The 144,179-nt window shown below is 40.6% G+C and overlaps 2 protein-coding genes and 1 long non-coding RNA gene across 4 annotated transcripts; 1 reads left to right on the forward strand and 2 right to left on the reverse strand.

The window, feature by feature from the left end:
- The first annotated feature begins 2,078 nt into the window (after positions 1–2,078).
- TSLIG3B (tRNA splicing ligase complex subunit 3B) lies at positions 2,079–38,043 on the forward strand. The gene is made up of 8 exons (XM_090270395.1): positions 2,079–2,182; positions 9,637–9,782; positions 10,880–11,014; positions 15,416–15,594; positions 18,730–18,810; positions 19,423–19,539; positions 34,020–34,187; positions 37,294–38,043. The coding sequence occupies exons 1-8, from the start codon at positions 2,112–2,114 to the stop codon at positions 37,645–37,647; spliced, it is 1,251 nt and encodes a 416-aa protein (XP_090126521.1). The 5' UTR covers positions 2,079–2,111; the 3' UTR covers positions 37,648–38,043.
- A 4,527-nt stretch (positions 38,044–42,570) lies between these two features.
- On the reverse strand, positions 42,571–117,686 carry RASGRP1 (RAS guanyl releasing protein 1). Of its 2 annotated transcripts, none has more exons than XM_090270393.1 (17): positions 117,403–117,686; positions 112,734–112,918; positions 73,840–73,945; positions 67,320–67,382; positions 66,288–66,419; positions 64,228–64,381; positions 60,964–61,137; positions 59,998–60,114; positions 57,400–57,675; positions 55,806–55,886; positions 54,424–54,528; positions 53,619–53,728; positions 52,755–52,902; positions 52,020–52,056; positions 51,283–51,435; positions 49,281–49,666; positions 42,571–43,638 (listed from the first exon to the last, which is right to left on the reverse strand). In XM_090270393.1, exons 1-17 carry the CDS (start codon positions 117,435–117,437, stop codon positions 43,504–43,506), a joined length of 2,397 nt encoding a protein of 798 aa, XP_090126519.1. In that variant the 5' UTR covers positions 117,438–117,686; the 3' UTR covers positions 42,571–43,503. The 2 variants fall into 2 exon arrangements, with proteins under 2 accessions (XP_090126519.1, XP_090126520.1); XM_090270394.1 differs by having other exon boundaries at positions 52,755–52,899; positions 117,403–117,685.
- Positions 117,687–120,467: 2,781 nt separating this feature from the next.
- On the reverse strand, positions 120,468–127,031 carry LOC150016257 (uncharacterized). The gene is made up of 3 exons (XR_016510041.1): positions 126,955–127,031; positions 120,791–120,912; positions 120,468–120,681 (listed from the first exon to the last, which is right to left on the reverse strand). It is a non-coding gene; the product is annotated as an uncharacterized LOC150016257 (long non-coding RNA).
- Positions 127,032–144,179: the final 17,148 nt, after the last annotated feature.

Genomic DNA, 144,179 nt, shown 5'->3' on the forward strand with positions numbered 1-144,179 from the left:
AATTTATTGACTGTCCAATGCTTATTTATTAGTTACTTTGGATTATAATCTCATATAAATGTCAGTAGTATGTACATTTTAATGATAATTCTTCAACACCAATGCAAAAGATTGCAGATACTAGGAAATGCACACTCTCTTTCCCCATTCACGTAAGCATGTGTGCATGTTCATACACACAGAGGCCAGAAGCTTCTCTTTGGACTACAGGTGAAAAAATGTCTGAAGATCAGTTTGGCTTGCAGAACTGTAGGACATGTTAATAGCATTGAGTTAGTCCAGAGTAGTTTTTAAGCACCCAAATTTAGTTAATTCCCACTTCTAATCCCACTTCTGAAGCAGCGACCAATCCAGAATTGATGGACACTTTATAGAATCCTCCACTGGAATCCAAACCTTACTCAAAATGTTTCCTTCTTTTTCTCATTGAGTGACATGCCACGGTTCCTCTGATGTTTAATTTTACATGTCATCTTGAGTGTGCTAATGAATGTCCAGATAGCTGGTAAAACATTATTTCTCAGTGTGTTTGTGAGGATATTTCCAGAAGAGATTACCATTTGATTCAGTAGACTGAGTGAAGAAACTAGACCTCAACAATGTGGACAGGCATCATGTAATCTGTTGGGGGCCCAAAAAGAACAAAAAGGTGGAAGAAAGGCAAATTCCCTCTCTTAAGCTGATTATCCATCTCCAGCACTTAGACATTGAGCTCCTGGTTCTTGGATTTCAGACTTTGAATTACACCACCAACTTCCCTGGTTCTCAGTTTACAGATAGCGGATTATGGAATTTGGCCTCTGTAATTGTATGAGCCAAATCTTATCATAAATCTCATATATATCCTATTGGTTCTATTCCTCTGAAGAATCCTGACTAATACATTTTCTATGTAGTGTGCTCCCTCACTGATGATCAATAGATCTGATTTTGTCAGGCTACAAGTGTGTTCTTGGTGGTCTATGGCTAATTAAGTTTTAATGACACATGTGCACTTGAAAAATGTATATCCTGAAGTCTTGGGGAGCAGTGATCTATGTATATCAATGAGGTCAAATAGATAAATCACGGTTCCCAAGTCTCATGTATGTCCACTGATTTTTTGACTGTTATACCAGTTAATTAGAGATATATGTTTAAAACCTTCCTCTGTAATTTTGGACCTCTCTATTTCTCCTTTAAGTTCATTTTGGCTTATTTATTTACATATTTTGAGGATAGTTATTAAGAAAATAAACATTTAGGATTATTATTGCTCCTTGTGGTCTTGATACTTTTATCATTATGAAATGTCCCTATTTATGTCTCTCTGATACTTCTTGTATTAGTAGCTATTTTTTCTTATTTAATATTTCTACCCAGCTATCTTATGGTTTAACTATTCTTTTTTTGTTTTTAGATTCAATCCAGTGTTTTTTGATCATTCTATTTTCATCCTTAGTTGTTAGTTGTAAGTTTTACAATATTTGATTATTCCTTTACTGAATATCCTAATAATGGCAACATGCAACTTATTAATGTTTCTTATACATCTCACCTATATTTTATCAATACAACACATAGTGTGTATGTATAAGAAGATTACAGATAGATGCAAACATCTGATCACTTCATTTATCTTCTACATTTCATAATGAAAATATAATTATAAATTAGCTGCCCTTTATTTTTTAAAGTTGGAGCATCGTCATGGCTATTTATGTAAAAATTATATATGTAGGTACATGGTATTATGTACTAATTTTAGCTCAAGGTAATTATTATTCCATTTCAGGATTTTTGTTATAAATGGAAAGGTCTGGGAGTCTGAGAGGTTGAGAACAATGTGGGTAGAATCACTATGTTTGTGCTAAGATTGATTCAACACAGATACGACCTAACACAAATAATGCTTTTTATTACTACTATTTCTATTATTATTTTTAAAAGTTATCATTACATAAAGCTATTTTAAGCACCGAGTATTAATTGCCTTTTGGCCGGAACCTTTGGGCCCTTGGTCAGAGGCTCTCCTAAGCATCCTGGTCAAGGTCCTGCCCGGAACCTTGGCGCCGTAACGCTGGTTTCCGGCGGGCTCCTTAGAGCGGTGAACAGCTTTGCACCGAAGGACCATGAGAGGGCCCGAGCCGGGCCCCGAACCTACGATGGAGGGGGACGTTCTGGACACACTAGAGGCGTTGGGGTCAGTATTCCTAGGGACGTCTTTACCCCGAAAACCTAAGCTCTCCCTCGTTCTCACTGCTGCAGTCTGCACCCTGTGGGCCTCTGCTGGGCTCAGGCAGCCGGGCGCAGGCCTCCTTCCCTGCCTCGCTCCCTCCGGCGCCTACGGAGTTAAGAGGGAGGCGGGAAAAAAATCCGTTTGGAGGGTTGGGGGTGGAGTAAGGCCGGAGAGCTGGGGCGCGCGGCCCCCTCTTCCAGACTCCTTGCCTGGGAACTCTGCAGCCGGGTCTCGCAGCACTGGCGCGAAGTGACGCGGCTGCCATCAGCCCTCCCGGGAAGCATGTACCTACCCCGCCGGTGATATTTTTGTTTACATCGTTGCAGAGCCCTGGCGTGGGAGGTGCTGGAACCCGGCCGGGCTGCCGCAGGGGACTTTTGTCTCCTACGGTGTGCAACCTTTGGCTTAATTAGGCCTCGGGAGCGAATCTCTCCTGCTTCCTTGACCGAGAATGTTTTAGTTCAGTCCATTCATTCAACCATTTCATCCGTTCATAAACAGCATATTTATTTACATGGTGTTAATGTGTTCGTTAGTGCATATCTATGTGCCACACTGTGGAAAAAACAGTTTAAAATTACTAGTAGTTTACACAGTCGTGGGGGCTACATAGAATGCGCTGGTATATACAATTCAGAGTGATAATTGCTATGAGAACTCCCGGGATGGTGCGAATACGTCCAGCCATGGGGAGCAATTTATGTCTCTCCCACAGCCCTTTCCTGCTTTTCTTCGCCGCCGCTATTCCTTACCCAAATGATCCTGACCTGCACGTTGTCTCTTGGATGCCCCCGCCCCTATCCCTAGTCAGCTCCCCGAAAACAGGTGTCTTTCCTGTCTCATTCCCAACACCATACTACAATGGTGCCTGGCACAATAAAATGTGGTTGAATGAATGAAGAAAAGTTCAAAGAAGAGTATGCACAGAGGTAAGCATAGGGCCAGATAGCTGAGAATCAAAAAATACACATTAGAAAGATTGGAGCCATCTGTACAATTTCTTGAATGGATTAGGCTGTGCCTTTGCACTGCCATTATGAAGCTTGAAACCCACACTCCCTTTATCTTTTCCTGGAGATGCACTGCTTCTCCATCAACTGCTACTTTGGATCCAGAGAATACCTGCCTTGCAATGGCCCACTGTTACAGAGCCTTGCACTTAGTAAATCCTGAGTAAATGTTTGTCAAATGAAAGAACAGAGCCAGTGATTATTTAGGGGCATTTTTTTACTTCTGTGAAATCCCTTGGAAATTTTCACTTCACTTGGTTAAGGAAGTAACCAAAACAAGAAGTTAAAATACTAAATTGAAGTGTTTAACCCTCAAACAATTTAAGCTCCCAAGTAGTCCAAATAAGAATGGTGGGGTTCTGGCCCTGGCGGTGTGGCTCAGTTTGTTGGAAGGTCGTCTAGCAAACCAAAATGTCGACAGTTCGATTCCTGGTCAGGGCACATGCCTAGGTTGTGGTTTGGTCCCTGGTTGGGGCATATACAAGAGGCAGCCAATCGATGTTCCTGTCTCACATCAATATTTCTCCCCTTTCCCCTCTTTAAAAATCAATAAGCACATTCTTGGGTGAGGATTTAAAGAAAAAAGAGTAGTAGGATTCTGTAAATAATTTATGAAAAAGGTAAAGTCAGCCCTTTTCCTCCCTTTATTCCTTGTATTTGTTTATATTTAGGTATTTGAAAAATGAAGTTTGCTATAATCTTGACTTATCAAGGAAAAGTAGTTTCAGAGTATTCAATATAGAAAGTAAAAGTTTACACACTTTAGAGTTGATTTTTCCTGGAATAACTGAGGACAAAATTTTGTAGCTTGAATTTTCCTATAATGATAATGAGATGAAGAAAAAAGTTGTTTATTTACAATAGGTGTTGTAATTGAACACTGTTTTAAAATACTATCTATGTAGGTTGTGAATAATGCATTTCTATTGTGATTAAAACCTGAGATATCACAAAGGTACTTAGTTTGTCAGATAAAAGAAGAAATTAAAGGGAGGAATTCAGAGTAGACATATATGTGAAAGAACAATTTAGTGGTGCAGTCTGTTATAAATGAAAACAGGATAGAAAAAACTTAGTTTGCTCATCTGTGAAAGGAGCAGGCTGGAGCAGATGATTTCAGAAGTCCCTTTCAGCTCTGACAGTCTGGTTTTGTAGAACAGTGAATCTCAATTCCAGTTGTGCATCAAAATCATGTATGGAGTTTGTGAAAAAAATGTTCCAGTCTAGTATATACCACAAACTGAATCATGATCTTTTTGGGGGGATGCAGTGTAAGCATGTATTTTTTACAAAAGCTTCATAGCCTAGGTTGAGAACCATTACTATGGCGAGAAGTTTATTTCAAGTATTTATTGAGCATAACTTTATATTGGACACTGTTCGAGAAATCAGAGGTGAACAGAATACAATTGGACAGAGCTACAGTCTAGTGAAGAGGGCATGATCACACAGATATTTATTAACTATAAATGCTTTAAAGGAAAACAGGATGATAATATAACAGGAGGACCTATATAGTCTTAGGGATTAGTGAGATTTCTGAGGAAGTGGCATTTCAGTTGAAACAGGAACGATGAATAGGAATTAACTAGGTGAGGTTGGGTGGGAAAGGAGGACAAAGCTGTCCTTATGGTGAGAACAAAATATGAAAGACTTTGAAGTAGAAAGGAACATGGTGTATTAGAAGAACTGGAAGTAGGCTAAGTGGGTGGAGAGCAAAGACCAGAGTGGTAGAAGATTGGATTGGAGAGTTAGGTGAAGATCAGGGCATTGCAGCACCTTTTAGGATGTATTGTATTGGGTTGGCCAAAAAGCTCCTTTAGGTTTTTTCTGCAAAATAAAAGACATATTTTGCATTGTCACTAATAACTTTATTGATGCGGGTATTTTGAGTGTCTTGGCTCTCTCCCATGTGGTATAATATTGATTGTTCTCAATCGATGTCTCGATTTGTTCCCTATCAACTTCAACTGGTCTACCTAACTGTGGAGCATCGTCCAGCAAGAAGTCTCCAGCGTGAAACTTTGCAAACCACTTTTGACACAATTGATCAGTCACAACACCTTCTCCATACACTGCACAAATCTTTTTTTGTGTGTGTTTCAGTTGTGTTTTTACCTTCCTTTAAATAATAAAGCTTGATATGCTGAAAATGTTGCATATTTTCTTCCATCTTCAAGGTTAAAATGACTACACAAAAATTCACCAGTTTTGATAAGTTTTTAAAAACATGCACGCTGATATGACAGTTGTCACGAAACAATCTAACAAAATTGTTTCAAATGAAGTTAAAGACAATTAAGAGCAACTAGAGCCATTTTACAGAAAAAAACCAAATGAACTTTTTGGCCAACCCAATAGATTTTTTTTCTTTTTCATAGCAGCAGTGGACTTGACTGATTGAAGAACTTTAGATAAAAAAGGGAATGATTAGATGTCTAGTTTGAAAAGTTACCTTTGTCAGCAAGGTGGAGGGTGGATTGGAAAATTTAGTCTAGGCAAGAAGCAGTGGTTGCTTAGTGGCAGTGGCTATGGAAAGAAGTGCGTTACGGGACTTAATGACTGATTGCATATTAGAACTGAAGGAGATGATGGTATTAAGGATTCATTTCTGTAGTAGTTATTTACTTAGCACCAAAATGAAATGAGATACTTTGGAATCTAACCTGAATAGGGAAGAAAGTAAAGATAGCAGGGACCTAGTCAGTACAGAGAATGTGGAGGGACCAGTGGAATGGAGGTAGAGATATTAAAGAATAGTTGTAAGTGACTGGTCAAAAGAGCAAACCGGAAGAAAAGATAGTAAGTTGTGGTCAGGGAGTGTCATATTTGAATATGCCATGTAGTGACAAAGGTTTGAAAATAGGAAGGAAATTGAGAGTTCAGGGTACTGGACAGGGTACACATACAGACTTTGAAGAAACTTAATGTAATGTCAAAAATGGGAATGGAAAGAAAAATGAGCACAGAGCATGTTGGGGAGTATCTAAGAGATTGATAGATGAAAATCACAAGAGAAAGAGGGTGGTAAATCTGACTGGCTTGAGCCTGGAGAGAGCAGGAGATATAAGAAAATGAGGGAGCAATGATACAGATCTTATATTGAGAAGTGGGGAAAATAAATTGCTACCATCTAGTCGAGAGAGTAAACTAGCCAAAGCTGGAGGTGGTAGGGATAATCTTTCTGAGAAGAGATTGACAATACGTATAAGAGATGTTTATGAATGTAGTATAGTGGGAGAATTTGGGAAGCAGGGAGAAGTGGAGTGCTGGATTAGAGGCAAGTCAATAGGGTGGGCAAATGACAGGGAAAAGGGTCTCATATTTTATATGTTAGGTAATAAAAGTAGAAAACAGTAAATTAGGCCCTGGCTGGGTCTTTGTGGAGGTTTGCCAGTGGCCCTAACAGACTGAAGATTGGATTACCCAGTTTGAAGTATCAGAGGAGCAGCCATGGTTCCAGTGCATGGAGGTCTCATGGGGGAGTCTGGCCTAGGGAGGGTATCTCCAATGTTTGAAATAAGAATAGCACTTTGCTAATTAAGTAAGAATATATAGCGCAAACTAAGAGCACAATAATAATACCTTTTAGGACATTATGGCAATTAAATGGAGTAATGTACATAAAGCACTTGGCACTGGCCTACCATAAGAGCAGTTTATAAATTTTAGTTGTATTATGATTGTGATTGTTATTAGATATTAAGTTTGTTAAATGCATTTTTTTTCTTTTGATTTTTATCTGATTTAATGAACTGATGCATTAAGAACTGTGGGGTTTTCTCCCTCTAAAATCCTTATTTCTGGTGATTTAATCAATTTCATTGAATTATGGTTGGCATTTGAGTGAAAATAACTTATCACCAACTATATGAATTAGATACATTTATTCAAGGGTTTATGGTTTTTGCAGAAATGCAAGTAAGTAGGGGGAAATAAGATGTTTACACTTAAATCTCAATGAGAGGCGCTGAAGGACCTGGAAGAAAGGTGGCTGTGTAGAGGAACCAGTCTTGGCTAGTGGAACAAAGACAGTGATCTAGTCCCAGCTCTGCCTTTACCTGGCTGCGTAACCTGGCCAGCTTATTTGCTTAGTTTCCTTATTAGTGTAGACAGAAGTTTAAAAGTTCACGTGGAGCATTTGGGTCAAATCTGGGGTTAAATCAGCATATCATCATGTAGTTATTTTCTGATCCAAAATTGAATAATACTAACTTGAGAGTATTGCTGTGAAGATTAAATGAATGATAAATAAATATATTTATAAGTATAAATATGACTAGCACTGTGCCTGACCTACTGCTTAAAGCAGGTATCCTAACCTTATTAACCCTTAATTTCTTACCTGCAAAATGCGGGTTTGAAAATATCCTTCATGAGATATGACCAGAGAATTCAGAGAAAAAGAAATGCAAATAGCTTGTAAACATATGAAAAGATGTACAGCCTTGCTCATAAGAGATATGTAAATTAAAACTACACTGAGATACCAGATGGTCAAAAATCAAATGTTTGACAACTTTGGTGTGTTGTGGGGAGAATGGGTACTCATACCTGATGGTACAACCTCTATAGAAAAAAATATAATAGTATCTAGCAAAGTTACCCATTCACTTACCCTTTGACCTAACAGTCCAACCTCTAGGAATCTGTTTCTGATATACAAAAATCTGCTGATTTTTTTGAATAGTAAAATACTGTACTAACTGAAATATCCTTCAATGGGGGCATAGTGAATAAAATCTGGTGCATTCAGACAGTGGAGTGCCCTGTTTTCTTATCCAGAATTAGGATAATTTTATTGTATAGTAACAAAAAATGATTAGTATTTCTACTGATCTCTAGGATATGTAAGTGTGTGTGTGAGTGTGTAAGTGTTTAAACCAAAGAATAGGTCAGTATATAGTAGGCTACCTCTTATTTAAAAAGGAAAAGTGTATATATGTTTGAATTAAAAACATTGAATGACAACCCAGAACTAATAAATATGGTTATTTATGGAGGAGGAAGGGAACAGAGTAGGGCGAACAAGATTGTAAACTAGACTTGTTTGAATGTACCTTGCTTTGCAAATTAGACTTTGAAACCATATAAATAAATTATTACATAATTATGAAGCAAAATTAAAAATGAAATCAGAACAAAAAAGAGACAAATCCCTAAAAATTAAAAGCAAAATGAAATAAAGGCCTGTTGATATGGAAAGGAACTTTTAAAAATACATCCTTACTGGAATATATTCTAAAAATAAAAACGAATTATTTTCAGTGATTTTATTGTTAGTAATATGCTAGTTTTTCTACTTTGAAACTATATGTAATTTATTTTTACTAGGATTATGTAAATATCGTTAGAAACCAGATTTTTATTGAAAATAGATACAAATAGATAAAAACAAGAATATTAGAGAAAGTAGATAAAAATGTAAAACTGGGTCAGTAAAAATCCCACAATTCTAAGTTTGAATTGGAAATAGTAATGTGATCTCCTGATGTAATTCTCTTGAAAAAATATAAATACAATAACTAACTTTTAGTAGGAGGTTGTGTACTCTAAATACCATTAAAAAAAAAAAATCAGGGCTTCTTGGAGAAAGGCCAATTACAGGTATAGAACAGGAATCTCTTGTCAAAGAAATCAAGGAAAGTGTTCAGAGAATACTGAAAATAAGTCAGACATGAATGGCCTCCCACCAACCAAAGATAGGACTATTTGAAAAGAAAAATAGGTAGATTAAAACTCATCAGATATGTTAAAATCTATATAAGTTTATAACGTGGAAAAAAGCTCAGTTGCAGAAAGAGCAATGAAAGTAGAAAACTGATGTCTAATTCAATTAAAATAATCTGTAAGATGATTAAAAGATTTAAGGTTTATTCAAATACACTTTGTAGCAGTGTTTGAAAGTATAAAATTATAAAATAAATGGTTAGGTTAAAATGATCTCACAGGTCTTTTTCGGATTTTATTTTTTTAGTTTTAAAATTTGCATCTATTTTTTCACTACTTTTTTCTTATTCTTATAAGTAGTATTAGATTTAGTTCTATTTTATTTTGTGTTATATATAATTTTTCTCTTAAAATTGATTAATAATTTTACTAAAAAATCTTAAAATATAAGAAAAAGCCAAATGTTAATTATATAGAGCAGAAATCAGCACACCATTTCTATAACAGACCAGACAGTAAAAATTTTAGGCTTTGCTGGCCATGCTATCTCTGTCACAACTACTCAACTCTGCCATTGCAACGTGAAAGCAACTAAAGGTAGTCTGTAGATGGATACATTTATCAGCTGTGCTCCAATAAAACTATTTGCAAAAACAGGCAGCAGGCTGTGATAAAAGAGTATGAGTCTTTCTTTCTTTCTTTTTTTCCTTCTTTAACCTTTTATGTCTTCTTTTCTAGGTATAAGGGACCACTGTTAGAAGAGCAAGCCCTTACCAATGCAGCTGAGGGTGGACTTTCTTCACCTGAATTTTCAGAGCTCTGTGTTTGGCTAGGCTCTCAAATAAAATCATTGTGCAACTTGGAAGAAAGTATCACTTCAGCTGGTATTGCTATTGTGTTTATTTACTTTTTTGTTTAATAGTAAAATGAAATGATGGCTTAATGATTTATCTACAATGTACCCACTGTACAAAGAAAAATCATTAATATGAAGAATTTAAGTATATTATTAAATATCTTTGGATTAAATGTTACATTAATTAATCCAAAATTTGTTCTTAAATTTTATAGGATTATAAACAATTACTGTTTTATCTGCTGTCTTAACCTTAGTATTTCTTAGAAAAAATAGAGTCTGAATTTGGTTATTTAAAAACTAAGTTTTGAATACTGCTTATTTTGAATTGAGGTTTCTTTTTCTTTAAGTTGTATTACCAAACCTGTGACTTAGGACATAGATTAATATAGGAATGCTTTTATAAAAAATTTTTGTATTACTTCATAAAGTTTAATTCATTATTATCTTGGTAACTGGAGTCGTGGGTTTTGGTAGAATTTCCGATAGTGTTGTAAAATGAAAAATAAAATATTATTGGGTATTTGCTAGGGGACAAAGTAGCTTTCTCTTTTGAAGCTGTCCTTTTAAATTGTTTTTTTTTTCCTTGCCAAATCTAATAGAATTCACTTGAAGCAAAGTAAAATAAGCTAAATTCAAAACATATGACACAGGCTCCCATATAATTAGATTATTAAAGAAAAATAAGCAGTGAGGCTTAATTAGATGATTGCATTTATTATCTGATTCCATAGAAATGCAATAGAAATGGGTCATTTGCTCTGAAGCCAGTTAATAATTATAGTTATAATAATACTTTTAATATTTTAGTTACTAAGAAAATATTTTCATTTTATCTGCTTTTATGGAACATACATTGGAAGATACTCATTGGATTTAAATGTAAAAATACTTACAGTCTTATGATTGCATATTTATATAAATTAATACTTATATTTCTAAATTAAATGTTACTTTGAATGTAGAAATTGTTTGGTTACCTTTACATAAGCTTTGGGGTTGCACATGTAAAGATTGTCAAAGAGAAAATTTAGAGTTGAATGTAAAATTGAATAAGTGGTAGATTTTGTAATAGCATATTACATGGTAAATATTCAGTAAATGTTGTATGATTTTTTTTTAAAGGGAAGGATGATCTAGAAAGCTTCCAGCTTGAGATAAGTGGTTTTTTAAAAGAAATGGCATGTCCATATTCTATACTTATATCAGGAGATGTTAAAGACCGTTTAAAAAAGAAGGATGACTGCTTAAAACTTTTATGTAAGTTACCTTCCTTTAAACATTTAAATACATGTGTTTGATCTGGTTTTTGTTATTTTTCAAGTCAGAATTTATGAAATTTTATTAATCATTGGATACCTTATATATATAAAAGGTTTTAATATTTGACAAAGTATGAAGGTGAGTCAAGTATTTATCTAAATGTAGTATAAATTCTACTAATATACTCTCTAAGATTTGTAACATTTATGATTTTTTTGGCCTATCTAGAATTCTCTTTGTACTTATATAGTATTTTAGTAATTTTTCCTTCACCTAATTCTTCTCTTAGCATTTATGACTGGATGGCTAAAATTGGTGATCTTTCAGGTCCTATTTAATCTTAAAACTCTTTGAAACTAGCTACTAAGCAGCTTATTAGTTCCTGTTTTGGTAATAGGCACTGAATGATAGTGGGTTCAAAGATGCATATTGATCACTTACTATTGTACCAGAAACTACTCTAGGCATTAGGGATATCAGTTAAAAAAAATTGCACCCTTGGGCCACTGGAGTTCTAGTGAGTGTGGCTTATTTTCACCAAGGGTTAATTTGTAGTAAAATTACCCTATATCCAAACAATTACCACAAATAAAAATCCATTTATTTGTATTGGGTTACTTCAAAAGTTTTTTTAGTTCAGTTAAATTTCATGCTCTTTTGAAAGTTCTGCAAACAATGACCATTCGAAGAAATTTTTCTGACACCTATTATTGAAGATTTCTGTTATTTTACACTGTACCACTTATAAAAAGATCCATGTGATATATTCTTTCTAGGCGCTAGTGTTAGTAATGTTTGTTGCACTAGAGTGGAAATTGTATGTATGTGTTTACTTAGTAATGGATGATAGCAATAGTAATACAAGTGAAAGTATAGAGGACATATAAGAGAAGTTGGTATAGTTTTTTCTGCTTATGAAAATACATGCTTGGGAGGTGGGGTAAGATAGGGAGTGTTAAATGCGTACAGAGTTTAAGCTGGGAAAGATGAAAAGTTCTGGAGATGGACGGTGGTGATGGTTGCACAACAATGTGAATGTGCTTAATGCCAATGTACACTTAAAAATAGAATGGTAAATTTTAGCCCTGACATGTGTGGCTCAGTGGGTTGGGCATCATCCTGCAAACTGAAAGGTCTCCGGTTTGATTCCAGTGGTCAGGGCACGTGCCTGGGCTTCGAGCCAGGTCCCTGCTTGGGGGTGTGAGAGAAGCAACTGATCGATTTTTCTCTCACACATCGATGTTTCTCTCCCTCTCTTTCTCCCTTCTTTCTCCTCTCTCACTAAAAATAAATAAATAAACTCTTTAAGAAAAAAAGAATGGTAAATTTTATGTTATATGTTAAGAAATTGCATGCTCATCATAGTAATCTTACAAACTAGATAAAATCATAAAAAACAAAATCATTTATAATCTCACTTTCCAGAGAGAATCATGAATAACTTTTTGGTGTATTTCCTTTTCTTTCTCTTTTCCCTTTATACATACACATTTAAATAAGGTTGGAATCTTGTTATAGATGCAGTTCCTTCTCCTCTTTCTCTTCATTTAACATTTTGTCAGCATTTCTCCATCACTTAATATTTAAAAAATGTTAAATTGGCTACATAACATTCTGTGTTATGGACATAACATTTTTATTTAATAAATTTCAGATTTGGTGGTATTTGGGTTTTTTTCTATTTTCTATTTCTTTGTTTATAATTTTAGATTACTTTTACTTAGACAAAGATTATGAACATTAAAAAAAAATCCCCTCCAGGTATATATTGCCATATTTTGCTCCAGAGAGGCTATACTAGTTCTCTATTTTACCAGCATGTATTCCATTTTTATCTTTAGTTTGACTGTCTTAAAAAGATATATAAGAAGGTTCTTCTCTCTGGCTGGTGTGGCTCAGTGGATTGATTGCTGACCTGCAAACTTAAAGGTCACTGGTTCGATTCCCAGTCAGTGTACATCTCTCACCCACCAATGTTTCTCTCCCTTCCTTTCTTCCTCCTTTCCCCTCTTTCTAAAAATAAATAAAATCTTAAAAAGAAAAAAAAAAAGCTTCTTCATCTTCTTCTTGGAAGTATTTGCAACATGTATAAAATTAAAAGAGCCAAATTCATTACTATGTGGAGAGCTTTTGTAAATCAAGAAGAAAAAGAGAGAAACTCAGTGGAAAAATATATAGAGAACATAAGACAAGAAAAAGGCATTCTACAGAAAAAAAAATTTATTGCTTTTAAATGTGAAAAGATGCACAGTACCCTTCAAAGTTAAAGGAATTATTTAAAAAATGATAGGATACTATTTTTTAAATTTAGCAGGCTAGCAAATAAAAAACAAATTTTTTTTAGTCATAATAAAGTTTGGGAGAGTAAGCATTCTATACAATAGGCATTAGGGTGTGGTGAGAGAATAACTGGTATAACCTTTGGAAGGGCAAAATTATTAATATATCACAGTTGAAATTTACCTGCTTTTTGGCTTGGCAATATTTATTTTTTTCCCCAAGTATACAAAGGTATATGAAAAGGATGTTCACTGTGGCATTGTTTGTAGTAGTTAAGTAGGAAATATATATCTTTGCAATGATGCCGTTTTATAGAATGAAAACTAATCAAATGTGTTGATATGGAATGATCTCTGATATATTGATAAACAGAAAATGAATATACATATGTATTATACCTTATAGAAAAGAAATAAAAGTGCATAGATGGTAGATACGTATACCATCTGCATGGATTAGCATTTTAAATACTAGACTGAACTCTCGTATGTACTGTTACATAGAGCATGTTTCCATAGAACAAAGGCGAATTTCAGCCAAGTTTTATTCCAAAATACAAATTTTGAAGAACTAGAGATCTGTTTTAATGAAGTTTTGAAATCAGAGGAACCTTGGGAAAGTCCTCATAAGCAAACTTTAATAATTACTGGTCTTAACTTTTTGTGGGCTTTTTAGACGGTCTGACATGTATAGATTGCATGGAAAAATCTTTAAGTCAGTGGCTGTCAATCCTGCCTGCCCATGAAAATCACCTTGGGTGTAAAACAGACCACAGAGATGCTTTGCTCCTACTTCAGATCTGCTTCAGAATCTCTGAGGAGCCTGGCGCCTGTGCTTTTAAAGTTTCTCAGATATTTCTCCCACTCAGCTGAAGTTGAAATTACTGTATTAAATTTTTTGTGTGTGTGTGTGTGTACGTAACTTTAAACAAAAACTTCTGTAGTGAAAGTTAATGTAAAATAAAACTATAACCATCTAAGATTTTGAGAAATTTAATATGGCTGTTGAAACGATTAAATGAAATGGGAACAGTAAAGGAGTGGTCTATCCTGAAGGCAAATAATTACTCAGATTACTCTGTCTGCTTATAAATTAGTTAGACTTATATATTTCCTCCTGACTTGAGCACTCTGTGCATATGAAAGAGACTATTTCATCAGAGTCTTACACATTTCTATATATTCTTAAATTACTGGTTTATTGGTGTGTCTCTTATACTGGACTTTAAACTCTGTGAGTAGGCACTTTTTTTTGTTTTGTTTTGTTTTTAAGATTTTATTTATTTACTTTTAGAGAGAGGGGAAGAGAGGGAGAGAAACATTAATGAGTAAGAGAAACATCGATTGATTGTCTTTCTCTTGCACACCCCCAACTTCCAGGCATGTGCCCTGACTGGGAATTGAACCAGTGACCTTTTGGTTCACAGACTGGTGCTCAATCCACAGCCACCCAGCTAGGGCGGCCTTTATTTTTTTTTTAGTTTTCTCCTGCCCTCTTTATTATTATTGCTATTTTATGATACACAGCATAACATCTATTTTTTTTAGCAAATTTTTAAGTATTTAAAAATAACAGTACAGTATTGTTAACTATAGGTACTGTGCTATAAAATACCAGATCTTGAGGATAACTGATCAATATGTATCCAGTTTGGCTTACCAGGACTATGCTAAGGTCCCTCTGATTTCAAAACTTAATTAAAACAAATCACCAGTTCTTAAAAAATTTATATTTGACTAATAACTCCCTGTTTCTCCCTCCCCCTTTGGCAAGTTTCTGCATTGTGAGTTTGATTGTTTTAGATATCTCATCAAAGTGATATGTAGTATTTGTGCTCTTGTGTCTCTGGCTTATTTCACTTTGTATGAAATGGCTGGATTTCCTTCTTTTTAAAGGCTGAATAATATGCCATTGCATGTCTGTTCTACACTTTCTTTAGCCATTTGTCCAAAAACATCAATATCTTGGTTATCGTGAATAATATGGTAATCAACATGGTAGTACAGATCTCTCTGAGATACTGATATCAATTTATTTGGTTACATACCCCCAGAAGTGGAATTTTTAAGAAGTTTGTTTGCATTTTTAACATTTGTTTTTCCTTTTTCCCCCTTATAGTATTTTTAAGTACAGAGCTTCAAGCTTTACAGATACTGCAGAACAAGACATGTCAGAATTCTCAATTAGATAAAAATAGTGAAATTTATCAGGAAGTCCAAGCTATCTGTGATACCCTTGGTGTGCCCAAGTCAGCAACTTCTGACATTCCACTTATGTTAAGCCAAGTGGAGTCAAAGGTATGGTATTTGCTTTATTTTTCTTTCCCCAAAATTCAACTAAGTATAACATGTAAATGTTGTATTAAAAGTGAAAGTATTTCCTTTGAGTATAATATAATATATTCCATTTCAAGAGAAGTTCATCTTCCTAAAAACTGAACTTTGGATTTGCAGTGAATATGCATGTGACCTAACCTGCCCACAGTTAACGCCCAGGCTTAGTGAGAGTTGCATGATAGGAACATGCAAAGTTAAGGATTGCTTTCCTACACAAGGCTGAAATACCATTTAATGAAACAAGCAGAGTTATCCTGTAAAGTCAAAAGCAAACTAAAAAACTTCAATGGATATTGCCAATAGAATTGCAATGTGGTTGTCTTTGACAGTGAGAGAGCACAGTTTCTGGTGGGTCAGTGTTTAGTGTTTGTTGTAGAGTGAATGAATGAGTATCCTGATGGAGTAAAAACAACTACAAACTATGTGCCTCAAGCTTTTTGAATTTTTTTCAATTATTAAACTACCCTTTATCCTAGTCGAGCCATAGGTTAGAAAGAATGATACTCTCACAGACCAAATTCTGGCCTAATTCCTATGTTTTGTAGGAGTCCTATAAGAGAATAATACAGGGTTCATTTTAAAGGAAAGGAAAATTCTCACCCTCAAAAATAGATACTTAAACTCCATTTATAGACACATTACTTTAAATTCTTGAATAAAGTACTTTTTGCATTGATTTTTTTATGAACTGAAAAATAAGGAAGATTTGTCTTAATGAGAGAATTTTGGTATCATTAAGATGAATGAATACACAGCATTAAAAACTTTTTTCAGGGCAAGGGGAATAGAACTTGCAAAGCAAAGAGTAAGTTGGTGAATCCCAGCTCAAAAACATTGATCAGAGTTTTTTCTCTTCCTCTGGATTAAGTATGATCTCAGGTTGGCTAAAATGTCTGGAAGTGTTCCAAAATTAGAGTTCTGGGCTCTTTCTAATTAATAGTGCTTTCACATATTTATTCTAGAAAGCCTTTTTCCTTGTATGGGTTTCAGTTAGCATTAACAATATCCCCAAACCTCTCTTTTCCCGACTTAAAGCAGCTATAATGCCTGTGTTCAAATGCCCGCAGGCTGATTATAAGGGAATTGTTACTGTGACTATGGTGGCTAAATATGTACGTAAAAGGACTTCCTTCTCCATTCAGTTTCTATCAGAGCAAATCTTTCCATATTGTTTTTGTTTTATGTGATGTTTGCAGAAGAGACTTCGTTACTATTAGGAGGAAAATTATTATTTTCTAACTTGAAACTGTTTAAATGTGAATCTAAAATAATGATAGTGATATTAATAGCAAATATATAGCATTTACTGTCCTAAATGTTTATATGTAACAATTCATTGAATTCTTAGGTCATCTATAATGAGATAGGTACTGTTATTATCTATTAACAAATACATGAGGCAACCGAGGTTCTAAAAGATTTAATAAATTATATAAGCAAGCGTCTAACTAGTAATGATAGACCCAAGGTTGGAACCCACGCAGTCATCCTCCAGAGTCCATACTCTTAACTCACTGACTATATCACAATTAATTCTCAAACTTATTAAAACTGTTATGTATTTAGAATCCCTCTTGAGTGAGGAGTTAAAACTAAAATTTTTAGGAATATATAATATCAAATTGGAGGTATTTACAATAGTTGTGGAATCTACAAAAAAGTTATATTTTAAGAAAATAAGTTAATTCTTTACAATATGTAAGAATTGTATCCGTAATTGAATTATTATTGTAGAGGTAGATTTGCTTTGAAGCTAATAAAGCTTAAGCTTTGGGACCTCATTTACACTTCTTTTGAAGATAATTTTTTAAAAACAGCCTTCTCAAGATATAATTTACATACCATAAAATTTTTCTTTCACTGGTGTGGCTCAATGGGTTGCGCATCATCCTGCAAAGCAAAAGATCACTGGTTCGGTTCCAGATCAGGACACATGCATGGGTTGCCAGCCAGGTCCCCAGTTCGGGTGTCTGCAAGAGGCAGCTGATCAGTGTTTCTATTGCACATTGATGTTTCTCCCCCTTTGTTTCTCCCTCTCTCCCCATCTCTCTGAAAATAAATAAAATCTTTTAAAAAATTCACCCATTTTAAGTGTGCAATTCAATGAATTTTAGGGTAGTTTTAGAGTACAACCATCATCAAAATCTAATTTTAGACTATTTCCATCACCCTCAGAAGAAACCTTGTGCCCAGTTTTAGTCACTCCCCTTCCCTACCACCAGTCTTCAAGCTACTTTTATGTTTACAATTTTTAATTTTTAAAGAGTACCTCCCAACATTAAATAAGCTTCATACCCCTAACAATCTGAACTGCTCTTAATTGGTTTTCCTACTTACCAATAACTAAGAAACTGTAAATATTTCATTTTGTTTTGAAATATTTTCTTTAGATAATCAAGGATTCTCTAGTTAGGAGGGTAAGTCCAACTTAGGCTGTTATTTCGTACTCATTTTCTTCATTTTCTTCGACAGTCATTGACTTATTAAAATGACCCCTGATGTTGTTAAAGCAAAAGTGAATGCATAATATCTTGTTCATGAAAATAAATGTGTTTTAATATAAACCAGAGGCTTTGCAAAAATAGTGAAATGTTTATGTGGTGACTATAATTGTTCTCCTGTGTTGTCTTGCTGAACAATGAAGCCAGAATACTTACAATTGAAATGTGTACATAATACTTAATTGAGAAAAATCAATGTGCTCATCAAAGGTGTTAGTATCCTATTTGAGAATTTACCGGGATATAAGAGAGTGCCATATTAAAAAGAAACTCCAAAATTACTTTACAAAAACATGCAATCTTCATAGCAAAACCTTTTAGTAGGCACTTTAGTTGTCTGTGTACCTTATTTCTTATTCTGGAAAAGAAGATGTGCTATAGCTTGAATTAATATAACTAATGCTCTTTGAAAACGATATTCTGACTTGATTCTGACTTGTAGTGATGATCTTTCCCAGTATATAAAGATATATTTTAATTGTTTCACTTTTACATTATATTTATTCTTTAGCATTAAAAATAACATTTTAAGCAAGAATAAGATTGTTTTAAATTAGGGATATACATTTTCACAATCTTTTATATTTATTTTTAGGTGAAAGCTATTCTCTCAAAAGTCCAGAAAAATCATGTGGGAAAACCACTCCTGAAAATTGATTTGAATCGGGAACAGGCGGTACGTGTTCCCCCCTTCCACACACACTGCCTTTTATTAGTTTTATGTAATTCACTTAGTGAATATGACTCAATTTTATAAATGGACATCTAGATTTTTCAGTGTGTAGCATGCATGTTTTATTTTGGAGAATTAAGTGAATTGATATTCTAGAGTAATAGGTCCAAACATACTTCTTCAATCAGATTATTAATTTTAAAAATATCTGGCCAAGAATTTTTATAGTGCCCAGTATATTAGCATAGTTGTGATTTGAAAAGGATAGTAGCTCAAAGCCAGCAAGTTGGGAAGTTATTGGTATTTTCTTTCCTTATTGGTCCCTTCTACTTAGCATGTAGATGTTTTACTTAAATTAACACATTTGATTGAAGATGAGGTAAATTTACCAGTTGTAAAGTTTATTTGTTTAATGTCTTCTAAATATCATAAATATTCTATCAGATACTCTTCATTATTTAAATAATTTACTGTAAATTCTCCTGGGATCAGAAAATGGTCATCAAATACAATATCTTTTGAATCAGTAGAAAGTATTGACCACGATTTTCAAATTTATTTTTTGTGCAAAATAGGAGTCTAAAATTTATGATAATTTGTTTCCAAATTCTTTAGGAACAACTGGAAAGAATCAATGATGCTCTTTCCTGTGAATATGAGTGTCGCCGGCGGATGTTGATGAAACGGTTGGATGTAACAGTGCAGTCTTTCGGATGGTCTGATAGAGCAAAGGTAAGGCTGTTTTCCCGTTCGTGTCCTGTAGGTGGCACTCTGTGACAGCTCTTCAGGCCCTCTTGGCTGTTATGTAACTGTGCCACATTTGCACTTTACCACTGGAGCGCTGCCCAGGCCAACCACTGGCCTTATGTAATGATCTTGGCCCTGTGTGAATCCCTGTTTGCAGATATCTCAATTTCTACCCAAATCATTCACATTTATTTTAAACTCATAGCTGTTGTGGTTTATGCAAGGATTGCGTAAAAGAAGGTATCGTATGAGACAGATAAATATAGTGATGTGTGAACAAGTTCTTTAAAAGTGTCTTAAGGCTGTGGAGTGTGGTTCAGGTGAAGAGGGGATTGGAGGGTCGGGGCATCCAGAGGTGTGATAGAATCTCTTCAGGTGGCTTTCTAGAGAGCTATCTCCCATCCTTCTCATTTTACGCCTTTAACCTGTACCCAGGCTTTGTCTGGGATTCTCTGCCCTACTTTGCAACATAGTCTGGAAACTCTCCAGACGGTAAGCTGGGACGGCTGGAGGAAATCATTTGGTTCCCCTGTTTCAGGGATCACTGTCCTGTGCACTATGATGTTCAGTCTCTGAAAAATCACTGGTTTACGTGCGTTGTCCAGTTTCAACGTTGTCTCAGGTGGCAAGGTAAATCTGGCACATCTTACTTGCTGATGTTGTTACATTCTTTATATTCACTGGGCAGTATTTCTGCCCCGTGTTGTATCAGCTGGGGTCATTTATGCAGCTTCATTCAGCTGATGTCTGGGCTGGGCTGGAACATCCAAGCTGCTTGTCTTACATGTGTGGGTTCTACTATCTGCTGGGGTGCTTCAGTTGTCTTCTTGGCTCTGGTATGGTCTCTCCATGTGGTGTTTTGTGTTGGTTTCCTATGGCTGCAGAAAGAAATTACCACAAACGTAGTGGCTTATATAATATACATTTATTCACTTAGAGCTGTAGAGATCAGATGTCCTAAAATGAAGATGAAGATATTGGCAGGGTTGCATTCCTTCTAGCTGCTTCAGAGGAGAATCTGTTTCCTGGCTTCCAGATGATAGCTGTGTACCTTAGCTCTTGACCTCATCCTCCATCTTCAACACCAGTAGTGTAGGATCTTCTGACCTTTCTCTCTCTCTCTGCTTTCATTGTCACTTCACCTACTCCTGTCTTGGACACGTTCTCTCTCTCTCTCTCTCTCTTTCTCTTTCTGTCTTATCCTTACCCAAGAACATGCTTACTGATTTTAAAGAGAGGAGAAGGGAGACAGGGAGGGAGGGAGAGAAAGAGGGAGAGGGAGAGAGAGAGAGAAACATTGATGTGAGAGAGAAACATCAGTTGGTTAACTCTCAAATGCACCCGACTGGAGGTCAAGAGGGCCTGTCTTTCTTACAAGGATCTCTGTGATTACACTGGCCCATTCAGATAATCCAGAATAATCTTTCCATCTCAAGATCCTTAATTTAATCACACATTCACAGGTTCTAGGGATTAGAATGTGGTGGACATCTTTGGGGGGGTGGGTGTCTTTATTCAATTTACCAGATGTCTCATCTTCTTTCTAATTGGATTTTATTTTTTCTTGCATTGTATTTCACTGTCATATGCTGCTGCTGCTTTTGTTTTCTTTTGTTTTTTTAAATTATTTATTTTTTTGTTTGTTTCTTTCTTTCTTTTTAGAGAGAGGGGAAAGGAGAAAGAGAGGGAGAGAAACACCACTGTGTGGTTGCCTCTCACTTGCGCCCCCAACTGGGGACCTGATGTGTCAACCTAGTCATGTGCCCTGACTGGGAATCGAACCAGCAACACTTGGCTCGTAGGCCGACGCTCAATCCACTGAGCCACAGAAGCCAGGCCCTTCTTTTGTTTTTTTAAATATATTTTTTAAAAATCAGGTTGCCTAACATTAGAATCCTTCATTTTCTGTATGCCTTCCCTCCCCAGAGTGTCTGGCCTGCTATTGCAACCTGGCTGTTTGCACAGCTTTCCTTGGCTACACCACTATTTCTGGATCCAGTGGCCTCCTCTTTTGTTGTTTATTCTCTTGTTCTGTAAATCCACAGAAACTTCCTAACAAAGGGTATATTTGAATGATTTTTTTCTAAATTCTTGAACTCAATTTATATATCTGCTGTCGTATTTGATTGATAGTTTAGGTAAATATAAAACTACAGGTTGAAATCGTTTTTCTCTAAGACTATTGAAGGCATTGTTTTTTAGCATTTAGTGCTGCTTTTGAGAAACCTGATGCTATTTTCTGTGTTTTTGGATGACCTTTTATTTTATTTTTGTGGAAGATTTTGTATTCTCTTCTCTACCATTAGAGTAATAGAAGTTCACATTAGATGTTGATTTGGGTCTTTTTTCATTCATTGTCCTAAACACTAGGTGCACCTTTAAATCTGTAGACTCTTAGCTTTTATGTTTTTCTTTTATCAATTTCTTGCCTTTTGTTTTCTGTGTATTCTCTTTCTGAAACTCTTGTTAGTCAGATATTGGACACCCAGGGTAGATCCACTTAAGTTGCTTTATTTATTCTCTCACATTCTCTTTCCAACCTTGATGCATTTTCTTGGAAATGTCCTTGGTATTGAATTTTTGTTTTTTCTATCATTTTTTAATTCCCAGAAATTCTTTTTGATTCTTGAGTTTTTTGTTTTTTGTTTTAAGTATATTTTATTGGTTATGTTGTTACAGTAGTTCCAATTTTTTTCCCCTTTGCTCCCTCCGCCTAGTACCCCCCTTCCCTCCAGCAATCCGACCCCCACTCAGTTCATGTCCATGGGTTGTGCATATAAGTTCTTTGGCTTCACCCTTTCCTGTATTCTTCTTTTTTAATTTTTAAAAAATAATTTATTTGTTTTATTTATTTTTAGATAGAGGAGAAAGGAGAAAGAGAGGGAGAGAAACATCACTGTGTGGTTGCCTCTCACTTGTGCCCCCAACTGGGGACCTGATGTACAACCTAGTTATATACCCTGACTGGGAATCGAACCAGCGACACTTGACTTGCAGGCTGACGCTCAATTCCCTATATTATTCTTAACATCCCCCTGGCTATTTCGTACCAACCGATTATGCTTCTTAGTCCCTGCACCATTTCCCCATTTCTCCCCTTCCCCCCTCCTAGCTGATAACCCTCCAAATGATCCCCATATCTATGATTCTGTTCCTGTTCTGGTTTGCTTAGTTGGAGTTTGTTTTAATTTTGTTTTACATTCAGTTGTTGATAATTGTGAGTTTGTTGTCATTTTGGTATTCATAGTTTTGATCTTCTTTTTCTTAAGTAAGTCCCTTTGACATTTCATATAATAATGGCTTGGTGATGATGAACTCCTTTAGCTTCACCTTGTCTGGGAAGCACTTCATCTGCCCTTCCATTCTAAATGATAGCTTTGCTGGATAGAGTAATCTTGGTTGTAGGCTGCTTTTCATCACATTGAATACTGCTTGCCAGTCCCTTCCTGCCTGCAAAGTGTCCTCTGAGAAATCAGCTGATAGTCCTATAGGCACCCCCCTGTAGGAAACTCTCCCCCTCTCTCTTGCTGCTCCCAGGACTCTCTCTTTATCTTTCACCTTTGGCATCTCAGTCATGATGTGTCCTGGTGTGGTCCCCTCTGGGTCTAGCTCGCCCGGGACCTTCCGTGCTTCCCGGACCTGTATGTCCATCTCCTTTGCAAAATTTGGGAAGTTTTTCTCATTTTTTTCAATTATGGTTTCCTCATTCTGCAGTGGTTGACTGTTTTTTTCTTCCTTATGTTCCAAATCACTGATTTGAACCCCGGTTTCCTTCCTTTCACCATTGGTTTTGTGTGGATTTTCTTTCGTTTCACTTAGCATAGCCTTCACTTCTCTTACGTGTTTGCCGTACTCAAGCATATCTGTCAAGCCTGTGAGCATCTTTATCACCAGTGTTTTCAATTCTGCATCTGTTAGGTTGTTTATCTCCTCATCTGTTAGGTTGGCTATCTCATCACTTAGTTCTCCCTTTCGGGCCATACTTCTCTGTCTCCTCATTCTGACAGGCTCCTGTGTTTGTTTGCCTCTGCGTCCCAGGGAGAGCTGTCGCTCCCGTTACATTGTAAGGTGCGGAGCCTTAGGGATTCGTCAGTACAGGCGACCCGTTTCACCATGTTGTGGCGCTGTATGTGGGGGAGGGGTCTGAGACGGAACAATGCTGCCTGCCCAGCACTTGCCCTTTTTCCAGGCACCTCTCCCACTTCCGCACCAGACTGGCGCCCCTCTAGTTGCTGCCCTGGCCGTCGTTCCCAGAGTGGGTGGGTCTGCGGACATTCTAGGACCGTGGGGGCCCTTTAAACAAGCAGACTCTGCTGAGTGACCGGCAGTTTCTGCCTCCGCCCCAACCCCCACTGGTCTGCACAGTCAGAAGCAATGAGACTTGATTTTCCCCCGGTGCTGGGACTGTGGGCTGTGAGGTCCAGTGAGGAAGCTGGGAGCGCTCCCCAGGTGTCCCTCCTGACTTTTAAAAATGTGTAACTGGGCTCTCTGCTGGCCTGCCATTGCCGCCACTGCTGCTGCCACCACACTGCGTCCTCTCCACCCTAGCTCCGCCCCTCCTACCTGTCTGGATGAGTATTTCTTCTTTATATCTTTGTTTGCTGGACTTCCATGTAGTTTGATTTCCTGGAACGTCTGGTTGTTTCTAGTTTTGAGGTAGTTGTATTGCTTCTTAGTTGTGGGGGTAGATGCAGCATGTCCGTCTACAACTCCATCTTGGCCGGAAGTCTCGGTTACTCATTCATTTTAAAGAGCAAGATGGTGAAAAGCTGATGGTAAACCTCAGTTATTGCTTGGATTGGAATTGTTGACATGAGGCTTTGGAGTTTGCTATTATGCTGTGGCAATTCCCAGTGCTGACTTGTATAAGTCTTTTTTCAGTAGCTGCTCATTTTTTCAAGAAGAGAAATCTCATTTTTTTCTGTACAGCTTTTTTTCTTTGACCAGCAGGGGAGGAGAGGAGGGTGGCACCAGGGGCTGTAGTAGTAGACTGTTCTACAAATAAACTGAGGTAACCCCTATTTTTGGCTCCAGACTTCATTTTGTGAGATGTTGGTTTCCTTCTTATCTATATCACTCTTTTCCATTCTCTTTGTGGTATGTATATACCTTTTCATGATTTAGTGTGGTCAATTTGACTCATTTACCTAGAAATTGTACATAGTGTCCTTTCAAACACGGAGCAGACAGATAAAGAAAATTGAAGAGTGATTGGAACAGAGTTGCTGGTGAAATGAAAACTATTATTTCAGGGAACATTTTTTTAGTGTAGTAATAGAATGGCTATATGTCAAAGTTAAAGACTGTCATTTTCATATTTTCTTTTAATAAACATTTATTCCAGCATCTCATGTGTCAAGCAGTATGATGTACCCAGTTCTTGGATGAGCATTTCCATACCCTATGTGATTAGGTGGAGAATATTCTTAAAAGATTTCTGTATTTGTAATACCTAATCATGTTGTCAGATAGTTAAATCCTGTGTCTCCTCTGCATGTACTCCAGGATAAACTCCAGAGATGTGTGTGTGTCCATATCATTGAAGTGACTGTTGTGTGCAAGAAGCCTAGTTGCTGTAAGAGCTGTGAGTTACCAGAGAAGCAGACAACATGATTGCTGACCTCAAGAAATACAATCGAGTTTAGATGTATGGGAGGTACTCATTATACTGACCTCTGGAAACCTAACAGGTTGCATACATGTGGGCTCTTCAGTTTAACCTGATAGATTTTTAATGAGAAAAAGGAATCTAGGCATGCAAGCACAACTGTGAAAGGGAATGCATTAAAAATGTCTTAACATGGGAACTTAGAGTATGTTTTCAGTGTTGGCCTTAAGTTTACACAGAAATCCCACACAAAAGTGTTTTGACATGTTCTTTTCTTTGGACATTCTGAGTGGCATGGATTTATGGGCATGTTGATTGTTTATTGGCCTTAGATTTGGGGACTTTGAGAAAATGTGCCTGTAGGAAATATCTTAGTAGTTTATCTTCTCCTCTTGGTTTTTTTTCATCATGTTTTAGGACAGGAGGGTTTTTATTTGTTTGTTTTTCTTTTCTCCTTAGTGTGAAAAAATTTTTTTTAAATGTTTTTTTCCTTAATCTATTTATAGGTCAATTTAGGCCTTTCATTTGATCCTTTTCAGTTGATTATACATATTAGTATATGCATTTATACCTTGGGTTTTCTTGTTAAATATCCTGTAAATTTAATATTTCTTTATTATTATCCCCCTATACAATATGTCTGATTATTGAATGACTCATCAAATATTGGTCTTAAGCATTTTAAAACTTTACAGAAAATTTTATTACATAGAATGATATACTCTGTTGATTGACATTGAGGTTTTTAACTTTGTCTCATTTGACCTTTTATTGAAATCCTCAGCAGCTAAATTTTTTTTCATGTGCATGATGTATTCCTATAATCTTTTTTAAAAAATTGAGGTATAATTGACATACATTATATTGGTGTTAGGTGTAGAACTTAATTATTTGAAGTTAGTATATGTGGTATTACAAAATGATCACCACAATAAATTACAGAATTATTTTGTGATGAGAACTTTAAAGATTTATCCTCTTAGCAAACTTCCAAACATAGAATACAGTATTAACTCTAGGTTTCATGCTGTACATTGCATTACATCCCCATGACTTACTTATTTTATAACTAACTTTGTACCTTTAACTCTGTTCATCCATTTTGCAGCCGCACTTGGCAACCAACAATCGGTTCTATCTATGAGCTTGAGTTTTTTGTTTTTTTGGGGGGGGAGGGGTTTTTGTTTTCTGTTTTAGATTCCATGTAAAAGTGAGAGATCATATAGTATTTATCTTTCTCTGACTTATTTTACTTAGTACAATGCCCTAAAGGTCTGCCCATATTGTTGTAGGTGACAGAATTTTATTCTTTTTTATGGCTGAATAATATTTGTGTGTATGTGCATTGCATTTTCTTTATCCATTCATCCATCGATGCACACGTAGCTTATTACCATATCTTGGGTATAGTAAATAATGCTGCATTGAATATGTATACATATATATATATGTGTGTGTAAGCCCTGGCTGGTTTGGCTCAGTGGATTGAACGTCGGCCTGCGAGCTAAGTGTCGCTGGTTCGATCTTCCAGTCAGGGCACATCAGAGAAGGAAAACTCTGACTCCAAAAAACCTGCGCTGCCTTGCGGCATACCTCTTCAGGGGAAAGGCTAAGGGAGTAAACCCCGACAGAAAATCCGGAGCCGGAGTCCCTAAGGCGGTTTGACGTTGTAGTCAACACCGGCAACTCCTGCGGCGCACCTGAAGCCAAGCTGTATTGACTCCGTCTTTCCCTTGGACCCTTCAGCTGCGAAGAGAGGGGGGGTCTGCTGCATGGGCAACAGCAGACCCTCCATATCACCCTGCCCAGGCTCTGTAGCTTCAGCTTCACTGGAGAGGACACTCCAGCGTCATCGCAAGATGTCGATTCAACACGGGAGGAGACAGATACCGTGTCACTCCCGAGTCGGACTGCACAACCATTCTCGGCGGTGCAGATAGACTCTTAAGAAGCTACACCATCGTCTCTCGAGACGGACGGCTGCCGACGTGCCGTGGGGTTAAGTAGATCTTTCTTAGTAAGTGGGCAAACCTGGGATTCTATCTGTATTTTGGGGAATTCAGTTAAACTTTCTAAGCCTTGTTTTTTTTTTGTTTGTTTGTTTGTTTTTTGGTACGCAAAAGTGGGTAATAAATATAACCACTCTAAAAAGGTATTTTGAAATTTAAAGAAATAACTATTAAGTGACTGTATCCTGTAACATTTAATAAGTATTCTGTGGATGTTAGCTATTAAGATGTTGATAATTTCATATTGCATATTAATATCTGGTAGAACTCTTCTTTCTCAAAATTCTGTTTTCAAAAAATATTTTTATTGATTATGCTATTACAGTTGTCCCAATTTTTCTCCCTTTGCCCCCTCTACCCGGTATTTCCTTTCCTTAGTTCATGTCCATGGGTTGTGCATATAAGTTCTTTGGCTTCTCCATTTCCTGTACTATTCTTAACATACCCCTGTCCCTTTTGTACCTACCAGTTATGCTTTTTGATCCCTTCACGATTTCCCTGTTCTCCCCCTTCACCGTCCCAGCTGATAACTCTCCAAATGATCTCCATATCTCTGATTCTCTTCCTGTTCTGGTTGTTTGCTTAGTTTGTTTTTTTTAGATTCAGTTGTTGTTGATAGTTATGAATTTGTTGCCCTTTTAATATTCATAGTTTTCATGATCTTCTTTTTCTTAAATAAGTCCCTTTAACATTTCATGTGATAATAGCTTGGTGATGATGAACTCCTTTAGCTTTATCTTGTCTGGAAAACACTTCATCTGTCAACCCATTCTGAATGATTAGCTTTGCTGGATAGAATAATCTAGATTGTCGATCCTTGCTTTTCATCACTTTGAATACTTCTTGCCTGTCTGTTCTTGCCTGCAAAGTTTCTTTTGAGAAATCAGCTGATAGTCTTATGGGAACTCCTTTGTAGGTAACTCTTTTTTTTCTCTTGCTGCTTTTATAATTTTTTATCTTGAACCTTTGGCATTTTAATTATGATGTGTACTCTTTGGGTACAACTTGTTTGGGACACTCTGTGCTTCCTGAACTTGTATGTCTATTTCCTTCAGCAAATTAGGGAAGTTTTCGTTCATTATTTTTTCAAATAAGTTTTCCATTTCCTGCTCTTCCTCTTCTCCTTCTGTCACCCCTGTTAATCAGATGTTGGTATGTTTAAAGTTGTCCCAGAGTTACCTAAGCCAATCATCATTTTTTTTGAATATTTTTTCTTCTTGCTGTTCTGATTGCTTTTTCCTTCTTGTGTTCCAAATTGTTGATTTGATTCTCGGCTTCATGTTCTCCACTGTTAGTTCTCTATAGATTTTCCTTTATTTCACTTAGTGTAACCTTCATTTCTACTCTTATGTTTTTGCTTTACTTCGTGAGTTCTTTGAGCATCCTGATCACCAGTGTTTTGAACTCTTCATCTGATAGGTTGGTTATATCCATTTTGTTTAGTTATTTTCCTGGGGTTTTGTTCTTTTCTTTCATTTGGGTCATATTTCTTTGTCTCCTCAATTTGGCAGCCTCCTTCTATATGTTTCTGTGTATTAGGTAGAGCTTCTTTGACTCCCTGTCTTTGAAAAGGCACCTGTAAATTGTGAGGGGCAGAGCCTTAGGTAATTGCCAGGGTGGGGCAACCCAGTTCACCACTTTTAGCTCTGTGTTGGGGCAGGGCTCGGCAAGGGGATAATGCTGCTGCCTGGCTTCTAGAGGTCTGCCTGGCTTCTAGAGGTGTTCCCTGCATTCACCTCATTTCCAGTCACTTCACCCACTTCCTGTATGTGACTGGTGCCCTTACAGTTATTTCCCTGGTGGTGAATCCCAGAGTGGGTTGGTTTGCATACGTTCTAAGTCCATGCAGGCCCTTTAAACAGATTCCTGAAAATCGAGCAGTTTCTTCTGCGAAACCAACCCCCACTGGTTTTTACAGCCTTAAGTTATGGGGACCTATCTTCCTGGTGCTGGAACCCTGGGCTGTGAGGTCTGGCCTGGGGTTGGCATCATTAGCTCCCAAGGCGTCCCTCCTGGAGTTGGGATCACTAGCTCCCCAGGTGTCCCTCCTGATTTTTATCCTCCACGTGTGAGTGTGGGATCGCCTGTTATTCTGCCACCACATATCTGTGCCACAGCCCGTCTCCACATCTCTTTGCATCTCTTTGCCCATCTCCATGACTCCGCCTCTCCGCCCCTCGTACCTGTCTGGACGAATGTGTTTTTTTTTTTAATCCTTAGATTTATTCCTAGGTATTTTATTCTTTGTGAAGCAATTGTGAATGGGGTTGTATTCTTAATTTTAATTTCTGTTCATTATTGACATTAAAAATACAACTGATTTCAGGATTTTGTATCTTGCTATTTTGCTGAATTCACTTATGAGTTCTAGTAGTTTTTTGGTGGAATCTTTTGGGTTCTCTGTGTACAATATCATGTCATCTGCAGATAAAGACCGTTTTGCTTCTTCCTTTCCAATTTGGATGCCTTTTATTTTTTCTTGTCTGATTGCTATGTCAAGGACTTCCAGTACTGTTGAATAAGAGGTGAAAGCAGACATCCCTTTCTTGTTCCCAATCTTAAGGGGAACGCTTATAGTTTTTGCCCATTGAGTATGATGCTGGCAGTGGGTTTGTCACATATGGCCTTTATTATGTTTGGGTATGTTCCCTCTAATCCCACTTTGCTGAAAGTTTTTTATCATAAATGGGTATTGGATTTTATCAAAAGCTTTTTCTGCATGTATCAATATAATCATGTGGTTTCTATCCTTCATTTTGTTATTTTGTTCATAAGGTGAATCATATTTATTGATTTGTGAATATTGTACCAACCTTGCATTCCTGGAATAAATCCCTCTTGATTATGGTGTAGGATTTTTTGATGCATTGCTGTATTCAGTTTGCTAATATTTTTTGAGGATTTAACATCTATGTTCATCAGGGATATTGGCCTATAATTTTCTTTTTGTGTATTATCTTTATCTGGTTTTGTAATTAGGATAATGCTGGCCTCATAAAATGAGTTTGGGAGCCTTACCTCCACTTGAAGTTTTTGAAATAGTTTGAGAAGGAGAGATGTTAATTCTTCTTGAAATTTTTGGTAAAATTTACTTGTGAAGCCATTTGGTCCAGATCTTTTGTTTGTTGAGAGTGTTTTGGTTACTGCTTCAATTTCACTAAGTGTAATCTGTCTATTCAGACTCTCTGATTCTTCCTGATTTAGTTTTGGAAAAATGTACATTTCTAGGACTTTATCCATTTTATCCAGGTTGTTCAGTTTGTTGGCATATGTTGTTCATAATATTTTATTACAGTCCTTTGTATTTGTTTTGTTTCAGTTGTTATTCTTTTTCATTTCTGATTTTATTTATTTGGATTTCTTCTCTTTTTTTTTCTTGATGAATCTGGTTAAAGATTTGTCAATCTTGTTTATCTTTTCAAAGAACCAGCTCTTGGATTTATTGCTCTTTTGTGTCATTTTTTTCAGACTCTATTTCATTTGTTTCTGCTCTGATCTTTGTTACTTCCTTCCTTCTACTCACTTTGGGCTTTGTTTTTTGTACTCTTTCAAATTCCTTTAAGTGTGAAGTTAGATTGTTTATTTGAGCTTTTTCTTGTTTTTTTGAGATAGGCCTGTAATGCTATAAATTTCCCTCTTAGGACTGCTTTTGCTGTGTCCCATAGATTTTGGGGTGGTGTGTCCTCATTTTCACTTGTTTCAAGGTATCTTTTCATTCTTTTCCTTGATCTCATTGTTGACCCATTCATTGTTTAATAACATGTTATTTGGCTCAGTGGATTGAGCGTCGGCCTGCGAGCTAAGTGTCGCTGGTTCGATCTTCCAGTCAGGGCACATCAGAGAAGGAAAACTCTGACTCCAAAAACCTGCGCTGCCTTGCAGCATACCTCTTCAGGGGAAAGGCTAAGGGAGTAAACCCCGACAGAAAATCCGGAGCCGGAGTCCCTAAGGCGGTTTGACGTTGTAGTCAACACCGGCAACTCCTGCGGCGCACCTGAAGCCAAGCTGTATTGACTCCGTCTTTCCCTTGGACCCTTCAGCTGCGAAGAGAGGGGGGGTCTGCTGCATGGGCAACAGCAGACCCTCCATATCACCCTGCCCAGGCTCTGTAGCTTCAGCGTCATCGCAAGATGTCGATTCAACACGGGAGGAGACAGATACCGTGTCACTCCCGAGTCGGACTGCACAACCATTCTCGGCGGTGCAGATAGACTCTTAAGAAGCTACACCATCGTCTCTCGAGACGGACGGCTGCCGACGACGACGACGACGACGATTTAGCTTCCATGTCTTTGTGTATTTTTCAGTGTTCTTCTTGTGATTGATTTTTAGTTTCATAGTGTTAAGATCAGAGAAGATGCTTGATATAATTTCAATCTTCTTGAATTTATTGAGACTTGTTTTGTGTCCTGACATGTGGTCTATCCTAGAAAACGTTTCATGTGCACTTGAAAAGTATATATGTTCTGCTGCTTTGCGATGAAATGCTCTGAAGCTATCGGTTAAATTCATTTGGTCTAGTGTGTCATTTAAGGCTGTTATTTCCTTCTTGATTTTCTGCCTGGAAGATCTATCTGTTGAAGTCAATGGGGTGTTAAAATCCCCAACTATGATCTTATTTCTGTCAATCTCTCCCTTTCTGTCCATCAAGATTTGTTTTACATATTTAGATGCTCCTATGTTTGGTGCATAAATGTTTTATAGGGTTATATCCTCTCATTAGATTGTTTCCTTTATCATTATTCAGTGTCTTTGGTTTTAAAGTCTGTTTTGTTGGATATAAGTACTGCTACTTTTCCATTTTCATAAAATTTTTTTTCTAACCCTTTACTTTTAGATTGTGTGTATCTTTTGATCTGAGATAGATCTCTTGGAGGCAGCATATACATGGATCTTGTTATCTTATCCATTCAGCTGCCCTTTGTCTTTTGGTTGGGACATTTAAGCCATTTACATTTAAGGTGATTATTGGTAGATAATGCCATTTTATTTTTAGATTGTTTTTTCTTTCTTTTCCCCTCCCCTCCCCCTCCCCCTCTCCCTGCTCCTACCCGCCCCTCCTTCTTCTTCTTAGTCCTTTAACATTTATTGCAGTTCTGGTTTGATGTTAACAAACTCCTTTAGCTTTATCTTGTCTGGAAAGCTCCTTAATTCTCCTTCAATTTTAAATAATAGGCTTGCTGAGTAAAGTAGCCTTGGTTGTAGGTCCTTGCTTTTCATCATGTTGAATATTTCATGCCACTTCCTTCTGGCCTGAAATGCTTCTGTTGAGAAATCAGATGACAGTCTAATTGGTGCTCACATGTTTGTAACTACCCGCTTTTCTCTTGTGGCTTTTAGGATTCTCTCCTTGTCTTTAAGCCTTATCATTTTAATTATGATGTGTCTCGGTGTAGGCCTCTTTGGGTACAACTTCTTTGGGACACTGAGCTTCCTGGACTGTGTGACTTTTTCCTTCACCATATTAGGGAAGTTTTTGGTCATTATTTCTTAAATAAGTTCTTGGTTCCTTGCTCCCTGTCTTCTTCTCTTACGTATTCCCATGATGTGAATGTTGTTATGCTTCCTGTTCAAAATGTTGCTTTAGCTCTCATTGTTTTAATTTTTTTTTTTTTCTTTACTGCTCTGTCTTTTATACCTTGGCTTCCAAAATACTGATTCGATACTCTGCTTTATCTAACCTACTGTTTATTCCTTCCAGTGAATTATTTATTTCAGATATTGTATTATTTATTTCTGACTGGTCCTTTTTTATGGTTTCTAGATCTTTTTTCATGCTGTTGAGTATCCTTATAATCATTACTCTAAACTGTCTGATAAATTGCTCGCCCCCATTTCATGTAGTTCTTCTGGAGAATTCAGTTGTTCTTTCATTTGGGATCTGTTTCTTTGTCTTCCCATTTTGGATGCTTCTTTGTATTTTGTGCCTTAGTTGTGAAACTAATGAGCTGTTAAACTGATTGGTTGTCAGTCTTATCAAGCTGTAATCAGTAGCTTGGTTTAAGCACACAGGGTAAGGCAGATTAATTTTTGTGGTTGGGGGCATTGCTTTCCCTCAGGCTAATGCCATTCAGAGAGGAATGCTCTGCCTGAGAAAGATGGCTCCTGCCGTATGGGGAATACTTCAGCACAGGGATCCTGGAGGCTATTCCTTCAGTTCTCTCCCCAGAACCACCAACTGCAGACTCTTCTCAAGGGTCTCAAGTCCACTCTGCCCTCTTTGCTCAAGCCCAGGGTAAATGGCTACAAACGGAATTTTGTGTGTTGGCCCTTAAAGAGGCTCTCTGGGCCTTCAGCTACCTTCCCCTGACAGTCAGAAACCCTGCTGCTTCACAGCTGGATGTTATCCGGGTCCTTTCCAGCTCTGGTGCTGTAGGCTGGGGAGCCCAGTTTGGGGTTTAGATCCCATACTTCTCTGGAGGAACCCCCTGGCTGCTGAAATAATCCTCTGGCACTTCAACTTCTATCCATGGGAGCCCAGCCAGCTCTCTAGTCTGACAGTCATGTTGTCATGAAGTGGTTTCTTCTGTCTGCTTGTGGTTATAAGGCTTCTCTCCAGCTAGTGTCCAGTTGGTTATTCTGGATTATTTCTCTACAATTTAATTGTAATTCCAGATTGGTCCTTGGAGGTGGTTAGCATAGCTTTCACTTACTCAGTTACCATCTTGGATCCTCACTTTAAAAATTGTTAGTTTTTAATGAGTTGATACTGGTAGTTGTATATTCTTTTAACATCTATTGGTTTACTTTTTTCATTCTACATACAAAGTGTCAGATATTTATGATTGCCATTGCTCTTTTATTGAAATGTTCTTTGGTATTTTTTTCCCCTAACTTTTGTCATTTAGGTGAAAACAGATGACATAGCAAGAATTTATCAGCCTAAGCGTTATGCTTTGTCACCCAAGACAACGATTACATTGGCACATTTACTTGCTGCTCGTGAAGATCTATCCAAGATCATTAGGACAAGTAGTGGCTCCAGCCGGGAGAAAACAGTGTGTGCCATTAATAAGGTTAGTTTTCCTTTCAGACAGTGGAGAATGAATCTTTACTATCCTCATTTGATCTTTTTACAGATTTTAATCGAGTTTTCTTTTATGTTCTGGTGAACTAGAAGGGTGTGAGTTCATCTAGGCTTAGTTTTGTTTGCGCATGTTCATTTGAATTTCTGTATTCATAAATTAAATCAAAGTTTTACCTGGTTACAGGAATTAAGAATTGTTTTTATTAATAGCTTTAGGAAGAATTATTTATCTTTCTGAGAAAGTAATCATTCTTTGTCATTGAAAATCTGTAGGAATCATTTCGGGTACTAACATATGCCTTATATCCTTGGTGTAAATGAAAGAGTACATGCTTTGGAGTCATATAAATCTGGGTTCACATCGTAGCGCTATCATTTACATAGAGGAATCGCTTTGGGCAGGTTAATGAATCTCAGAGGTTTCCTGATTCAGAGTATCGATCCATTTATCTGAAAGTGGTCTTAAGCCCAGAGAGTCTGAATTTTTTACTGTCACAGCAACAACAACAATAAACTAGGCTGGAACGTTTGTTAGCTCAACTAGAATGTACTCATCATTTAGACAGAACACTGTGAGACGGGCTCTATTACAAAAGAGTGAAAAAATCAGAAGTAAGCAGTTTAGGTAATTTTAAAACATCGTTTCTCACTCAGTGTAGTGAGAAAGGTGTCCCTGATGTAGAACACCTTGCCAGAGGGATGGTTGTTTTTAAAGTCAGTTTGCCTAATTATTGCTTAGTTAGGCACTAGTGTTCATGCTTCCTGCTTCTATTTTAGATCAGCCACCTCTATTTCTGAAAGTGTTCTGTCTTTAAATACAGCATGGAGGCAAAAGTAGGTTTACAGTTGTAAATACACAAAACACAGTTTAACACAAAGTTTATTCTTGTATTATTTATTATATTATTTTCCATATGAACAACTGTGAAACAACTTTTGCTGCACCCTGTATGTTACTTAATATCTTGCATCAGGTTATTTACTCTTGCTGCATCAAGACTTCTGCTTCTTTAAGTGAAATTACCCATCCCTTTTCTGAGTTTATAATTTATAGTCTAATTATTTGAGAGCAATCTTTTTTCTCTTTCTTTGCATTTAAGAGAATTGTTTCTTGTTATAATAAACCAGAAAGTGAAACAGTTGACAGAATATGGTTGAACTTAAACCTTCAAGGGAAATAAGAGGGTCAAACAAAGCCATGTATGTAGAAGCCCATACATTGGTTTGGGACAAGCATGAGGATGACAGCGTTCAGCATGGATGTCTTCTGACCCCTCCCCAGCAAGTGTCTCCCATCCCTTTCCCTCTGAAGCATCTGCTTAACCAAATTGCTTTTCCTTCTCTATTGCAGAGATAAGCCAACCCAGTAGTACTCCTTTGAACATGTGGCAAAGCTGAGAGAAAGTTTATAAATCTTATTCCAGGGTAGAAAGTGTGCATATACCCAGGCCAGCATGTATTATATGGTATCAAGGCACATGGTAGCAACTTTAATCAAATCAGTGATGCTACCATGTGTGTGTCCTTTTATGGGGCCCTGTAGCTAGGTCAGTGTTCCTAATTTACTGTACTAAAATATGGACGTGGCAGAGTGCATTTTTGAACTCCAGATTTTCTAAATACTTCTCAAAGGCTGAAGTGATATAGAACAGAACTATATCTTAGAAACCTAGGCATCGGGTAAGAACATTGATGGGTTCTTTCTGGAACCTTCTCAGGGGTACAGCGATGAACAGGAAATGTTAGAACATCTGTTTGAGGGAAATCTTACGATCAGTTCTTGGAATAGCATCTCCATATACCCACCAACGTAGCATGTTTGGTGGAGAGGCCAATGAGAATAACAGCCAAGAGAAGCTGTTTTTTGATTTGGTAATTAGGACATTATTGCTGACTTTCAGAGAATATTTACACTTTGAACCTTGTCCCATAGTGAGAATGTTGAACTTTTTGTCTTTTATTTATGATCTATAAATTACTAAAACATAGTTTTGGTGAGGATCAATGAAAGTAGAACCTGATTCATAGATCAGTTTGGCTGAGGAAGTGACTGTTGTACCGTCTTTCCTGAAAAAGACTCGCAGGAAACTATTGGCTTACTGTTGCCTGTGGTGGGTGGGAGGGCACCCTCCTCACTGCTCTCTGTCTTTCTCTGTTCATGGCTTATAAAGTAGAGCCTTTCTACAGATGTCTGGGGTCATAAACCAACTTGGTTTATCCTTCAGAGTATTGTAAAGCCTGGTTAGGGAAGGATATCAAGTCTTTATCTTCTTTATAATATGATAACTAGAGTATCTTGAAATTGAGCTTAAGTTTCTGATAAGGAAGGAATACTTCATTGAGAATCCTTTATCTCTTTGCAGTGCTACCTTGGGTTATAGTCATTATATTCATCTCTGGCCTTGTTATATCCACATGTTATCACAAATGCTTCATATTTTGCTGAAATAAAAATATGCTTAGAAATACAATCTTTCGGAGAGCAGATGACAGCTAGTGGAGGGGGGAGGTTAGGAAATGGAGGATTGAGCAGAAAGGTGAAAGCACTCACGGACATGGACAGCAGTGTGGTGGTGATTGCTGGGGGGAGGGGGTTAAGGGGACTAAATGGTAATGGGAAAAATGCAGTAAATATCACATTAAAAAGAAGAAATGTAATCTTTCATTGGTTAGTCCGTTGTCAAATCAGTTGCAATGGGAAGTCCAGAATTGTTGTATAAATGGATAGGAATTTATTAATTTAGGGTCTGTATTTTATGTATATTAATGTTTTGCTAAAAAAGTTTCTTAGTGTGATGAGCACTACATTTGTTACAGAATTTGCTAAACAGATTTAAACAAGAGAAAATAAGCTTTTAAGTTTCAGAATTATTTCTCTAGATTGTTTAAAAATAATACCACATTGTGAGGAAATTGTCATACATTATGTTTATTTTCATTGTTAATTCATACTGTCATGTCTGACACTTTCATGTCCTTAAATATTTGGCTTCTGTTTCTTTATTACAACGATAATTTCAACATCACTTGACTCCTTTATGTAAATTTTAACTTTTAAAATATTAGAAACTGAAAGAAAATGTTTCTTCAAACAGGTGCTGATGGGAAGAGTGCCTGACAGGGGAGGCCGGCCGAATGAAATTGAACCACCACCTCCTGAAATGCCACCCTGGCAAAAGAGACAAGAAGGCGGCGGAAGGGGTGGCTGGGGTGGTGGGGGTGGCGGTAGAGGAGGTGGTGGGGGTGGAAGAGGTGGTGGAGGATGGGGAGGCGGTGGTGGAGGGGGCGGAGGGTGGGGAGGCGGTGGGGGAGGGGGTGGCAGAGGAGGAGGTTTCCAAGGCAGGGGAGACTATGGTGGAAGAGGGGGCTATGGTGGGAGAGGGGGCTACAGTGGGAGAGGCTATGGAGATCCATATGGGGGAGGGAGCGGTGGATACAGAAGATATTAAACACTAAAAAAATTAGATAGCAGTCCTTACTTCTTGATAGGTACATTAGGCATAGTGTTCTAAATAACATACTTGAATGTCATCTTTGAAGTAAACACCATGTTAGATTCCTTGATATCATTCTTGAATTGGGTTACTGTGTAAGAGTATTGTTTTATACTACCATTTCATCTATTGGACAGAATGATGATTTCTTTTTCATATTTTGTCTACTCTTGAGCATGCTATGTCTTTTAAAAAACAAACAAAAATGAACTAAAACTATTTTTAAAAATGTAAATATTTATTACCGTCAAACTTGGAAAATATTTTATTGTCATGATTAAAATTAGATTGTTACCTGTATTTTATTCAGGTTTGAGACACATAAATGAGCCCACTTGTTATTAGACTATTGCCTCATCTGTATTCCTGTGTTTTGTATTTGTTAATTTTACTTTACAAAATAGAGAAAGGGACTGATAGTTTTGTTCAGTAGGTAGTTGTCATGACTTGTTTTTTCTTTTATTGGAAGTGATTCTTCTGCCCAGGTTTCTGTTAAAGTTCCATTAATTGAAGCCTGAGTTTACTTTTCAGTATGTAATGTTTCATTTATTTTCCAACTAGATTTGAAATATGTGATTTTGTCTGGCAAAGCACAGAGTGAGGTTAGAATTACTCTAAAGGGACAGACACATATTGAACCAGTTGTACATGATAATGTAAAAAATATTCCTAGAAATTGATTCTTCATCCTTTGGGCCATTATTTTAGATATCAGAATATTAAAAAGCAGGCTGAATTGGATTAGAGCAGTAATTTTCAGTTTTAATAGATCAGAGGTAGGGCCAAGGCATTGCTGGATAATTCTGATTCACAGCTAGATTTGGAAAATACAGGGTTAGGGAAGAGTAATATGTGGTTTGGTGGTTGAAGCAGTCAAAGGCTTGGTGAGCAGTTGTGACTGTGAATCATGGCACTAGTTCTGGGGTGCTGTGGGCTAAGATGATCAAAAGGTCTTGAGGATTGATTTTTCCTCACTAGTCAGATGAAGAATGTGGTGCTTGAGCCCTACTCAGGCTGTTTCATAAAGACCTGAGTACAAGTGAAATTTGTTGAGACTTTATAGCGGGCCTATTGTGAATGGCTGAAGAAGCGGGCCAAGTAATGCAGTTTTCTCTTAGTGAGGAGACATAAAGGAAAAGCGATAGCCACACGAACTTTAAAACTTCCCACTGTGAAGTCTGTCCTGGTGTAGGCTTCTGGTCAGCATCTGTGCTAACAGCTTTCTGTGCTCTAACCAACTCAGCAGATAGAAAGCTGAGTAGCAGCGGACAAATGGTATTTGATATTTGGCAGTTTGTTGTTTTGTTTTATAGTAAACCCTGTGATGAAATCTAAAATAATGTTAAAACTTTAAAAGTAAATATTGTGTATACTGCAGTCTTGGCCATGTGTTTTTCAAGATAACCCTTCAAAGAAATTTGTTCAGGATAGGAAAACAATTTTTTTTTCATTATTTGTAAACTTAGATTATTTTTAATGTGTTTATTTTTAATGAAGAGACTTTTATTTGTGACTGTTGGAGAATGTTTTCCATAATTAAGAAAACACGTATCAGTATCTATGAACTGAAAAAAGAATTTTAAAAAATATATAAGCAGAGACTAGTAAAATATTTCAAGAGTTACTAGTTAAAACAGAAAACATTCATTTAAAACTTTTACATTTTGCTTCATTTCTTTTTGGGAGCTTTAATTGCTGACACAGAAGGAGTTTATAACCCCTCCAACTTTTATTGCTGAAGAGTTATGAATAATGACAGAAGCATTAGCTTATCAATTTCTATAAGCTTTCTTTGTACCTTCATAGGAATACTGTTGGATTATCCATAGGACTCATTGTAAATCTTATCCAGGTTTCGTACTTTCTCCTGGAATCATGTTGGAGCTGGAACCACACATATTTACACATTCCTATAAACTTCACTTGATTAAAAAGCTGAGCAGTCTAGACTCAGATATCTTATCCTTTCTTCTAAGCTAAGATTTTCACAATAATCTTTGTTCAGTAAAAATTTCATTTGTAGAAGAGTATGCTAAGCAGTATCTAAAATAGCAGTAAGTTAATCTGGGGCCTTAATGTGAAAGGCCATAAAGTGAAAATGTTTTATAAATCAAATGCAAGACAAATGTAGAATATGATGAATGGTACTCATGCTTCCTAAAGTCCAACACCTTTGTTTGTGCCTCCTCTTCATTCCTTTTTGTCTGATTCTCATTTTTATTTTTACCTATTGCCACATTTTCCCTCCTCTTTTTTCTTTTTCTTGCCTTGTTCTAACCTTTAGTATCTAATAGCATCTCTAGCTATATCTTGACTGGGAGTTTCTGGATTAAAGAAGGTAACTACCCTCACATCTGGACCATAGAAAAAAATATAAGTCCACCCTGGCCGTTGTGGCTCAGTCAGTTGGAGTGCCATCTCGTAAACCGAAAGGTTGTGGGTTCAGTTCCCTGTCAGAGCACATGCCTAGGTTGTGGGTTTGGTCCCTGGTTGGGACGTGTACAAGAGGCAACTGGTTGATGTTGCTCTCCCTCCCTTCCTTCCCCTCTCTTTAAAATCAACAGCATGTCCTTGGATGAGGATTAAAAAAAAAAAAAAGTCCTGCCCACACATAACCCACCACACCATTGCATGTCAGCTCTCAGCAAAAGAAGGGATCGGGTGTTTTCTTTGAACCTATTTCCTTGTGTTTTGCAGATCAGGGAAAAATCCTGCTTCACTAAACAGAAAAAAATTTTAAATTCAAAACATTTAATTACCTGTATTTGTGTCAAAAGATTTGAAAATCCAGAAGATGTTCTGAGCCATGATCTATTATCCGTAAAGAGCACAGAATACAGATATTTGGGATGGGAATCGGAGCTGGAGGAGAGGAAGTTTAATCTCTTCCTTAGGTTCAGGTTATCAGAGTGACTTCGTTATTTTGTATGAAGTATCATGAATTGCCAAAATGATAAATATGCCCACATCCAAGTGTATCAGAATGCATTCCATACTGGAATTTGAGTGATTGGAATTTTTCTCCCTTCTTCATTGGTCTGGTTAAATAGAAGTTGGCTGGGGATTAAAGGTATCATGGCTATCTCTAATCACTAAATCATGAGCACAAATGAATTGCTCTGGTTGATCTGTACACTAGATTGAACCATCCTCTACCAATTTCACCCACAGCTTCAAAGTTTCTGGCTAGTTTTCTTAGATAGAACTGTGGAATTAAAGACCAAAGCCACAGAAAAATGGGAACCTCGAATTTGTCTCCTTCAGTATTAAGTTATTAATAGATTTAATATTTAGGGGTCACTGTAAGTCATTATGCAATAAGATGGAAAAATTTGAACATTTATGTAATGTTAATTCTTTGTGTTATAAAGAGATTGAGAAGAAATTATACTGAATAATTAGTTGCTTTGCTTCTCCTTCCAGGAGAACTGTTTGGTTAATACAATAGGGGCATGGTCTCAGCCGTGGATTACAGTAAAATTCGGGTGAAGCTTCTGTATATTCATGAACTAGAAGAAATGCAAGACTTCTGTGTTATAGGGATTCTAATGTCTTTTATCATATAAATATTACACAAAGAAAACTTATATTAGGTATAAAAAACTTTACAGTCTGTACATGTTTTTTTCCTTGCAGTTCTTTTACATAATACATCTTTAGACAGAAATTCATAAATAGTAAAAAGGCAAGTCAATTACCAAAGCAAATGAGAAGTGACATTGCTGTTAACAAAACAAAATTTGTCATTGTTTTGACAGATAAACATATACCCAAACTTATTTCTACTCAGTACATGACACGAAAATTTAATTTAAATTATACTTATTGGTCCGCTGGGGTGTAAAAACCTGTGGTGAAATTACTGCTTCCTGTCCATTTTAGTGATTAGTTCTGGAATGCTTGAGATCCTCTAGTCTTGTTAATGTAATTAAGGGGATTGTGACCTTATGAATAGATTACAGATTACTCACATAGAAACTAACCTGGAATCTGTATTTGGGGTGGAGGAGAAGAATAATAAAAAAGTTTATGTTACATGGCTATATTTAAAGAAAATTGAGCTGTACTGTTTTTGGTCTATATCAGGACAATAATAAGAGAAGAATATGAATTTTAAAGATGATCATAAACTCATGTTCCATAAAAGGTAAGTAGCAAAGTGCTTCTATAAATTTACATACCAGGTGGGGGTATTTTTTTAGTTTGGATTTAGGAAAGGTTTAAGTTTGTGTGTAAAGTGATTCTTTAAAACACAACTGAAAGCTAGTCACTAAATTTGTCACTAAGGCTGAATAGAAGGAGTAAGCAAATGGGAACCAGTCTTTCATCAAAAAAACTTCTTAAATGGTTTGAATTCTCCAAGGAAGCTACACTATATATATGTACTTTGTATTCTGATTAAGACTTGGTGTTCTTGGGTTTAGGTTTGGAACTTCTAATTGTTGAGATTATATTGGCATGTTGGTCAACTCATTTATGAATTTCAAGTCAGTTTGGTACCAGGTTTTGTAAGCATGGAAGGTAAGCACTCCTACCCCCCAAGAATAAGAAAATGATCATATGAATTTTTTAGAGAAATAGGGTCTGACAAAGGAATTTATGAACATCTGCCCAGACAATTAAGTTAACCCATCTCTCATTAACCTTCATTAATAGATAACTCATAGGGCTCATACTTGTGATTTTGCCAAACAGTACAATTACATTGTGAGCAAATTCTTCACCTTATAACAAACTGAACTTTATACTTGTTAAATGTGTAAATGACTAAAAGTTGTTTAATTCACTTCCACATTTTATGGAGGAAACAAAATTCCAAGTCACATGCATGCCTGATACTGTATATACATAATAAATATACATATGTACACACTGATCCAATTAGCTTATTTCTAAATAATATTAATAGTGAAGGCAGTATAAGCACAAATTCAGCTCAAAAATAGTTACAATACTTGAAAAACAAAAGGTAAAAATGGCACATAAAGAGCTAAACAGATATTTAAAAACAACAGCCATAAAATCCTAATTCTGTCCACTGTAGATTATATGAGGACAAATACGTTTGTATTACGTATAGCTAATTAGCCAGTCATCTATGAGATGGTATTGACCATGTTTTCAGGTATTTAATTTGGTTACTTATTCTGACTGTGAGACCAAAACTGACTTGATCTGCAGCTGGTTAATGTCATGTTGTTTAATAGGCCTCCACAATTTGTGCCTACATCTCTAGAAGTTCAGTTCTAGGTAGATGTTCTCATGGGTATGAGTGTAGTGAGGAAGGAGCGGGGAAAAAGGCTAACTGATGAGATTTGAGGTAGTGAATTGGGAACCAGATTCATTAAGAATGTTGGAATGTAGAGGAAGTGAATCTAGTATAAGCAAGCTTTGGATGAAACAAAGTAAACCCCTCAGTTCACAGAAAACCCCGGGCAAATTCATTTTCCAGGGATTTTAGTTCTAAGGTAGAAGCAGCTGGGCAGGCCACATAGAAGCTACCTTGTCAGAAAACGATAGATATGTTTTTAATCACACTTTTGCTATTAGTCTCAGGGGGAAAAGTTTGTGGTATGCATGGCAGAAATACTGCATTCTCTAGTTTTCCTCCCCTTTGATTCAACTGAGTGGAAGAGAAAACAATACCACATATTGGGGGGGGGGGCGCACAGGGAGGAGTAGCTTTTCTTTTTTAAAGTACCCCTTTTAAAACTGGTCACTCTAAGGTTCCCCGGTGTTTTCTGTTAATCGGTTTGTGAAATGAGGTCTCTGATACACTCATCCACAGATTGTGCTTCTTGAGTTTCTGGGCTAAGAACAGTCACTCTGGTCCATCTGAGCTAAGACATGATTGCTCTTTGCAAGGTGCAGGCTTTCTATTTTCTTCTGTGCATTTTTCAGTTGGATCTTGAGAGCATCATTATCTGCTTTCAGTGTATTTATTTCCTAAAGGGAAAGGGAAATGAAGTATGTTAAAAAAGCAACAAAGAATAGCAAATCAGTTAAAAAAACTGGGAGTATTACACTTCATTGGCGTCCCCATTTATTGTGGCTGAGCATTAAAAACTATTTTCAAGACAGTTATTTTACCCCAAATAGAAAATAAGTTAAGTATCAGATGAGCATGAGCAAACAACAATTAGTTTTTGTTAATCATAGCAAATATGTGAGTGGCTCACAGGCAGAATAAAGCATTCCTGGGCAATAGGTGGATGATGACAAAACCTCGGAGGTTTAACAGGAAACCTAAACTGGGCAGACCTAAACTCTGGTCAGGTTTGAGGTATGAGAGTAATGACTCAGAAAACTGTGATATGTGATAGCATAGTTCATTCTCTCTATTTTTACCTCAAACCATTGAAAACTGATGGACTCTTTTGGTAAAGGTAGGAATTTTATCCCATCCTCTAAACTGGGATCTAGTTACCTAATTTTCAGTAATTTTAATTGTATAGACAGCAGCTGGTTTCCAGTCTTGACTTTTTTAAAAAATTGAAAAATATTTGACATATACTATTATGTAAATTTAAGGTGTACAGCATGTTGATTTGATAGTTGTGTATTATAATGATTGCCATTATAGCTATAATACATACCTCTGTCTGTTACGTAATTATCCTTTCTTTTTAGTAGTTGGGATAATTCTAGTTTCTTAGCAAGTTTGATGATTTAATACAACATTGTTGTCTGCAATCTCTGTACTGTGCGTTATATCTCTAGGGTTTATTTACCACTTGTGAGTTTGTATCCTTAAACGACATCTCTCCTGTTCTCCCCTCCCACCCCCATCCTAGTAACCACCATTTTATTCTTTGATTTTACAAGTTTGGCTTTTAAAAATTCTACATATAAGTGATACAATACAGTACTTCTTTTTCTCTCACTTATCTCACTTAGCATAATGTGCTCAAGGGTCCATCCATGTTGTTACAAATGGGAGGATTTCATTCTTTTTCATAGCTGAATAATATTCCATTGTATATGTGTACTACATTTGCTTTATCCATTCATCTTCAGTGGACACTTAGGTTGTTGCATGTCTTGGCTATTGTAGATAGTGCTGCAGTGAACATGGTGGTGTGTTTTATGTCTTTAAGTTAGTGTTTTTGTTTTCTTTGGATAAATACCCAGAAGTAGAATTGCTGGATCGTATGATAGTTCTGTTTTAATTTTTTGAGGAACCTCTATCTTGTTTTCCACAGTGGATGTATGTACCAACTTACATTCCCACAAAAAGTGCAGGGGGTTCCCTTTTCTCCATGTCTTTGTCGGCACTTAATACTTCTCTTGAGTATAGCCGTTCTAACAGGTGTGAGGTGATACTTCATCATTTTGATTTGCGTTTCCCTGATTAGTGATAATGAGCACATTTTCATGTACCTGTTGGGCATCTGTATGTCATCTTTGAAAAAAAAGTCTGTTTAGTTCTCTGTCCATTTTTTGATTGAATTTTTTTGTTACTGAGTTTTATGAGTTTTTTATATGTATTTTAGTATTAACCCCTTATATGATGATATATAGGTTTCAGAAATGCTCTCCATTCTGTAGGTTGCCTTTATAATTTTGTTGTTCCTTTTGCTTTGCAAAAGCTTTTAAGTTTGAAGTAGTATCATTTGTCGATTTTTACTATTGTTGTTTTTGCTTTTGGTGTCATATTCAAAAAGATAATTGCCAAGACCAGTATTGAGGAGCTTCTTCCTTATGTTTTTTTTTTTTTTTTTCCAGTTTTATACTATCTGGTTTTAGGTTTAATTTTTTAATCCATTTTGAGTTACTTTTTGTTAGTGGTGTAAGATAGATGTCCAGTTTCATTACTGTTCATGTATTTTTCCAGTTTTCCCAAAACCATTTGTTGAAAAGGCTACATTTGTTGAAGAGGCTATATTTTCCCCATCGGGTGATCTGGGCTCCCTCATCGAATATTAGCTGACTTCTTAAATGAGTTTAATTCTGGGCTCTCTTTGCTGTTCCATTGGTAGTCGATGTGTTTATTTTTGCCAGTACCATACTGTTTTATTACTGTAGCTTTGTAGTATAGTTTGAAATCAGGAAGTATGATACCTCCAACTTTGTTTCTTTTTTGTCAGGATTGCTTTGACTATTTGGGACATTTTGTGATTCCATACATAGATGACTGGTTAATTAGCTATATGTAATACAAACATATTTTTCCTCATATAATCTATAGTGGACAGAATTAGGACTTTATGGCTGTTGCTTTTAAACAAAGTCTGTTTAGCTTTTTATGTACCATCTTTACCTTTTATTTTTCAAGTATTGTAACTATTTTTGAGCTGAACTTGTGCTTATACTGCCTTCACTATTAATATTATAGTTTTGATATGTTGTATGCCATTTTCATTTGTTGTGAGATAATTTTTTATTTCCCATTTGATTTCTTTGATCCATTGATTGTTCAGTTTCCATATATTTGTAAATTTTCAGTTTTCCTCTTGTTGATTTGTAGTTTCATACCATTGTGGTCTGAAAATATAGTTGGTATGATTTCAGTCTTTAAATTTGCACAGATTTGTTTTGTGCCCTATCATATGGTATATGGTTTATTCTGGACAAAGTTCCCTCTGTACTCAAGAAGAATGTATATTCTGCTGCTGTTGGATAGACTTTTCTATGTACATCTGTTAATTCGAATTGTTGTCGAGTGTAGTTCAATTCAACATTTCCTGTCGGGATGATCTATCCATTGCTGACAGTGAGGTATTGAAATCCTCTACTATTATTGTATGGTCTATTTCTCCCTTTAGATCTGTAAGTATTTGCTTAATACATTTCAGTGCTGCTGCATTGATGGCTCCATATATATTTAGAGTTGTTGTACCTTTTTTGTCTCGTTATTGTTTTTGGCTTGAAGTCTGTTGGTCTGATACGAGAATGGCTACAGCAACTTTGTTTTGGTTTCTGTTCACATGGAATATCCTCTTCCATCTTTTCACTTTGAGCCTCTGTGTCTTTAGAGCTAAAATGAGTTTCCTATAGGTAGCATATAGTTGGATTTTTTTTTTTTAAATCCATTTGACCACTCTGTGCCTTTAGATCAGTGAATTCAATCTATATTTAGAGTGATTATTGATATATAAGACTTACTACTGCCATCTTATTGTTTGCCTTCTGGTGGTTTTGTATCTCCATTTGGTTTGCCCTCTCTTTACATTTGTCAAGTGGTAGTTTTCCATGGTAATTTTCTCAGTCTTCCCTTTTCATGTTTCATAACTAGATTTTTTTACTTTGTGGTTACCATGTGACTTATAAAAATATATATCATAGATAAAATAGTCCTTTTTATGCTGGTATCACCTTCCTTTGCCTACAAAGTTTCCACCCTTTTACTGCTCCCCTTTTATATTTTTGATGTCACAGTTTACCTCTTTTTATGCTGTGAATTGAGAAATTAAATATTACTCCATCTTAAGTCTTTATACTATAAGTGTTTATAGTCTTTATACTATAAGTGTTTATACTATAATTAAGTGGTTAACACAACTTTCTAATATATAGTTACAGTTTTCTAATTCTGTTTATTTTTCACAATTGCTAGAGTAGTGTAGGAAAGTAGGTGATGGGCCACCTGGGACCAACAGGCAGTTGTCCAAATACACTATTCTGCGGGGTCAGTATACTTTTTTTGTTTAGAGTTCAAAGTTCACGTGGCTGTGCATGGAGCTATTGAATTACAGATAGGCAGGTCATGGTAAGGATTTTAGTTAATGGGAAAGTGGAACTCATTGTTTTTTTCTAACACATAATTGTGAATTCTTCTCTGTGGGTCCTTATGACAAGGATAAAAGTAAAGAGAGGTAACTGGGAAGATGGTGACAGGGTTTACAATTTCTGGTATTAGTGGGTAGGAATTATTCTGGACCTGCCTCTTCTGAAATATTTCTACTACCCATATCTTACAATAGTCATTATTGCCAACTACATTGTTCCTTTTCATGGGCATACAACATGTGAGGGTCTGAAGCAGACCATACAGAGAGCATCTAGAATCCTAGTCTGTATTTTACTGAGGATCAAACAGGTCACAGAGTTTAATAGTTATAAGAAAATACCTGGGACTAGAAATACAAATCTTTGTGAAGTTCTTTCTACTCTATTGATTTCACTTTTCAAGATGTCTTTCATTTTTCTTAAAAAATTACTTTTGGTAGTTTCTATTTCTAAAGAGAGAGGGCTTTGTCACTTAAATCTTAAAGCATGTCTTAAAAATACTCTGAGCGAGAGAGTACCTTTCATCCAGAAAATATATTCTTTTTTCATATGTTCCTCCAAATAGTATATCTTTTTGTTCCAGGCACCAAACCAAGAGTTTCTTATTATATTATGTATGTAACTTGTTTCTTTAAATGTGCCTCTAGCTCAGTTCCTGGAGTCTGACAGGGACAGTACAACACTGAGAATAAGGCAGGGAATCTTGAGGCTGTCTTGCAGTTTCACTGTGTACTATGGAGAATTATGGTTTTGTATTCATAATGATAGGCCTCCAAAAACGCATTGCCAGCCTTGATGCTTAGGGGCAGGAGGGAAGGCATATAGGCATTCCTCTCCTTTAATACAGTGAGTGATAATGTTGGATCTAACGTAGCCTATCTCTAAAATGACTTAGCTGTCATTGGTTAAAAAACAAAACACTACTGACGCTGGGACAAGAGGTCTATCTCAGCCAGCTCACCATAAGGTTTGCACTCCAAATAAAAAGACCTGCATTAGTAATTGATCCTACAGAGTAATTGACCCTACAGAGTAGACTATTTGGAAACTGCCTGTTGTCCCATCTCCTACTTTTCAAGCATTTCTTTCTTTTCTTTTTTAAACCCCAGTATCCTCTTCTCTCAAATCTTTGGCACCATATTCCCAAATCCTGTTCTGCTTTTCTTAGTAAACCTCATCTTGTCTCCATTACGTACCTTATTAGACATTGTGAGCCTAATAAAAAAAAGCAGCTCCCAGTAGCAGAATTTTTACCATTTTATAGATTATATTGCTATATGTTACATTCAGTTATACATTTGCCAGCTACTATTGATTTAGCTCTTGTAATATATATAGATCAGCACATTACCTGATGTGTTAGAAATTACTTCCCTCACTCATATAAGAGGGAGACTTTTTCTTTGGTGAGCTTTAATACACTTTTTTTTTTTTTTTTTTTTTGGTAGCACAAAGATCACCTACCTTCTTTAGGAAGGTGCCCAGGCAACCATGAAGGTCCCAAAACATAACCCTGATGTACAGAGTAAACATTATAAGGAAGGGGGATTTAGGCAAGTTCATTTTAAGTTCCATCAAGAAAAAGGATGTGGTGTCAGCACAGTAATACTGTTTTTTGTTTTTTCTCAAGGAGCCTACTGTGGACGGTGTGGTCACTGGCCCTGACACTTTATCCTGTTCTATTCCTGAAACTAAATCGGGAGAGATTTCTTTCTTTGGGAGACAGCCAGAATCCTTTTAGTCCTTTCTTTTTTTTGCTTTATTCTCCTAGTAATCAATCTGGTCTGAGTCTTCAGTTTATATGCCCCTCCCTAGTTCAGCCCCAGTTCTCAGCGAGCCTGAAGAAAAAGAAAAGGTACCTGTTCCAGCTCTTGGTAGGTTGGGAGTCTGAGGTGACGGAGCTCCTCCTTTGATTTTATGAGGGAGTCTTTATTCTCCCATTTGACAAAAGCCCGCTTTCTGACCAAGACCGGGCTGGGGCATGGAGACGTAGGGCTGGGGAGCACGTACAGAGTGTCCTGGGCTGTCTTTCTTGGGGAGGACAGAGCAAAAGGACCCGAAGGGCCCTCGCTGCCAAGCCAGGGCAGTAATTCAGTCTGGGTGGCCTTGTGGGCCACAGTCCTCTTCAGCCGAACAGAAATCTTCTGTGAGGACACTCCCATGAGCATGATGGTCCGATCCTTACTTTCTTCACCTTGTTCCACAGCCTCCCCATTAGGGAACGTAAAAGGTCCTTCCTCCGGTGCTGCAGGGAGACACATGACATGTTAGTAGTCTAGTTCAAAAATGCGCGGACTCTAGGTTGATACATTAGTTTCAGATGAGATCTTATTGTTACAGATATTCCACAGGTCCAAGCGCACTCATTTTAGGCACTCAATTTAGGGGGTGAAGAGGACTGAAATTCAGGGGCTTTGCTGGCCATGCTATGGCTTCTAATGTCAGGCTGCATCCATCCTGAGGAAAGAGCATCATTTTCTGTTTGCACAAAGGTTGCCTAGAGGGTTTCTGTTTCTCCAGAAAAACTGAGGCCCCTGCTACCTCAGTGCTATGATGTTTCATAAGTTAAAGAGGGCAGGGTTGATGCATAGACAGACAACACTTCATAAATATCTTCAGTACAGTAGACCCTGGGATTTGGCCCTGATACAGGTAGCCTTGAGCAGCTGGTAGGAATTCTCTGTGGCACCTATTTGCCCATTTGTACAATAGGCACAGCTTAGCTCTGAGAGGGAAGTTCTGGCTTTGTGAAGTGTATCAGAATGTATTCCCCTCGTTTGATACTGATTAGAAAAGGAGAGAGGAATCGCTTTGGTTTTCTTCTTTGAACCAGAACCCTAAACTAGGACCCAGCCTAGATACAACAAAAGAAGTAAGTTCCTGGAGAAGTAGAGTAGGGGCAGATATATTTGAGATGGCAGGTCATCTATCTTTACTGCTTTGCAAAGACTCAGCTGTCATTTTGAAGTGTGCTTTTCTATTAAAATGTTGCATATATATATATATATTTCTATTACTAAACTTGCCAGCCACGAGATTTGGATTGGTACAGTTAAAAAGGCTCTGGACAACAACAGAAGTTCTCTAGTTAGCATTTGTAATCTGAACCAACAGTTGTAACGCTAGAAACCTTATAAGGATCCTAGTTTAATGATTCCTTACGGGGGCATAATTTAAATTAACATTAAATATTTACCCAAATAAAGCTCAAAATTATACTGTTATTTAAGTACCAGAATAACTTGTTATATTCACTCTAAAATAATTACACTGTCTCTTGGAGAAGTATTGTGGGTGATTTTTTAAATTTCTATTTTTTAACTTTTCTGTTACACAATTATACTCCTTTTACCAGCCCAAATTTGAATTCTTCTGTTATTTGGGTCAAATTCCCAGACATACTAAAAGCTTGGGACAGGGTCTTAGGCGTTATCTTTTTAGGAGCAAAAAGAAGAAAGCAAATAAAAAAGCAACAGTAAAGGGGTCCTTAAAATGGCAGGAAAAGTTCTAGGAGATCGCAGTGTTATAAATGTCAGAGGAGTTGGGGGAAAAGAAAAGGGTAGGTAAGTATAAAAATGCATAGGCCCCCTTTCCAGACTTCATGCTGAGACCCCAGGCCTCTATGTTGTTCTCTGCCACTTTTCTTCCATGAAAATTTGGATTTTATTTGACAACTGTGGTGTCCAGAGATAATGTGGAAATCTTAAAATAGAGGGTGCATAACATACAGACATGCCTCCCATAATGGTACCTGTGCTGGTCTCTATTAAGAAAGAGAAGACTAAAGGTAATCTTTCCTCCCTGAAAACTTCATCCTTCCCATTTCACTTTCCAGGATGAATGTTCCCAGTGCCTACTTACTGTGGAGCAGGTCTTTGGCTCCCAGCGAGCAAAGGTTGAATGTTGGTCCCACAGAAGTGCTGTTCTCTGTGGAAACTGCCAAGTTCTTGGCGCACTTCTTGCACTCGAACACAACCAGGTCTTTGCATTGTTTGTGGCAGTTCATACCACAGTCTGTAGACAAGACACCCTGTTCAGAAGGTCTCACTTTCTTCTCCAGGGCCCTCTAGTCACCTGTGCCTATCCTATCTTCTGGAGCTAGGACACCTAACATTCCTAATGAACCCAGCATTCTCACTTGGTCAGTCCGGGGTCTCTGGAGGCTCCCAGCTGTTAGGTCTTATTCTTTCTTCCTTGCAGTGAAAGGTCTCCTTTCCTTCACTCCTGAGTTTTTCTAATCACAAGCAAGTATCTGCTCATGAAAGCTGGCAAGTACCTTTGGTAATCACTTCTGTTCCAAAAGTGATTCTGTGCCTTTCACTGGGGATTCACCTCTCCATGACCCTATGAGACCAAAGCCTCCTACCAGCCAGAGAGGGGATCTTGTGAAGGGAAGCTGCGTAACTGGTTGCCCAGGGACTCCTGTCTTCTGAGTGGTGGCAGTCACTCTCGGGGGGTCCTCTAGGGAAGCCACTTTGAGGATGGGGCTGTGCTGAGAAGTCGTGGACTAAACGGACAACTACTAGGAGGAAACAGTGCTCTTTCGGAGCAAACCTAAGACCAGGGAAGACTGTGCACTCAGTAAAGCTGAGCCTTACCTTTACATCGGTATCCTTGTTTGATCACGCCCCAGAGCTGTGAGACAAGAGACAGAATGCACCACACGTCATTCCTCTGTCTGGTAGGAGGCTAGGCCTTGACATCCACTCTTCATTATCCCTCATTCTACTGTCTGCCTCAGGTGGGAGGGGAACCTCATTTCTCTCTCGTGTATTGTCCCTCCCGACCTTAAATTGAAAACAGGAAGAGTTTGTGCTGATCAGAGTCAAATGTTCTCAAGAAGCTCATAGAATTTGAGCCAGGCCTTCTCCAGGCCAGAAGTTGAACCATAGGACACAGAGGCTTCTCGGGACCCCAAACTAAAGAACAAATCTCTAGAATCCTGGGGTGAGGGATTGGGTTTGGGAGGAAACTGTTGATCAAGGATGGGACAGAGCCCAGATGACTTCTTAAAGGTAGTTCTTTTGAAGTGGGGAGGGGTGAGGATCTCTCATATTTCTTTTTCCTAACATTTGGAACAGCATATGAATATATAATACTTAAAAAATATATCCCCAATTTAACATTTATCCAAGGCCATCAGGAAGGAATAGGAAAAGGTGAGTGCAAGTAAAAACCACACATTTGAAGACTAGGTTATTCTAGGTGTTTGCTTAGGCTCTAAGCTAGGATGTGCTCATAAGGCGTGAGGTCTGTGCCTGGCTTAGTTGTTTTTAACATGTCTTGTACTCCTCCCCAAGCTCAACCCTGAAGCATTCTTAAGAACAACTTACAAATCCAGCACAGTTGTCACAGAAAGTAGGCTTCAGGTAGGTTGTCTCTTGGAAGTTGTGAGGAAAGCCCAGGCCCAGCTTGGAGTAGATTGAGCTGGCCCTCATGAAGTAGGCCGTGATCTCGTCCCTGCTGATGAGGCCTTCCCTGCTGGCCAGTGACAGACAGACAAAGGTGTGAGGGGGGAAGCCAGGGTGGCTTCTCACCTTAGAAACTCACCTTTCTTTTCATCCTGGAGTGGTAGTACAGTATGTATTACCTGGTAATTACTTCCATGAGCCCCCCCCGCCCCCTTTTAGTAAGCATACATGAGTAGCTTATAATAAGTAGTAGAGACAGCATTACTCATTTTTATGGAGTTGTTCTTTGGCTACATTAGATTTTCCCAACTAATTTAGCCACCATCTACAGGAATTGAGAAAGAAATTATGGAAATTGTGTGTGTAGGGAGAGAAATACTTTATGTGGCAGTGTCTGACTTCAGACAGTACATAATACATAACTGGAACCCACCAATCATACATTTGATTTTACATAGAAAACCAAGACAGAACTTGTGTAATTTTGTGAAAAAGTAAATATGCACATTATTAATACATTTTAGTTTTTCATAATCTGTAAGGCCAAAACAAGAAGGAAGACTAAACTTTTAAAAACTTATAGTTGACTATTCCCTAAACTAGCTTCATGGTCTATTGTGGTCCAAACAAAAGCCAGATATGCATTCGATGACTGTTTTCTTACCCCAGTATCTTAACCCAAATAGTCGTTAAGTGATCATAAGAGAAACAACCAAGTGTACAAGTTCTTCTAGTGACCCACCCATAAACTTTTTACCAAAGGGCTCCTAACCACATAGTCCTCACCTGTCTTTGTCCATCACACAGAAGGAAAATGGAAAACTCGCGGCAATTTTTTCAAATTCTTCCTGAGAAATGTATCCATCCTGGTCATGATCATAGTTCTTGAAGACGGACTGTGAAAAAAGGAGTTTCTTTGGTGATTACCAAAGAGAAACCAATCATTTCTCCTTTTAGCCAAATGACAAAGGGACTGGAACGGCTGATAAAAGCCTCTCAGCCTGACTGAAAGGAATAAGGAAACCTGCTCTTTAGGTTGTCTGCGTTTTCATTGCTCAGCTCCGATTGCATCTTCTCTGTGGAGCTTCATCTCAGCTGGAAGTGCTCCCTTCCCCCTCTTACTCCTCAGCTACTTACTGTCCTGTCACTTTCTGGCTCGCTCTTTTTGGTTGTTACACTGGAATGATCCACCAGGATAAATGAAGAAATCTGAATGTATATACTGCCCCCTCAGCATACCTAGCATGGAGAACTGAATCAGTTAGTGCCAAAATTTTCAGTTTTAGATTCTCATTACCTTTTACTCAAACTTTTTCCAACATCTTTCTGCCTCCAAATCAACTGACAACCGCTAAACAGACACTCTCCTGCTAGGTCTTTAACAAGAGGAGGCTCACTTCCCCCCACATAAGGCCAAAGTGTGTTGACACAGTGTAACTTCTGAATTGTTCTGCAGGCACGATGTGAGAAGTTAGGGGTTCCCTGAGCTCACATAGGAACAGGTTTCAAGATTCTCACCTGTATTTCTACTACTGTGTCCCTTCCCTTCCTCCCCTTGCTTCTAGAGTCTGCTGAAACACAGCGTACTTACATCCACCATCCTCTGAACGTGTTTGCTTATAGTCTTTGGGTCAGGTTTGGGAGACACTCCTGAGGCCCAGTCCACTACTACTGGTGGCTTTGAAGGTGTTAATGGCTAAAATGAAATAATCAGAGAAATCCCTGTGATTATAATGCAATATAATCTACAGCTCCTTCCCGTCCCACTACCTCACAGCTGTGGACAACCTCCAGCTATGTGCGGTGGCAAGAAGCCGAAAGCTCACATGTTGAAATTTAAAAAGTAATCTTGGTTAGTACAAGTATTATGTTTTACTGTTTACGAAATGCTCCTCACATTATCTCCATCTGCAGATAATTTAAAATTCTCAACTTACCTATGTTTCAATTCCTTCTCCATTAAACCTTTTGCCAAAGCTATCAACCGAGAGTAAAGTGGATCATTTAAATTTCCTTTCTGTTCTCTACTTGAGATAAATAGCTAAAAGGCAGGAAGACACACAGGAAAATAATCTGAGGCCTAGACAAGCTGAGATGGAGTCTATTTTTAAGTATTTAAGACTTGGCCTAAATTAAAATCATCTAAAAACAGGAGAAGGTACCCTTTCGATTGAAATGCCTTCTAACATTCTGAAAATGGAATCAGATACTTTTGGTGAACATCTTTCATTATAATAGGAAGTAGAATTTGATCTTTACAGAGACAATGAAATTTAGCTGCCTGAACATGTAAGCTTAATTTCTTAGGTTGGGGGCAAGTCTCTCCCCTTGAGTACCACTTGTTTTGGGGCTGGGAAGCTTCCCAGTACACTATGGGGGAATTATTGGTCATTCAGAAGGAAGACTGGAATTATTAAACCTACCTGTAGGAGAGGCGGGGCCAGATAACCTGTGATGTTCTGACTACACAGTGCTAGGATTGTGCTATTTGAGGTCTCTGCACAGGAGGTCACAGGAGTTAGTAGACTGCTCTTTCTACCCAGATGACTACAGAATGATGGAGCTTTTCTATCTACCAAGCTGGAAATCCTCTGCAGTTAGCTTCTGATAGTGTGCACATTGCTCACATTATCATCAGTGAATCACAGAAGGGAAACTGATGTGAGGCCACTTTATAATAAATTGGAGGGAGAGGTCCCTCTGGCCCACAATACTATCTCCCTTCTGTAATTTGCAAACCACTGACTGATACCACCACTCATTCTAATGCTCTTACGGCATTTAGTTATTTACCATTCACACATCAGTCTTACCCCTTCGAGAAGACTGCAGGCTCTTTATGGTCAGGAGCTGTTCCTAGCACAAGGTTGGGCACACAGTAGAAACACAATACTCTTAGGACACTAAACTAAAAGTCCGCCCCTTCAGACGAATGCACCTGTTACCTGCAAGAGCCTTAATATGAAAACTCACTGGGGCTTTGTGGTTCCTTGGTTCCCGTGCGTAGGAAAGCTCGTAGATTTCATCCTCAGTGTAGTAGAGATCTAGGGATAACTGCAGATCAAACAACAGGGTTAATTGTTAGGATGTGTATTTCTCCATTCTTGTCTCCAGTGGTTCACTCTTCTAGGCTCTTAGTAGTTTGTTTTTTAAATTTACACAGTTTGGAGGGTGAAACAACTATTACAATAGGGAAGGGTTCTTTTTTTGTTGTTTTTAAATTTTCAAGAAATCTCAAAATGCCCTCATTTAAACTATAGTTTAATCTCTAAGCCTTTATGTAGCCTTAGGCCCTGTGTGGTCAGATGGTCCACACCTCACTTGTTCTTTCCCAAAGCAGACAGATGGTCTGGAAGGATAGTTTGCATGGCCTGATACTATTAAAATTTGATTCTTGCACCAGAACCCAGTTTAAGTAACAGGTATTATTAAACAATAGTGAGAGTTAATAAATTCCATGCATATTAGAACTAAAATTTTAAGAGGAGAGAGGACTTACAAATAATCTTATTTTGAACCCAGTCTATGGATGGGCTTCAGGAAGTTCAGAACTCAAAAATATTTTTGTGTATATGACTTATGTATATTTTTCTGGGAAGAATGTTCACAGCTTTCATGATAGGGTTTGTGGTCCCCAAAAGTTAAGATTCTGTACATCTTTCTATAGATGATGATGTCTAAGGCCAAGACCAAGGTCACCTGGCCATCAGAGAAAGGGCTAGGATTAGATACCAGCTGGATGCAGAGCCTGGGGCTCTATCAGAATCATCCTGTGAGGTAAGAACAGGCTATAATAATTCCATTCTTCAAGAAAAGCACATTAAAAACTGTATTTTGGAACTGAAAGAGAAGACAGAAGTCATCTCACAGACTAATCCTTCTGATCTTATAGAGGAGAAAACAGGACAGAGTTATGTGCCCACAGTGACACAGCTAGTGAACCTGCAGAACTGCAGGTCTGGAATGGAGTTCATCTGATCTCTCCCTGAATGTCAAGTGCAAATCCTGGTCTCCTGCACCACTATAAGTGTTCACCTCTCCTTGGCTCAATCGCTTTCAGGAACAGGGATCCAAATAATGAACCTATCTTTCCTTCCTTCCTTCCTTCCTTCCTTCCTTCCTTCCTTCCTTCCTTCTTCCTTCCTTTTTCCTTTCTTTTCTTCTTTTTAAACTCATTGCCTTGTCCTTTTTTTTTTTATGAGAACGCACTGTCTCCATCTCTTACCAAGCCCATATCCTAATTTGCTCTCGGCTCCTCCTAGAGAGCTGAGGACTGCTCTTGCAGGGAGAAGGAAACACTCCTGGGAGTCAGAAGGGCATACTGCTTAAAGAGTACAGCCGCTGGGTCCCACCTCCTGGGCTGAACCCAGGCTCTGCTGCTAAATAATGTCTGGTCCTCTAGAAAATTATGTCTTTGTGCCTCCATATCCCCATCCATAAAACATTGAGGTAACAGCAGTATTTACTTCATAGTTTTTATGAGGATTAACTGAGATAATACTTAGTGCAGAGAGTGGTGCCTGGCACACAGAAAGTGCTTAGTAATGTTCTTCCGGGTGAGCCTCACCGTCAGCAGGTGCACCAAGTCCTTGTTGGCCTCCAAGGGTGGGGCCGCCTCTTGCAGCTGGACCAGTTCGTTGATATGATTGTAAAGGGCCAGCAGCTTGTGGACATTCACCTTCCCATCCTCCAGATAGTTAGGCATGGCTTCATACACGGAGATGAGGTCCTTGAGGTGCACCCCGAGGATGGGGATCTTGAAGTGGGTGCACTCCCCATAGGCTCGCCGGTAGTTGTCATAGTTCCTGCAGGAAGACAGGAGCTCAGTCATCTCACCCAGGACCTGTAAAGAGAAGAAGAGACCCGATCACTGTTACCTGCCAGGCAGGTTGTATAGTCTGCAATGGCCACCTTGTTTACTTTCAGCCTCTACCATGATTTCACTCCCTCCCCAATCTGTCGGGCAGGGGGTGATTCATCTAAAAGGTGCAGATTATGACTCCCAAATTGAAACTCCAGCTTATGTCAAATGTCACAGAATGTATTTACAAACACAGGTGTTCTTTCCTTGATTCTACTACATAACTGGAAGATTTCAAATGAGGTCTTATCATTTTTACACTAAAATTTTTCTTTTAAAAATAAGCACCTGATGTAAAAATCAAAAAGATACAAGAGTATACAGTGACTGATGTGCCCCTCTGATCTCTGTTCCCAAGCCACACAGCTCCCTCCCCTGGTGTCTTCTGAATCCTTCCAGAGACACCACATTACTTAACGTGTGGAATGTGATATCAGGAGTGCTGACTATTGCTGGCGTGGGGAAAGCACATAGAGCTTCAACAGTCTATTGCATGTTTCCGTCTTCATGCTGCATTCTGTGGGCCTTATTATCTCAATGATTCTTAAAACAGGCCCATTGTCTCGGAAGCTGGTGACATTTCATTCACTAACTGAAACCCTGAACTGGAGAGACTGAATAGACCAGACCAATTCCTAGCAAAGGATACGCAAGGGATGAGGCAGAGGCCCCAGGGAGCTCTTCATCAGAGCTCACCCACAGCTCGGCCCTGGAAGACACACGGCTGCTCACCAGCAGAGAGAGGGAGCAGCCAGACCTGGTGTTCTCTAGGAACATGCCTGGCTCAGGTCAGCCAGCAGTTCACAGAACCTCGTTCCCCACGCGTGATGACCAGCTTTCTCAGAAGCAAAGACAGGAAGTGAAGACTGCCAGTCATGTTACAATGCAAAATTACCATTTTAATCACTGCTGGAAATTGGTTTCATAGAATTGTGGCCTAAGATGTGCCATTCCCCCCCACTATGCCACCCCACCCTGCCCCAGGGAAGAACTTGAGGTTTTGGAGTTAGCCTCCCTCAGTCACTAAGCTGGAGAGAGCCTCTTCTTCACAAAAACAGCACAGATGGTGTGTGTATGGGAGGTGCTCACAGATGAGAGACTAACAGCAAAAATTTAATATATTTTCATTCTCCTTAGAAGGTAAAATAAACTACTGTGGGGTCCTTGCTTTAAGCTGGACTTAACTGATTCACTATGCAGACCACCTTGAGGGGCAAGCAGCTCCAACAAGGAAGCACTAGTATGGGGGATCCCAAGCTTAAGAGGAGCAAGCCAAGTCATATAAGTGAAATGACATGAAGGCATGTTAATCTCTGTGACTACTGTTTCCTTCTGTCCCCTCTGAGACATGAGCAATCTTTTCAGTTGTTCCCCCCTGGTCCTAGCAGCAACTATTAGGGAATTATAAGGACCAGACCACAAGAAAGGGGTGGGTCAGCATCCTCAGAGCCACCAGTTGTGAGAGCAGGATGATTAATCAGAGGCTCCCAAAAGGAGGCTGAACACCTGGGGAAAATGATTGGGGAACGAGACACAGATGTCTCTCTCCCTGAGAAGGGAGTGTTTGTGTCAGCTTGGGAGGATTGGGGCTTGAATTTAGGAAGGGAGGATTGGTCCTCTTCATTGAGCTGAAATGCCCAAAGAACAGTCATTATCTAATCCATACCACGTGGAGCGGCACTGATATCTTCAGTATATTGTAGTGGCTTATCTTATGTTTATAACAGACTCATGTTATAAAGGATTAAAATCAATTCTGTAAAATCTAAGAATGTAGGAAAATACTTAGGATATTTAAGAAAAATATTCCTCAGGGAAACACTATCTATTACAAAAATGGCACTTGAAAAGCTCATTTCCGATTATCTGGGAACATCCAATGATCCAGAATGTCATTCTCCAAGGGATCTGGAGAGCGAGGGTTTTAATATGTCACTATGTAAGTACACTTGACATGCAAACTAAACCACTAGTCCTTGTGGGAAAACATTTTGGAGCAAGGGAGTCAGGATGAAAGACTGTGCCTGAATATTCCACGGCGTACGAGCATGGGAGAGAGGCACACGTTATTTCAACTGACCAGTTGTGCAGCGACACTAAGGCAAGACTGAATCACAGTCACTTTCAAATCTGTGACCTCCCCATCCTGCACATTTTCTTGAGGTTTGCCTCGTTAGTATTTTGCCTGGTTGACGGCATGGTGTGGTTCATAAATGCTTCCTGGGTCACCCCTGCAAGGAGGAAATGTTAATGCTGGTCCTAGGAATGCTGCTAAGAAGCTTCCGAAGAGACGATAGCACTGACCTTATTGATCTCGTGTGGGACGTGTGAACTTGTCTCCTTGAGCCTGGAGATTGAGCTGTGACATAGGCCGCCTATCACAGCCATCAAAGTATTGAAGTTCTGTAGTTGGTGGAGCTTCTATGATACACAAAACAGATGAGAACAGTCACTGAACATGTCAACTACATGTGAGTTCAGAGGCTGCCTCTTGTCTTTGTGCCCCATCCTCCTTATATTGGTCAAACACTAGCTATCCAGTGTTGTAATTTCCTGTTCATTTCTCCCCTTAGGCTTAATTCCAGACCAGTACCAAATCTAGCGAGGCATCACACCACCCTGCCTTTGTGCTGCTGGTCTAGATCAGTGGTTTCTAAAGTACCCAAAGGACCCAAAGTACTTGTTTAACACACATGCCTAGGTTGAGGTTCAGTCCCTGGTCTGGGCACGTTTGAGAGGAAACCAATAGATGTTTCTCTCCTTTTCTCTCTCTCTTCCCCTCTCTCTAAAAGTAAATAAAATAAATAAAGATTTCTGGACCCAAGCCCAGATAGTCTGACTGCTCTGATCTGGGGTTGAATTTAAGGATCTGTGCTTTTAATATCAGAGCAAGTAGTCTATGTACCAGCTTTGAGAAACACTGATCTAGACCATCTAGAACTGGAAAAATGTAAGATTAAGCTTAATTTTACATATCTTTTATACAAAATTAACCAGGCTACTTCATTTTTGAGGGCAAGAACTGTCTTATTCTTCTGTTCAATGCCAGTGTCTCTGAATCTCTGGGGAATTTCAAGTATGTGTTTATAGTATTGTAGGTCCTCGAATAACATCGTTTCAGTCAACGTCATTTCATTATAATGTTGATAAGATGCCAGGACAGTTCAAGCACACCAACCCCACCGTGGCTCAGGAGGGGAAAGACTTGATTGCGGGAAGACAGGATTATTTACCTCGGAGCCCAGGCGGTACTCTTATTCTGTCACTCACCTGGGCCACCTGGATGAACTTAATGAAGACTTCAGCCCGGAGCTGTGGGGTGGGGCGGCTAAGCACCATCAGCTGCACCCACTGGGAGATGCCGTTGCACAGGGCTATGGACCGCTCCATGGTGGGATTCTCCTTCACACAGCTGTTAACCAGGTAATTCTGGTAATCAGAGAACTGGGGGAAAAGAACCCATCAGGACTGCTGCTCTGGTGTCAGGAAGATCTGAGGGCATGTCACCTCTGTTCAGTTGATGGCCCGGAACTGCTGTGGGATGGAGGAGCTCTTGGCCCCCCTCTCCTGTATGTCCTCTACTTGGCGGACAAAAATGGCTGGCAGGAAATCTTTCTTATTTTACCCACAGCATGGTCTCTACACCAGAAGTCATTAGGCATAAGTGGATGGGTACTAGGTAATTCAACACGCTAGTTAATGCAAATGCTGTATTTGGGTAGATGCTGGTACTTCTAAATTCTAAAGGATACAGAAGAAAAATCTCAGTACTAATTCTACCCCCGCTGCTGAAATTAAAGGGAAAAAAAAGGAATTCACTGCAGGTTCTCTCTCTCCTCTGCCCAACTAGCTTGCTCTCCATCTCCCTCCCTCTCTCTCCTTCACCCACTCCTCCAGCTATTTTCTTACCTTAAGAATGGGATGATAAAATCTGCTCTATCTAGCACATGGGATTGTTATGAAGATCAAACATAAGGTGTGAAACCACTTTAACTTTTCAAAGTGTTACATAAATGTGAGGTGGTGCTAATGGGATAATTATTACCTTCTTGCTAAAACAAACCTGTTTGAATTTACTTTGAACTTGAACAGAGGCCAAGTGAGTTGGGTACCTGAAACCTGGTTAGCTAATTCTGTGACCATAGTTTCCCAACTAGACAATAGCACCGACTACGGTTGACAATTAAACAGCGTATGTGAAACTGGGAACATCCCAGAAGATCACTGTGTAAATGATGACTGGCTATCATGTCGCTGTCCTGAACAGTCCTTCTGCTCAAGTGAGGTAATCACGAGGGAGGAGTAGTCTGCCTGTTCCAATGCTCCTATGAAAGCTTTTGGTTCAGGTCTTTCCATCTCTTTGCTTCTGAATGCACCCTTTTGAAATCAGGTGTGACTGTGAAGCATAATTTAGCAGCATGTAAGTGGAAGTGATGTGACTTTTGAGGGGAAGATACACGAGCCACTGAATGTTTTGCCATCTTGCCTTTCCATGGCTGCAGAGAGCATGGAAATTGGTGTAAATATTAAGCTTCCCACATCCTGGTCTCTGAGTGACTGATTGGCAAAGGCCCCTGCTGATGACGTGTGTTAGACATGTAGTGTGAGTGAAAGATAAATTTGCTTTGTTAGGCCACTGGGACTGTGGGGGAGGAGATGGGGGGCTGTTACTTCAGTATGCATACTTGATCCTGCCCAGCTAGTAATACACTGATGAGAAAAACTCACAACTTAAATAATATAAATGCAAATTAACTGAGCCCCATTTTACTGTGCTGTGATTTGATTACTCATGAGTAGAAAACTATGAGTAGGACCAAAACTACTTCTTAGGAGAGACACACAAAGCAAAAATCTTACTGGTTCTATGAGAAAATTCCCATGACTCATTCCAGTGAACTCATTAATATATCCCTCCCACTATAAACATATCGAGTTCACTTTTTAAAAGAATTATCCCACTAATCTCACCCCCCCTCCCAAAGTATTATAATAAACACACAGTATCAAATGCGTCTCAATTTACAGCAGGGAGACATGTTCCTCCAATCCCATGTTGGAGGGAAAATAATTGTTTGGGGAAACTGTTAAGAACTGTGTAGGAGAAACAAAAAGTACCCCAGTCTTTTTCTGAGGGGACTGTGCCATTCAAAAGAAATGAAGGTCCCAACTGCTGTTTTCTCTTGGCAGCAGAACACCGCCTCAGCTGCCGGGCAGCACAGGCTCAGCCCTTGCTCTGCGACATCTTCCGCAGCTGCCTCTCCATCTGAGTGAGCACTGGCAGCAGCAGACACCCTGCAGGCCAGGCCAGGCCAGCGGCCCTGCCCGCCACAGTTCTGATGGTCAGTGTGACAAGTGGCTCCTTTCAGTGTCCCTCCCCATGACAGGGGAAGGCACTGCCAACTGGAGGTTCCCCAGGCGGAGCCTCCCAGCAGGGTCCGGTGGCTCCGGTCTGAGGGGTGCCAGTGAGGGGAATGTATGCTAGTGCAGATGAATGCTTGGAGACTTATTTCCAAGTGGGAGCTGGGGGGTTCCTGGCTGGCTGGGCAGACAGCTATGTACAGACAGACATCAACATTATGGAAAAAAGATGAAATGACCTCTGCAACCTGGTTTGCGGGACTCCTTCCAGACAGAGCCAGGCTCAGTAAGTTGGTGCTGAGTGACCAAGACAGGCATGTAATTCTAGCCCAGCTCTCAATCTAATAAGCTGTGTGACCTTCAGAAGCCACCCCTCTGGGCCTCCGTTTCCTCACCTGGTGAAACTGCTCAGCATGCATCCAGCAACTAGACTCTATTTTTAGAGCAAAGCTGAAGATTATTTTTTGGGACAGATAGGGGCTGAGTAAAGGTGTCATTTCTCAGGAAAGCATATTGACCAGTGAGGTTCTATTGGCATCTGATATGCTGACAGTTCTCTTGCATGGAACCAGTGGTCTTTGCTATCAAGTACGGAGTTTTAAAGAGCAAGTTTGGATCAGTATTGTTTATCTCTAGAATCATGGGTGACTGCTGGTCCATGTCAGCACCTCTTCAAGGATTTGGTTATATTCTGGGCTGGATGGATCAGTGACATCTACTTTATTTTGGCATGTCCCAGAGCCATTCAAATCCTGTCCTAGAATGAACTCCAACTTGTAGAGAATGTATCTCCATCTTGGGAGAAGGAAAATTAAAAAACAAAATTTCTGGCAGCCTAGTGACTATCAAGGGTAAAGGTGTATGTGTGTGTGTTAAAAGGTGTGTGTGTGTGTGTGTGTGTGTGTGCACGCGCGTGTGCTCTCACGTATGTATGTGTGCCCACCGTATCATCACTTGAGTGACGGGTGGGGCAGGCATGGAAGATAGAGCAGCGAGGATAGCAACACAGGAATTCAGAGTGTAATGGTTATCTGGACTGTACAAAGTCTGATGGGAAGGTCTGCCAGCACTGAGGGGGCCTCTGCGGTTAGGAGGTGAACAGGTTGTTGAATTTCTCTGCTTATGTTCAGAAATACCCCAGGGAAGTCTTTCTCCTGCCCCTTGGGTACATACGGATATCCTCCGGAAGGACTTGAACTCAAGGTAGGTGAGGTGCTCTGATAGCTCTTCTGGTTCCAGATGGTCAAAGAGCAAGGAGACTTTCCGTTTCTTGCTGGTATTCGATTTTATCCTTTGAGTAAGTTTCCTGGACCAGTCACGGGAATTGCTTTTGTTGTTAAATGTGAAATAAAGAGGATGAGGGGAAAGAATAAATTGAAATTACTTTTGAGTGCAAATCAATCCACTGATGTTTCCCACAAGAATATACAAAGAACCATTAGCTAACTTCCCTTGGCCAAAACAATGCATTACCAGAGTTTCCCAAATCAATTTTTTCTAGGGTTGCAGCTAGGAAGCCTTGCTGGTTTCCTGTGAACCTTTTTGAATGGCCATGGGGAATGGGTAAAGGTGTTTACTCTAAGGCCATGGGGAGGACAGAGTCTCAGGTCTTGGCCACAGTTTCTTGGCCTTTGGTCCCAGCTCCTTCCTCCAGGCCCTGGCATGTGTGCAGTCTCCATGCCTATGGCGTGTCCTTCATTCTCATAAGGGTAACAGGGGCTCTCAAACTGGTAGGAAATCTCAAGGTAGGAGGGTGTTTTCACACCAGAAGAGCACAGAGAACCATGGAAGGAGATGTCTTGCTGTAGGGAATTCTGTAGGAACATGTGGTCACTCGGAGCAGACCTGGGGCATTTCCTTAATGTCCCCAGTTGGTGTAGCTGATGTCCGCAAGGAAGCCTAGATGACCCTAGAGTGCCCCTCAACCATCACCATTTTCTTATAACCAACCCATGTGTTTCTGACTTAGTTTCAATTTCCTACACAAAGGAAGCAAAGTGAAGCAGGTGCTTTGAGAGGTAGCAGGTTGCAGGTCTGTGTTTCCCAAACCGGTATTGCTAAGAACCTTGTCCCTTGACAGAAGCATTCTGTGGTCAAGGGAGCTTGGGAAATGCTACAAATTCTGTAGCCCCCTTGGCCAATGAGCATATTATAGACTCTGAGATGCACTGCAAATTTTGCAAGTTTAATGTATCTGGTCAGGCAATATCCCACTGGCTAATTCCTAAAGAACAGACTTTGGGAAATATTGGTACAGGAAAGTCATCTAGAGGGTATATTGGGACAAGGAGATTTGGGTTTGAGAACTGTCCTGGGGCCTAGGTTCTCCATCTTTAAAAAAAGGAAATAGTTACTTGAAAATCTATTTTATCTTATAAGTTGTATTATTCTAAGCAGACAGGTATAAGGACTGCACACTGATAAACTGATTCGTTTGGGACAATGAAATGTGGTTTTTAAGTAATTTCTGTGTGGGTGTGACACAGTGCACTGAGGAACCCCACAGTGCAGCTTCCCCTCTGCCACTACGGAGCTAGCTGTGTGGCTGTGTGACCCCAGACCAGCCACACAACCTTGCTGAGCCTCAGTTTCCCAGCATGTTGGATGAAATGGTCTCTAGAATTTGTTTCAGTTCTAGAATTCTATATCTTAAGTTTCTGTCCTATCCCAAAATAACATGGCCATGTTGTGAAAATCTTAGCATACAAAGTGTGCACCCTCCTCTCCCAAATTAGGGAAGGCACTCACCTTCTAGGGTGAGCCAACCTTATAAATAAGAAATCCAAGGAATGATGTGCAATATTCTCTCCCAGCTCCTGAAGTCTAAGTGTCTTTCATAGAATCCACATATGTCATAAGCCCTCTGCTCAATACATTTTCAGCTGTCCCTTCCCCATTTTCAAGTTTGGCGTGTGGGGGGGTGGGGCTTCCAGGCATTAGCTGGTGAGAAGCTAATTAGTCACTGTGATTTCAATTTCTCACAATCTGGATACATTTTAGTCAGTATCTTGCTACCTGATTTCTTTTTGACTGGGTCTTACTTTTTTTTCTGCTGTGAGCATTAGTCACCCATAGCTTTATCACCAGGGGCTTCTGTGCTTGACTGTTAAATGTCAAGCCTTCCACTTGGGTGAGGTGATTTGAACCTGGCAGCAGTCACAGCAGGAGCCAGCCTAGCTTGTATTACAGGAGGGAGGCCGTTCTGAAAGGCTCCGCACAACCTTGACACTCACATCTGAGTTGTGTCGATCAGGCGGCAGTGCAGCTCCTCCCCCTTAGCTTTCACCAGCTCCTGAAACTCCTCCATGGTGCTCGTCAGGCTGGCATCCGTTTTAAACATGATCCAGAATTCTGTTATCCAATACCTGCAAGGCGGGAGTTAAAAAACAATCCAAAGCTGAAGGCAAGGACTCACATTTAAGTGGGTTCTTCCCACAAAGAGGACTGAGAAAAAGACAGGCTGGTTTGCCCTTCCATATTCCTGGGAATATAGAATATATATTCTATATAGAGAGTATAAGGGCCTGCGGTGGGGGAGTTGCGGAAGGAAGACCACCTGTCAATAATCCTCTGCCCCTCTATGTATTAAATGTTTTGATAGGATAAGGTGTATCATGATCAAAGTAGCCGCGACAGAGACACAGGCACAGTCCTGTGTATCAGAGACTGTCCCAAATAAGACAACTACAGACAAAACCACATGTCCAAAGATGGGGGCAATATATCTGTAAATTACACTTCATGCTATCTTAGAATATTATATGGCCATTAAAATAGCATTCACAAAAAGTTTCTAATGAGGAGAGACTGTCAATAATATTAAAGTTAAAACTATAGGATATAAAACCTTATATGTGTTTTGATCTCAACTATGTTTTAAAAATCTACTTGGAAAAAAGACAACTCTACCAAAATAGGTAGTTGGCTATAAGTGATTATTACTATAGTTATATTCTTTTCTGTATTTTCAAAATGCACTAATGTGAGCTATATTACTTCTATAATTAGGACTAAAAACAACCAAGATAAGCGCTCCCCATGTCATTTGATACCCAAATGCTGTAAGACTGAGGAGAACATTGGTGTAAAACATTAAGCTCAGGCACACCGGAAGAAATGGACTCTGCTTCCCCTCCAGTGGTCACACTGCCCTTCCCAGGCTGCCCAGAGGTGACCTACAGTCAGGAAGGGAAAGGCAGGGAGGATGAAGGAAGACCCGGAGTCACCCTGCTCCACAAAGTCCCAAGTGCATGCAAAAGCGTTACCTCACAAAATAGCAGACCTTCAGGCAAAGCCCTGGTGAATTCTTTGCCAACGCACCCTCATACGTGGGCTGTGGTTAAGGGAAATGGAAGCCTCTGTTACAGAAACAAAGCCACCCCCCTCCCGAAATAATTTCTTTTAAATGAATTTTCTTATCTCTCTGGTCAGACATAAAAACCAACTTGATGTGTGCAGCTGTGCTTACTACCACCTAGAAGGGTGATGTGGTGACCTCCTAACTAGCTCGTGCTGCAATGGCTATAGAAGGAGGCCCCAGCACCTCCTCTGCAGAAGTAGACTAGGAGGTCAGCAGTGCGGGAGTCCCAGCACAGGTGACCTACAGGAAGTGAAGAAGGCACAGATGACCCCTGCCCATGCCTAGGAAACCAGGAGTCCAATGGAGACAAGTTAAAAAGAGCAGCCCATTCTCGTCTCTTAAAATGTTTCTAGTAACTGATAAACAATTTATGCAGTGAATTAGAGAAGAGGGGGAAGAACAAATATTCAGGTATATTGTCATGACAAAAATATGAAAATGATAATATATGCCTAGAGGATTTCAGTAGGTTGACCTTGTAAGTTGCAATGGCAAGTCAGACACAGCCATGTGAATAATCCAAAACACAATCGGAGACCCTGTTAAGAAAGCATATCATTCGGAATGTTCCATGTGAATGGTGCCATCTGAAGAATATAGAAGAATATCAAGATTCCATCGAGTTTGCATGATTGTAGAGCAGTGATTTTCAGTTGGTGTGCCTGCAAGAACTTTGAAAACATGCAATACCTGACTAGTCCGAAGCACTGACCTCTTTTCCCTGAGGTTGTCAAATGACAACAGCCAACATAACAACAGCTGGCTGGTGTGAATGAATAAAAAATACAGCATTCCCTCACTTATCGTGGGTGTTATGTTCCAGACACCCCCGCGAAGTAGGAACCTTATATTTATTCTACACTCTTAAACCTACATAACTTTAACAACAGACGTAAACAGTACTGCAAAATCCCGCAATATAGCGAAAAATCCGCGATAAATAATTATATATAATATTTTTTAAAATCCCGCGATACAGTGAGGCCATGAGAAGTGAACCGCGATATAGCGAGGGACTACTGTACACCTATTTTCTTTCTGTCAGATCAGCAAAAAACATACTTTTGGTGTGCTGTAGAATGTTATTAATTAGTTTATGTGTGCTGTGAAAATGAAAAAGGTCAAAAATTGCTGCTTTAGAGTTATACAGAAAGAATATTCACTTAAGAGTAAAAGAAATGCAAAATCCAATCCAGTGATGAACCTGGGTGGGCTCTCCATCTTCTGTGTACAGAATGAACCATCGGGCTACATGGGCTGTGTGCCCTGCAAGACTCGGCCCTCTTTCTCTTCTAAAAGCTGTGCCATATTAACTGCAGTATGGGTCTCAGCGAACTGCGGCATGGCCCCCGTGACAGGTCTGAGGAGAAGCCAGCAGAGCTCTCAGGGAACTGGGGCAGGAGCAGTCTGCCTTCGGTGGGTGTGCACATTGTAACCCCTGGAGAATTCAAAGTATAGCAAAGACCGTCCAAATCTTACTCTTGATGTGTTTATTAGGAGTGCATCCGTGCATTTTGAGATTTTATGTGCCAGTAAAGTTTAAGAGTATACTAGAATGATAGCCTTGAAACTTCAATTTGGAATATATAATCAAATGCTTTAGACTTGTGGTTTTAAATTGATATCTTATTAAGTTTATGCATCACTTGGGAACATATAAGATAATGTTAGCCTTACTGTTTATAACTTTAATCTACTAGAGTTATAAAAACTTTCAAATTCAGGAAGGCTTCTTAAGTATTTAAAAGTAATCTACAATGTAAAATTCAAAACTGTTTAAAAACATTGGAAGTATTTAATTAGCATTATCCAAACATTTTTTGGGGCCCCTTAAAAATGTTTGGTGGGACATGCGGAACTTAGAGAAAGAATACATTTGCAACCTAAACTTGAACCCCTAAAGAAAAACTACAGTTGGGAAATTTGTACTTTCAATACAATGACTTTATTTTAAAAACATTTTAATGGATTTACTGCTTATAAAATCTGTCCTTGCGGGCACCAAAACAAAAGCACAAAACCACACACACATCAACAAATGTAATCAAAATAAAAATAAGCCCAGGCAACTGGCCAACTTCATGAAGTAACAGGTTCTGATACCTGCATTTCTTCGGGGATAAAAGGTAAGGAATGAGAACAAGATGACGAATGTCTTTATGCCACATCACTAAGGAAATGCATCCCCTCACTGCAGAGAGAAGCATAAGGCACATTTTAGATAAATAAGTCTTAGATTCTATATTTTTAATTATTTGATCAACTTGTTGAAATTTTATTCTTCCTTTTGAATGAGTAAGGCACAAAAACCAATCTTTTTTAAAACAACTAAATGGACATAGAAATCAATATGGTATTATGGGGAGTTTATCTTCCTCCTGGTGGTTTCTTATCCTTTTCAAAGGCCCCTTCTGGTAGGGCTCCGTGGCTGCACTGGGAGAGAGTGAGGGGGAGGGGCAGTATCTATGTAAATCCAATTGGCCTGCATTCAAGGGCTGAGCCAGTGTGGGCATGCAGAAGGCCACTCAGAACCGCAGAGCCTCTCAGGATCATCAGAGCCCCAAGACGAGGCACAGCAAAGGCGGTCCCAAGTGAGGCAGGGCACCCGCTCTCTCACTTGAGGAGATGAAGCCAAAGCCCACAACACAGACCGGCAATAAAAGGCTCAGGTGACTGCCCAACCTGGGGTGAACATTCTTGTGGCTGGCAGTTCAGGCTCCACACTTCTCCTTCCCTTCGCGGCTAATACTGTGCCCAGGAAGTACCAGGGCTGTTCTGACTGTACTTTTCAGGTCTCTAAACTATTCAAAGCAATGTTTAAAATTTCTCTCTCTCTTTTAATAATGGGAAAATAGGAAACCATCTTAGCTTATTTAACTAACAATTCTGTTAACTTCCAAGCCAGGGAACAGAGAGACTAAGTGGGAAGAAAAAACTGTTTCGCCTTCAATGTTTAACCTGGGTTTTGATGACAGGAAGTCTTCATATTCACTTCTTAGAATCCCTCCCCTCAACCCCAGACTTGAGCAAAGCCCAGATTTCTCATCTAAAGGTCCTGACAGATACAGAAAAAGTATCCCAATGTTTTGTAGCCATAGTAATCCAACATTCATTCTGTCCTACCACAAGGTGGCCACTAGGCTAAGTTCTAGAGAACAAAGATAAATAAACCTTGGTTCCTACCCTGAGGGAGAGTGTAGTGGGAGAGACAACACATAAGTAAGTTATAATATGCTGTATGTATGTTGAAACTATATATTTTTTCTTAAAGTAACTTGTAATTTAATTAATTTTTCAGTACCCTTGCAAAATTCTATATAATTAACACAATTCAAACTACACCAACTAGACCCAAAGGTTTTGCAGTTTCCTTAAAATAAGTCATCTATTAATACCAAGATATATAGGTATTACATTTCAAAACTTACAGACTAAAGTTTAGGCAGATCAATTTATTTAGCTAACACAGTGATGTTCAGCCAGTGCCATAAAAACTGCGAAAACATGCAATACCTGACTATTTATTTAGTCAGGGGCATTGATCTCTTTTCTTTTAGATTGCCAAATAAAAAGATACTAGCTAACACAATAATAGCCGTCCAGTGTGAATGAATCAAAATTATACCTATTTTTTTTTGTCAGACTGGCAAAAAAAAAATAGATTTCTTGGTGGGTCACAGAGTTTTAGTAATTCGTTTATATGTGCCATGAGATGAACGAAGTTGAACTTGCTGAGCTAGCAGAACAGAAGTACTTCACACTTCCTGCGATCATAGAGGAAAAGCTTTTCAAGGCAGATTACCGCCAAGCCAGACACAGGGGAGACACTCCTTGACTTAAGCAATACAAAACTAAAGTCACAGGAATTAAATAGATTTTCAAATTAATAACACTGTTTTAAAACACTACATTTATTTTTTAAAAATTTTTACTGATTTTTGAGACAGACAGACAAGCAGATACGATCTGTTGTTCCACCTGTTTACGCATTCGTGGTTGATTCTTGTACGTGTCCTGACCAGGGATTGGACCTACAGCCTTGGCCTCTCGGGTGGACGCTCTAACCAACTGAGCTACCCAGTTAGGACTTAAAAACACTAGATGTATTTTTAAAGGGATTGGAGGCTGGAAAGGTCAGAAGAGACTTTACGAGGGTCTTGAAAGAGGGAGGAAAAGGCATTCCAGGCCCAGGAACTGTAAGAGGACTCTTCAGTCTGGGCTGTTGGGAAGGTCGGTGTGGAGGGGAGGGTTTCTGAGGGCTGCAGGATGGAGCAGGGGACACACTGGGGTCAGACCCTGGGGGGCCGTTTCCTGGCAACTGAGGAGTCTGACATTGAGCCTCAAGTGTGCAGAGGTTCTGAAGCCACAGTCACCTGATTGCTCAGGAGAGGAACTTCAGAAGTGGATAATGTGCAGGGTGGGGAGGCAGGCAGATGAGAGGACCGCGGCTTCTGAGAGCACCCAGGGGCCCAAACCACAGCAGGGGTATGGGAATGGAGAGAAGAGACCAGGTGAGAGTCATTTCTGAAGCTGAAACCCTGGGATTGGGTGATGGACTCTGTAGGAGGTGAAAGGCAGGAAGGAGTTGAGATGCTTCTGATGTTTCTGCTTTAGGCTACGGACTGGGTAATGACACCATTAACTGAAACTGAAAATACAGGTGCCAGAGCAGAATTAGTGGGGCAGTAGCTGGGGAGAGGGGGTGGTGAGTTAATGACTTTTGAATGTATTAAGATTGAAGTGTCTGCAGGACAAACTAGTCCAAACATTTAAAAAAATGGTTTGGGTTAGAGAAAGTCATGAACACAGAGGGACAGTGAAAATCCTGGTGGGACGTCACCTGAGAAAGGAAGGAGAGTGAGAAAAACGCCAGGATTTCATCCCCGTCCCTAAGTGGTGCTCAAACAGGATGCTAGCTGGAAAGCTGGGGGAGGGCCAGCCCTGAGGGGGAGAGCAGGAAGGTGCTACTCTGGGAGCCCTGCAGGGGGCACTGGGAGAGGCAGGGGTGTCCACAATGCCCAGTGCTTCTGGGAGGTCAATGGAAACAGAAATAGAAAAGGCCATTGGCCTTGGCAACTAGGAGGTCAGTGGCGGCATCAGAAGAAAGTCTGAGTAAAGACCTGGGGGCCACAGTTGAATAAAGGAGGGAGTGGGAGTTGAGAGATTGGAGGTAGTGCGTGCAGACTGCTTTCTGAAGTTGCTCATCAAATTTCTAACCTTAACAATGGAATGAAGGGGAGGCAGGGCTGAGAGTTTATTTTTAGATTGGGGGGATTTGAATGTGTTTTGGGCTGAGGGGCTGGTGCCATTGAAGAGGCAGAGTTTGAAAGTATAGGAGAGAAGGCAGATTGCTGAGGTGGGTAAGAGTCTGTGGGCAGCGGAAGGGAGGACAGGAAGGGGACAGGGGACCGAGCACCCTGTGGGGGAGCGCTCCAGGTACAATTGAGTCCTCATGCCAACAGACAGTTTTCCCAGTGAGAAACAATACCTGACATTGTTTACAACTGCTGGTACGTGGAGTTAATATTAAAAAGCAGACTGACTTTGAGTGGGTTTATGATGATTTTAAAACTCTCTGCAGATGAGACACTGCTTTATTGCCTGCACCTCTTATGATGTAGACCCCTCCTGGTGCTCTACCCTTGCAGTGCCCCCGGAAACACCTCCTGTGACATGACAGGTAAAGATTTGTAAGGAGGTTTAGAGAAGGGATAGTGTGTGCGCCCTAAGATGAAAAGGCAGGGGTCAGGAGAGTGGTAAAGATTAGAAGAGCCGCAAGTCATGACTCAGAGCCAGGGATCTGGGCTCCGGGTGCTAAACAGTCTCACCCCACCTACGCTTTCTCTCCCGGGGCCACGGCTGACAGCGTCAGCAGCGAGAGGGAGAAGGCAGGTGCTTTCTCCACCCTACTCAGTTCACACCCTGTAAGAAGGTTCAAATCCAACAGGGTTTGCTGCCTGAAGCACAAGGCACCAGCAGACCCTCGAGATGCTGTGCCACCAGGAAGCTTTCGTCAGAACCTGGGGAAGGTTCCAGAATTGGACAGAAAAGCCAGAATGCATGTCATCATTTGAGTCATGCTTGCACCGGTGTCAGTCTGCACAGGATGAAGATGAATTTTGATGAATTCACTAGAAAAGTATTTTTACTTTATAGATACTGAAGAAGATTGCTTGCATGTCAACTTCTTTATTTCCCAGAGCAATCAACATCAGTAATATTGCCCTGCGCAATAGAATATACATGTACCTACGTGTGCACACACGCACACACAGGCACTCCCCGTATCCCAGAAATGACATTATGAACCCATTTACCACTCAGCATAATTCTGAACCAATAAAAATAAATGCATACTTCCAATTTCAAGACACTTTTGAAAGAATCCCATTTTGGGGTTGCCAGTTGGGGTGCTGAAAGGATATAGTGTGATCACTTTTTGGAGCAGGTCAGCAGAGGAGATGATAATTCGATGCATGGTCAGCATGACCTGCAACAGCTGGTTACTTCGACACAGGTTTCCATCTGCATCTGAAACATAAAGAGCAGCATCTGAGCAAGGCCCCTGGGAGAAATCAGGCTCCTGACAATCCTCCATTCCTGGACGGCGTGGGGTCAGACGGTGGGTTCTCCAGGCACAGTGCTTTACTTCTACAGCCTCTAGCACTGTATGGCCCTCCTTTCTTTGCTTTTCTTCGCCTCCTGCTATATTTTCTCCCCTTCCCAAAACGTCTATTTTGATGCCCATTAGCCACCCCACCCGGAAGGTGGTGGAATCTTGGGAAAGGGATAAAATTTGCATCAGTACACCTGAGCCTCCGTTGAAAGCAGAGGCAGATCCAGATTTTGTGGGGACCTAAGTGCATATAATGGAGGGGGGATCTTTTCTAGTGTCAAAGTAAGAAAAGTTATAGTCTTAATAGGTTACGGTGAAAATATCTCACTTTTACAATTTTTGCAAAGACATGATCATCTGAATACATTCCTAGGCTCTTCCATGGTCCTGAAACATAAGCTTCCCTCATTTTACAGGAAGTATGCCTCTGGATGGAAATAGAGGAGGAAGACTATGGCTGGGTTACAAGTATTCATGATGATAAGTATCCACAAGCATGGTTAGCTAGGTTTTCCAAATCCCAGCTGGTGCTGAATCATAAGATGTATTCTATGCACTGGCACTGGGTATAAAGATTGCCCTTACAGGGGTTTTCAAAAATCTGTTAACAGTTATGGCACTAAGTACTAGAGGCTGTGCCGGTTACTCGCCGCCATACCTAGTAGTCTCTGTCCTTCACCGTGCATTGCATCATCAGTGCCAGCTGGCTTCCGGCCAGGCTCTGTCACCAGGAAGCAGCAGCAAGAGATGGGAGAAGAGAAAAATCAGGATACGTCTTCTCATTCCCTCTCTGCTCTGGCGCTGCTTCCCTGACAGGAGCTGCAGGTCTCTTCCATGAACCATCACACTGTTGGTCCCTCCTTTGTGACTCCATCTTTCCTGGGCTCTGACGCTGCTCAGCTCCCTTCCTTTGGCTCTAAGTGTGGCAATGACTTCTGTCTGTCAAAAGTCTCTGGGTGCAGCATCCCTTAATTCTACTCTCATCTCTTAAATAGTTCCTTCATTTAGTGCCTTCATTTAAACAAACCATGTGAATTCTATTCCATGCTGGAAACTAGAATAATTCAGGGCACAGTATCAAATGAAAGAATAAACATGAATTGCTTTATCATTGATAGCTTTTTAAAATATATTATATAAAAGGGGCTGTCATTTTTGCTGTTCCCAAGTGTTCAAATGGCAGGTAAAGGACATAGCACATTTGGGCTCAGGATTCAGAAGTCCTGGCTCATTCTCAAAAGATGACCCAAAGTCATAGTTCATTGAAAAAAATGTAGTAAACTGACAGGATCATGCATTTTCCCATTGCCAAACCCTCCAATTTATCCACATTCTGTTGCTGCCTGCCTTGCCTGCTTCCAAGGAAGGCCTTTCAGAGGCCAAGGCTCCTCTGTGCTCTGGGTCTCCTCCATTCTCAAGGGCTTTGGTCCTACCCTTGTCTATTTTCTTTCCTGCATTATCAACATCCTCATTCTCTCTCTGTCTCTGTCTCTCTCTCTCTCCTGCTTTACTTCCACTGCCATTTAAACATTCCTCAGAATCTCCTATTTAAGACAAAATGAAATAAAACAGAACCTTAAACTCTAATCCTCTCCAGCTTCCTCTCCATTTTTCTGTTCTCCTTTTTAGTAAAACCTCACTGTCATCAATTTCTCAGCTCCGTTGACTTCTAACCCTGTCATTCCCCTACATATTTTATTTTCAAGGTCACATTGCCAAATCCCATAGTTCATGCCTCTATCCTCATCTTATTTTATGACTCAAGTTGCAGTCAACCCAACCCACGTCGACAACTCTCTTTCCTGGAACACTTTCTTCTCTTGGCTTCCATCACATCACACTTTCCCAGCTTCTCTCTCAGGCTCTTCTTCTGTCTCTTCTTCCTCTGCTGAGCTTTTAAATGTCACCATGCTCTGTGGCTTATTCCTCCCACTTCTATTTTCTAACAATTTTTTAAATTTAAAGCTTCTTAAATTTTAAATTAAAAGCAAATTTTTTGTAAGTGAATTCATCTAGTCCTTTGGCTAAAATACCATCTATATGTTGATGGTTTGCTCAACTTATAACTTCAGCCCTGAGTGTCAAATTAGTCTGTCCAACCTGGTAAATGCACTCAGATGTCTAGTTTCATACTCAATTCATCTGAACAAAACTGCTAAACTCTCTCTCTAGTTCATTTCTCGTCTTCTCGTCTTTATCTCAGCAAGTGGCACCAGCAACCATTCTCTCTGTAACCCAAACCAAAAACCTAGGAGTCATCCTTGATTTCTCACTTTCCCTCACTCCCAATCCATCAGCAAATCTTGATTGTACTTTCAAAATATATCGCAAGCTTGTCCATTTCTCTGTATCCTTGCCATCACACTAGCTGTAGTCGTGATCACAATTCAATAACCCAAATAACCTTCCTGCTTCTACTCTTGTCCACCTACAATCCCTTCTCCACCCAGAAGTCAGGAGCGAGCTCCAAAAACCCATAAATCAGGTCATATGCTTAATATACTTGAATGAATTCCATTATACTAGTGATTAAACACAAACTCCTTATAATGGCCAATGGAGCTCCCCATGTACCGACCCCTTTTACTATTTCCCACTGTATTTCTTATTTCATACCCTGTTACTCCTCTCTATACCTCTGTTTATGCAATCAAGTCCACTACAATTATAGGCAGGTATAATTCAGGAGCTGACAATATAGTTTTTATAACGCAGCTTTCCTCACAGAGGTAGTAGTGTTCATATTCCCATATATTATGGTAAAAATCAGGAGAAACAGTGAAATGTGTTTGGAGGGAATGCATTTGAATGTTCACAGCAGCCATGGACACAGTCGCAGGCTTTTTCAGTATGGACAGACTCTAAGGCTGGTGGCTCAACTCTTCTTTGTGGTTGGCTAGCATCTTTTAACAATGTTACTTCTAATTCTCACAGTAACTCTGCACTGTTGGGATTGTTTACAACTTACAGCTGAGGAAATTAAAGCATGGTGAGAGTGGGTAGTTTGTTCTAGGTCAAAGAGACAATGCCAGAGGAGCTAGGAGCTGGCTCCAGGCCCGATTCTCAAACCCCCGCTCTTCCCGCTACACTTGGCTGCATAACTCTGTCATGTCTCAGGATAGGGAATTCAAGTGTGAAATGGGAGGCTGAAGTGGATGAGCTGTAAGATTCCTTCCAGTTCTTAGGGCTGCAAGTCTAAGAGATGCCACTGGGTTATTGGATTGGAACTGATGCACATTTGGACTCCTGTGATTTTTGAAAATCTCTTGTAAGCATTGGTTAATTGATACTGATCACTAAAGTTACCTTTAAGGTAAGAAGGGTGCTGTGTGTAAGATTCACAATCAGGTTCACACTCCATTTTACCTTGCACCCCCTCTTGCACACATGCTTTCTGTGCAGTGAGGACTGGCAATTGGCAAGACCGGGGTGGGAGGATCCACTCAGCAGAGGGAGGCAGAGACAGGGGGAATGGAAGAAGCTCCTTTGCACATGGGTCCCTTCTTGTCTCTCTTTTCCCATCAGGAGAACATCTTGGCATATTCCCTTGACCTCATTCCCACCACTGTCGCTCCCCTACATGACCTTCAGCCCCAACATGACCTCCAACCCTCACATGACCTCATCAAGGACACATTCCCATCCTGAGTGCATCTCACAGAGCAAGCACTTCTTCCTTTTTGAGGGGAAGAGCCTCCTTTAGAAAGTCAAAGGGATTCTGCCTTCCAGGCTGCTGGATTTTGATATTTTGATGTAATTGTTGTAAACTGATTTAAATATTTCAATGCATAATTTCATTTTGTTTGCATCTTGAAGCTTTTTAAAAGTGCAGAGTGTCATACTGAAGATTCTAATAAGTAAATGTGCAGATTTTCTCATTTCCACCTGCTTCTCCTTACACTTCAGGGGAAGACTTCTTGAAAGGGCTGAAACCTCAATGGGGTACAGAATGTCGACCTCACAAACTCTGTCACTTGACTTAGGGTATACTGTACTTTTTGAAGACCCACCCAGCCTGTGGACCATTTGTTCCACAGAGAAAACTAAGTCCTGTGGCTTCTAGAGAGTCATTTGCCTGTGAAGCAACAACCCACTTTCCATGGTTAGACTCAGTGGTGGCAATAGCTACCCTTCATGGAATCGCAGAGTCTTGGGGTGGAAAGATTGTAGGCATCTTCTACCTCAGCCTTCCATCCAATACATACTTCCTCCTAGAGGTACACAGGAAAGTGGCTATCTAGCCTCCACATGTACCCTTCCAATGACAGGGTACAGCTCCCTAACTATTCCATAAAACAACTTTTCATTCTACTTCAATCAAAAACAGTTTTTGACGCAATTAGCCAATATAGATAATTAATATGCTCTGTGCAAGGCACTGTCCTAGGTCCCCAAGGAGATCTGAAGAGCTATTTTAAAAAATTGTCACTGAGGAGCTCACAGTCTAGTCGGGGAATAAGACACACACCCAAGACAACAGGCAGTGAATGTGTTGGCGAAGCCAAGGCGGCCATGCTGAATAGCGGTCAGGCTCAGATGCTTCTTGGTGTGGTGGTTCAGGAAGCAACTCCCATATCCGTGGTGAAGTGACCCAGATCTTCATGATTCAAGAGGCCTTATGGTCCAGCCCTCTTCCTCTAAATCAGCCTGCCCACTCTTTTTTTCCTTTCTGTGGTTTAATCTTACATAAACTATTTGCCATGAGAGCCACGAACTGCTCCCTGCTGAGCAGAATCCTGTGAAAGCAAATGTGCCTGGTCTGCATGCTAGGCCCTGCTCCGTGCTGACGACAGGCAGGGCGGCTGTCCTACCAAGGATGAGGTGGCAAGGACTCTGCAAAATGGACATGAAGTGTGTCCCACACCAGAGAAACTCTAGAACAGAGTCTTTGTTCCCCTTTGTTTTGGTTTCCATGGAAATCTCTTGATGTGTGATGGATGTGGAGTGTACCAAAGGCGGCATGTCAGAGTTGGTATACTGAGGGCGGGCAGGCTGTCAGCATAGGAGATATAACACAAAATAACAGGCGTGTGGGAATCAGGGACCAGAAGATGGTAGTGGGAAAGTGCGTATCTGAAACCCATGCGGGCAGAGCTGGATCTGCAGCCCAGGACAGGGCTGAAGTGGCCACTGGAGATCAATGTCTCCATAAGCAAGAAGATTGACTCTGGTAAAAACCTGACAAAGGTTTTCACACACAAACACACACACACACACACACAGTCCTCAAGGCCTAACAATATAATCAATGTTCCAAAGAAACAAACTTGGCAACAAAACTATAACATTCATTAAATCATGTTTGGAGAGTGCACAAGAACTGACAATCTGAAAATAAGGTCCCTCGTTTGTTGTTTGCTGTTTGTTTTGTTTTGGTTTCAGTAGCAACAGTTGTAAATGGATGCAGGAAATGCAAATGAAGAAGGAACAAGGTAATCATGCTTAGAATTCTCATAGCTTCTACTACTGAGCAGCTTCAATCATGTAGCAGACACCATCTTGATCTTGTTTGGGTCCCTGGCCCCTCAAGATGGGGAAGAGAACAATAAGGAAAGAGCGCCTGCTTTGCTAAGGATGGAGGATCACTTCACGGACAAGTGCGAGAATCAGTCCGGGTGCTGGCAGTGCTGTGCTGGTGAGAGATTAAAGCACAGCTCTCCCGGGTGATGGGGTGAAGGGGATCCTAATTCGCAGTGTTGGCAGATTCCTGTGCTGTCAGTACTCCCACTATGACCAGCTCCAAGCCACCAACATGAAGGTGCTGAACGTGGAACTGGGGAGAGATGCCTTCCATCAGGCCTCCACCCAGGTGCAGATGCTCCAAACGCCGCCATGGCTGCGGTTCTGGCAGCAGACCTGAGGTCAAAAGGCTGGAGCTTGTGAAGCTTCCTGTTGTTTTCCTTCCCACCTGGTGTCCTTGCTCCCAGGTGCTCCTGAACCCACTGTGCTCTTTATCTCACTCCTAACCTCATGCTCTCTGGGCCTTGCCTGGTGACCGATGGAGGAGCTAACCCGTATCGACGAGTGCCTCTGGTGGACAGAAGGACGTCCAGGGTGAACCTTTCAGAACATCTGCATCAAGACAGCGATTTCTCGGGGCGGTGAGTGGTTGAGCCCAAGGACAAGAAATTTAACGTAAGGTGAGATCTGGCATAAGAGAAGCTCCCAGTTCCTTGCAAATCCAGCCTGGCTCTTGCTCCCTCTGGGACACCCTGGTATGTCACACCTGGGCTGAGGGTGCGGGGCTGCCATGTGAGTGAGGATGTGTAAGTCTACAGAACATTTTCTATTCCTTGGCCCACCCAGTACAGTGTCCAGGAGTTCTGAGTATCTTGGTTATAATTTATTTGAAATGACCAAGGGACACCATGGCATGGACAATACATAAGCCTCAGCTGAACCATGACTTGCAATTTCAAACTTCTGCAACAGACCTTCCGCAGAGTCCTCAAATGGAAAAGGGGCCAATCAGGCTCACCTCTTCTCTCCCACCTAACTCCTGGGGGTGATGAGGTCAAGGCCGGGGACTCAGAGGAGGGAAAAACCTGGATAATCAACCCCGATATGAAGGGCATTTGACCTAATGAGGCCTCCCTTGACTCTTGTCCCAGAGAGGCCAACCGGGGAGACACTTGGTGAAGGAAAAGAACCTGTGTCTCCTCCCTTTGTTCTGCTGATACTGAGTCACTGTCCTGTTGGGTCACAAAAGTGGAGGGGAGGAGGGGCAGGCACTTTGAGGGGCACAGCATCTAGATACACGCACACAAACCGTCTCTGGAGCCAGCCAGCCCTGGAGAACCACCGTTCTCCCGTGATGAGAACGCCTGATAGCAGTACATTGTGTTTTTACAGCACTTAGTTCAGCAAACAGAATGACCTGTACTGGACACATGAGGTACACACATGAGGTGTGGTAGCAGGGCCTGCGGGCTCCACTTCACAGGTGAGGAGTCTGTGGTCCTGGGGCTGGGAAGAGAGGGCTCCTGGACAGGAATGGCCATCTGGCCCCCAGCCCAGGGCTCTTGCCCTGGCACCTGCCTCCCCTTAGGGGTTAGGAGATGAGTGTGGCAAAGACCAGTTATACAAGGAGGAGCTAGAACTGTCAGCACTCCGTGCTACAAAGAGAAACTCCTTACCCACTTCTCTTTCTCTCCCCAAGAAGCCCTAGGCCCTGACAGGTCAACCTCTCCACCCTTCTCACTGCAATCATGGTACATACACTCAAAAATTTTTCTGGAGATCCGAACCCTTAAAGCCACCACTTCTCATGACATCAACACAAGGCAGCTATTACTGGTACCATTTAGCTAGGACAGCTTGAACCAGAGAGCCTGTGAGCCAGGGGCCATGTGGGTGAACACACCAAATCCCCAGAGAGCTGCCAGCCCGTCCCCCATGCAGGCCACCTCTCCCTCCTCCTGCAGCAGACACTCCACTCCTGCAGCCGAACCAGACAGCAGCAGGCACATTCCTCCCCGGGTGTGGCGTTCCTTCAGAAGCACGAAGCTCTGGGTAAAGGATGACCTAGATTTTTTGGGTGAGCGACCGCAACCTATAAATGTCTAACCAAGCGCATGAGTTGCCTAAAGTGAAAAAGAGCTTTTAGCTGTGTTGCCTCTGCTGAGCAAGACGGCCAGCCTTCCTTGGGGACTGCCATCTGGACTCGACTTGCCATGTCTGAAGAATCAGGGGACTGAGACGTCGCTAGGGCAGCTGCCCGCTTCAGTTCTGCAAACTGGATGCAGTGCTGGGGCTGCGGGTTGGGAGGCTGAGTGGTGCTGAGAGACAGGAGCAGTGAGAAGGCAGGGCAAGTCCTGGGCAGACCCAGTCATCTGACTCCGGGACAAGGCTGACCTCAAACTCTCAGAGCCGTTCTTGGATGGTAGCACACATTGAACACCCAGAGTGGTTGCTTCTCTGGGGCCCAGCAAACTCCCCAGAAACGGTCAATTATCTGGCTGGGTAATAGTTAAGTTGGGACTGGATTCTTTGATAACGCAGCCTACTTGGCTCACACACAGTGATCACTCTCTGCCACGGCACCATCGGAATGTGCCTGGCAGGGGCAAACTGGGCAGCAGGGCACAGAGGGCACGGAGGGCTGCCAGCAGGTGGTCGGGAGAGAGGCCAGCAAAGGGGCGTGGACCCGAAGGAAAACAGATGCAAACAAAATGGGGAGGAAAATCTGGGGCAGCACTCCTCCCCTGCTCACCAGAGCACATTCCCATTGCTTCATTCTTGTCTGTTCAACTCTGGCTCTTCTGTGCGTTATTTGTTGACAGGCTAAGTATGTAGGAGCAACTTGGGGAACTTCCTGAAGACTCGCCAAGAGAAATAATGCAAGGCCTCGCTGAGAGCACTCAGCCTCAAACTCAGGCTTCTTCAGAAAGTTTTTCTCAACGTGTGGCTTTACCCTAGCAGACGTACGTACCCAGGTAACTCGTTCCAGTGCAGAACAGGACTGTAGCAATACACCTGGTATAGTCTTACCACAGATTGGGCTTGCACCATAAAACTCTTCTTGGCTTATAATTCTCTGCAGCGAACCATCCTGTACCAAAAACATCATCATACCACCTTGTATAATCAAAGTAGCTGAGCAAAGTCTTTCATAATCAGAAGTTACTCTGGAAGTCTCTCCCCTTCTTCAGTTGTAGTTAGGATTAGATTACATCTGATTAAATATAGAAAAATGCTTAGCAAACTGTGATGCACTGCATCAGTGAATGGTTCTTATTTCTCTTGCTGAATTTGGAGCACTCTTTTGCTTTTCTCTTTGCTCCTGTTAGTCTTCAGCTATTCCAGATAGGACCTCAATGTGTCATGAAACGGTGACTATTAACCACAACTCAAAGAGCGGCCATCCACTGTGGTGGGTCACTCTGCCCGTGCCAATGAGACTGGACTTGGCTTCCCCTGACGCATGGTCCTACTCCATGGCAGTTAGCTGGAGGTCATCCAACTTTCTTCCAATCCTGGGTTTTAAGTGCACCCCCCACCTCAGGCCTTGAAGACGGAAGGATTTCTTAAGGTTACTGATGTGCTAGAGAGAAATCTGCATCAGACCTGGGCAATGACTGTGGAAAAGAGACCTGCACAGGGACCTCTTACTGTCTGAAGGAAGGAAGAGACTGCCCTGTCCTCAGGAGCCAAGAACCAAATGAGGATGTTTCCAAATCTCCTCCGTCATAAATTGGTGCTGTGTCACCTTCTCACAGAAAAAGCCCCAATGCAACACAAACTCACAATATTAATACCAATTGGGAAGAGCCAGGAGAAATATTGGGTATTGCTGGAGGAAATGTAGCATCTGACTGAAGAAATGAGCTATATTTAGAGGTTAGCCTGACTCTCTCCTTCTCTGTCTCTCTCTGTTGCTCTCTTTCTGTTGACATACGTTGAGTGCTTCCTGTGCACCAGAGAGGGTCTTCACATGTATTAATTGTATGAAGGAGGTGGGATTACTGTCAACTGATGTTGAAGAAACTGAGGTAAAAATGGGGTAAAGTAACTTTCCTGAATTTAACTATTTTAAGTGGCAGATTGGGACTCGAACCCAGACTTCCCAGTCCTGGGATAGGTCTGATCATCTCTGAGCCTCAATTTGCTCATCTGCAGAATGAGAGCTTGACAATGTCCGGCCTCCATCCCTCCCAGCAGAAGGATAATCATATCAGTCAAGATCAGAAGGAGCTTTCATATCTTTGGGCAGAACGAGGTCTTGAACTGGGTCTAAACCACTGTGATTTCTGGCTGACTTGTGGGTCCTGAATATCTAGGCTGCCTGACAGTTGTCACGTAAGCACATAAAACTCTCACTTACTGGTAAAGCACTAATAGCATACATTTAGTAGTGCTTTCTCACTGACTACCCTCTCCTTGCCTGTTAGCTCATTTGAGCCTCAAGACAACTCCATGGAGTATTATTTTTATATTAAGTAAGGAAATGGAGAGTGAGGTGGTGTGACCTGCAAAAAGTCACACATCTGATGAGGGGGTCTTGGCACTTGAGTTCCAGGCTTTTGACTCAAGCCCAGACCTGCCCTGCCCACCATATCTCACCGCTTCTTGATCAGAGAGTTGTGAAGATGGGAGGCACGTCTTTTGATCAGCACTGGAGAGTTTCTGGAGCCAGCCTACATGCTAAATGAGAGTACGAGCAATGTTACCGCCCTATACTGAGCGTTGCATGGGCCAGATACAGTCAAGGCCACGTTACAGACATTCTCTCTAATTTTTACCACAGCTCTGCTTGGTACATGCTTCTCTGTTTCACACATGAAGAAACAGCCTCTAGAGAAGTAAAATGACTCTCTGTGGTCCCACAGCTAGCAAGTGGCGGGAAGGGACTGCAAATTATTGTCCTGGTTACTTTGTCATTCCAATTCTAAGGATATTAGTCTATGATGGTCCTGTATCACCTTTTAAAAAAATTACGGTTGATACACAATTTTATATTAGTTTCAGGTGCACACCCCAGAGATTGGCCATTATATAACTTACTAAGTGATCATCCTGATGTCTAGTACCCATCTGACACTCTACACAGTTGTTAGAGTATCATTGACTATATTCCCTGAGCCGTACTTTACATCCCTATGACTGATCTGTAACAACCAGTTTGTACTTCTTAATCCCGTCACTTCTTTTACCACCTCCCCCACACGGCTCCTACCTGGCAGTCATTGAAATGTTCTCTGTATATGTGAATCTGTTTCTGTTCTGCTGCTTTATTTATTTTGTTTTATAGATTCAATTGTTGATAGAGGTGTATTTATTGTCATTTTATTATTCACATTTTTTATCTTTTCAAGGAGAAGAAAAAGGCTGGGTCTATTTCCCATCAGTTCCCTACAGTCTCTACTCCCCCGCTATACACATTACACTGGGGCCATTTCCTTCACTCCAATCACAGTACAGAAGAACAGACTTTGACTAGCAACTGTCAATAAACACAAAACAGTCACTGCACACTAACAGTGAGTAAAGAGTTCGATGTCTTTGGAAAGAAGAAATTGCTAAGGATTTGTATCCCAGGGCCCAGGGATATGAGGCGATGCAGGGAGCTGATGGTGAAGAAAGAAATCAATAATTTTTAAGAAGAAAGGGTTAAAAAAAGACAAGAAGCTATAAGGACAATTCAGAAACTAAGATTTAGACTGATTTCAGTCTGTATTATGTCACTGGCATTTAATTCTGTTTACAGGTAGTGACAGAGCAGCCCCTCGACACGCGGTGACAATCAGAGATTTCCAGATGTCTCTAGGAATCCTGAATTTTAAGGGCATTGTGCAACAGAACAAGGTGTCCTCAAGTGAGAAAAGCTTCAAGTTCAAAAGGCCTTCTTAGGCTTTTGGTTTTGATTAGGTCTTCCAAAACGTATTTACTGAAAAACTGACATTTTTACAACTTTTGAAAAGGGGTGATGCTTGAAGAAGCTAATATCTGGATTTTGTGAGGAATCTGACAGTTTGTTTCGAAGAGTCCTCAATCTGCTGTGTCCTGTTTGACTGCTCAGCCTGCGGTGAGCAGGGCAGAGGACATGCGAGGGCAGGGCCGCCAACCCCACCACAGGCCCTGGGAATACCACTGAACAACCCTGATGCACATCTGCGGAACACTTCACTTTACAAAATGCTCTCACATGTGTGGTCTCGTCTGACTCTCAAAACAGGCTGGTGAGGGAGGCAGGGACTATCTCTACGTCACAGATAACAAAGGCACGATAGACGTTCAGTCTGTCCAGCTGGTGTCTGTTCCAGTAGATGGGGCCTGCGCTGCACCAGTTAAACAGTTTGGCTATCACCCCGATAAACAGGTGGCCATGGCTAATGCAAGTGGCAAAGCTGGGGTGTCAGGCTTCGCTGTGCTTATCATGAGTCCAGTGTTCTTTGTTCGGAGCGTCAGGTGAGGTACTGTGAGGAGTGGAAAGATGACCAGGCTGCTGTCCCAGGAAGTCACCAGAAGCTGCTGGTGACAGTATGGTAGAGAACACAGTAAGGGCCTGGGGGAAGGTGCCAACAGAACACCAAGGCAGTGGGGAGAAGGAGGAAAGCCAGATTTGACTCCAAGGAATGGCTCAACCTTCACCTTCACCTTCACGAAAAAGTGGCCTTCAAGTTGGGCCTTGAAGGAGGGGCCAAATCTGGACAGATGAAGATGGAGGTAAGGATGTTCTGGGTGAGGGAAGAAATGATTTCTACTTTTGGATGAGGCAGTTACAAATATATTCAGGCAAAGTGTAAAGTTTAGCTTGGTGGATCGGAGAGCGCTTGTTAGGCAGGGAGAGAAGTATGGGAAAGTAGATCAGGGTCACAGTGCAGAACCTCACATACTAAATTGGGGAGCTGTCCTTGTTCTGATCTTTACCTTAAAATTCTGCAAAAGCAAATGCTGTACAGAAAAAGAAAGGCAGTATCCTGACCTAGAATTCTATTCACATTGCTAGGTTGTTGCACCTTACAACCTGAGCCCACAGGGATTTTTTCACAGTGGATCATTTCTAAAGAGTCTTGAACTTTATTTTATCATAAGTTCTACTTGTCTATCTTTCTGTAACTGCACAGGCCACCAAGGGAAGGCTAACAAGAGTGAGAATGTGTGTTTACATGTATGTGCCTGTGTGTGCACTTGCTGTTACACTGAGGTCATATCAGAGTAAGAAATAAGGCCGGTGCTGCTGAACTCAGCTGATTTTGTTATTTAGGAAGTTCAGTTACATGCAGTTATTCTTTTTCCTCCCTTACTTTGTCAGCATAAGCATCTTAACCTCCAATTTCCTTCCCCGTCCATATCCTTGCCTGCTTGCTTTGGCCGCTAAGCAACCATATAAAAAACCATCCATGATTATGGAAGCAACGACGCTAGGACTCCCCAGGTCTGTCACAGGGATGCTGGGTCACTCACATTCAAAGTCAGACACCCCAAAATGTACAAAAAAAGTGAGCAAGGATGGAGCTGAAGTTTGGCAAGGCTCTGACTTCCCCTGCTTAGCTAAGAGTTTTAGTTCAGTGGGGTAAATACCGTTACTTCACCTTTGGTCCCTCATCCACACCGGCTGGTACATCTGCCCCTGATCCATGCTATTGATTTAAATAAAAATGATAACCCTGTACCCAGTCCAAATGTCTAGAGCAGATTGTAAAGTGGGTGAGGACTTCAGTGCTTTCCCTACTTGGTGTGTTTTTTCCCTTCACCTCCCACCTTTCTGAACACATCATGGTTACCTGTGGAAACCAGAGGAAAGATCTTCCTCTGTTAATGTGTTGGAGAATTCAACATTCTTCGAGTCATATTTGCATAATAACAGTCACTCTGAGAGGAGATAACATAATGAAAAGAAAAAATTTACAGTAGGTAAAATTCTGGGCTTTTTCCCCCTTTTTTCTAGTGAGGAGGCATTGATGTTAATGGAGAGTTTCAGAGGGAAAAAAAAACCAAATTGTTTTATACCTCAGGATGAATATGCTCAGGCTTATCTGGCAGCAAATAAATATATTAAATCTGACTGACTTTAAGACTTCCTGGGTAGATTAAAAATAAACAAAACAAAAAATAAGACAAACAACACCCCCAACCCCCCAACCCTCCAAATGAACTGCAAATCTTTATTTCATATCAATCACATCAAGACATCCTTGAATGGGGCACAGAATTTGTATTTTTCAAAATCTTTCTGGGGATCTATTGATCAGTCAATTCTGACTGGGCTGACTTAGACCATTTAGTTCATTCCTTGCCCCGAGGTAGGGCTACAAGCTACTAAATGACCCCAGAAAAACACTTCCTATTTCAGAAATCAGCGATGAGGTCTCTCAGTTGTTTTCAGGGCTGCAGGCAAGGAAAGTACTTAACAAACAGGTGATTTGGTGCCCACATTGCCAGCATTACAGACCTGTTGGCAGGGCTTGGGTAGTCCTAATTTACAAAGCACAGGCAGAAGCACATCAGCAATCAGCCTGGCATGAGCCAGAGGACCGCGATCAAAGGTAAAAGGTCTGGGCCACAGGAGTTTCCTGCATTAGCAAAGCTGTTCTCTCTCAGTCTGCACAGCCATGTTCTCAGGAGGTATTTTGTTCCAGAAGCCAGAGATGCTGGCCCTTCATACTGTCCAAAATCAGGATGTCAGTTCTCCTGCGGCTGTCCCAGGCTCCCGGTCTTTGCCTAGATGTCTGGGCTGCCTTCTCTCCCTTCAGCCTCTGGTGTATGAGGATGTGTCCCCCGGGGTCTGTCACTTTGCAGGCATTAATAAAGGGACACCAAAAGCTCGATCCCCAGATGACTCTGTTCTACTTGGGACAGGAGCATTTTATCCAGGATATAAACACATTTCTCTTTCCCTTTCCCACTACCATCTCTTGAGTCTTTCACCACTGATAACACTTGTGCTGAGACAGGACCTACAGGAGGACTGAACACTAGTTATTTTATAGTATTTCAGCAACTCTGGTAAAACAATTGGAACAGACTCCAAAGGATAATTCAGATGTGTGGGTTCTTGGGAAATGTCAATGAACCCCTCTTTTGGACTGGCCTGATCTTGTGACTTAACCTTCAAGTAATTTTCCATATCACCTCTTTAGTTTTTGGGGTGTTCCAAAGAATATTTCATTAGCATCAGGTCACCTGATTAAATAAGGATGCTCTTTTTTCCGGGGTTTTATTTCCCGACCCTGCCGCATGAGTCATCAGAAGGGGCCTCTGGTTTCTGAATTACTAGACATTTGTCCCTCAGATCTGGGACCTCACACAATCACAGAGGAACCCAAACGATTAAAGCAGAGGTAAAGCAGAAGGTAGCCATTGTCACCTGCTGGTGCCCCCTAGCAATCTCGAACTCATGGGCACAGGTTGTGATAACATTTGTCCTCACTTAAAGTTCCTAGAGAAGCAACTTCTTCCAGTTTCTCTAGAAGCCTGTTTTGGCATTTGTTTGCTTTTTAAAATAACTTTTTCTATCTTATTAAAACCTCTCTCAAGACATAGCATTTTTCTATGACCTGGTAAGTCCCCTAATATTCCTAGTCAGTTCCTCCAAGCCCATCCCACAATAAAGCCATTGTTATTTTTGAAGAAAACATAGATTACTTTTACTTGTTTTAGCATTTCATATAATTGAAATCATACAATATGTATTTTTTGTATAATGCTTCTTTCATGAAGCAAAATGTTTCTGAGATTAACCAATGTTAACTATATCAGTGGTTCATTTCTTTTCATTGATGTGGAGGTATTCTGTTGAATAAATAACATTTTGATTATTCTTTTTGACGTTGAGTGATATATGCATTGTTCCAGTTTTACATTTTAATGGCTAAAGCTTTTGGCCAGAACCACCATTTTCCAGTAATTTGCCAAAAGGACTAACACAAAGGGACAGAGGAGAGGCCTCTTAGCAAACATGGAGTTGTTCCTTTGGCCACATACATATGATTCTACAAGAAAGGTCATGTTGTAGACATGAAGGGAATGGGCACTGTTCAAAAAGGAGTGCCCCACAAATGTTCCCATGGCAAAACTGGAGGAGTCTATAATGTCACCCAGCATGCGGTGGGCATTGTTGTAAACAAACAAACGAAGGGTAAGATTCTTGCCACGAGAGTGAATGCATGTTTTGAGCATATTAAGCACTCTAAGAGTTGAGATAGCTTCCTGAAACATGTGAAGGAAACTGGTCAGAAAAAGAAGGAAGCCAAAGAGAAAGGAACCTCGATTCAACTGAAGCGTCTGCCTGCTCCATGCAGAGAAGCACACTGTGAGAACTGAAGGAAAGGAGCTTGAGCTGCTGGAACCCATTTCCTGTGAGTTTATGGCATGATAAGTGTGAAAAAATAAGAGACCTCTGTACTGATTTTTTTTTTTAAAAAGACTGTTTGCACTATTTCAGGATCTTTCATTTCCAAAGAAGCTCCAGTTGCATCACCTGAAACTCTAATGTTTTTGTTTTTCAATCTTTTCTCTCTGAATTATTGACTTGTCTTCAAAGTCAATGATATTTGCTCTTTTTGTTTCTAATGTAGTGTTAAGCCCATCCAGTGAATTTTTCCTTTTGGTGTATTTTATTTTTCACTTCTAAAATTACCTTTTGCTTATTAAATTGTTTCCATTACACATCTGTTCACCTTACTTTAAATCCTTCAACATATTTACAATAGCTGTTTTAAATTCCTTATGGACTAATTCCAACATCTGTGTCAACTCTGAGTTGATTTCTTAAAAAAAAATTTATTTTATTTATTTATTTTTAGAGAATGGGGAAGGGAGGGAGACAGAGAGGAAGAGACACATCAATGCAAGAGAAACATCGATTGGTTGCCTCTTGTAGGCGCCCCAACCAGAGACTAAACCCACAACCCAGGCACATGCCCTGACCAGGAATCAAACCTGTGACCTTTCACTTTGTGGGATGATGCCCAACCAACTGTGCCACACTGGTCATGGCAACTCTGAGTTCATCTCTATTAACCTGGTTTCTTCAGGTTATGGGACACATTTTCCAGCTTTTTTATGTCTTGTAATTTTATATTACATTGTAGATAAAAATATCGAGGCATTTAATTTACTTGAGCCTTAAAATGGTACAATCAAGGCTTGGATTTAGGCTTTGCTAGCATGGGTCAAAGTAGCTCTTATTCTGGAGCTGGAGTAGCCAAACTCCAACACTGCAATCTGTTTCATGTCTGCGCTGAATGCTTAAGGTGTCATCTCTCTCCATTCTGATGGTCGGAACTGTGATATTTTCCAGACTCTGAGATTTCCTCTGACTCACAGACCCCCAATAATTAATTGGTGTCTGAAGTCTTACCACATTCATACACAGTTTAGTAACTGTCCAAAGACTAAAGGAGATCCCTTCTCTCTAGTACCCTACTCCACAAATTCCAGCAGTCCCAGAAGCCCGCAACACAAACTTGTTTCCTCTGCCAAATAAGATGCTGTTCTCCCAGATCTAGTTCCTTGTACCAGAATTTGTAAAGTGCCCTCAGGCATAAAGCCAAGATATGGTTTGAGTTTACCTCATGTCTTTTCATTTTATCCACAATCACAAGTCTGACCTGTTTTCTAATAGCTGAATATAGTTGCTTCACATATTTTGTCCAGTTTTATAGTTGCTTATACCAGGAAAATAATTACAATACCTAATATTCCATTATGACTAGAACTGGAAGTTCCTGTTTTGATGTTTAATAGCTTTATAAATGGGGAGTTGTAGTTTCTTGCCGAAATTTGAATCAATTCAGACTTTTATCTGTCCTTTTGGAGATAAATAACTCATACTGTTTTATTCTTAACATTATCAAGACATTCATATGCTTGACACTTTAACATATGTTAAGACCAAGAAGAAAGAAAAAGGCACCCATTTGTCTTCTTTTCAGGTATTGCCACCTTATAGCTTCAATTTTTTTCTGTATCATTTCTTCACTATTTATCTCCTCTATACTCACTCTAGCTTTCTATTCCTATCTTAAAACCCAGAGACTAAACCTGAATTTGATAATACCTTTCACAATAATATAGAAGATGTGTATTAATTTTCATGTTTCTAGGACATGAGTCTCAGAAACATTAAGAAACTTGCTAAGGGCAAAAAGTTGCTGTTCTAGCATTGGAACTGGACCTCAGAATACAACTGGGGTAGTAGAGCCTTAACCTGGAGAGTCTATTTCTAGTAACGCAATCTCAGGTTATTTTAATTTTTTGAGAAGACACATGGCACTACTGGCTCACATGGAATTTACAATCTACTAAAATCCTTTGGTATTTTTCACTAGAATGACAATTACTCCACTTTTTCTCCATGCAAAACATATACAAATCAATATTTTAAAATTTAAGTGCAAGACATTTATACTTACTGATGTGCCGTTTATCAAAGTTCTTTATTTTACCTTACTGATCTCCTGAAATTTGATTTTCATCTAATATATTTACCATTTTATCAGTGTGTCTAACAAAAAGAGATTGTGTTTAAGCCTGATGAAAATGTACAGAACCACCCATAAATGCTTACACCTGCAGAATGACATCCACCTATGCTCATATCTGGATGCATACATTTTGAGTATGATTATTAACCAGCTATAAATCTGTTTATCTGGGTTTTATTTTACATAGTCTTTATTTGCCTGTCTAACATTTATCAAACATTTGTTTTTTGACTGTGTAGCAGAGCTTGTTAGTATCCCACCTAAATGCTCTCAGGCATTACCATTACAGTGTAGACCTCACTCCAGACTGTGCGCAAGGCAGGCCAGGCATGCTCGAGAATCAATATCCCTTAGAAGCGACCCTTAACCAATGACTGAGGGAACTTGGTATATAAATACCCTGGTTCCTCTGCTTTGGGTGGGACAGCTCTGAACTCCTGTACCCTGAGCCAGAGTAGAAACTCACTTGACAATGCAGCCTTTATAAGCTGTCTTCCCTGTTCCTCTACCAGTTTTCCCTAATATCATCTTCCAAGGTAAACTATTTGTATTAAAATCTTTGTCTCAGGATCTGTAGCTAGGAAAAACCAAAATAAGACAATCATTTAATTTCACCCAAACTAAAATGACCTTTAAATTTTTTCACATTATCCTATTGGCAGATGAAAAAACTGCAAAGAAAAAAGTTAAAGTTAAAGGACAAAAGTAATAAGAGCATGAGTAGCTACAGTAATAAATTAAGGGATACACACATGATGTAAAACATAATGTCAAAGATATAAATGTAAGAGGGGTGAGTAAAAAATGTGCCTTGAGAATGCATTTAAACTTAAATGACAGTAAACTGAAAATAGACTGCTATAAACATAGTTTGTTAAATATGAATTTTATGGTAACCCAAACCAAAAACCTATAATAGATACACAAAAATAAGAAAAATAAATGCAACAAAGTCATTAAAGCCATCAATGTACAAAAACAAATAAAACAAAAAACAAGAGGAAGAGAAAAAAGGAACAAAGTACTACAAAAAGCAAACAGAAAACAATTAATAAAATGGCAATTAGTACATAACCTATCCATAATTACCCTAAACATAAAAGGACTAAATATCCCTATCAAAAGACACAGGGTAGTTGAATGTATAGGTTGGCCAAAAAGTTTGTTTGTTTGTTTGTTTTTCCCATAAGATGGCTCTAGTAGCACTTATTGTCTTTAACTTCATTTGAGAAAATTTTGTTAGATTGTATTGTGACAGCTGTCATAGCAGTGTGCATTAAAAGAAACTTATCAAAAGTGGTAAATTTTTGTGTAGCCATTTTAATATTGAAAATGCAATGTTTTTTGACATATTAGGCTTTATTATTTCAATAAAGATAAAAATGCGATTGAAATATAAGAAAAGACTTATTCAGTATATAGAGAAGGTGCTGTGACTGATTGAATGTTTTAAAAGTGGTTTGTAAAGTTTTGTGTTGGAGATTTCTTGCTGGTCAATGCCCCATGGCTGGGTAGACCAGCTGAAGTTAACAGCGATAAAACTGAGACATTAATTGAGAACAATCAACATTCTACCAAGTGAAAGACAGCCAAATACTAAAAATATCTAAATAAATAAAGTTATTGGTAAAAATTTTAAAAAGTCTTATTTTACAAAAAAAACTAAATGGACTTTTTGACCAATCCAATACCTTAAAAAATAAGATCTGTGCATATAGTACTGCCTACAAGCAACTGACTTCAGATTGAAAGACACACACAAAGTGAAGTAATAGAAAAGATACTTCATGCAAAGGAACAAAAAGAAAGTAGAGGTAGCAATACTTATACCAGACAAAGTAGAATTTAAAACAAAGACTTTTATAAGAGACAAAGAAGGTCTTTAACTAATAATTAAGAGATCAATCTAACAAGAGGATATAACACTGTAAAGATCTACACATTCAATCTAGGAGTACTAAAACACATAAAGCAAATATTAACAGACATAAAGGGAGACACTGATAGTAATACAGTAATAGTAGGGGACTTTAACACTTCATCAAAGGATACATCGTCCAAGCAGAAAATCAATGAGTGACCTTAAAAGACACATTAGACCAAGTAGAGTAAATAGATGTCTACATAGCATTCCCCACAAAACAACAGAATACACGTTCTTTTCAAGTGCACATGAAATATTTTCCAGGATAGTTCAAGTCTGGCCAAAAATCAAATGTCAGTAAATTTAAAAAGGCAACTTGTATGAAGCATCTTCTCTGATTACAGTGACATAAAACTAAAAATGAACCACAAGAACAAAACTGGAAAAAATATAAACACATAGAGACTGAACAACATGCTACTAAATAATCAATGGGTTAATGAAGAAATCAAAGAGGAAATTTAAATAGTCTTGAAACAAATGAAAATGGAAATAACATTCTAAAATTATGGGGACACAGCAAAATCCATTTTAATAGGAAAATTCATAGCAATACAGGTCTACCCAAAGAAACAAGAAACATTTCAAATAAATAATCTAAACTTATATATAAAGAAATCAGAAAGAGAAGAACAAACAAAGCCCAAAGTGGGTAGAGAAAAAAACAGATTAGAGCAGAAATAAATGAAATAGACACTAAACAAAACCAATAGAAAAGATCAACAAGACTAGGGCTAGTGCTCTAAAATGATAAATAAAATTAATAAATTTTTAGCCAGACTTATCAAGGGAAAAAGAGGGCCCAAATAAATAAAATCAGAAATGAAAGAAGAGGAGTGACAACTGACATCACAGAAACACAAAGGATTATAAGAGAATACCGCACCAACAAATTGGACAACCTAGAATAAAATGGATAAATTCCCAGGAACATAATCTTCCAAGACTTAATCAGAAAAAAACAGAAAATTTGAACAGATTGATCAATAAAAATGAAGTTGCATCAGTAATCAAAAACTTCTAACAAAAAAACGTCCAGGACCAGATGGCTTTACCAAACATTCAAAGAAGAATTAATACCTATCCTTCCCAAACCATTCCAAAAAAATTGAAGAGAAGAGAAAGCTTCCAAATTTATTTTACAATACTAGCATTACTCTGATACCAGAATCAGACAAAGACACTGCAACAAAAAGAAATTTACAGCTAATATCCCTGATGAACACAGATGCAAAAATTCTCAACAAAACCTTAGCACACTGAATTCAATGATAGATTAAAAACATCATTTACCCGATCCAGGGGTACAGGGATGATTCAATATCCACAAATCAATTGATATGATACACCACATAAACAGAATTAGGGATAAAAATCACATGATCATATAATAAGATGCAGAAAAAGCATTAGACAAAATTCAATGTCCATTTATGATACAAACAAACAAACAACTAACAAAGTGGGTATAGAAAGAAGATACCCGAATATAACAAAGGCCGCATGTGACAAACCCACAGCTAACATTATACTCAATCATGAAAAGCTGAAAGCTGTTTCTCTAAGATCAGAAGCAAGGCAAGGATGCCCACTCTCACCACTTTTATTTAATCTAGTACTGGAATAGACTAGAAAAAGAAAGAAAAGTTATCCAAATTGGAAAGGAGGAGGTATAATTGTCACTATTTGCAGATGACATGATACTATATATAGGAAACTTGAAAGATTCTAACAAAGAATGATTAGAATTAATAAATGAATTCAGTAAAATGGCAGGATATGAAATTGTTATATGGGAATCTATTAAATTTATGTATAAAAATAACAAACTGTCAGAAAGAGGAATTATGAAAACAATCCCATTTATAACTGCATCAAAAAGAATAAAATACCTAGGAATACATTTAACCAAGGAAGTAAAAGACATGTACCCTAAAAAGTATAAGGCATTGGTAAAAGAAATTGAAGAAGACACAAATAAATGGAAGGTTATACCATACTAATGGATAGGAAGAATTAATAGCATTAAAATGCCCATACTACCCCAAGTAAAGTATAGATTTACTGCAGTCCCTACCAAAATACCAATGGCATTTCCAACAGAACTTGAACAAATAATTCTAAAATTTATATGAAATCACAATAGACCCAATAACCAAAGAAATTTTGAGAAAGAACAAAGTTGGAGGTGTCATGCTCCATGACTTAAAACCATATTAAAAAGCTATAATAATCAAAACTGAATGGTACTAGCACAAAAAAACAGACACACAGATCAATGAAACAGAATACAGCCAAGAAAACACCCCACACTCCTATGATCAAATATTCTATAACAAAACAGGTAAGAATATACAATAAGGAAAAAAACTGTCTCTTCAGTAATGGTGTTGGAAATACTGAATAAATACTTACAAAAAAATAAAACTAGATTACTTTCTTACACCATAGATAAACTCAAAATGCACTAAACACTTAAGTTTAAGACCTGAAAACATGAAACTTTTAGTAGAAAACATAGGTAGTAAACCCTTTGAAATCAGCCAAAAGAATATTTTTTAGATATGTCCTTGGGCAAAGGTAACAAAAGCAAAAATAAACTAATTGGACTATATTAAACTAAAAACTTTTTGCACAGTGAAGGAAACCATCAACAAGATGAAATGGCAATCTACTAAATTGGAGATATTTGCACATGGTAATCCCAAAAAGGGGTTAATATTCAAAATATATAAAGAACTCATACAAATTCATCATTAAAAAAGAATTAAAATATGGGTAGAGGACCTGAATAGACATTTCTCCAAGTAAGACATGTAGATGGCTAACAGACACATGAAAATATGTTCACCATCACTAAACATCAGGAAAATGCAAATCAAAACCACAGTGAGACATCATCTCACACCTGTCGGAATGGCTATTACCCAAAAGTTAACAAATAACAAGTATTCACAAGGATGTGGAGGAAAGGGAACCCTTGTGTACTATTGGTGGGATTTAAATTAGTGCAGCCACTATAGAAAACAGTATGGAAATTCCTCAAAAAATTAAAAATAGAACTTCTGTACAACCCAGCAATTTCACTTCTTGGAATATATCCTAAGAAAATAAAAATAATAATTCAAAATATTTATGCACCCTCATGCTCATTGCAGCATTATTTACTATAGTCAAGATATGGAATCAATCTAAGGGTCCATCAATAGACCAATGGATAAGGAAGTTGTGGTACAAATACACAATGGAATATCACTCAGCCATAAAAAAGAATGCAATCTTGCCATTTGCAACAACATGAATGGATTTAGAGTGTATTATGGTAAGTTAAATAAGTCAGAAAGAGAAAGAAAAATACTGTATGATTCTACTTATATGTGTAATCTAAAAAAAACAAAACAAATAAACAAATAAAATAGAGAAAACTCATAGATACAGAGAACTGATGGCTATAGTATGGAGGGGTGTGGGACTGGGAGAAAAGGCAAAGGGGATTAAGAAGTAAAAACTTAGTTATAAAATAAGTCATGGGAATATAATGTACAGCATAGGGAATACAGTCAATATCATGATAAGTATATATATATACATTGATTGATAGTTACTATTGTGGTGATCATTTTATAAAGTTATAAATATTGAATTGCTATGTTATGTACCTGAAACTAATATAATACTCTGTGTCAATTATAATTAAAAAAGAAATTAAAATAAATACATAAATAATTTTCCTAGTACTGATAAAAAATTTTCAGCTTTATTATCCATTTTGTGAATAAGAAAACTGCAGTAAAATAACTTGCCTAAGGCCAATATTTGGTAATTAGTACAGTCAGGATTGGATTCCAAAGACCATGATGCTGTGTGGCCTCCCATGGCCTGCTATGCAGTCTGTTCACTGCCTTGCTAAAATAAGGCTGTCTCATATCCCTGCCTTTCCCTGTTCAAAACTGGTTGTGTGTGGGCGGGGTGAGGTGGGGTGGGGTGGAGAGCATAACATTCTCTCACTTACTTAACTCCTACTCCCATCGCTGATAATAAGATTGAAGATTAAAATTTCTAGTTTTATTTTTTGTCTTTCTGGAAACCAGAAATGCAACACTCATTACTGAGCAGGGAATGGGCTGAATGAGACTTGGATGTTAAACACAGGACATGGATAACTTACTTTAGTGGCTTGTGACCAAGTCCCCCATTTTATTCCTTACTCTTTTCTGCCCGTTTTAATACAAACATGGCACTCAATTTAATCATCCAAGAAAATGAGAATAACAGATTCCTTTGAGTTTTCTGTAATTCTTAATCATCTATTTTTCTTAGGTTTTGAGTATACTTCTTTTAAAGATGATTATGAAAATTAATAGACTTTTGGTCAAGATGGAAGAGTAGGTAAATACTGTGCTCACCCTCCTCCCATGATTATATCAAAATTACAACTAAATTACAGAACTATCATTAAGAACTACCCAAAGACTAGCTGAACAGAATTCCTCTAACTAAGGATATAAAGAAGCCATGTCAAGACTGATAAGAAAGGTGGAGAAGTGGAACAGGCAGGTCCCATACCCATGGTGTGGCAATTAAGAACTGGAAGGGAAATCCCAGCTGTGGATTTCCCTTCTGAGGAGGGAGGGAGGGATTCCTCAGCCTGGGATACCAATGGTGGGAAGAGGAGTCGCCATAACATCTGGCTGTGAAAACCACCAGGGAGACAGGGGTCTGGTGGAGACAGTGGTGCCCCTCTCGAGGGCCCGCGCACATACCCATGCACTCACAGACTCACTCACTCTAAGCTCCAGCACAGCAGACGCAGCTGGAGAAGTGCCAGAAACACACATGGAGCAATGAAGGTGACCAGCTTCAGGGAGATGGCTGGAGGGGCATGGGTCAGGATGGCTCTCTCTGGGGAAAGGTGGGCTGGTAGGCACCACTGTTCCCTTGATGAATTCTCCTCTCGCTCAGCTGGCCTGGTACAGATGGGTGCCAAATCTGAGATCTCCATTAACCTGGCAAACACTGTTTGTCCCACCCTGGTGATTCCCTGAGACCCTATCCCACTCAGCTCACTCACCCGTCCAACCCTCTTCCAGCAGCTAGTCTACAAAAGCAGCTGCCTCAGCTCATGCTGAGGATTTTCCTAGTATCTCTCAAAGACCCACAAGCCCCATACAAGCAGTGGTTGGCTTTGGTGTGCCCTGTACTTCTTGCTAAGTGGCCCTAAGCCTGGCACAAAGAATGACTAGTTTCAATTTGCACTGTAACTCCCAGCAGGTGGCTCCAAGACTGGCATATGTAGTAGCCAGTCTTGATTTGGAACAGAGCTTCAAATACACTGCAACAAGCCTGGCACTACAATGTGGCCCATTTTGTAATGCCCACCAAAGGGTCCCAAGCCCGACACAAGTGGCAGCCATCCTTGGTTCACAGAAAAGCCTCCCCCAGGCACCTCCAAGTCCAACACAAGCAGTAACTGACTGCAGATCACTTTGTACCTCCTACCAGGTGGACCCAAGCCTGGCATGAGCCATGGCTGACTATGGCCTGCACTGGAGCTCCTCCCAAGAGTCTCCAAAACCAAAACACTGAAGGGCACTGTGTACTGGCTCTAGACCACACCAGAGCACCACCCAACCAGCTCCACAACCAACACACCTGAAGGGTAGACTCAAATGGTGCAAGTGCCCCACTTAAGCAACTCCTACTCCACCAGATCAGCACCCACACAACAGACTGCCTGCTGCAGTCATGCCCAGCCCTCACAATCAGACAGACTGAGACCCAGCACTACCTGCTGACATGCCAACAGCAACTGAGGCTCATCTACAACAAAGGGCACTCACAGCCCACATAAGGGATACCCCTGGAGCATCTGGCTTAAGTGACCATTGAGACTGCACCACTGGGCTCCACAGGACACCTACTATATATGGCCACTCTGTCAAGATGGGGAGATGTAGCAGATCTACCCAATATCAATACATGAAACAAACACAAGGAGTCAGCAAAAATGAGGAGACAAAAACACATGTTTCAAATGAAAGAACAGAACAAAACTCTAGGGGGAAAAAAAAAAAAAACCAAACAAGTCAGAGACAAGCAATCTACCCAATACAGAGTTCGAACACTTGCTATAAGGATACTCATTGAACTTAGGGAAAGAACAAATAAACTCAGTGAGAACACCAACAAAGTGACAGAAAGCATAATAGACCCAGTCATAAATAAAGAATACAGTAACTGAAAAGAAGCCTACATTAGATGGGGTCAACAACCAATTAGATAAAGCACAGGATCAAATCAGCAATCTTGAGAAAAAGATAGAAGAAAGCACCCAATCAGAACAGCAAAAATAAAAAATAAAAAATAAAATAAATGAGGATAGTTTAAAGGAAGCCTGGGACAGCATCAAGCACACCAACATTAGCATCACAGGGGCACCAGAAGGAAAAGAAAGAGAGCAAGGAATTGTAATTCTATTCGAAGAAATAATGACAGAAAACTTCCCTAAATAGAAATACAAGTCCAGGAAGTTTAGAGAATCCCAAACAAGATGGATTCAAAAAGGCCCACATCAAGACACAATAATTAAAATGCCAAAGGTAAAGAAAGAGAGAACCTTAAAAGTAGTAAGAGAAAAACAATTAAGGCAATCCCATAAGACTATCAGATATTCTCTCAATAGAAACTTTGCAGGTACAGTGACTGGCAAGAAATATTCAAAGTGATAAAAAGCAAGGACCTACAACCAAGATTTTTTTGTACCAAACAAATATGTCATTTGGAATCGAAAGAGAGATAAAGAGTTTTCCAGACAAGAAAAAGCTAAAGGAGTACATCACCACTTAATCAGTATTACAATAAATGTTAAAGTGACTTTTTAAGGAAAAAATGATCAAGATATGAATAAGAAAATATAGAAAAAAATTGTCACTGACAAAGGCAAAAATTTAGTAAAAGCAGCAGATCAGTCAACTATACAGCTAGTAAAAAAGTTAAAAGGCAAAAGTAGGAAGATGGTGTGTAATTACAAGAATAAGCTAAAGGATATGCACAAGCACACACAAGAGGTAAAATATAATGACAAAAGCATAAACACGGGTGAGAAAACATTGTAATCATTTTAGAATGTGTTCAATCTTAAGCAACCATCAACTTAAAATAGACAGTCATAAACAAAACTTGGTCTATATGCAGCACATGGTAGCCACCAACCAAAAGTCTAGAAGATACACAAGAAAGAAGGAGAAAGCTATCCAAACACAATTCTATAAGAAGTCACCAGCATACAAGAGAGAGAAAAGGAACAGAGAACTACAAAAACAACCAGAAAACAATTAATAAAATGGCAATAATTACATACCTATCAGTAATCACTTTAAAAGTAAATAAGCTAAATGTTCCAATCAAAAGGCGTGGAGTGGCTGAATTAAAAAAAAAAAAAAAAAGACCCATACATATGCTGCCTACAAAATACCCCCTTCAGAGAGAAAAAGACATAGACTGAATGTAAAGGGATGGAAAAAGATATTTCATGCAAATGGAAGACAAACAAAGGCTGGAGTAGCAATACTTATATCAAACAAAATAGACCTTTAAGACAAAGGCTGTAACAAGAAATAAAGAAGAGCATGTCATAAGATAAAGGAATCAATCCAACTGGAGGTTTGCCAGATTGTGGGTGAGGGGAGACTGAGGGGCTGGGTAAAAGAGGTGCAGAGATTAAGAACTACAAACTGGCAGTTATAAAATTAGTCTCAGGGATGTAAAATACAACACAGGGAATATAGTCAATAATATTGTAGTAATGTCATATGGGTTCTAGACTTATCAGAGTGATCACTTCATAAGTTTTATAACCACTATGCTATATTCCTGAAACTAATATAATATTGTATGTCAACTGTCATTGAAAAGTAAAACAAAAATTAAAAATAAAATTATAAGCAAATACCATAGTAGGCAAAAGAAGGTAAGGCACCTCCATGGACTCAGCCAGCTTCAACAATAATCAGCACATGGCCGCTTTTGATCTGTGTAAACCCCATCCACTTTTCCCTCCCACATTACTGTAAAGAAAATCCCAAACATGGTATTTCATCAGTAACTATTTCAGTGTATATTTAAAAAAATGACTCTTTAAAAAACAATGCATCATTAACTTGCCTAAAACAAAACAAAAAATAGTAATTTCCAATAAATATCCAGCTCAGCATATGTATTTCCACATACCTATAATTATATAATATAGTTTAGAAAAAAAGGTTTGCATGTTATGCCAGGCTGAAATGTCCCTTAAGTTTCTTTTAGCTGAGAGGACGCTCCTTCGTCCTTCTTGCAATTTTGAGGGCACACTTTCTCAATTAACTGAAGCTATGTCCATCTCAGGTAGGTGATAATGGTTGCTGACCAGGTAACAGTGCTGTAAGCCACTAGGGAGAGAGGGGCTCAGGGAACCACAGGCACAGTGTGGGGAGCTCTTTCTTTGGGGCTTAAAGCAGTGTCAAACCATCAAGTGAACCCCAGTGTGACTTGCTGAGACCAAGTGCTCAGTTCACCATTGGCAGAGTCCAGCAGCCAGCAGCGTGGACACTGCAGCTCCAGGCTGGGAAGCAGCCCGTCAGAAGCTGGAGTGACTCACTGTGTGGCCTGGACTGCCTGGGAGTGGAGGTAATGGACCCAGCAAGGCAGGGCTGGATGAAATAAATCTGGAACCCATGATGCCAGTGAAAAGGGGAAGAAGAGGAAAAGGAAGTATAAAAACGTCCCATGCATTTGGCATTCAATATGTAAACGTAAAATTAAACAAAATGATTCATTGTTCATCAGATTTAAGGATGCTCTGCAGGCTATAACTACATTCTAACAAGAGAGACTCATGAATGATAATGCTGGAACATTTCTTGGATTCCTTAATACCCTGAGTGATCCCTTAAAATGGGGCTGTTCAGAAGATTAAGAAAAACAAGTCCCGGACTGCGATTAAGAGAGATCAGTGAAGGGAAGCCAGACCTAGTTACCTTTGATCCTCCACCCCCAAACTTATCACAGGATCTCATCACCGCCTGCCTCACCACTCTGGTTATTCCATTCTCTCCTTCACCACCAAACTGGCAAGCTCTGCTCCCCCTGCTCCTTTCAAGAATAGTGCCTCTAAGCCCTGCTCCTTTTGTCCATTTCAGTTAATCACCAGTGCCCCCTCCAATCCAAGCTCCATCCTGGCAGCATCTTCTACCTGAAGATTTTGGTAAGAACCTTAGCAATCTCCCCAGGGCCCTTGACCGCTCTCTGGAAAGAACCAAAGTAGACAACATGGCCTCCCTTGCACCACTGCCCACCTTGTCTACTACTCTGCAGAAGAATCAGGGGTGTACCAAACTAGAGCATCTTTGGGTTTCTGCTATGTATCTTTCCTGGTTGCTACTTCGTAAGTCTCTTAGCAAGTTAATGAAGACACAAGATTTTTTCATTGTTTCTGAAAACAAAGCTTCTCTTCCACAAAACCTATCTAACTTCCCTTTACATTAAAAAAAGCTGACATCTAGAATTTTAAATCAATAAAAGCACTTTTTAAAACATTTCCTTCATTTGTTACAACTATAATCACCTGGTTATCATGCGTAGCATTTGGCCTTGAGAAGAAATGAGTAATTACTCCTCTTATCTTGTAATGTTTTTAATTCATTAGAATAATTTTAGTTGCCAAGCAACCTTCACTTTTATGTCCCATATAAGAAAGGATTACGCCAGGATTATTTTTTAAAATCAATTTTAGGATAGAATAAGCAACTTTCTGTGCTAGCGTGCCTCTTTATAAATAATACTAATGTTGAGTTTAAAAGCCTGTTTAAAATGTAATTATAGAAAGCAGTTAATTGTAGGGTCTCCCATAGGCAAGTTAATGTGATGACAGCACACGTGAATATGCACCAGAGGGATCTAGAAAGATGTTCCCAACAACGCTTGTCTTGTCTTGGTGGCAGAGTGCATAGCTGTCATTTTCTTCTTTTTGCTAGTCTGTATTTTCCAAGTTTTCTAAAGTGGGCATGAATAATTTTTAAAGTTACTTAAATTTAAGAAGTAAATATAATACGCATACAAGAGGGGGACCCCCCCAAAAAAACCTGAATTTTCTTCTGGAGGGCAGGCCCTTCGTAGTACAGGCTTCCCCCACTTGGTGAGTGTTCTAGAGACGCACCTGTATCACTGTACCAGCTGGAGCTGTGAGAGGCAGCATTTGGCTTCAGTTAATTTTTTTTGAAGACTCTTTCAAAGTATTGCCCATTTCATGATGGGTGATTTATGAGCAGACCTGCCCACACCGCACTGAGTGTTCAGCAGTTTTTTGACCAAAAATGGCATGACCCCCGTGTCCCACCCTCCCTATTCACCCGATCTCACCCAGAGCAACATTTTTTGTTGTTGGTGTTTTCCTGGATGAAAAAAGTCATCAAAGGGAAATATTTTGCAGATGCGGAAGAGGTGAGAGAAACAAACAAAAAAATGGCAGAAGCACTAAAAGGCACCAAAACTGACATGTTCAAAAACTATTTTGAGCAATGGGGAAAATGTCTTGATAGGTGTACTGCATCAAATGGAGAGTACTTTGAAGGTGACATGTAAGAATAAGTACATATTTTTTTCTAAATAAATTCTGGGTTTGTTTTGGGTCCCCCTGTATAAAATATATTAATATGAACACTCTGTTGTTCATAGTAAATTCTCAAGTTAACCATTACTAAAATAATATTTTAGAAATGCATTTAAGTGGTAAATTTCATGTTATGTACATTTTACAATAAAACATCTAAGTAAAAACAATACAGATTCATTATATATTAATAATTTAACAATAATGGATTTAAGTTTGGTTGGTTCTATAAGTTTCCACCCTAAGGATATTGGCTGTGCAAACCAATCAAAAGTACTTTCTTTAAATATACAAATTCCCATGGGACTTTCTTCAAATTCACATTCAACATCATGATTGAGACTTCATTACATATTCTCCCAGATATTTTCAGTCTTTGAAGTCATTTCAGTTGCAAAGTGACTTTCCAAATGGTCTGGTTTTAAGCCAATGACAATCTCAGAGACAAAACTGAAGGCTTCTTTTTCTCCAATGAAAACTTAATGACAAACTTTTATTGATTATTCACAACAGCAGATTATAGAATTACTATACATTATAGAATGGACTTAATAAAACTTCAATCAAAGCAATAATGCTATATTCAGCAAATCTTTGGAATAGAGATTTTTTTCAAGTTTTGAGTTAATAAAGGAAAAGATAACAGAATACATGGACAAATTTAACTACATTAAAAATGTAAAATTTCTATACATTGAAATCCCCAAACCAACATAAAAATGGAAATGAGACTAAGGAAAAACTGACTGGAACAAGTGACATTCAAAGAATTAAGAGCTTTCTTCTATAAAAAGCTTTTGCAACTCTCTGATAATAAAAAACGTTGAGCAGCAAGTAATAAGTAGGCAAGTGATACGAACAGACAGTTCACAAAATTGGGAAGAGGACCTGTTACCAGGTAGCATGAAATAAAGGCAAATGACTAGACAATGGAATCAGGAACAAATAGAGACAACATAAAACATATGAAGAACAAAAGTTCACAAAATTGAGTTCTGATTGGTCAGAAATAAGGGATAGTTAAAATCTGGCAAATTTTAGAGGCGGTAAAACAAAACAAAACACACCAAGCAAAAAACAAAAACAGCGATAACTTTGACTCTGGAATGAGAATCTCAGTTTTAGTTTTTTAGTTCCATTGTCACTTCTTTAAGAAAATTTCTCGACTTCACTGATATTAGGTTTCCTTTTCTCTAAGGTATAATGTTCCTTGCGTCACAGAACACATGGAGAGTTGTTTTATAAGATGCTTAGATGAAAGAGCAAAACAGCAAATATTCTCCTCCCCTAATTAGGGGATACAAAAGAAAGTTCCTCATTTAGCGTCCCTTCCCTTCTCGACACGTTGCTGCGTGAGCACCCTTGCAGCTGGGGAAAGTGATGTGATGGCTGGGGGTTGAGAGGAGCCCTAGTTAGCACTGCTTGTCCATGTCCACGATGTAAATATGCCTGACATAGGCAATGTCAAGCTACCAGCACTTCTCTGAAACCGGAGCTGGGAAGAGAGGTCCGACCATTGCTCGCCACTACTCAGTGTTCCTACCACATCGATACAATAGACAATCTCAAGAGCACAGATGACAGTAAAACATGCCACTATATTAGGCAATAATGAGTTTTGAGGATTTATCTTGTAAGTTTATACGATTTAATTTGTAATGATGACTGTGTTTAACAACTGGCTCACAAACTTTCTGAGAATTTAACAATCTGCTACTGTAGGTCAAGACTGCCAAGGCTGTGACAGCATTAAATCGAGGGTGGTGCCCTGTGCGTCTGCCTAGGCAGTGTGCCTGCAGACCTGGCCTGCTTACACGCCGTTCTTTCCCCGCTGCTTCCTCACCCTCACTCTAGGGCACCCCAGCTAGGTGACTTGCAGAATGAGTCCCCAAGCCCAGCAGCTGTGACTGCTTCAGGCCCGAGGAGGTGGGCCTGGGGGTGGGGCCTACTCTCTGGCTCACCTCCTCCAGCAGTCTCCTTGCCCAGTCGCCACTGTTTCGGCCCATTACTGAGCACAGAGCTCTTACTTTCACACTATTTCCTAATGTGTTTCCATCGTAAACTGAATAACTTTCATGTCAACTGATGGCCTTAAAGAGATCTGGTGGACAAGTGGCACTTTTGGAGAAGTACTCATAGGAAGCACCTCTCCAGTCCCCACCCCCCGACACCCTGCGCTCCCTCCCCAGCCCCCACCCTCACTGCCCAGCTAAGCTGCTACCTTCGACCTCTGACCTGTGGGAGACAGGTATACATACATACACACACTAGGGAGCGAGGCTCCACAGCACCATGGCAAACCTAAAGGCGGAAATGCAGAACAGGAATGCTGCCTCTGAATGCAAAGAACCAAACCACAGTAACAACAGATGCAGACACCCATATTCTATTTATTTCCATGGCCAAAGATGAACAGGCTGCAAGTTTTGAAGGAACAGAAATGCAGGGAAATTGGAAAGAAGTGGGCCCAAGGTCACAAGCCTGCTCAGGAGCAGGGCTCTCTAATCAGATCTGGGGGACTGCTTTAGAGACACCCAAGTGGCTGGCTTCACCATGTGCTTTTCTAGTTCATAGAGTTGAAACCCTACTTGGCTGTATGGCTTCTCAGAGGGTTTGTACCCTTCAGGTTTTCGATATTTTCCTAGAAAACACAAGAAAATGCTCTGGGGCATCCAAGAAGCAAGTGTGCCATAAGACGGTATTTCTCAAAATCAGTGCATGTGCCACCTCCATCAAAACGACAGTGGCTGCTGGACGAATGGAAATGTCTGGAGAGGACCCTCAGGAGTCTGAAAGTTGAACCTCGCCCCCTGCCCCATGGTTTAGGATTCAGGATTTCTGCTCATGTTAAGGCTGGAGAACCTCTGGTACAATGGAGACAGCATGAGTCTCGGAGATAAATGACCAGAGTTCAGATCCCAGTGGCTCTCTCACTAATGAGTTGGGCCACTTCCTGTGGGTTCTTTCATGTCCCTGAACTTCATTTTCCTATTAATTAAAAGAGCAAAAGAATATCCACCTCACAGGGTTGTTGTGAAAATCAATGGCGCCAATTCAGGTCAAGGCCCCGCAGCCTACAGAGCCCACAGTAAGTGTCCATCGCCATCAGTCTATTATCTGTCTGTCTGCCTGTCTCTTTCCCTCAGCAGTCAGTCTCGTCTATCTGGATGGACTTGCTGAACTAAAATGCTCAGAATTCCTGAGACACTGTCAACCACAAGCACACATATTTTTGACTGCCTCTGTTCTCCATTACAGTGGGAGGTCTGCTATCCATACCTCCACACAGGAGCACAGGTGAGACAGTGAAAAGATGTCACTGTAACTCACACCCATGAGAGGGGCAGACATGCCAGCCTGGACACTGGGTGATGCCAGCCTGTCAAAGATGCAGCAAAGAGGCTCCCAGAAATAAATAGCATCTTGGTCACAAAATGCTAATTAATTCACTCCAGAGGGCTAAGGACAGCCCTGCCTGGGAGCTGCTCTGATGCTTGGAAACCTTCAGAAGTGGGTGCCCAAAGCACCATCCTTTACATGTGAGACCTTGTGGCCATGACTTTCAGCGACTGGAAGTTCCACTGAGGAGGTGGCTGGGACAACTGTGGTCTTCTTCATGGAGGGCCTGCCATCAACAGTGGCCAAGGCTTTGGGCCCCTTCCTGATCCTACACTTGGCTTTGTTTCTTGGAGTTGCCCATTCTTGGGTTCGAGTGCCCTTGGACATCATCACCTGGGTTTCTGGTCTGATGCTCTTGTTGCCTGTGGGCACCTCACTTTGGTGAATAGATGCTAAGTTGCAGAGTGGTGAGGAATACCTAATCTTCCCTGGAGGGAGCCGTGTGTGGCCCCAACAAGTGTGTGTTTACCTTCTTTGGCTCTAATTAAAAAAATAGGTGTAATGTATTAGCCTTAAGATGTTAAGGTCTATACAATGATTTTAATATTCACTGCTCCATGGTGTCAGAAATATACCTATTACTTCTGGGGTATTTCTAGTTTGGGAGGTCTTTGGATAGCATTAGTATAATGCACATGGTAATTTTAATCAATTAACACTTTGTTCAAGAGAGAAGTTCAGCAGACACCTGTATAAAGATGGGGCCCAATACATAGTTTGTATATTTCATGGATTTTAACTTCTAATCTGGAGGAGAATGTGAACCTAGGGTGCAGGTCTGTTCTGCGTGGCATGCGGTTTCTCCTGAAGCAAGGGAGGCCAGTCCCAGGAGGGGTCCCCAGCATGCCCCACTCAGGTTGCAGGTGGCTGCTGGGGGCAGAGGAAGAAGCACATGCACAGCATGTGTCCTCCTTAGACTAGGGACACGAGGCTCAATTTATTTTCTTATTTGTCCAAAGAAGACAATAGTACCTGACCTGCCTATTTCAGAGTTGTTTTGAGATTAAAAGAAATCAATACATATGGAACTCCAAGGGAGAAAACAGCAACAACATTCTAAAATATAAGATACTAGGCTAAGCTGCATTTCCCTTCACACTGGCAGGTAAGAGAAAGACATAGCATTTCCTCCCACACCCCACTGGGGAGCAGGGGAGCTGCTTGCTGATGGCCACTTCCTGGGATATGCTTGCTATTTTCTTCCTGATGCTATCAGAAGCTGCCTTGCACTTAGCAAAGGACAAGGAAAGAGCTTTGTGAGTTTGGATACCTGAAGCCTTCCACTTGGTTCCAATTGCTGGCAGCCCTCTAACACAGTAAAGACCTTTTAAAAAGCCCAGAGGATCTCCTAGGTCTTTTCTACCTCTGAAACAGATGGTGTGATTCCCATACCTTTGACTTAAATGTCCCAGGTTGTGATGATTTGCTTCTTTATGCTTCGCTGAAGAGTGGGTTAACTGGCAAAAATACACTGAGAACGTAAAGCATGACCTCCAGTTAAAACAGAGGTGGGGCAGGTCACTTCACAGTTAAAGCAATGAACTGACTCAAGACTCCGAGTTCCTAATCAAAAATCTGTAACCTTGTACATGACACTGGGAGGCTTACTAGAGGCCTTCAAGGGTACCCTTGATTTGTACAAACAGATCACCCATTCTAAGTCCATCCTCTGAGCCCACGTGGGTGGTAACTAATGGTTAATAATGCTCAAGAGTAAAAACTGCCAAATGCCCATGATGCCTTAGGGAGTATTCAGACTATTACCCAGAGATCCTGGAAAAATGCAAATCCCACAGTTTCTAGAAAATCAGACTGTCACTCTTTCCTTTGAGTCAGCCATCCAGCATGCCCAATAGACCTTTTCTGCGATGATGAAAGTATTTTCTATTTACTCTGTTCAGAGGCACCTTCCACTTGTGGCTGTTGACCACATGAAATATGACTACTGAGGCTTTGGGACTAACTTTTACACCTGATTTAATTTTAATTAATTGAAAGGCATATATAAACAGCCACATGTATAGCGGCCACCATACTGGACAGCGTAACTCTAGTCACTTCAAACCTCTTCAAAGCAACTGCATGAAGGGGAGTTTGGGAAAGTAGTAGAATGTAAACTAACTAATTAGTCAACATAATTTTTTCTTTTTCTTTTTTCCCAAGTTGGAAGAAGTGGCAAAACTCAAGGTCTGAAGCAAGAGGCTACAGAAAATAAGCACTGTTCCCCATACTCCTGTACTATTCCCCTCTGTTTTTATGGACATTAAACTGAAATGACATCGAAGCTCTAACAAAAAGCTAAAGTAGATCATTTCATTCTATAGAACCACTTTTCTATACAAGGCTGAGAAAATAACCAGTGGGATCAAGGTCAAGAGAAACATTAGCCTCACTCTATCGTAACCTCTAGTCGCCTCTGAGGAGCGTGAATCCGGATTTTGCGGTGGGATGCGCTCTGTCTGCTGTCTCCCCCGCGCACTGATCTCCTCGGCTCAGTCCGCAATCCCCTGCCCCAGCTAGACGTGTCAACTGATAAGCAATGACTCAAAATCCCAGGCCAAGTGCTGCCTGCCGTTCCCTCCACACACAAGGTGTCTTTTCTTTTCTGTCCCTTTGTAAATTTTGTGGCAGCCTTGAAGTGAACTTACTCAAATTTCACAGGATATAAAGAATTTATTCTCCCTGCGCTTAGCTTATTATTGCCCTGTCTTTTGTAGCTATTTTTTTTTTTCCCTGAACGGCGCATTTCTCAGATATTCTGAGTGCTAATAATGGAAGAGGGGTTCAGTCCTTGGAATCCTCCTTACGCTCTGCCCAGCACAGTGTCAGGGGCAAACAGGGACGTGATGGATGCTTCTTGATAATGCATAAAAGACTATTAGATGCAATGGGATTTTAAGGTACTTCTTTCCGATCAACATACTCCAGGAAACAATGTATCTTTCGCCCTTCTACATTTGTTGAGGGGCGTTTGGGAACTTCAGAATGGGCCATGTAGTTTTCAGGTTGAAGTCATGATCATCTGAAGGCAGGAAGGCAGCCCTGAATGCAGCGGGCAGCGATATGACTGGCATGGAGAAAGAAAGGAAGCACGATAAATACACTGTTGGCCGCTGTTTCCTCAACAGTGAAATGCACAGGGAATGAAAGTCTTACTGATGAAATAGTCATGGTGCCTTGCTCAAGACCAGTTAAGTGTGACTACGAGGCCTGTGGGAGGAGCTTTGCAGTTCATTACCATGGGAACAAGGTGAGGTAAGAGCTTATCAGAGCCGCCCTTCCTCCAGTCTCCACCATGTCCTAGTGCACCTCCTTAAATGCGTACTTTCTAAGGAGATTGTTTTGAAATGGAAAACCATTCATTCTGCTCCCAAATTCATCCTTAACTGAAAGATTAAAATGTAAGGAAATGGAAATCTAATTAAAATTGAAGGTTAAAACAAGCAATAAAAATGCTCCATCTTTTCCAAGTTAAAGAGTCTACAACAAACAATAAAGCAAAGTGGGGCACGTGGATCAGCTGCATTAGCAACACGAGGGAACTTGTTAGCAATGTAAATTCTTGGCCCCCTCCCCCCACCCTGAGACCTACAGGAGCTGAGGCTTGGGGGGGCGGGACCGAGCAACTGTGTTATTAGAAAACTTCCATGTGATTCTGCACTAACATTTGAGAACAATTGCTTTAAACCAGTGTTGAAATCATCAACTTCTTTCAATACTGTAATAAAGTATACTAAATAAGTATCCCTGAAATGTCAAATCTTTTCCAATTTTAGAAATAAGGTCTCATCAAGCACTACACAAATCCAGCCAGGAATCCCTGGTTCTGAGTTCAAACACGTCTGCGTGTCCTGAGACCTGAGGTCTGATCAAGTCTCCCAGGAGGCTCCTGAGTGCTGGGCCAAGCAGGGCTTCTGAGCTGAGCCACCTGTGCTCCTGGGCTTCACGGTGGGAGACGGAGGGCTTGGTGGGGGGGGCGGAGGGATGCAGGGCTCAGAAGAGGGGAACAGTGATGCTGGGAATCTGTGACTTTTCCATCAACTTTAATCATTCTTTTTGAAGGGAGCAAATATGTAGTACCTTTCAGTCGCTACTTCACAAATAACAATTGAAAGAAAGACAGTGATAATAAGATTTTAAAAAACAGGGCATCTTTGCAGATGGCTGCTGTCAGCTGCACCAGGGTGTGCGTCCTTTGTGGTGATGACAGAGTCTAGCAACTTGATAATTCACTGCTCACATGAGCGTGTCTGCGTCTTTCCCAGACCTTTGACCCCCGATCACAACGCTTATTAACCAGTATCTTCCAGTCACAGACATTCTGGCTTTACTGAATCCTTTCCTATTCCACCATAATTACCATCCAGAGTGTAAAGGGAATTATTAAGACTTTTATCCAAATGATTCGAAGACTTTCAAATTTCTGTTTGGTAAGTGTTTGCTTATGCAACCTAGTTTTCGTGTGCCCCAAGAATACAAGGATAAAAAGTCACAGCACCAGAAGCACAACAGCATTTTGTATTTTTTTGTCACAAGAAAAACCTCCATCCAACAAAAAAATGGAAATGTAAACTCTTCTCATAACTTTTCTCACTTAAATCACGCTTCCCATCACGACCCACTACACCCACGCTGCCAGTCACGTGCCACAGGCACTGCACACTGTCTCCAACATTTCAAAGGCTCAAAAGCTATTTTAAAGCCAAAATGCAATCTAGGTTGCTATTCTATAAAGTAGTTTTTAAGGAAGAACAAAGTAATATAGTGATTTTTTTATGCATGTGGGCAGTTAGCCAACTCACCAAAGGATTGAATGCAGCTATCGATGAGATCGTCCAGGCTGGCTCCTTTGGCCAAATGTCCCAGAGACACCATCATTCGGAACTGAGTGATCTGGGCCAGGCTGGGATGGGAGGGGATGGGGCTGCTGGCTGGCTTCGCCTCTAGTTTTGCTTTAGGGGCAGCTCTGCAGCCATGAGAAGGTTTCCTGAGGAAAGAGAGGAGTCAGTGAGTGCACGCAGCGCAGCCAGGGGACCAACAAACTGGCAGCTCCACGCTCCGAAGGCAGATTGGACAGGAGAGGAGCAGGGATAACACAATTAATCCTAGAGCTGGGCTGATAGAAGATATAGCCCTCCCACTTGGCAAATGCACCAAACGGACTGGTTGGCTGTTAAAGAGACATCTCCCAAGCAAATAACAAGGTGAGATTTCAGGGTTGCAACTAGGGCTTGTCCTCCTGGGGTTAGGACTGCTTTGACCTGCTGTCTCTGTTTCCTGAAGGGGAGGGGCAGAGGCAGGACTACCTTGGTGGTCCTCAGCTCCTAGCAATCATTTTCAAATTTTAGCCTCCAGGTCACTGAAGGCACTCTGCAAACTGTCTCAAGAATTAAGTTTCAGGTGGTCTCACTGCCAGCTAGTCATTCATCTTGAATAACAGCAGAGATGCTGTAAAAGCCCAGGTGGCCTCAGAAACACCTTTAAGGACTTTGGGGAAAAAGTCAAGGGCTGAGCACGGGTATGCAGGGGCTGAGGGGTCAGGGTGGTGGTATTTAGATTTTAAGTTAGTCCTGACAAATCTTGGTTGGCTTTAAGATCCTATTTTTCATTATTGATAATACGGATAATCATCATGAGTCTTTTTTATCATTAAATATCATTCCATCAAGTCTGTAATTGGGTTTTTACCTTTTGGAGGTCGGAGGGAGTGAGGAGCAGAGCTCAAGAGAATTTTATTCCAAAACTGAATCCAAAAGGATGAGCCTGGATATAGAAAGTCTTAGGAGTCCCACAGGTCACCTTTGTCAACTCTCACCTAGCTTTACCTGTGGTCACGACCTCAGTATAAGTCAAGGTATTTGCAAACTGATACATGAAGATTAATACATGTTTTCCCTTCCATTAGAAAAGATGAACACACAGAGACACATTTCTATATTCTTTGAAGGTTTATTAGTGACAGGTGTTGGTACTGGTAATTTCTTGAAGCACATAGTTAACTCTTCTCTCCCTACTGTGACCTGGTTATTTCATGTTTTACAAAAAGGAGTCAAGAAAAAGAAATACATCTCAGATCCATACTTTAGCTACTCACTGTACATTTTGATGAACACATGATGGCGTCAATTAATCAATAATTGCCCATTTTATGAGTAAGACATTGTGAAAGGTCAGAGAAGACTAGTGAGACAGTCTATAAGAAGGCACTTTGCAAACTGTAAAGCATACTAATTACCTGTTAGCTGTTGTTGCATAAAGCTCATCTCTAAGTTCTTTAATACAAAAATCTAGTTGGAGAATCAGACCCAGACCATGAAAACAGAACTCTAACTCTCTCAATCTGTGCATGTCGAGGGTAAGGGGTGTGATGTTCTCGGAGAAGGGAGAATCAGATGCAGGTGGAGTGCTGGGGAAAGCTTCTCTGACAAGGTATAATCTCACCCAGAAGGGCTGATCAAGTACTGAGATAAAAATAAAATGCTGGGGCACACACGGAATTTTGGAAACCAACCTGCGAAAAGACTGCTGAACTGTGGGGCCGCTCAGTGAGCAGCCAGACTCATGGAGGGAGCACCTGCCCTTCCAGTGGCATCCCCAAATAGCTCCAGGATGCTGGGCTGGCAGTGGCTGTGGGGGTCTGTTCCACTAGGGTGGTCCCAACGAAAGGGGATCAACAACTGGCTATTGGGAGTCTGCTAACCCGAGGCAGTGATTTCCAAAACATCAGGTTGGTGTTACTGGACTTGATCAAGTTTCTCCTGGCTGTTACTTTCACCCAGCACCTGCAATAGCCCCAGGATCAGATCAGTGTCTGAAAAGGAGAGAATAATGGCCATCATGAATTCAGTACCTATGACACGCAGGCTCTGTGCTGGGGATTTACATGGTCTTTAAAGCTTACACCCCAGAAAGATTTTATCTCTATTCCGTGATATTGAAACTGAGTCTAAAAGGGGTAAATGACATAGCCAAGGGCAACTCATGTGTTCTAGATCTGGGATTTGTACTGAGCACCTCTCTGGCTCTATCTGCTTAATAAATATTTACTGTGCCTGGAACTGTGCACCTTTCATTACATCAGAATTAGCAAGAGAGGCTGAAAAGGTCAGTTCAGCTTAAGACAAAGGCAACATTCTCCTAAGGCACAGCTGATAACACAGAGGCTGAATCTCGGGCCCTCCTCCTTCTGCATGTTCCTGGAACAGTCCTCAGACCTCAGAGCTGCACGGACTCTTCAAGGTCATTCTCCAAGCCCTTCACCTAGAGCTGTGGATGTCCAGACTCAGCAGGACAACGTGACCGGCCAGCAGTACAGAGGAAAGTAGAAGACAGGCCTCCTGTGCCCACGTCTTGCTCCCCACCTGAGATCCCTCCCCTTCCAGGAAGCACTGACCACTTCTAAACCTGGGGTTGGTTGTCAGGTGTTGGGACTAGTAAGCTTTCTGCCTTACTTGCTGCCTTTTTACCACTAAGATCTCCACCCAAGGCAGAGCTCGAAAAGAGAAACATAAAGTTCTTCTCAGTACAAGTCTCTTTTCCTCTTAGACCCTCCACATTACTTCTCCCTGGCCCCTGGAGAAGAGGCACCTGTAACCAGAGGCTGGGCCTCCACATACAGCTCTTCCCTCTGGGGCCAGGAGGCGTCTACCTCAGTCTCTCAACTGGTGCATTTAAGGAAAATTCCACTTTCTCTCTCAGTTGGTGGCATTGACCACTGAGGACTCTGGAAACTTCCCAGGCTCTAATTCTAGTAATGGTTCCTTGTGTCAGCAGAAGGGGAAACCACTTTGGTTCACAAGGTGAGATGCTTTTACCAGAACTAGGAGGGAGTGGAGTAGATTCAAGTAGAAAGAACAAACTTGAAGGGAGTATTCGGGGGTTGGTGAAAGATGCAACCTGGAAACTATGGAGCCCAGAGGGAGTAGAGCGCTGAGGCATGAGAAACCAGGAAGAAGAGATACTACTAAAACCCAAATTGCAACCTGAGAGGTCTAGGTAGATGGGGGTTCTCTGCATCATAACCTGGGAAACTCAACTCTTCTGCTGTGCAATTTCTTGACTGGCTGCTTTGTGACAAACCCTCAAAACTGTCTCTTCTGGAGAAATGGCTATAGATAAGGATTTATAAAAATGTTTTATTACAGGCAGGTCTTGAAAGTATTTTAATCCATAGAACAGATAGCCTCTAGTTTGCAAATATCTTTAAATGATAATAGCCAAGTGTTTCCTGACCAGTTCCCTTGCAAACTTAACAAACAAACAACCCCTAAGAAAAGCAAATTAACTTGAAGATGTTTTCTGGGGCTAAAATTGGCTAAGACCCCTTTAGGTTTGCTGAAGGAGACTCAAAATTGGGACTGGGTCAAGTGAAATCCTCTCCAGGCACGGGTTACCTGGGTTCAACTTTTTATGGAAATTTCCACAGCTTTCGTTGCAGTGGAAGGTGGCTTTTATTGGCTTCTAGTGAGGATTCCTTCCAGTCCTGTCCTCTCCCCATCCCCACAATGACTATCTTTAACGTACCCAAGCTCCTCCCCTCAATCTAGTACAAGGTACAGTGTTGGACCCTCTGGGGGTACACAGAGGGGTGCAAAAAGAGCTGAGAACCTTTAGCTCTAGGAAGTCCAGCAGGGCAAAGCTTCCTGCCTCTATTGGGCAAGCTTGTGCAGGCTGGGCATGGTGCAGTCCCACTAGAGGCTGTGTAGATGGAGGTGAGGAAGTGCCCGACGTGCCCAGTCATATGCTGAACCCAGGTCGCTGTCTAAGTAGTTATCGGGTTCTGGCCCTTCGGGGGATAACCACAAAGTTACCGGGCCCATCCAGGCCTCTTTCTCCTGGCAAGAGCCTTTTCACTAACTGTCACTCTTCATCTTATATCACCCCAAGACGCTCCCAAAACATTTCTCTAAAATCATAGTGGGATGGGTGGAGGTTTCCACCCAGAAGGTGATATGATTAGCTGATCTCCACTCGCTGGCTGCAAACACAGCATTGGCCATTCAGGGCCTTCCCTAGATCCGCAGGGCCGGCAGATGCCGCCAGGTGGCGCTGCGGAAGCCCTGCCCCCGCAGCAGGTGCGGGCGGCAGGGAAAGTCCACGAGTAGGAGTCCCAGGTGCTTGGCAGGAGCTGGGGGACTAGGTCTGTCAGTGCAATTCCGGAGCTCGCCGGGCGATTGCTGGCCTCGTGGACCGCACTACCCAGCTCTCGCCCCCATTTTCTGGGTGTGACGTGCTGGGCACTCCGAGCGCGTCAGTCTCCTGAGCTTGTGTCAGCTGCGCTAGTGCCCCAGACTTCAGCCAAGACCCCAGCCTGCTGCCCCCCAGCAATCCGGCTGGCAACTTCCCGCAGAGGAGGCGCCCGTGTTGTCCGACCCAATTCCCATCCCGGGAGGCATCAGGAGGTTACCCGCACACTGACCCCCGCCCCAAGGAAGGAAATTGGCGCTCCCGAGGGCCTGGGCCCCTACTCACCGAGGAGCCTCTCTAGTCTTGCCCAGGGTACCCATAGCCGCGGCCGCGCTGGTGAGCCGCTTCACCTAGCGCAGCTGGACAGGCTCGGCGGGGCACGGCACATCGCCAGGGCGTCCCTCCGCCCCGGGCCTCTCCGCCTCCCGGCCGCCCACCTGCCGCTCTCAGAGCCGGGCGAGACGGCCCGACGCGCTCCCGCAGGCACAAACTTTATGTGCGCGCGCCCTCTCGCCTTTACCCGCGCGCACGCGCGCACTCACACTCGCCGGCACCAACCACCTGACACCCGCTGATGTTATCTGCTGTAGGAAATGTGTGGCGCTCTTCGGCTCTTCTCTGAAACCTGCCCCTACTACTCGGTAGTGCGCCGAGACCAGCGCCTCTCCAAGTCCTCGCCTTCTACCCCTGCCTTCTACCTCTCCCAGCCCGAGAGTGCGGTCCCAAGGGGAGCTGGAGGGCCGGGGAAGCTCCGGGTGCACTGGATCCCCCCAAACCCGCGCCTACAAAGTAGGTGTGAGCCCAAGAGAACCAGTTTAGCCCAGCGGCTCTCGGGGGAACACTCCACCACCACCACCACGTCCCCAGCAGTCCTGCATTTCAGTCCTGGATTCTAAGATCCCCTTGACCCCTGGCAGGCGTCTTCTGTATTTATCAGAGCTCAGAGCTGGGGCGGGGTAAAGAACTAATACAAAGTTGTGGCTATCCTTTAGCCCCAGCCTCGGGGCGTCTTCTTTGTAGCAATTTGCAAGACTGGGCTGGAGAGACGTGTACAGCGCCGTTCAAGAGGCGGCGGGTATGGAGGTGGGTTCTGTGGGCGTGATGCATATCTGGTGGGAGACAGCTGCCTGGCATCTGTAGGTGTTGGAGATGTCGGGGGCTGGGCAGAGGTGGGGAGCGGTGGAGAGAACTTTGTTTCAGCAGAGCTGGCTGGGAGTGGCGGCCTACCCCCCTGCTTGTAAGTGACGATGTTGACTGCGTTTTGCTAAATGCTTTCTGTATATTGCCTCATTCAATCCATCTCCCCCAAATACCAAGAGGTCACTATTTTATTTTTATTTTTAAAATAATTTATTTGTTTGTTTATTTATTTTTAGAGAGAGGGTAAAGGAGAAAGAGAGGGAGAGAAACATCATTGTGTGGTTGCCTCTCACTCGCGCCCCCAACTGGGAACCTGACTTGCAACCCAGGCATGTGCCCTGACTGGGAATCGAACCAGCGACAACTTGGTTTGCAGGCCGACGCTCAATCCACTGAGCCACAGCAACCAGAGGTAAAATATCACTATTTTAAAGATGAGAAAATTCAAGTTTAGAGAGAATAACATGCCTTCCATTACACAGCTAGTAAACAGCAGAGAGAATTATGACTGGGCTGAGATCTGACTCCCTGTAATCACTGCTGGACTGTCCTGATAACATAGCTATTGTCATTGTCACATGCCATAACTCCAGCCGTAATGTTTGGACCTTAAAGCTTCCCCCCGCAACTTCATTTATACATTGCCTTACATGTACGCCATCTTGTCCTTTAAAAAAAGGAATTCAAGATAGCTTACCTACATAACCTACAAGAGAAGTATGTGAAATGTACAGTGAAAAATAAGTTACATAAAATGGAACCATAAATGAAAATCGTTTTCTAAAAATGCACCCCATAGAGTCTAGTACACTTGCTTCAAGGGGGACAACAACTTTTCTCCTGTATTTCTAGCAGTCAAGTTCAAAAGGGAAGACATCTAAAATTCAATTCCTGTCACAAGCAAGACAAAAAAAGAAAAAAGAAAAAGAAGAAAGAAAATTACTTAAGAGAAGATGGATTCTTCTTGATACTGAGACTGAAATAAAATTTATCTAAAGAATCCCAATGAACTTTGGGGTGTTAGAACCAAGTCCTCAGTCACATCATATATATAGAAGGGGCATGTGGATGTTTAATAAATATTAAATGACACTTTACTAGAATTATATTGTATACGCATGTCTGTGTGCCAAGTGGATAAACATATACCTTTATGTATGTGCATAACTATATGCAAACGTGTGTATACATAGACTATTTGGGGAATACACACAATACTAAGCATACATGTAGGCAGCTGCACACACATGTAGGCAGCTGCACACACCTATACACTTGCAGTCCATTATGTGTATAAGTATATAAATTATTAGTTCATTGAGAAACAAGTCTTGCTGAGTTTTGTAAAGAAAGAGGCCTGATTCTGGCCTCTACATTCCCTCCTCTCTGGCCTTGTGCAAGCTCTATACCCCACTTGCACCTGATTCTGTTTCTCAGCCCACCTGAGCTCTTTTCTGAAGCTTTCTGGCTGCTCCTACTTGAGCAATTTGTCCTTTCCAGACACCTACAAAATTAGATGTTAGCTCCATTGCCTTCGTCATCTTCTGCCATGTGGTTAGCCTCCCTGGAGCCTTCTGAGGCACCTCTAACCTTAGGAACAAATTTCTTCTTTTCTCTCATTCTCTCCTTTCACTTCTTCTTCTACGTCTTTAACCTCTTTGATGGGCAGTCGTCAATGTCTCTGTAACAGCTGAAATAAGCTGGGCACCATTTTCTGCCTCTGCCTCTGCCTGCCCCCAGGGTGGGACTTTTTCCCTGTCATTCTTCCTTTTGATCGGGTATTCTTAATTAATGTCCGTGGACTTTTATTTGGCTTTTTGATGAGTATTGTGAAGCTTCTGAGACTAAAATACCTGCTTTCAACAGATTTTCTAAATGATCCATTCCCCAAATCAGGTGTTTTTATTTTCCTCCACAGCTTCAACAGGACCCATATGACTCTAATGTTTGAATATACTACAACCTTGATATCTAACATCCACACCCACATTTCAAACTGGTCACTTCCTTTAATTATCCCACAGGACTTCCTCCCCATCTTCACAGCCACATGTTGGCTTTGACCCCCATTACCTCAGAATCTGAACATGCGTAATAGCTTCATAACTAGCCTCCCTAATTACAGAACCTCCTCTTCTCTGATCCTTCTTTCATGTTGCTTTTAGATTTACCTAATCATGTCATGTCTCTACTTTCAAACTGCCAAGGAATCTCCAGTTATCTACAGAATAAAGTGCAAACTTCTTAACATTATGCATCTTCACAGCTGGACCTTACCTGTCCAGCCTGGCCTCCAGCCCTGCCCTCCCAGGCAACTGCCCTCTTAGGTTGCACCTCGGTCACTCCTGGTAATTGCTGTGTCCTGAGCCCCTGCCAGTGTTGGTGCTTTTGCTTTTGTACCTCCTGCCTACCATCTCTTTTCACCTGGTAAACACACAAAAGTACAGTTATACCAAATGCACGTCAAACCGGTAAGTCACCCTAGAGGGCACATGCAGGATTGCCTCCTGGGTGCAGAGGTGTGCAGACTCACCTTTCAGAACCTGTCTGTGGCTAGCACAGCTTCCACTCTGTTGTCTGCCATTGATTCATTCATTTGAGATGTATTCACTTGGTGCCTACTTAATGTTAGATGCTATCCTTACCATTGAGAATCTGGTAGAGAACAAGACATAAGATCCTTGTTCACAAGAGCTTACATATCTAACAAATAGACTGTAACCAAATCAATAAATAAACAAATACGCCACAGTTTTTCACCCTGATTTCTAGGAGCTGCCATTTCAGATTTGGGTTACCCAGCTGGGGCACCATGATGTGTCCCAGTTGGGCTCCCCTGCCTTGAACCTGTGAGAACAAGCTGCCACATTAAGGGGCGCATAGCTCCAGAGGAGAGTGGAGAGAGATGGAGAGGGAAAGGAGGGAGGGGATGGAGCACCATCCTTTACTCTCCTGCTGAGAGCTGCTCCTGTTTCTGAGATGGGGAGAATTGGCCTCGTTATTTTATGATGGTGATTGGCTGCCCCACACAGATGCACACTGAACACCCAGTTCCTGCTGCTGCTCACCCTGGACCAAAGCCAGAGGAACTTCCCACATGAGAAGTGGCTCCTTTTGCTCTGTACCTGTAGATAGTGGGCATGTGGCTGGATGACTGCTTGTTTTTGTCCCAGGCACCTTCTCATGCATTCAGCAGCAGGCTTCTCTGGGTCTCCCCATCTGTGGGCCATCTGTTCTGGAGAATGTCTGTTCCCTTGAAGTATCCCCAGTATTCTCCAAAGGGAATTTTATGATTGTCCAATAAATTTCATTTTAAGATAGATTGTCCTATGTATAGGCCCTAAATGTGAATACCCATTCTTATTTTCAGCTGCTTTGAAGGATGCTGCCTGTCGCTGTGAAGTCCCTTCCCAGAGTCCCATCACAGAGCCCATAATTTTGGTCAGAATGGCCTTAGATTTGATCAAATTTGATTTTGGAATTTTTCAAAGATGCCAACACAACAAACAAATAGAAATACATGTTGTTTCATGGCTTTCACTCCCAGTAGGATGGGAGTCCCTGGAGGGCTTTGAACCGAGGAGGGACGAAATCTGACTTCTGCTTTATACGGTCTCTCAGGCTGCAAGTTCCAAAGCAACTCATGGGAAGTAAGAGCAGAAGGCTCTAGGTGGAAGTGCCTTTATAATTTCCAACTGGGTGGGTCTGCCAGGTTGGTGGCTTTCAAATTGTTTTGAACATCACTCCATGGTAAGAAGAGTGAAGTCACATTTTATATTCTGTGACTCAGATGTACATTTATCATACCTGTAAAACTGAAACTCAGGCTGTGTGAAACAGTAGTTATTCTTAGTACATGTGGTTCAGTCCGATCCTTTTAAGACTTTTTAATTTTGTTCAATGGCATTAAAAAGTAAATGCTGGTCAGAACCCACTAAAATGATCTGTTACTGGGTTGGGCTCATAGTTTATGAAATACAGCTCTTGGTTGACCTCTCACAATAACAATAGGTCTCCATAGTTACCCCAGGAAATGGGGACCAGGTGGCACTGAGTAGGGGAACATTTCACTTTTCATTGTTTTCCCTTTTGTAATTTTTATTTTTGTGTTATGTGCATGTATCTATTCAATAAATAAATTCTGTTTTAACTAATTAGGGGAAAAAGCCTTCCTGCTTTCTGATTCTGATCTGAATGGCTTTGTAAAACCAGAGGCTGAGGCTGGCAAAAGTAAGTTGTGAGTGAATTTACTTTGTTGAAGTTTATCAAAAAATATCAAACAAGATTTTTTTCACAGACATTTTCACAGAATGGTACAGTGGTTAAAAGCTCTGGAGTTAGACTAAGTTTGCATTTCAGTCGCAATGCTTCCTAATATTGTGACTTTGAGCAAGTTAACTTCTCTAAGCCTCATCTCCATGTCTGTAAAACTGGTACAAACAAGGTCTACCTCATGAAACTTATCTAATGATTATATGGACATGGTCTATGCCTAGCATGTAGTAACCACTGAAGACTTGTTAATGATCTGAGTGGTTACTCTGTGCCAGGTTGTGGGCACACAAGGTGTGTTTCAGAAACCCAATAAATGCTATGTGATCGTATCCAAGGGACACCTACCCTAGCTCTTGGTTGATGGGGGCGAACTTCTCAGAGGAAGTGAAGTGTGTAGGTTAAGATGCAAAGGGTGAGATGCCTGGAATTGAGGGGAGAGAAGAGCAGAGTGCTTTGCTGAATTACAAGACTCAGGAACTTAATTCTGCTTCCTCCACACCTCCACTCCCATCAATATATAAATAAGGTTCTCAAGTCTAACTGAATCTTATTGCCTTTGCAGAATCCAAGAGGTTTTACACGTTGAAGAGTCCCATGGGCTCCTTAGCTCCCTCACTCCACTTTAGATGTGATTCAATTAACACTACTCTCAGGTGTGCCTTTGGGTGCTTGAGATGAGTGCTGCTGAACAGAGGACTGAGCTAATTAAAATTCAACACTGGGCTTCTTTTCAAATGGCTGGTATTGCGATCAAACAGCAGCAATTCAACCACTATTTTAAAGACTCCTAGTGTGCACCCAGCACCTTATTTAGCATTAAGGCTAAATAATTCAACACCTACAAGAACACATGGGTAAAGGCTGGGGGGGAAAAAGTCCATAGAGAGATTCAAATGGCCTGGATCAGCCCAAGGATGTGGTTTTCTGGGCACAAAAACTGATTAATATGCCTTTTTAAAAGTACTGTGATAAGTATAGTATTGAAATGAAAACTCCAGAGTATTAATAGATACTCTTGCATGTGAGCAGTGGAGAAAATCATTGTAAATTAATATGGGTGGTATTTCTCATACTGAGATCATCTGCAGATGCACCCTTAGAAGAAATTTTTTCCTTTAAAAGAGGCCATATTTACTCATATCTCAGAAATACTAAACTAGGCCATTTCACATGCAACTTGCAAGAATTTTACCTCTTGATTTTTGCAGTGCAGTTCTAATATCTCATCCCAGTCCTTGGTACCAAAGCCCAGTCTTCCCCATCCACATAGGGTGTGAATATCTCTGTATTCAGTCTGGTTCTTTATCATAGCAATAGGGATTGAAACTCTTGTGGCCAGAAAGCAGCCCTAGGAAAGTATAAATTGGGATAGAATAATCTTTTATGCTCCTCTGGCTTTGGAAGTGGGAAGCGAGGCTCTGTCAGCTGGACTAAGGGGTGTGTGTCTCAACCCTGTGGGTAACTGTTTCCTGAGTACAGAATCTGTGTTTCACAAATAATAAAGTCACACCAAGAGAGCATCATGAAAATTAGAAATGCATTGATTGAAAAGCAAAACTGAAAGCTTACATTTGCTGTAAGTATCAGTCAAGATTGATCTGTCCCCATGTTTCACTGGCAACTGAATAAAATATTTTGGTCAAAGTGATTTCTCAGAGTCCATCCAAATGATAACCAAAATTTATAGAGAAAGAAACATGTCTCTTTTTATTTTGTTGGTTGTTTTTTTGTTTATTTGTTTGTTTTGTTTTGTTTTCATCTGGCATCAAACTCAGAGCACTACTCTGAGCAAAGTGTGGAGCTAGAGGAGTCTGCGTTATGGCTTCACAAGCAAGGATAGGGACCTGTTGGTCAGTTAAGATAGTGGGCCAAGAGTCCAGCTTAACTGATTTTAAATTAATCAGTGAAAAGCAGGGCCACAGTGTATCACTAACTGTGATAAATCCAGTTAGTGCCCATATATGTGTGATATTCAAGTGCTTCAGAAGCGAGGCTTCTCTCCGAGGAAGGTTACCTCATGCTGGATCTTAATTTGGCCCATGCAGGTGTGATCCTGCTGCGGCATGATTGCTTTGACGCGGTTAGTCTGTATTTGGGTGGGGGTGTGATGAAATCTGGGTTAGACTTATCACGGAAATAGACAGGTCTTATATAATCAATGTTGGCAATTGTTTAAAAACAATCCTTTTAAAAATCTCAAGTGACTTTTGTACTGCACCAGCCAGAGGAAGCAACTAGGTCAAGTGGGAGGTAGGAGTGAGAGGTGGATGTGGGAGGAGGAGGAGTTTGCCCCAGGCCCTCCCCGCTTAGGAACACTCTGATCTCAGTGGGCGTGGCAGGGCCACATTGTGACATTCGGGGGTCCCTTCCTCCATAAAAATATATTAAATATATTTTTTATGATTGTGTTGGAATAAAGATAAATATAATCCAGACTAGATTCATTATTATGCAGTCATTCTTATCATATTCGTATTTTTCTTCTGATTTTAAAAGGAATTCAATTATAACATTTTCTTGGGCCTCTGTAGTTACTGTGAACTCTAGGCAACACACCCCCTTGATTAGTCAGTCCTGAGAGTTGACTGGCTCCTTCATAAAAGACAAAGGTTTTTTGGTGTGTGTGTGTATCTGTGTGTAGTTCTAGAAGAGTTACGGTCTTCTGGCTGTTGAGAAACAGTGTAAAATAAGGTAATTTTGAAGAGGAGCTCCCTCTCTGTCTTTTTTTGACAAGCAGTAAGGAGGAACATGAAAATCTGCCTGGAGAGCAGTAAGGTGAGGAAGGGTGTGAAAAGTGAAGGCCTGCTGGGGGAAGAGAGATAAACACATGGTGCTCTTTAAAACTAGGGGCTCTGAAGGGTCATTCAATGCCAGAGGGGCCAGCTTAGAGGAGCCAAAAAAAAAGCAGTACTCACTGACCAACTAGCTGCTGGCCGTGACTAAGGAGTGCTTGTCCTGTACAGTGAGGAAGGACCTACTGCTTCCATGTCAGACTTGACCTGCGAGCTATCTACCCAGAGGCCCAGACAGAATAAACCTGACAGTGCGAGGGCTACTGAAGAAAGTAGAGTGGACTATTACACACCATTGCCAGTCAGCAAAAACAAAGAAACAAACAAAAATGGGCTGATTTACTTGTTAAGCTATGCTGAGCTGGATTCTATGACCAAACAGAATGCTTTTTCCTTTTTCCTTTGTGTTTCTGTTTATCCTAAATTCTTTGCGATGATTATATAAACCAACGTATTGGGTACTTCTTACAGGTCAAGCACTGTGCCAGGAGATCAGTATACATTATTTCATGCCCTCCTCACAAAAATGATGATAGTTTACCCTTGTTGTCCCCACTGTATAGATGGGGATTTCAAGCTCAGAAAGGTTGAGTAACTTGCCCAAAGATGCATCGCTGCTGAACAGTGAAGCTGGGTTTCAGGCCAATGTGATCCTGGAGTGCAAGCTTATCACCAGTTTGCTACACTGCCTGCTCATCATATATTATGTGTTGCCTCCAAAACTGTTGTGCTTGTCAGATGCTACCCATTATGAAATCTGGGTGAGACAAGGAGGGTAAGTAAGCAGTGCTAACTATTGTATACTGTTGCTGGTCTCAGTGAAGTGCGAACCTTTTAACTGTCTTGTCAACTGTAATTTACAACCCAGACCATACAGGGGATTAAACTTTCTGTCCGGTTGCAGCTGCCCCTTGGCCCCACTCAGGCTAGGATCGCCTCTAAAAAGACTTGGCCGTTGGCGGGGGAGGGAGAGCCACTGACTTACGGCATTTTCAGGCCTTACCCCAAGTTTTCACTTTCAGTTATTTGAAAAGTGGAAGTATTGGTGTTGTTAATGTGCTATTAATATGCTGGGCAGGGGGCCATGTTACCTTTATATATCAGTTGTCACATGACTGGTTCAGAGCCTGTGTGAGTGTCTACACATGTGAGCATTTTCTTAACAGACTGGGCTAAAAATTTGGTTCCTGCTACATTGTCTTCTCCATGACTCTGTTTTTGGGGTCTTCGGACATTCTCTTTAAGAAATGAGGATTTATTAGATAAAATGACTCAAATATTATTCCTTAGGATTTGTTTTTTTTTAACTGTAACCAAAGAGGTTTTATTTATTTATTTACCAAGAGTTTTAGTTCATTATTACAGTAATCCCCCCTTATCCATGGGGGATATGTTCTAAGATGTCCCCCAGTGGATACCTGAACCTGCGGATAGTATCAAACCCCATAATACTATGTTTTTCCCATTTGTTTATACATCTGATAACGTTAAGTTTATAAATTAGAAACAGTAGGAGACTAGTAACAATAACTAGTAAAATAGAACAATTATAACAATATACAGTAATAAAAGTTACATGAATGTGGTTTTTCTCTCTCTCAAAATATCTTATTGTACTGTAAGTACTCACCCTTCCTCTTGTGATGGTGTCAGATGAGAAGAGGTGAGGAGGCATTTTTCATTTAGTATTTGTGGGCTGCAGTTGACTGCAGGTATCTGCAACTGCAGAAAGCAAAACCGTGGATAAAGGGAAACTACCGTGTACTTTTAAAACAACTGTCATGACTGCGCTATTTATACAATTTGTACTCCAATTTCAAAATCTACTTTTAAGAGTTATGAACATTTTTCTGAGGTGCAGTTATAACTTCAGACATTTAGTCTAATGTGTTGAAATTAGGAGTTAAGACTGATTTTGACTTTTCTGTTTTGGGGATTATTTGTCCAGTCCCATAAGTTCCCACTCTGGGCTGTCATTTTCTGGAACATCTCAGAAACCAGTAGTCTCAGCATCTTCGGCCCAACTGCCCTACCCAGCCTGCTCACAGCCTCTGATACAGATCAGGACACTGGAGAAAAAGGGTCTCTTCCTTGCCCTGCTTTCAACGCAGGGCAAACTGTGTGCTAGGAAGTTCCTGGCTCAGCAGAACTGCTTTCCTTCCTGGTCCCCAGCTTCTCAGGAGGACACACAGGTGACACCTAGGCTTCTATTTCCTGCTAGTCCATCCATGTCTCATTTTCTCTTTTACTCCTCCAGAACATTTAAGGACCTTTTTTTAATTTTCTCTGCTAGGTAACTTGATGCCTGGCATCTCTGCTAGCCCCAAGAGTTCATGCCAAATTCTGTCCTTACAAACACTGCAGTCCATGGCAGAAGGGTCAGATGGCCAACTATCCAGAATGCCCATGCAATAGACAGGGGTCTAGAGATAAGGAAATGCAAGAAGATGCAGCAGATAGGATGGCTGACCTGCCTTCTAACTTCTGCTTCAAAGAAGCATGACTATTCTGCAACATTATTTAACTATGACCCACCCTACTCCATCCTCTGGGGGAAGCTCTTTTCTCCTCTCAGACTTGTGTTTTCGTCCTCGTCGCTTGGGGCCAGGGGGTTGAACTGCCTAAGATTGACAACAGTCTTAATATTTTTTATGCTATAACTGACTTTACAAAGGCTGTCGATATCCCAAACCTAGAGTAGGCTTCTGAGAGTCAGGGGTGGCTCTTGATTCAGACTCTCAAGGCCCAATGTTTTTGGCAGATGAAGCTCTTTTTGAACAGTAAGTCATTGTTGAGTGACATGAATAGGACTAGAGCTAAAGAAAATTAAAGTTTCAAAAGATTGTCTAAAACAAAAGTCCTTTCAGCCCCTGGTATTCAGGGGTTCATCCCTCACTGAACCAAGGTTGCTCATTTCGCAAGGAGAAAGCAGACGAAAGTAGGCTATCTGGAATCCGAGTGCACTGGGATTGGAGGTCAGCCACTATTCAGGGATATGAAGTGTTCATTGCTCAGCATCAGGTTTATCCTGAAGGGGAAATTATAGATAACCCTTTCCTGTCTTAGCTGTGCTTATTCTCATCTCATATTTATCATGAGGGCAGGGCTGTAGTTACAGGTAACTACCAAACAGAAAACAGTATCACTCCAGTTTACTAGATTCCTTCTTCCCCGTCTTTTTTTTTTTTTTTTTTTTTTTTCTTTTTAACTCCTTTTGAAAGCTGTTGAAGTCTATCTGGTTTTTAAAGAAGTTTAACCCAGATCTCATCTCAAGGACTCAGGAGGGTCTTGTCAATTGTGGTGCTGACCTTAGCAAATGAATCCTGTTCTGGGCATGGCTGGAAAGGGCAGCACTCTGAGACTTCCAAGGAGCCTGTGGCCATTAAAGATGGACTGGTTCCCTAAGGGAGGCTTAGTGTTGTGAGAATCCCCAGGAACCATGTTAGGCTGAGCCTTCATGACTGGGGACTGACTAAAATCGGGCAGTTCCAGACTTTCAGGGGAGAGAAGTGGAAAATCCCAAGCCTTCCTGAATTTTTCCTGGAATTTCAGTAGACAGGTGGTTCCTCTTAGTTCACAAAGGACTTTCCATCCTTGCTCTTGGTCCATTACTCACAACATTCCTTCCCAAGTCACAGACACAAGTGCCTTGTTTTGGGCCACGGGTGAGTCATTAACAAATTAAGAATTGTAGTATATCTTCAAAGACTAGTTCAGCTTTTTGACAAAAACTGCATGAAGTCTTTCCTGAAAAGATTATGTCGCACACAGTGAAATATTTGTCTTTGCCTTTCTTCATCTCATTTCTGGTTCCTAGTTTCTGGTGGTTGTTGTCTGAAATGTCTGATTAGCCTTTGTAATTGATCCATATTATACAATTTGATTTTTATATGCTCTCTTTCTGATGAGTTATTTTGCTTCATTAAAAAGGCAAAAATATATGTAATAAAAATAAATAAAATGGCATATCAAAATTGTCTACATTCTGCAAATCATGCCCATTGCAACAACTTGCTTCCCTAAACTATAATAGTTCTTGATCCCTCACAGCACTTTTAGTGTTGACCTTAAATATGTCACCTTTGATTTTGAATGTAAACCAAAAATACATACTTTTTACTATGAATATAAATATTAAAAATCTGAATTTCATGGCTCGTTTTGCTGAGAAAAAATTCTTAAGAACATAGATCAGGAATCTGATGAATTTTGGTAGGGGCCAGCTGACAGGTTTGGTCCCCTCTCCTTTCCTTCTCTGGAGCTGACCTAGCTAGGACACCCATAAACTAGTTTCAAAAGGGATAGGGCCTGGTGAGGGGTCAGGGGCCATTAGACTTTGAGTTTTGCAGTTTTCCCCAACTTTTAAGTAAATGTTTAATGTTAGGCTGTTAGTTTAACTCTCTGTTTCTTTAACACACTAGACAAGTCACTTATTCTGAAATCTCGGTCTCCCCAGTGGTGCTGTAGTTGGTGGCAACTGTGATAATTTTCTTACTAATTCTGACTGAACTCCATACTCTTCAATTAGATAAGTGATACAGTAATGCATCATTAATCCAGACTCAGTACTTTCGGAGATTAGTAATTCCAGAGGTATGAGATGAAACTTGCTACATATACGAAGAAAGTGTTTATTAAGCCTGAGCGTATGATTGTAGGAGTAAATAGTTAATCTGCTAAGAAGAAAACTACCTTTGAGGATGCAAATACCTTTTAAGCTAATTACAGAGAAATTTAGCAAAGCAGACTGAGCAGCATCCTAAAAGAACCTTCAATTAATATATGATGTGCTAGGAAGTCAAAAAAATAGCAACACAAAACTCCAGACATATCCTTAAAGATATTCTATAGATGAGACTTAAAAATAAAAAACAAAAACATGGCATTGGCCTTCTTCACATCAATTAGTCCAAACTCAAAAAATTTAACTAGATGTCATAATGTTACAAGATTTGGGGTGACTTACAGGAGTGTAACATTTTGAGGGCAATCTAAGGACCTCTGGTATTTAAGTGTTGCCTTCAAATATGTGAGTCTGTTTAGGTGCATGTTTATATCTATCTGAGAGTGTGTTTGATGCAGGTGTGTGTCCTGTGATGCTACATTCCAGTGCCAAAGGAGTTTAAGGAAGCAGACCCAGGGACAAGAGCAAGGGCAACAGAAGTTATCTCTATGAAAAAAAGGAAAAAATCACATCAGAATTCTGAAGTTAAGTAAAAGCAAGAAAGAGACTTCACAGTGTAAAAAAACAAAGGGGAATATAAGAGGCTGACATAAGTTCATTGTAAATATTAAGATCTTCAGCAGAATAAAAATATGGAACCCACCAGAATAGAGTTTCTGAGACAGGTGGTTATTTCTTCATTTGAATAGTGTTTATATTTGGAGTTAATACATGAATTTTGAGATTTGTGTCTTAGAACAAGAGACCTGTATTCTATTTCTGACTCTGATAATGAATAAAACTATTAATTCCAGTTCAACCAATTTTTAGGAAGAACACAGACATGCAAAATTCCTCTAGGAGCTTTAAGTCTGGTTGGTAGAGTCTTTCTGACCAGCCCTTTGATGCTGACAAACTGGCTAACTCCTCTGAGGCTGAGTTTGAAATGATGGATGTGGCCAGCCCAGGTCTGCTTGCTCTGCGGCTGACACTGACTATGGTGCCCTGAAGGTAAATCGATACTAGTCCCAAATAAGTGTTTTTGTGGATATCAGGTGTTCATAGCCCACAGGCAGGCCTTCTTCCCATATTGTTTGGCATTTCATAGTTTCAAAGCCCTTTCTAACTATCAGTTCATCCAGCCTGCCCATCCATCTCTGGCTGATGGTTCTGCTTATCAACCCTGAAGCAGCAGAGCTGAAACCTACTCAGGACAAAGGCTTTCTTGCCACAGCTCAGGAGCATGTGGCAGGGACAGGGGCTTCGCAGAACCTTTTTCTTTCTGGGATGCCAGCACTGTGAACTGAACAGAGAGATACCAAACTGATATTGTCTTTCCTCCCAACAAAAATAGCTTCCTCACTTACTCGGCTCCAAGGCCTGGAATTCCTATAGAAAGCCATTGCCCTTCAAAGTTCCCTTTCAATGGCCATACTAGTTTTCCTCTGTGCAGCAATTTGATGTCATATATATATATATGCATGTATATAAGGTTTTGTGTATATTATATATGGTTATTGATAATTTTTTATAAATATATAGTATAAGGTTATATATAATACATAATATTTTAATATAATTATATATCATATATATGAGTGGGGACGAAGAGGGGGAAGAGAGAGAAAAAGAGAGAGAGAGGCCTTCCAAAATAGGGTTACTCAGAATAGATAACTAGTAAATGGTAAACTTAGAACTAGAATCTTGATTCTTTTGTCTTTAAATTTAGTGTTCTTACTACTAACCATGCTGCCTCCTCCATAACATATTCTACCTATAAATATTTTAGCACAATTAACTCATCAGGTTAACAGAATTCAGCAGATAAATGGTCCCTGTTTGGAATGGGATCTAGGACAGGGTGTGTGTGTGTGTGTTTGTTTTCCCCAAGTGTTTATTATGTATTTTAGACCTGGTGAGAAGTTAACAGAAGAGTACCTGGAACTGCGATCTACTCTCTACCTAGGTCCAATAACAATTATTAACAGTTTGCCAAATTTGTTTTCTTCCTCTTAAAAGTATTCTTTTCAAAACTTATTCGCAGACATCATGACACTTTACCCCTAAATACTCCACCATAAGTCCCCTAAATATAAGGACACTCTTTCACATACCCACACTTCACTTATAACTAATGATAATTCTATAATAATATCTAATAGCTAGCTAGCTCGTAGTTATTTTTTCCAGTTGGTTAGTTCTTATTCAAATGTTCTATAATTATCTTTTATAGCTCTTTCCTTTAGAACTAGGATCCAGACCAGAACCGCTCACTGATTTTGGTCATTAGGTCTCTTTAATTTCTTTTAACCTAGAAATGCACTGACCAGTACAGTAGCTACTAGACAGACATAGCTATCGGGCACTTGAAATGCAGCTAGTTTGAACTGAGATGTGCTTTGAGTACAAAACATACACCAAATTCTGAAGACTTATCGTAAAACAAAGAATGCAAAATATCTCATCAGTGTAACTGTAACATTGATTAAATGTTGAAACAATATTTTGGCTATATTGAGTTAAATAAAATATATTATAAAACTTAGTTGCATCTGTTTTTTAAAATGACATAGGTGTGTCTTGCATTGTATTTGTTGGGCAGAGCTGGTTCTAGAATGTGCCTTTCTTTTTTCCCCACGACACTGACTTAACGACATGTCTATGTCAGTTGTCCTTAGAATAAGATAGGCATATTTTGGTGGGAAAGAAAAGTCTAGGAAAAATCCCCAGAAAAGCCTGCTTTTGGGGACGGCCTAAAGAGTCTGCTAAAAGACTTACTGTAAACATCTTGCTAAGCTGTATGTGTGCTTGATGCAGGCCAGTTGATTGACCTTGGCTTTGTCTGCCTCCTTCATAGACTTTTAAAGTGTCTGAGGATTCACTTTCATGTATATTTTGATTTTTCTTTTTTAGGCTAATGTACATTTTCTCTCTCTCTTTTTTTCTTTTTCTTTTCTTCCTGTGCTTGCTCACTTCTGAATTCATTCTCTCAGTTCATTTCGGGAAAAGCCTGGTGTTCCTGAATGCTGTTTTAGACAGCTCTCAGAAGTTCCTGGACATCATGGCCCTGGATCAGTCAGTGGGTGCATGCTGGAATCTCCCGCTATGCTGCGGATGCCTGACTCCAGGCCTGCTCTTTAGGACTTAGGTAAATGGCTCTCCAGAGTTCTCTTTTTAAAAATAATAGCTTTCCATTTTAATTATAAAAGTTATGTATTCATTTTAGTAAAGATAAGAAATATAGATAAACACAAAAACAATTTTCTACCCCCACACCAGCCATTACAAAATAGGATAATTTGTCTGCTCCTAGTGTGATAATATTATTCCTGTCCTCCTGTATTAGTTTCCTACTGCTGCTATAACAAGTACTCCTAATTTTGTGCCTTAAAAGAAGACACATTTATAATCTTACTGTTTGCTAGGTGAGAAGTCCTAAGTGAGTCCAGTGGAGCTAGAATTAGGGTGCTGACAGGGCTAAGTTCCTTCTGGAGGCTCAAAGGAAGGATCAACTTGTTTAACCTTTCTAGCTTCTAGAAGCTGCCAGTACCCCTTGGCTTGCAGTCCCTTCTACCATTTTCATAGCATAGAACTCCAATCTCTACTTTATTGTCCCATCTTCTGATTTTGACTTCACCCCTCTTGCCTCATATTAAAAGGGCCCTTGTGATTACATTGAGCCTACCAAGATAATCTTTTCATCTCAAGATCCTTCATCGCCATTTGCAAAGTTCCTGTATATTAGCAGATTCACAGGTCAGGGATTAGGATTTGGACATTTTGGAAGTATCCATTATTCTCTCATACCTTTTCAACTAAAAACACATACCATTATCCAATTGCCTCCATTTTTTACATGCTAATGTTTATTGTTATAAATTGAGGGACAGTGAGGAGTGTGTGTGTGTGTGTGAGAGAGAGAGAGAGAGAGAGAGAGAGAGAGAGAGAGAGAGAGAGAGAGAGAGAGGAGAAAAAAGCATAAAGGGCAAACAGAAGGTTCTGTGATGTCTACTTTAGTTCTGGCCAAAGACATGGACCTGAGACCTGCTCAGTAGGTGGTGATGCCAAGACATGGATGGAGCCATGTGTGTCTCTTGGCACAGGAACAGCTGCTTTAGGATCAGGGAATATGTGGCTCAGAATTACTGGACTTTGCCAAAAACCCAGCAGACTTCTGATGTGGCAGTAATGGAAACACTGAAGCATCTGGACACAGCAGTGGTACACGGACATGCCTATTCTTATGGTGGCAGTGGTAGGGGTCATGCATGAGAGAGAGCTGGTAGGTGAGAGCAGGGACAGGTGAATGCCACAGGTGAACTGCGGACGACCATAGGCATGATGATGTCCCATTTAGAGGCTCTCAGAAGGTCTTCCTAATAAAGGAATGGACATGTGTGTGTGTGTGTGTGTGTGTGTGTGTGTATGTTCCACTCAGCAATATATTATGAACACTTTTTTTCATATATGTTATTTTTCCTTCTATGGTATATGGAACTTCCTAGTATTTCATGATTGGAGATGTACCAATATGTGTTCAACTACTCCTCTCTTACTGGTGCTTCCAATTTTTTCCTCTGTTTTAAGCCATGGTATAACGAACCTTCTTGGAACTTTCACAAATCCATAAATAGTTTTAGGATAAAACTTACCTGAACGTGGAATTGCTGGATCTAAAGGGTATGGGAATCATTCTGAGGCTTTTGAAGTGTGAAGTACAGTTTCCTCATTTGTAAAGTTAAAAGGTAAGGTGAAATCAGTGACTTTTAAGCTTTTATTCCTTCCTGTTCTATTTTAGTCAGTAGACTCTTCCAGCAGAAATTTCTGCAGAAACCTGAAAAGTAAATAAGCCAGAGGTGAACCCACTGGTGGAGTGGTGCTGGGCTGGGCTGTTTCTGCCTCCCCATCCCCTCAGCTGCCAGGGGCTCTGAAGAATCTCTAGGTCTCTGAGGTACACAATTTGCAGATCACAAGGTGAGGTGACCTCAGGTTCCTTTCCGATGACATCTCTGCTATCAGGTGCTTTGATTGAACTGCTGGCTGTCTAGACGGGTCTGAGATCATATCACTGGGTCTCCGTCATGCCCTCTCCCTAAGTGCACAGTAGGTACTTGTTAATCTTAGATAGCAGCCACTGCACGACAGGTTAGAAGCAGGAGGGATCCTGCAAACCAAGTTGAAAGGGAAGAAACTGGGTTCCACCCACTTGAGGGAGATGACTAGGGAGCCTGGATGTGACAGATGAATTGGGGAAATTCCTGTGACTCAGAACTTGTATATTTATATACAAGTATATTTATATACTGTAGACAGCATATAGTAAAGATATAATTTTAAATATGCAGGTGACTTTGGGAATATCAAATCTAACCTCCCATTTTTGTAGATTAGAAAAAGGAACCAGAGAAGGTAAGAGTCTCACCTTAGGGTACATAGTAACTGAGTGGCATAATCAGGGATGCTGAAAACGAAAATGCTGTTTGCCCTGAACATTCTCCTCCCCTCCCACTTGAAAGGGAAAATGACAGAGGGGAGGAAGAAACTAACATTCAAAATACCAATTATGTGCCAGACAATGCTCTAAGCACCTTCTTTTTACTTTGTTCACCTGGGCAGGATGGACACTGCGCTTTCTTGAACACAAGGTCCTTGCCGCACGAGTTCAGTCCTCAGTCCAGAGCCATCAGCAGTGAGTGACGATTCTGCAGTCTAACCTCGTTCTCCGTCCAAAGACCATTCTTCCCGACTTGGATATATTTCATTAACCTACAAAGGTACTGGCTGCCTAAATATCGGGTTGCAGAGGAATTTGCAAAATAATCGACTAAAGAAGGTAAAAGATGAACAAGAACCTGATGACAGAGAGGACTCTAAACAGAATATAAATATGTCGATTTAATACAAACACATCAATTTAGAAAGAGACTATGACCTGAAAACCTGCCCAGGCCACATCCTTAGAGGTCCTCCCTTGGCATCAACGTTGATGCTGCAGGAAGTGGTGTACAGTATAAAGAGACATCCTCTTCCTCAAGTCAGGCTCCTCTCAGAAATACCATCTAGTGTCCAACATTCTACTAATGTCCTCTCTCATCGGGAAGCCCAGGACACTCATCCTGATTATGTAAGGTTTAGGACCCTGCCTTCAGGGCTCTTCAGGAGACTTGGGCACCCAGAGGACAAGCATGGAGAGGTAATCCTTGTGGACATTGGGGGCTAAGGGAGGTGAGGATATGCACATCGTTACCTTGAGTTTGAACTCTAGCACCATCTTTTGTCCAACTCAAACCTATAGGAGATCTTGCCATGATTCTGTGGGAGAAATTCCAAGTCTTCCACCAATATCAAACCTCTCTGAGAAGTTTACAATGCTACAGATTGGCACACACAGGCAGTAGTTATAAGCGAATAGTAGGAAAATTCTAGAGTTTACAAATGGGATTGGATTTCCCTTGCTAAGAACTTGCTTGACTCATGAAGTTCACTGTAATGCTGCTCATGAACCCATGGTTTTGTGGGTTAAACAACCTTCAGAGTCTCTCGTCAGTTGAATGTGGCTGCAGTCCTGCTGTGCCACATGGATCCCAAGCCACGCCCCTTTGCCCAAGTCACATAAGAGTAGATTTTTATTCCTGAAAACTGTAAGCTGCTGTACCAGTCCGGCATGCTCCCCACTGCCTTCCCTAAGTCACCTCTTTCGAGGTCCAGCCCCTGCTGCCTCCCTGACAGCATCACCCCCTCCTTCTTCCTTACACTCAACACACTGGTTCCTTCTTTCCTCTGTTCTTCCATTATTCCACTGAGATTGTCACTAGTTGCTATGTTATATTGTTCTCCAATTTTTCACGTGGGTGAATCCCATTGAACTCAAAATGTACACATTTCTTGTGATTAGGAAGGAGATGGGTGATGCCTTGGACTGCTGCTTTGGGGCTGTAAATCTCAGAGAGAGGGGGCCTGAGAGTTGGGCCTTGAAGTCACATGGCCTGAGTTTAAATGCAGACTCTTGGTCAGGTTACTTAGCTCACCTGTGCTCCAGTCAGCTAATCTGTAAGATGGGAATAATAATGATGCCTACCTCACAGGGCGCTGATTATATCAGAGAATTCATGTAAAACATCATTCCAAAATGTTACCTGCTATTATTATTTCCATATGCCAGGCACTGAGTGGGCTATACTTCATCCACAATCTCACTTATTCATCACAAGAATTTGGTAGGTAGTATAGTAAAAACACTCCATTGCCTGTATTTCAACCAGTGCTACTACTTCCTCCTTGTCTGCAAATTTCTGCTGTTGTTTAGGTGTTCATCTTCCTAGCATCCTGTTCTTGGGGAAGTGATTCTGCTCCTTGCCCAGGGGTAAGTGTTGAATAGTCTAAACCAACTATGGCATCCATTACGAGCCACTGGTTCAGCAGATCCTGTTAGGCCATTTAAGCCAGTGAGGCATGAGGGCAAGCCTAGCTGAGTGGGGATAGAAGGGTGGGGAATGTTTCCTCAGTGACGGAAAGGAGGCATGTAGGAAGAGACATCCCTCCTCCCCACATTGGATGTTGTGCTCTCTGACTGTTTGCCTGGTATTGCTATAGCTGTGAAGGAAGCCAACAGAGAGGGAGGAGGCCAGAGCGAGGCAGGCCTCCTGGTCCCTGGCATACCTGTGCACTTGCTGTTTTGTGAGATGGGACTTTCCATGATTGTTCAAGCTCTTGAGTCATGCTTTTTCTATAGCTTGCACCCAAAGAAAGCATCCTAAATAACACGCTTAAATGTTCTGCTCCCTATGTTCCAGTGGAGGAAACTGAACTTCAAAAGCATCCATGTTACTTCTTTCAGCTCCTAGACAGCCAGTGGCCACTCAGAGTGGTCTCATACATCCCCTGTGGCCTTGAGTGCCCAGGACATCATAGGACAAACACTTATTATTTAATAAGGAGGCAGCATCTCGGAGACCCATGATGCTCCCCAATCTGTGCTACCTCTGTGTTGTCCAGGGGTTGTGCTGCAAGGAGCCCAGTGACATGACTTGCTTCAGCAGTTTTAACGACTTTCCAACCCAGTGTGCATGGAGAGTTTCATGAGTTCTCATAAAATCAAGAAGAGTCATTATCTAAAGTGAGTCTCATTTGTAGGGCAACATGCTCTACTCTCATAAATAACACTTTCTCTTTATTTAAATGACAGACTTCTTAATCTCATCCTCTTTTAAAAAGACAATATTCATGCTATAAATGCTAAAAACATCTATCATAGTTTTCCTTTCCTGCAACATGTTGTGTTGAATTAATCTTAGCATTTATCTTTATTCCAAGAGACTCTGTTAATGGGGGATCTGGGAGGAAAGCTGGGGGCAGAGTATATAAAAACAAGATCCAAGCAGGGCAAGAAGGGAGCTGTTTCTGATTTTTCTTACTTGAGGAGCCTGTGCTGTGCCTTAGTAGATGCCTCTCTGATTTTTGCCAGGGGGTGGGATATTAACATGCATTTTTAATTCTACAGAGAACTAATCAAGGGAAAAGCAACTTACCCCACAGTTAGAGAGGCATGACTGGGTTCCCCTTTATCTCTGCTTCATACAGTTCCACACTAGTGCAGTCCTCACTGAACATGCACCTGGGCAGATCTGCAAGGGCAGTGACCTTGACTGATATGGCTAAACATGGGAGTGATGGGCCAGTGGGCTAAGATTGTAGCTGAGCCCTTGCCTCTCAGGAGTATACCTATGACACCAAATTAATTGTTAAAACTTCCTCCTATCTGAAGGGATAATCATAGGACAGAAACCAATAATAATAAGGGTGACAGTTAATACTCACTGAGGACTTATCACACACCAGGCTCTGTTTTAAATTCTTTACATACATTGTTATTTGAATTCTCATAACCTGTGTTAAACTGTCACAACTTGTACTGTAATAATTAGTATATCTCTGACAACAATAAATAATGAATGCTATTATTATAGATGAGAAAACAGAGGCACAGAGAGGTTAAGTGACTTACCCAGGGTTTCAAAGCCAGGAAATGCCAAAGTCAGAATTTAAATCCTGGCATTCTACATCCAGAATCCAGCTCTGATCACCACCCTCTCGTGTCTTAATAGCCAAGATGGCTCATGAGAAGGAACAGATGGTTTGAAAATGGTAAACAGATGGTAAAGAGCAAAACACTGTTATGAAGTGAGTTTCACTTCTCCATCTTAACTGTGCCTGAGAGGCAGCGGCTCAGTGGGGAGAGCCTGCCTGTCCAGATACCCAGGGCCCCATGCTGGTGCTACCGAGGTCCATGGAGGATAAGCAACATGCCTGCAACTTTGTGATATCCACACTAAAATTTAATGACTTAAAAACTTCAAAGTACATGTGAATCACCAACTGATTCAGAATCCTTTAGGGGTGGAGAACAGGAATCCTCATTTCTAACAGGCTTTCCTGGTGATTCGGATGTAGCTGGTCTTCGGACCACCATGGGAATCAGTTGATCCTTGGGGCTCTTTTCTGTTACTTATTTAATGCCCTAGTGGAGGTGCTTCTGGCCTGCTCTTGTTTGTAGTGAGTCGGGGCAGTGGAAGAAGCAAGGCATGGGGAGTTGGGCCATGGTGTGAGGGTAGGAGCCCATGGCTCACTGCCTCAGATCCATTTTTTCTCATGTCCAGTAGGATAAAGGAGACCAAAAATCAGGGCCATGGAATGGAATTGCTGCTCAGGAGTGTTGGTGCCCACCCCCGACCTTTATAGCACATTCTGGTATGTTATGTTTCAGCTAGTAACACTGCAGAGAAAAGTTGGGATCTAAAGAGTCCCTGATTCTTTTATTTTGCAAGTTTGTTGTTTGTTACTTCGATAGCTTGATTGCAGCAAGAACACGTAAAATGAGATCTACCCTCTTAACAAATGTTTTTGTGTCTAATACAATGTTGCTGACTACAGACACAATGTTGTACAGCAGATCTCTTGGACTTACTTATCTTATATAACTGAAAATTCATAACCATTTCACAGCAACCCCATTTCCGCCTCCCCCTGTCCCCTGCCCCAAGCAACCACTATTTTTCCCTCTGTTCCCACCATTTTGATTATGTTACATACCTTGTAAATGCAGAAAAGAAGCATGTGATATTTGTCCTTCTGTGAGTGACTTATTTCACTCAGCATAACGTCCACCAGGTTCATTCATGTTGTCACATGTGTCAGAATTTCCTTCTTTTTAAAGGCCAGATAATATTCCACTGGTCTTGTGCGCATGACACTAAAAGCACAAGTAACAAAAAAGCAGTAGTAGTTAAGTGGAGCTATGTCAAAAACCTAAAGGAATGCTACTTCTTAAGTAACTGAAGTATTAAAAGAATTCTCTTTTGCTTTCTTCATTTTAGTTTTTCCACCACTCTAAGACTTCACCCAAGCCACCTCAGTGCAGGTCTAGCACACACCAAGCATGTTTGCAAATGCACTCCTTTCTTTGGACAGACACCGCTAATTGATCTTTTCCTGCAGGTGCAGGTGTATCCTCAGGGCTCCAGGCCTCTCTACCAATGAATCAAACATGGTTTATGAGTCCCAGTCCCCTTGCAAGAAACATTTTTAAACTTTATTTTTAAAGTTGCCTCTTTTTGAGAGTCAGTGTGATGTGGCATCAGGTCTAATTTTAGGGTGACAGCCCAGAACAGAGGAGGAAGAAAGGATTTTATTGTTAGCTATCAAATTGTGGAATCACTATTCTTAGAGAATAATTTTCTAAAAAGGTAAAAACTGTGACTCATGCAAATGTAGGAAGAAAACATGTCAAGTATTTTATTTAAATCATGAATATTGAGTAGAACTAATAAGGTATTACAACTAGTTCAGAGGAAAGGCCAAAGACCAGTCATTTACATAGGCAATCAGAAATGCTGATTTTTAATTTGTTAATAGATGCAAAAACAGCCTGTTTCACAAGGTGGGAATTACTTGTACTTCCACAGGACAAAATTCATTTCCTTCTTATGGACAGGAACCCTTTACATCACTATCAGTTGTCTGTCTCTACAGAGTTGCAAAGTGGCTGAAGACCAAGAAAGGCACAGACGTCCAGTGCATCGTATCAGACAACCCTGACAGGGTCCTCCAAACAACACCTAGCATTCCATGGAAGGAATGCTCAATAATCATTTGGCTCATTTCAAAATTTTTTCACAGCTTTCCTTGACCCTGCTGTGTACTTAACTCTTCAGGGGTGATAAACATCCTTTGAAATCATGGTAGGAAGTACCATGTAGCACTGTTCTTACCCCCCCCCCCCCAACTCCCGCCCTCCACGCTCTGCTTCCAACACTGTTATGTGGTTGAAAACTAGTTAAAATGTGTGTTTAGTTCTGCAAACCTGCACAGGGCAGCTCCCTGACTTCGAATTCCCTGCCTGCCTCTTGTGGCTCCTCCACTTGACTACCTAGCCACAGATGGGTGCTTTGGATGATTGCTTGGTTTGCCTTTCCCACCACCCAGTTCAACTTATCTTTGGATATCCTAGGGCTCAAGAATAAAGAGGTAGAGCAAGGGGAAGGCAATAGTCTGATCACTACTAACTTGCCCCAATTTCTTAGAGAAGGAATAACACTGGGGGGCTGTTGGAGGGAAAACCTGGTGTGTATGTGTGTGTGCGTGTGTGCGTGTTGACAAAAACTCTTACCTTCATCAAACTTTAGTCAACCTCCTCTCTCTGAGCCTTTTTCTCAACTAGGCCTTGATTTGGACTTTGGCCTGTCTTGGGTCTGTTTAATGTAGTTTTAGCAAGAATCCTGCTAAGTCATTTTAGAAAGAATCCCTCCACCACTGATATCTGATCAAGATCCTTATCCCCCCACTTTTGACATCTAAGATCTTGGCCTACCATCAACAAAAATCCTTTAGGCCAGTTTTGCAAGAATCCTGCTACCCTTCATATCTCTTCTTAGTAATTTTCTGTCCACCGACCCCCTCACTCTGCTTCCTGGCTATAAATCCCCACTTGTCCTTGCTGTGTTTGGAGTTGAGCCCAATCTCTATTCCCTACTGCAATAGTCTTGAACAAAGTCTTCCTTAATGTTTTCACAAGTGTTAGAATAATTTTTTTCTTTAACAATGTGTGTGTGTGAGAGAGAGAGAGAGAGAGAAAGAAAAAGAGAGAATGAAGGAAAGAGGATCTTTTGCAGAGCGAGTAACACATCTCAGCGAAGGGGACACCAGGACAAAGAGTTTGGGAGGAAGAAAGTAAAACCAGCTCTCCCACTCACGGTACAGGTTGTAAAGGGAATTTACTCTTCTCCTCAGTTTTCTAATCTGTAAAATGGAGATAATAAGAGTACCTACCTCATAGCATTGTTATATGAGCTTATTAATACTAGTTTATAAAATATCAACAATGTTTATAAAGCACTTATTGAGTTTCACCTGTGTTTGACTTTGTCATTACATATTTAAATGACAATACTTATTATTTTAAAGCATTATTCTTAATGTTTAAGAAAAGCATCATTTTAACCTGGGTAGAGTGATATCAATGCTCCAAAGAGCACTACGGGCAGCTAAGAAGGGGAATCACTTCAGTAGGGGTGCTTTTTTCTGCCCTGAGTGATTAAAAACCTCAAGAAAGAATCCTTCACTTTGTAATATCTAGAAAATTCAGTTTGCTCTTGCTCTGAGCAAGTGAGAGATATAAAAGAGACGGTAGCATACTGGACTTTCCAGAAAGACAGCTCAAAAGTACTCAGTGTTGGCCCTGCAGTTCTGATCAAATGATGGGGTGGGTGGTTTCTGCTGCAGGGCACAAGGTCTCAGAGGAGCACACGGTCTTGTTGGGAAACATCTACTTTGGGGACCTGGAGAGAGCAGAGGTGGCAAGGAAGTGGGAAGGGGGCGATGTGGATCCTCCTATCTGTTCCCCAGCTGCACTTAGGCCGGCGCTCTCCCATCTGACCCTTGAGAAATGCTCTGAGGAGAAACACATTCCCTGTTTGCGGGAGAAGCCTGGGCCACTAGGAAGCGATGGCCGCAGCCTGAGAGCCGGAGGAGGGGCTGACCTCTGGGGCATGTTGTCCTGAACCTGGAGACTGTTTCCTGGAAGAACTGCTCTGACAGTAAAGAAGAAACCTAAGAGATGAGGACCTGAGTAGGAGAAAGGTCTCTGAAAGGCCGAGGTCCTGTTGGATCACGTGAGAAGGGAAGCACAAGGTCACAGAAAGCAGCTTGTCTCTTCAACCCTCTCTAGGCCCAGGGTGAGGCCACAAACTAGAAAAAACAACTCAAACCACTTCTGCTCCTGGGAATGGCCACAGGCAAGGAAGCTCATGTGTTTCCCCCGGTGGCAAATAGGTGCGGGAAATTGGCCACTTGGTTCAGTGAGCTTAATCTGGATGTAAAGGGGTGGAGTCAAGAAGAGTCAAAGTTAATTCTTTCAAGGGAAGCCGCTGTGGTAGTTAATTGGGGAGCTGCAGCCACTGATAAGAAGGTCTGAGAAAGTAGTTTAATAATGACAGGGCTCATTCTGTGCAGTGAATTTCAGCTTGTTGGTGAATGATGCTTGGCAGAGGTGTTTGAAAGGCATGCCCATTATGTTCGCTTTTCCTTAATGCCACAAGTCATTGTTCCTGCTAATCACAGGGTGACCTTTCCACTTTATGTGTAAGATGTTGATCTCTAGGAAGCCAAAGATTTCTCCCAGGGGATTATAGAATGTTCTTTTTGTGGGGAAAGCCACAAGCTGAGGATGGAAAGGAGAACTATCTCACTCACGCTACTGACATAGCCCTGGGTAGATGAAAAGCTAATGCAGGTAGAGAGAGAAAAATGAAGACAGAAGGCCACCCAGAGTTTCCATAGGCCACTGGGATGTTGCAGATCAAAACTCTATGTTTGTCTGCCCTGCTGAAGCCTACTTCAATTCTTTAAAGTTTAACCTCCCCTTATATGCCTGCTAATAGCATGCTGCATGCCCAGAAAACTTCCCTAGAATTAGTATTACTTCTAGAAATTAGTTTGGGCCTAAGAAACTGGGAGTCAGGCAAAATAGAATAAGGCATAATTTTTAGTTTACTTAAGTCACAGAATAATTGTTTTAACACAGTCTAAAATGTTTTTCAAAGAATATTCCTCTGTGTGATATTAATAAATAACAACACAATAAGAGTTTTATGGTTAAGTAATTTGAGGAATACAGGGTTAATATAAATCAGATAGGT

Source organism: Furipterus horrens, unplaced genomic scaffold (genome assembly GCF_987537825.1).
Source record: "Furipterus horrens unplaced genomic scaffold, mFurHor1.1.pri manual_scaffold_3, whole genome shotgun sequence".
NCBI classification, from domain to species: domain Eukaryota; kingdom Metazoa; phylum Chordata; class Mammalia; order Chiroptera; family Furipteridae; genus Furipterus; species Furipterus horrens.

Excerpts from the sequence above, each read along its gene's own strand:
- TSLIG3B (XM_090270395.1), top strand. The coding sequence starts at position 2,112 with ATGAGAGGGCCCGAGCCGGGCCCCGAACCTACGATGGAGGGGGACGTT. Across the intron at positions 9,783-10,879 it reads AGAAAGTATCACTTCAGCTG|GGAAGGATGATCTAGAAAGC; the intron begins GTATTGCTATTG and ends TTTTTTTTAAAG. Across the intron at positions 19,540-34,019 it reads GATGGTCTGATAGAGCAAAG|GTGAAAACAGATGACATAGC; the intron begins GTAAGGCTGTTT and ends TTTGTCATTTAG.
- RASGRP1 (XM_090270393.1), bottom strand. The coding sequence starts at position 117,437 with ATGGGTACCCTGGGCAAGACTAGAGAGGCTCCTCG. Across the intron at positions 112,919-117,402 it reads AAGACTAGAGAGGCTCCTCG|GAAACCTTCTCATGGCTGCA; the intron begins GTGAGTAGGGGC and ends CTCTTTCCTCAG. Across the intron at positions 66,420-67,319 it reads AAGGTCTGCTATTTTGTGAG|GTATTGGATAACAGAATTCT; the intron begins GTAACGCTTTTG and ends CCCGCCTTGCAG.